This window comes from Heloderma suspectum, chromosome 6, assembly GCF_057233095.1.
Source record: "Heloderma suspectum isolate Gila_16-S chromosome 6, 16-S_ref, whole genome shotgun sequence".
Lineage (NCBI taxonomy): Eukaryota > Metazoa > Chordata > Lepidosauria > Squamata > Helodermatidae > Heloderma > Heloderma suspectum.
In genome coordinates, this window is record NC_139463.1 from 122623780 (window position 1) to 122750966 (window position 127187).

Sequence of the window (127187 nt, forward strand, 5' to 3'; positions counted from 1 at the left end):
ATTTTCTTTTGTAGCTGTGGGAATCAATGTTAACACTCCAACAGGCCATGGTGGTTAGTAGTAGGGATGTCAGAGAATTCCGCCACGGATCTCGGTGAGGCTGAATGCCAGTGCATTCGGCCCCCCAAAATCTGTGGTGGAACAGCCTGCCCCCCACCCCCCCATGGATCCCCCTGGGATGAGACTTACCTGGGGTGGATCTTCCGGGCGGCGGCAGCTCCGGCGTCAGCTCGGGCGGCGGCTCCGGTGGCGGCTCCGGTAAAGGCGGCGGTGGCGGCTGGTCTTCAAACCGGCCGCCGCCACTGCCATTTCCAGGCTTGTGGAAAAAAAAAAAGACGTGATAGGCTACGTAAATCTTTACATAGCTTATCATGGTTGGGGGTGGGTTCTAAAAAAAAACACGTAGCAATTGGCGGCAGCTACGGCCGCTGCCATTTGCATTCCTTCTTTTTGGCCGTCTTAATCTACGTAAATATTTTCGTAGACTATGACGGCAAAAATCAAGGGGAACGTAAATAGCGTAGCTGGCGCTATTTGCGTCCCTTTTTCATTCATCTTTTAGCTTACGTAAACCTTTACGGAGGCTAAAACGGGGAATCAAAAGGGGACGCAAATGGTGCCTGCTCCGCTATTTGCGTTCCCCTTGATTTTCGCTGTCATAGTCTACGAAAATATTTACATAGATTAAGACGGCCAAAAAGAAAGAATGCAAATGGCGGTGGCCGTAGCCGCCGCCATTTGCGTAAGCATTTTTTTTTTTTTTTACCCAGAGCCCTCCGCAGCCGGAAATCCAGCTGTGGACAGCTCTGGCCTGGCCACGCCGGGCCTGGCTGGCTGCTCCACAGAGCTGCCGTGGAGCACAGCCGGCCATTCAAGGATGGGTGGAGGAACGGCGCACCTCCCTCCCCAGCCAGGATTCCGGGGGGAGGGACAGAATGCCTCCCCCACGCCATCAACATAATCCGTGAAAGGTAAGTCACTTCCGTACATCCCTAGTTACTAGTTTTGAAGGCAGGGAACCACGGTACCTAGACTCTTATGACTCATCATGAGACATGGCTATTCTTCATCCCATTGTGCCTTTTCAAGCTCTTGCCAGGCACCTGCTGTCTGATGATTCTGATGTGTCGGGCTCCCCTTCTGAAAATACTTCAACTCTGTTCTGTTTCGTCCTGTTCTCATCATATAATTTTGTTCCATTTTATTTATTTCATCACAGTCTGTCCTATGTCATATTTTAGTCAAGGGGGTTCCTGTAGCAGAGAACACAAGGAGCTGAGAAAGGCAATTGCTGATGTGGGCTGGTGGGGAGCTTGTGCAGCATCAGCAACTCAATGGGGAACCATGTAGATATTAAATAGTTAGTCTTATGACCCCTTTGCCCATAAATTCCTTATCTTACTATCAAGATAGCAGTACAATATGAGAAAACCACACAAATTTTTTTAATGCTTTCGTGTCATTAGTTGCTCCCTGTTGTTCAACTCGGGTCTCAGCAGAAAGTTGTAGCATTTGGGGGGAAAGATGCAACCCAGTAATCCAGTACTAGAACATCAGATGAAGAAGATCTCCACAGCCACCATGTCTTTTCCTCTTGTGCTCAGGTAAGTGGGTGGGAATGAAGGAGACCCACACACTGCAAAACACCAACATGCTGAATGTAATGAACTTGGCTTCATTTAAACTGTCCGGTAACTTGCGGGCCAAGAATGCCACAATGAAGCTGGTGATGGCCAAGAGGCCCATATAGCTGAGGACACCATAAAACAAGGCCTCTGATCCTTAATTGCATTGGACAATGATTTCTCCATTTCCTGAGTGCATGTCTATATCAGGGAATGGAGGAGACTTTGTCAGCCGCACAGTGCAAATACTTACTTGAAAAAGTGAGCAACAAAGGACAATAGAGTTGGCCAGGTTTTTTCTTACCCACTTTCTCATGTTAGACCCTGGACTGGTAGCTGTGACAGCTACAACCACAGTGAAGGTTTTGGCCAACAAGATACAGCCACTGAAAAGATGATGCCAAAAGTTGGTTGTCAGAGAAGGCAGGTGTAGGGATGTACGAAAGTCACTTACCTTTCGCAGATTATGTTGATGTTGGGGGTGGGAGGTGTTCCATCCCTCCGCCCAGAATCGTCGACGGGGGGGCGCTCTGTTCCTCACCCCTGGAATCCTCCGCGGCTTGTTGTGCTCCTCAGCTACTCCGCGGCCCAGCAAGGTCCGAGCCGTCCGCAGCTGGTTTTCCATCTGCGGAGGGCTCTAGGGGGAAGAAAAACCTCGTACGCAAATGGCAGCTACGGCCGCCACCATTTGCGTTCCTTATTTTTGCCGTCTTAGTCTACGTAAATATTTACATAGACTAAGATGGAGAAAATAAGGGGAATGTAATTAGCCGTAGCCGCCGCAATTTGCATACGCTTTTTTTTTTTTTACCCAGTCGTTTTAGGCTATGTAAGTTTTTTTCGTCTATCATGTCTGGGTAAAAACAACAACAACTGCAAATGGCGTCAGCGGCAGCCAGCAGGAAGACCAGCCGCCGCAGGCGCCAGCGCCGAAGCCGCCGCCAGAGCCGCCGCCAGAGCCGCCGCCAGAGTCGCCGCCACCCGGAAGATCCGCCCCAGGTAAGTGTCATCCTGGGGGGGATCCACGGGGAGTCAGGGGGGTGGCAGGCCGCTCCACCACAGATTTCGGGGGGCCGAATGCACTGGCATTCAGCCTCACTGAGATCTGTGGCAGAATTTTCTGGCATCCCTAGGCAGGTAACATTCCCAGGTTGGCCAAGGAGATGAAAGAAAACAGGAGAAAGATGAGGGGAGTGTAGGTGAGGTCTTGGTTGTTGGCTTTGATGATGGGGGTATCTCTTTGCTTAGTAAAAATTCCAAGCACCAAGACTGTGATAAGAGAAAAAGAAAGAGTAACTGAGGTAAACTTCTGACATCTGGTTCAAAGCGTGAAAATGGCCATGTGAAAATATATTTTAATATTTCCTCCATTATTCTCATGCTTATTAATACATTAATGTTTGAGGCTAATTGTAGATCATGTTTCAGAATATTTATGGAAACCTATTTCCCTTTTTCTATGTAACTATTGTCAACATCTTGTGAGATTTGCTGAAGCCAATCAGGCATCATGTTGGAGCAGAGAGATGGTCACACATTGCACTGCACATACATGCACCCTGCATGTGACTCATTCAAATAGTTGTGACCATTTGTATATATGTTATCATACATGATTTCTCTTAGGTACAAGAATTCTTTATAATCCAGGGTACATATTGAGTGTGCAGCTTTATCTGGATAGATTGAATGAATGTACATCTGGGTGAATGAACTGATGAATACGTGTCCACTTTGTGTTGCCATGACCAGTGTAGCCCCTAAATAATTCCCTTTTAACTAGGTCACTGCACTGATCCCCAGATCCACTCTGGACACCAGTTTGGATCCTCTGAAGTGACCCTTATCCAACTAGGTTCAATTCAGGAGCCCTGCACTTTGACTCGGATCTGAATCTGAAGCAATATGCATATAGCCAAATGGCCCATTTCTCTAGGGATGGCAGAGAATTCCGCCATGGGTCTCGGTGAGGCTGAATGCCAGTGCATTCGGCCCCCCGAACTCCATGGTGGAATGGCCTGCCACCCCACTGGCCCCCAGCGGATCCCCCACAGGATGAGACTTACCTGGGGCGGATCTTCCTGGCTCCCGTTTTGGCGGTGGCAGCAGCTGCGGCGGCTGGTCTTCCAACCGGCTGCTGCCACCACCATTTCAATCTTGGGGGAGAAAAAAAAGACATGATAGGCTACGTAAAGATTTACGTAGGGATGTATGAAAGTCCCTTACCTGAACCCCAAGTTTGTTTTGTGGTGGAGGGGAGCCACTCCATCCCTCCCCCCCAAAATTCTGGCTGGGGGGAGGTGCCCCGTCCCTCCACCCCAAAATTCTGGCCGGGAGGGAGGCGCCCTGTCCCTCTGGCCACGAATCCTCCTGTCCTCCCGGGATGCAAATGGCAGTGGCCGTAGCTGCCGCCATTTGCGTCCCTGCAGTCAGCCATCATAGGCTATGTAAATGTTTACGTAGCCTATCACAGTTGAGTGAAAAACAAAACCAAACTGCGCGTACGCAAATGGCTGCGCCCATGGGCGCCGCCATTTGCATTCCTTCTTTTGGCACGTGAAGTCTATGTAAACATTTACGTAGACTACAGTGAAAATAAGGGGAATGCAAATAAGGGGAGCCGCCGCAGCCAGGGACATTCGCACAAGGTAAGTCCCGTCCCGGGGGGGGCGGGGGGCAGACCGTTTCTCCACCAATTTCGGGGGGCCGAATGCACTGGCATTCGGCCTCCCTGAGATTCGTGGACACATTCTCTGACATCCCTAGATTTATGTAGCCTATCATAGCTACGGGTATTTTTTTTTAAAAAAAAACAAAAAACGATGTGTAAGGCTACGTTAATCGTTGTGTAGCCAATCATGCCTGACTTTAAAAAAAATAGCGCATATGCAAATGGTGGCAGCTATGGCTGCTGCCATTTGCGTTCCTTATTGTGGCCCATCTTAGTCTACGTAAATACTTACGTAGACTAAGGTGGCGAAAATAAGGGGGAACGTAAATAGCGTCTGCTATGCTATTTGCGTTCCCCTTATTTTTGCCGTCTTAGTCTACGTAAATATTTACATAGATTAAGACAGGCCAAAATAAGGAACACAAATGGTGGTGGCCTTAGCCGCCGCCATTTGCGTACGCGCATTTTTTTAAAAAAAAAAGTCAGACGTGATAGGCTACGTAAAGATCTACGTAGCCTATCACTGCTGACAACAAGGACGCAAACGGCGGCGGCTACGGCTGCTGCCATTTGCGTCCCTGCTACCCAGTGGCCGGATGTCCAGCTGTTGGTGGAGCCAGCCGGCGGCTCTGCGGAATCCCCACACTACATACATACTTACATACATACATGTAAGTTTGTATGTAAATACATACATACATACATCCCAGCTGGCAAGGATTCTGGGATGGGGAGGTGCAGAGCGCCTCCCCCCCAACAAGGATTCTGGAGGGAGGGACGGAGCACCTCCCCCCCAGGGGAACCCGGTGGAGCCACGTAAGGCCAATTTCGTACTTCCCTACCTTTTTTGTGTTTTCCCTTTGACTTGCATGAGAAAACACAAATGGTTATAAGTTTTTTCAGTTTTTATGATACAGACATGGAATTTGGAGACCTCTTCACCCCTCCCCCCCAAATCTCAGAATGATTGACTTAGTGGTTTTTCTGCTAGGTGGAGTTAAATTTTGATGTTTTCTACAAAAACTTTCTAAGCAAAGAGCTATAACCTCTCCATGTTCCAAAAATGTGTGTGAAACCTTGTCCCCGCCCAGCCCCTCTTGAGGGTATTGTACTGCCCAAAGTCCAGACAGTTTGGCCAACTGAGTTTTTTGCTAGGTGCTGGTGCAATTTGATTTTTCCCAGAAAAACTCTCCAAGCAAAGAGCTGTAACTTCTCCCTGCTTCCACGTGCGTGTGTGAAACCTGGGCCCCTCCCAGCCCCCCTTGAGAGCATCCCCACCACTAAAGTCCGGGCAGTTTGGCCCACTGGCATGTGTGCTACGTGCAGGTCGGATTTGATTAGGGTTGGCGGAGAATTTCTCCACGAATCTTCGGGAGGCCGAGCACTGACGCATTCCCCCCCCGAAAGTGTTGGGGAAATTCTCCGCTGGCCCCCCGCCCCCCCCCCGGGATGGGACTTACCTTTGGCGAATGTTCCTCTTGGCGGCGGGTCCCGCCAGCGTTTCAGCGGCATTTCGTTGGGGGCAGGGATCGCGGCCGGTCTCCTGACCGGCTGCCGCCACCACCATTGCAAAAAAAAAAGTAAAGTAAAAAAAAAAAGCCCACACCCGTGATAGGCTACGTGGGGATGTACAGAAGTCACTTACCTTTTCGCAGGGGTGCTTCGCAGTGGAGGGGAGGCGCTTTGCTTCTCCCCCCAAAGTTCAGGTGAGGGGGGGAGGTGTCCCACCTCGCCCAGCTGAAATTCAGGCCGGGGAGAAGCGCCCCGTCTCCCCGGCCGCGAAACAAAAAGTAAACAAAAAACAAAAAACCCGTGATAGGCTACGTTAATCGTTACGTAGCCTATCACGGGTGACTTTGGGGGAAAAAAAGCGCGTACGCAAATGGCGGCACCCTATGTGCGCCGCCATTTGCGTTCCTTATTTGGTCCTGGTAGTCTACGTAAAGATTTACTTTTGTTTATTCCCAGGACACACTAAATGAGTATTTTGAAGGTATCTTGAATGAACACAGTCAGGGCCTAGCCCAGAAGGGCCACTAAGTTTTGGATGCTGGAAAGTTCCACCTGGTGGACCTATACTTACCCTACCCTATCTCCTCCATGGTTGCCTGCCATGGAGACAGACAGAGAGCTTGCAAGATTTCCGGCAGCACCACCAGCCTTGTGCTTGTCTGTGATGCCGGTTTGCTGGGATGTGGGAGCCTCTTCCCCGAGCAAGACCGATTGGTCCTGCCTCCTAAAGCGGAGGAGAAGGCTGCTGGTGCTGCAATGCCCTGGCTGTTTCTCCCTGCTCAGAGACTCCTTGCAGTGGCATCAAACAGCAGTGCTGACATCCACTCCCAACTCAAAGTTGCCCCACACAATGCTGTCCTGACGTTTCGGGGAGGAGGAGATGCAGATTGCCTGCCTTAAGTCTGGGGCCACACCACACGAGCTGGGAGAACAATGGAAGAGGGGTCAGGGGCTGGAGCCTCTGCCTGCTGCTCCTCCTCCAACACACCCTGGAGGATCTCCTCCTCTTCACCCTTCACCACTCTGAGGACATCAGACACATCATACCTGGGGATGTACGAAACTCACCTTTTCACTGAATTTTTTGTGGTGGGGGGGAGGTGCTCCGTCCCTCCCCACAGAATCCTCAGTGGAGGGGGGAGGCAAACCGGTCGTATCCCCCTGGAATCCTGCCTGGCCGGCTCTGCTCCATGGCAGCTCTGCGGAGCAGCCGGCCAGGGCCGTCCGCAACAGAGTTCCAGCCACGGATGGGCTGCTGTGGAAGAAGATGGTGGCCACCATAGCGGCCACCATTTGCATCCAGCCAGGCTGCCATGATAGGCTACGTAAGTATGTATGTAGCCTATCACGGCTGGGCAAAAACAACAACATCCGCATACACAAATGGCGGCAGCTACGGCGGCCGCCATTTGTGTTTCCTATTTTTTGCTGTTTTATCTTACGTAAATATTTACGTAGGCTATTAAGGTGAAAAATAGGGGAACACAAATAGCGTAGTGGGTGCTATTTGGGTTCCTTTTTTTTTCACCGTAATAGCTTACATAAATATTTATGTAGGCTAGAACAGCGGAAAAAAAGGAACGCAAATGGCACACACTATGCTATTTGCGTCCCCCCTTTTTTTTGCCATAATAGCCTACATAAATATTTACGTAGGTTAGAACGGCGAAAAATCGGGAACGCAAATGGTGGCCGCAGTAGCTGCCGCCATTTGCATATGTGGTGTTTTTGCTTGGCTTGGCTTACCATGATAGGCTATGTAAATACTTATGTAGCATAAGACGACAAAGACCAGGATGCAAATGGCGGCCCTGGCAGCTGGTCGAAAGACGATCTGCCGCCGCCGGAGCCACCGCTGGTGCCGCCGCCGGAGCTGCTGCTAGGGATGTCAGAGAATTCCACCATGGATCTCGGTGAGGCTGAATGCCAGTGCAGAATGGCCTTCCCCCCGCCCCCCCCGCAGATTCCCCCCGGGACAAAGCTTACTTGGGGCGGATGTTCCGGATGGCGGCAGCTCCAGCGGCGGCTTCGGTTGCGGCAGCGGCGGCTGGTCTTCCGACTGGCTGCCGCCGCCGCCATTTGCAATCTCGTCTTTTTTGTTTGTTTGTATACATCAATGATAGGCTATGTAGAGACTTATGTAGCCTATCACGGCTGGGTTAAAAAAAAAAAGCATATGCAAATGGTGGCGGCTATGGCCGCCACCATTTGCGTTCCTTATTTTTCACCCTCTTAGTCTACGTAAATATTTACATAGGCCAAGATGAAGACAAGAAAGGGGAACCCAAATAGTGCCCAGTATGCTATTTGCATTCCCCTTTCTTTTCTTCATCTTAGTCTACGTAAATATTTATGTAGAGCTAAGATGGCAAAAAATAAGGAATGCAAATGGTGGCAACCATAGCCGCCATTTGCGTATGCATTTTTTTTTTTTTTTACCCAAAGCCCTCTGCGGCCGGAAATCCAGCTGCGGACGGCCCTGGCTTGGGCCTGGCTGGCTGCTCCGCAGAGCTGCCGCGGAGCACAGCCAGCCATTGAGGATTCTGGGGGGGAGGACCAGATCGCCTCTCTCTCATCGAGGATTCTGGGGGGAGGGATGGAATGCCTCCCCCCCACCATGAACTGAATCCGCGAAAAGGTAAGTGACTTTCGTATATCCCTAGCCGCTGCCATCTGGAACATCAGCCCCAAGTAAGATTCGTCCCGGGGGGAATCTGTGGGGGGCAGGGGGCAGGCCTTTCTGCCATGGATTTCGGGGGGGGGGCGAATGCCAGTGCATTCGGCATCACTGAAATCCATGATGGAATTCTCCACCACCCCTGCTCTGACCTAATATCCATCAGTGGGCTCCCTTCTTCCAGTACAGAAGGAGATGCCGCTCCGCCTTGGGCAAGAGCACTACTACTGCACCTGCATACACCAGCCTCCATGAACAGCGAACTCCAGGCACTGCAACTGACCACTGCTGCCCTACTGTACTGGTATGCACTATCTGGACTAGGGGACAGACAGCTTTCCTAACAGTGCTGCTAGTGACAGCAGCACCTCACCAACCTCTGCCCTTTCCAACACCCTGAAGATGCCTCATATTGCACTGGATTGCTTTGCCACACAGTGGAGCATTATTGGAATAAGAAGATAATTGGATATTTAATTTAAGAAGATAACCCTATAAATTGTATGTGTCTAGTGCTTTTTCAACACTCTCTTGAAATTGGGTCTTGTAGCATTGGTAGGACAGCAACCTAGCATGCATGGGCACGCATGCACACACACACACACACACAAGCAAAAGGAAAGCAGAACTACCTAAGCAAATAATGTGTTTCTTCAATTTGTTGTTGAGTATTTCATGTTCCTTTATGGGAGGCAAGTTAAGCTCAAGAAATACAGGAGGGCAGCAGAGGCGATAAGATAAAAGCCAATCGCAAGCAAACAAATAAAAATAAAAACCCTTCTTTAATTTTAGTTTGGGGGAGTATCAACACAGAAAAGAAACAGGTGTGTTCACTTCAACAAGAGGGACGGGGGGATCCAAATACTAAATATGCAGGATGTTACAGCAGGCCTCTCTTTAAGAATGCAAGAATTTTAGAATGCAAGGAAAAAAATAATATGACTTTAATTTTTGAATATGACTTTAAAAGGGGTGGGGGTGGGAGGAGCAACATGTGCAGAAGTCGATGTTTGTTTTTAAAAATCAAAATAAGGCTGGGTTTGTAAAAATCTAAAAGAGACAATTGACTGACAAAAATGACAAGCAAATAGAACAGAGAAAGAAGAAGTAAGGGTCAATATTACATAACAACCGCAGCCTTTTCCGGAGTCCAAAATCGAGATAAACAAATGAACACAGGAATGGTGGAGGAGGGGGGAGCATAGCAGCAATGAGGGACGAAAAGCTGTGTTAGTTTGAAAAAAATATGGAAAGGAGAGATTAAAATCTATAATACAAATAACAAACAAGTCAGAGGTAGAAAGTAATAGGCGAAGGTGGTTGGAAGGGGTGCAAAGACACCGGCCCAAAGGGGACAGTTGAGCAAGGAGTCAGGGAATGATCCCACTACAACCTAGCAGTTTGTTTCCTTTTAAAAATCAAGAAAAGCCTAATGGTGATCGAGATTGAAGAAAAAGAAGGAGGAACTGCAAGGAATGCACACCCGTGCACACACACACGATTATCTAACTATACACCAGCCCTTTCCCAAAGACACAGCTAGAGCAGTGACTGAACACAGGCTTTCCCAGAAGTATATACCCCCTCCTCCACCACTCTCTCTGATTGGAGACTGCTGGTCGGTTCTGGCTGAGAGTTCCTATTCATCAAAGCACACTCCCTCCTCCTCCTGCAGTCACCTCCCCACCTCCCCAACCTCCCATGTCTGCTCGCTTCCCCCTTCCATCCTCACTCCTCCTTCTCCTTCTCTTCCTCCTGCCCCTCTGTGTGAGCTTTCAGAAGTTGAAACATTTTGGAGACAGCCTGTCTGGACCACTCAGGTATTAAGTAGAGCTCTGAATATGTGAGGCCGAGGAGATGCTTCATGCGAGAGGCACTTTGCCTCGGGGCCCCTCGCTTCTGCTCTGATCTGCTTCATATCATGAGGAGGCTGGCCCGAATCTGCCCGCTTCACCTTGTTTTTCCAGCTCCGTAATGAGGTGGTGCACAGCCCTACTTTTAACCCTGAGGGGCTGTGATGGAAGAGTTTTTTGGTGAGGGAGAAGAGAATATTTTGGAGAGGAAGGAGGATGGGGACATCACAGGGGAATGAGTGAATAAGAAGTGCCAACTGGAGAAGGCAGAGGAGGACAGAACAGTAGTCCAATACCTGACACAGCATTTATCCAGCAATAGATTTCTGGCCAAAGAGTAGCCAGCTGAAGATGACAGCTACAGTCCAGCCCAGGACTATGCCAAACAGACTCTGCTGAGACAGCTCTCCTGAGGCACCCTAAGGATGCACTAGTGCTGGATCACCAATGTCTTGAACTCTACCCCCCCCTCTTTTGTTGTTCTTTCCCTTTGTTTGGAGTTCTACTTTAAATTGTTCCTTCCCATTGTTCTGAATTGTTCAGAACAACTGAATTGTTCCTTCTCATTGTCCCTACTTCTTCCTTTCATCTCCCCCTTCCTTATTAAGTACTTGTCAGCAAATATTTTGACTTTCATTATCATTTCTATTCACTGTTCAAAATTTCATAGTAGTGTTTTTTGTTTGGTCGATACAATTTTAAATATCCACCACCAGGACTATTCATATTTAAAATTGATTATCTAAAACAAATAGCTATTCCACAGAGCAAAATCCTATGTAAGCCACACTAAGCGCACCATATGTACGTAGAGTAGCAGGGAGAGGTGTAGGTATCTTGAATAATCTGCTCTTTGGGGTTTTGCAGATTATTGGGCTTCATCTCCTCTGTTGTCTTATCATTGATAGATGCAAATCCCCCACCCCTCCCCCACCCTTCCATTTTTCAGAGTAAGGTAATTTCCGACATTTTATATGGGGTGCAGTTTCAGGTTGGGATGACTCTCTTAACAGTATAATTGGAGGCCCTGCAAAATAGGTGTTGTAGAATATTTTTAATTCTGCCCCCTATTCGAGCGTGTATCCACTGTGCCTTCAGTAATTACTGGAGATCATTAAAAGAATCTTCTATCTGGGTTTTGCCTAAATATGGTTATGAACAGATGTTAGATTCTAAATTCTGGAGCTCAAAGATTACAATTTCTTACAATCCTATTTCACCTCTGTTAATGCACTTTTTGCTCTGAATTGAAACGGGAGGCTGTGTGAATGTATCTTTGGTCACAAAGTTTTCCTAGGAGGACAAGCTATTAATCATCCATGTTTATTTTTCAAATGGTACAGGTTTCACAAATATGACCACCAAAGAGCCACCTATTTGACAAAGCTTATTTTCCCAAAGCTTAGGCAAGTTTTCAAGGCTCTTCATTTTCAAACTATGCCAAGATAAATGATTGATGGCAGATATTCTCACATTCCTCTGGCTAAACGTTTTTATATTTGTGATTCTCCAGAGATGGATGATCTAACACATGATTTGTTGTCCTGCCCTTTATATTCTGAACCGAGATCTAAATTTCTGGGTTTTATTTTGTCTTATCTGCACTGCAATACTGTTGCAGGAGTATGTTTTAAATGAATTTATACCGTGCATATAAATTAGTGTTAACCATTTTAGATTTTGACCTCACGTCGCATTTGCCCTAAAATATTTTAGCTGTTTAGTGGTGCTGTGATAAAGAATCTAGAAAGGAAGGAAGTTTAGTTGTGATAAACAATCTAGAACGAGGGAAGGAAGGAAGGAAGGAAGGAAGGAAGGAAGGAAGGAAATATTTGTGAAATATTTGTCACATATTTGTGAAACCTGTACCATTTGAAAAATAAACATGGATGATTAATAGCCTGTCCTCCTAGGAAAACATTGTGACCAAAGATACATTCACACAGCCTCCCGTTTCAATTCAGAGCAAAAAGTGCATCAACAGAGGTGAAATAGGATTGTAAGAAATTGTAATCTTTGAGCTCCAGAATTTAGAATCTAACATCTGTGATTTTTGTGAACCGCCCAGAGAGCTTCGGCTATTGGGCGGTATAGAAATGAAATAAATAAATAAAATAAATAAATAAAGAAGGGAAAAACTAATAAGAATGGTTGAACTGAGAAGGATGGGTGTGGTTTGGAAGCAAAAGAACAAGACAAAGGAAGGAGGAAACTCAATTACTTTTTAAATGTTTGTTGTTGTTGTTGTTTTAAAAAAGATTCTAGAAAAGAAAGAAAGGCAATACTTGAATTGAAAAGTGCTGGGTGGGAAAGAAGAGAACAAGAAAGCTGCAGTACAACACACACACCACACAGATCCAGCCAAATAACCAACTCTAACCAGTCCCCTCTCACACAATGAAACAGATGCAGGCTGACCTCCAATATATAGAGTATCCCCCCCTCCTCCACCACCACTGTCCATGATAGGGTTGGTGGAGAATTTCTCCCCGAAACTTCGGGGGGCCGAGTGCCAACGTGTTCAGCCCCCCAAACAAGTTTCGGGGAGAAATCCTCCGAACCCCCCCCCCCGCACCCCACACCCACCCCCCGGGATGGGACTTACCTTCGCCGAATGTCCCTCCCAGCGGTGGGTCCGGACGGCGGTTTGGCGGGTGTTCGAGCGGGGTGGGAGCGGCAGCCAGTCTTTCCACCGGCTGCCACCGCCGCCATTACAATAAAAGAAAAAAAAACGCCCCCTGATAGGCTACGTAACGATTAACGTAGCCTATCATGGCTAGATTTGCAAAGTCAGCCGTGATAGGCTACGTCAATCATCATGTAGCCTATCACGGGTGACTTTAAAAAAAAAAAAGTGTGTATGGATAATGGCGGCCCCCATAGGGAGCCGCCATTCCCGTTCCTTATTTGGTCGCCGTAGTCTACGTAAACATTTACGTAGACTATAGCGACTAAATAAGGAACGCGAATGGCGGCTCCCTATGGGGGCCGCCATTATCCGTACACACTTTTTTTTTTAAGTCACCTGTGATAGGCTACATGACGATTGACGTACCCTATCACGGCTGACTTTGCAGATCTAGCCGTGATAGGCTACGTTAATCGTCACGTAGCCTATCAGGGGGTGTTTTTTTTAAAAAAAAAAACTTTTGCGTTCACGGCCGGGCGAGGCGGGAAGCCTACTCCCCGGCCTGAATTTCGGCCAGGGCAAGGCGGGAAGCCTTCCCCCCTGCCTGAATTTCAGCTGGGGCAAGGCGGGAAGCCTTCCCCCCCGGCCTGAACTTCGCAGGGGGAGCAGCGAAGCGCCTCCCCCCCACTGCGAACGTCCTTCGAGGACAGGTAAGGCAGACTGTCTGGGCTTCAGAAGGCATCAGAATTAGGGATGGGGGAGAATTTCTCCCCGAAACTTCGGGGGGCCGAGCGCCAATGCATTCGGTCCTCCGAAGGTTGTTTGGGGAGAAATTCTCTGCCCCCCCCGCCCCCGCCCCCCCCGGGATGGGACTTACCTTTCATGAATGTCCCTCCCAGCGGCAGGTCCCGGCGGTGGTTCGGCAGGTCTTTGTCAGGGGCAGGGGCGGCAGCCAGTCTTTCAACCGGCTGCTGCCACCGCCATTACAAGAAAAGTAAAAAAAAAAAAACGCTCCTGTGATAGGCTACGTAACGATTAACGTAGCCTATCATGGCTAGATTTGCAAAGTCAGCCGTGATAGGCTACATTAATCGTCACGTAGCCTATCACGGGTGACTTAAAAAAAAAAAGTGTGTACGGATAATGGCGGCCCCCATAGGGAGCTGCCATTCGCGTTCCTTATTTAGTCGCTATAGTCTACGTAAATGTTTACGTAGACTACGGCGAAAATAAGGGCAATGCAAATAGCGTTGCCCTTATTTTCACTGTAGTCTACGTAAATCTTTACGTAGACTACAGGGACCAAATAAGGAACGCGAATGGCGGCTCCCTATGGGGGCCGCCATTTGCATATGCGCTTTTTATTTTATTTTTTTAAAGTCACCCGTGATAGGCTACGTGACGATTAATGTAGCCTATCACGGCTGACTTTGCAAATCTAGCCATGATAGGCTACGTTAATTGTTACGTAGACTATCACAGGGGCGTTTTTGTTTTTGTTTTACTTTTCTTTTGAAGTTCGCAGCCGGGGAGATGGGGCGCTTCTCCCTGGCTTGAATTTCGGCCGGGCGTGGCAGGAAGCCTCCCCCCCAGCCTGAATTTTGGCCGGGCGAGGCGGGAAGCCTCCCCCCCGGCCTGAACTTCGGGGGGAGCAGCGAAGCGCCTCCATCCCCCCCGCGAAGCAAGCTGTGAGACCAGGTAAGTGACTTAGGTACACTCCTAATCAGAATAGCTCCAAATCTCCGAGGCAGACCAAAATGCTTCGGTGCTTACCCACCTCTCTTTGGACTGCCTTGGTGCTGGTCTAATCTGCTTTAGTTTTCCCAGAGTCACCCCCAAATCAGCCCAAATCACTTCACTATTCTGATTCGGCATGAAAGCAATGCACAGCCCTACCTTTTATACAGTGGATGCAAACACATTTTAATCCATGGGACACGATAGCATAGTTTTGATTGTGTACCCAGGGATGCTCCTGAGTACACACCCGAGTAATTTGACATTTTAATTCCAGTACAAAGAGCTCACAATCTCATATCATCACGAGATGGACAAACTTTGAGGTGAAATTCAAAGGGCCTCAGTTTTTCTGATTTCTAAATACCTACTGCACATCCATTGAACTTAATGGATCAGCTGCCATTCTGAACAGTGAATTACTGGACCAGATGCTTCTCTAGAAGAGGGAGTCATGCTATTTTTGAAATTAAATGTGGACCCTGCATGTAATGTCTCTGTTTTGGAACTTATCACCATAGTATTTGAACTTTTGAAGGCATTCTAATACCACCATCCCAGGAATCAGACCTGTGATATTTCATGCAAACAGACATTTGTTTTAGAGGCAATTTTTAAAAATGCATGCATCCATTATATTTTAGATTACTGTAAAGGAAGACCTAGCTTGTCATTTGCTGCCTATACATTGTGTGTTTGTCATAGAACTAAATATCCTCCTCCCAAAGCATTAGTCCTGAAAATGTTTGGATTGGGCACATTGTCTCTGTTTTATGGGCAAGTAAAAAATGAACAACCATACGGACATATTTTTATTATTATTGTTTTTCATTTCTTGCTGTCATCTATTTTCATTACTTGATTCTGTTACAGAGGAGTTCAACCTTTCTCTCTTTTTAGTATTGCCTAGTGTCTTGTTTCTGAATCCCCCCTCCCCCCCGAAGGCTGAGGATCAGGAAGAATGAAGAACCTAGCCTTTTGTACTTGCGGAATTCTAATCCAATGTATCAGTATGAGGAACTCTCACCTTTTATTCTAGGTATGCATAAAAGTCTGAGACTTCTAGTGCATGCACTGGAGGTGTGATCACCTAGTCTCTAACTTAATCAAGTGGCTGAAGGTACCTCCTGAATTGGGCACCTAAGAGCCCTGAGGAGAAAATAATTCCTTGTATCAAACATTGCAACAACTGATGAAAACATTAACAGTGCTTACTCAATCGTAAGACCAACGTTAGTTATTGGGCTGATGAGGCATGTGCTAAATGAATGAATGAATGAATGAATGAATAAATGTGAAAGGTCTCTGCCCAACAAGCCCATTGAAACCCATTCAGAAGTTTTGCTGCTATGACACAGTCATAGCAGCAAAACTTCTCCCCTTCCTTCCTTTTCTTCTGGTTACCAGGGTGGCAGCTTGCATGACACAGAGGAAGTGGAACCACCTATGCATATAAATGAAAGGAATTACGACAGAAGAAATGTACATACGTGTGTGTGTGTTTCCATTTTTCAGTGTGCAACTATGATCAATATCGTTCATGTGTCATTTGTACAGGAAGCATACCATTATTTTCAAAACAAGAAAATAGATATTTGGTGCTTCCATGTTGTGCCTCGTTTTGTTGCACCACAAAAGATGGACCATGGAGCACCTGAGACACCTGACAACTGGTGGGGTGGAAAGTGGTCAACAAAATTGGTGTGTGGGGTGGGGGGTGGTGCAGGACTAAGAAGCCAAGGCAATGAAACAGCCAGGGTAGTATGGGCCAGGCACCCAAGAGGATGGCTCAAAAACTATGCTAACTCATGATAAATCATTATGGTGTCATCATAGACCTGGAAGGAAACTTAATACAGTGGAATGACCATGTGGAACTGGACCTATACTCCACATGTCACCTGCCCTATGTTTAATCATGTTTTAAAAATCCACAAAAGGTGGTGTATTGAGTATTCCTGCTTTAACCTGAGGCCCTCTGCTTCTCTCCCACAGTGGTCACCAACACTTGTATTCACTGCTTGCCAGTAAATAGGGATGGCGGAGGATTTCTCCCCGAAACTTCGGGGGGCCGAGCGCCAACGTGTTCGGCCCCCCGAAGAAGTTTCGGGGAGAAATCCTCCGAACCCCCCTGCACCCCGCACCCCCCCCCCCGGGACGGGACTTACCTTCACCGAATGTCCCTCCCGGTGGCTGGTCCGGCCGGCGGTTTGGCGGGTGTTTGAGTGAGGTAGGAGTGGCAGCCGGTCTTTCGACCGGCTGCCGCCGCCGCCATTGCAATGAAAGAAAAAAAAAACACCCCCTGATAGGCTACGTGACGATTCACGTAGCCTATCACGGCTAGATTTGCAAAGTCAGCCGTGATAGGCTACGTCAATCGTCACATAGCCTATCACGGGTGACTTAAAAAAAAAAAAAAAAAAGTGTGTACGGATAATGGCGGCCCCCATAGGGAGCCGCCATTCCCGTTCCTTATTTGGTCGCTGTATTCTACGTAAAGATTTACGTAGACTACGGCGAAAATAAGGGCAACGCTATTTGCGTTGCCCTTATTTTCGCTGTAGTCTACGTAAACATTTACGTAGACTACAGCGACTAAATAAGGAACGCGAATGGCGGCTCCCTATGGGGGCCGCCATTAGCATACGCGCTTTTTTTTTTTTTAAGTCACCCGTGATAGGCTACGTGACGATTGATGTAGCCTATCACGGCTGATTTTGCAGATCTAACTGTGATAGGCTACGTGAATCATCACGTAGCCTATCAGGGGGCTTTTTTTTTTTTTAACTTTCGCGTTCGCGGCCGGGCGAGGCGGGAAGCCTCCTCCCCGGCCTGAATTTCGGCCGGGGCGAGGCGGGAAGCCTCCCCCCCAGCCTGAATTTCGGCCGGGGTGAGGCGGGAAGCCTCCCCCCCCAGCCTGAACTTCGTGGGGGGACCAGCGAAGCACCTCCCTCCCACCGCGAACGTCCTTCGAGGACAGGTAAGTGACTTTCGTACACCCCTACCAGTAAAGCGGGGGGAGAGATGGGGAGACAGGGTGATTAGACTGGGTGGAAGGAAACAACCTGCTTCTTTTCCTTACCTTTCCAAAAACATTTTAAATAATGTGTTGGGTATTCGGGAGCTTCACTGCCCAGTGCACTCAGCACCGTGTGGACAGAGTTTCCATATAGAAAGGAAAAGGGTGCATTTGTCCCTCCTTGTTGTTGTTGTTCAGTCGTGTCCGACTCTTCGTGACCCCATGGACCATAGCACACCAGGCCTTCCTGTCCTGCGCTCTCTCCTGGAGCGTGCTCAAATTCATATTCATTGCATCGGTGATGCTATCTAGCCATCTCATCCTCTGCTGTCCCTTTCTCCTTTTGCCTTCAGTCTTTCCCAGCATCAGGGTCTTTTCCAGAGAGATTTCTCTATGCATTAGGTGGCCGAAATATTTGAGCTTCAGCTTCAGTATCTGTCCTTCCAATGAGCAATCAGGGATGATTTCCTTTAGGATTGACTGATTTGACCTCCTTGCAGTCCAGCGGACTCATAAGAGTCTTCTCCAGCACCACAGTTTGAAAGCATCCATTCTTCGGCGCTCAGCCTTCCTTATAGTCCAGCTCTCACAGCCATACATTACTACTGGGAAAACCATAGCTTTGCTTAGACGGACTTTTGTCGGCAAGGTGATGTCTCTACTTCTGACTATGCTGTCTAGGTTTGCCATAGATTTCATCCAAAGGAGCAAACGTCTTTTAATTTCATGGCTACAGTCACCGTCTGCCGTGATCTTGGAGCCCAAGAAAATAAAATCTGTCACTGCTTCAATTTCTTCCCCTTCTATATGCCAAGAAGTGATCAGGCCAGATGCCATGATCTTCATTTTTTTTAATGTTGAGTTTCAAACCAGCTTTTGCACTCTCCTCTTTCACCCTCAACAAGAGGCTTTTGAGATCCTCTTCACTTTCTTCCATTAGGGTGGTATCGTCTGCATATTGGAGGTTGTTGATAATTCTCCTGGCAATCTTAATTCTGACCTTTGATTCATCCAACCTGGCATTTCTCATGATGTACTCTGCATATAAGTTAAATAAGCAGGGTGACAATATGCAGCCTTGTCATACTCCTTTCCCAATTTTGAACCAATCGGTTGTTCCATCTCTGGTTCTTACTGTTGCTTCTTGACCCTCGTACAGGTTTCTCAGGAGACAGGTAAGGTGGTCTGGTACTCCCATCACTTTAAGAATTTGCCAGTTTGTTGTGATCCACACAATCAAAGGCTTTAGCATAGTCAATGAAGCAGAAATAGATGTTTTTCTGGAATTCTCTTGCTTTCTCCATGATGCAGCGAATTTGATCTCTAGTTGGCGATTTGATCTCTAGTTGGCGATTTGATCTAGTTGGCGATTTGATCTCTAGTTCCTCTGCCTCTTCGAAACCCCGCTTGTACTTCTGGTAGTTCTCAGTTCGCATACTGCTGAAGCCTAGCTTGTAGGATTTTGAGCATAACTTTGCTGGCATGTGAAATGAGCGCAATTGTACGGTAGTTTGAACACTCCTTGGCGTTGCCCTTCTTTGGAATTGGAATGTCGAATGACCTTTTCCAGTCTTGCGGCCACTGTGGAGAGTTCCAAATTTGTTGGCATATTGAGTGCAGCACTTTAACAGCAGCATCTTTTAGGATTTTAAATAGCTCAGCTGGAATACTGTCATCTTTGCTAGCTTTGTTGTTACTAATGCTTCCTAAGGCCCACTTGACTTCACTCTCTAGGATGTCCGGCTCAAGTTCAGTGACTGCACTATCATGGCTATCAGGGACATTCAGATCTTTCCTGTACAGTTCTGCTGTGTATTCTTTCCACCTCTTCTTCATCTCATCTGCTTCTGTTAGGTCCCTGCCTTCTTTGTCCTTTATCATGCCCGTCTTTGCACAAAACGTTCTTTTGAGATCTCTGATTTTCTTGAAGAGATCTCTAGTCTTTCCCATTCTGTTGTTTTCTTCGATTTCTTTGCATTGTTCATTTAAGAAGGCCTTCTTGTCTCTCCTTGCTATTCTCTGGAACTCTGCATTCAGTTGGGTATATCTTCCCCTTTCTCCCTTGCTTTTCGTTTCCCTTCTTTCGTCAGCTACTTGTAAAGCCTCCTCAGACAGCCACTTTGCTTTCTTGCATTTATTTTTCTTTGGGATGGATTGAGTTGCTGCCGCCTGAACAATGTTATGGACCTCCGTCCATCATTCCTCAGGCACTCTGTCTATCAGGTCTAATCCCTGAAATCTATTTCTCACCTCCACTGTATATTCATAAGGGATATGATTTAGGTCATACCTGAATGGTTTAGTGGTTTTCCCTACGTTCTTCAATTTCAGCTGAAATTTTGCAACAAGAAGCTCATGATCTGAGCCACAGTCAGCTCCAGGCCATGTTTTCACTGACTGTATAGAGCTTCTCCATCTTTGGCTGCAAAGGACATAATCACTCTGATTTCAGTATTGACCATCTGGTGATGTCCATGTGTAGAGTCGTCTCTTGTGCTGTTGGAAAAGAGTGTTTGCTATGATCAGCGTGTTCTCTTGGCAAAACCCTTCTAGCTTTTGTCCTGCTTCATTTTGTACACCAAGGCCATGCTTGCCTGTTATCCTGGTGATTTCTTGACTTCCTACTTTAGCATTCCAATCCCCTATGATGAAGAGGACATCTTTTTTTGGTGTTAGTTCTAGAAGGTGTTGTAGGTCTTCATAGAACTGGTCAACCTCAGCTTCTTCAGCCTCAGTGGTTGGGGCATAGACTTGAATTGCTGTGATGTTGAATGGTTTGCCTTGGATTCATACTGAGATCATTCTATCATTTTTAAGATTGTACCCCAGTACTGCTTTTCCCACCCTTTTGTTGACTATGAGTGCTACCCCATTTCTTCTAAGGGATTCTTGCCCACAGTAGTAGATATGATGGTCACCTGAATTAAATTCGCCCATGCCTGTCCATTTTAGTTCACTGATTCCCAACATGTCGATGTTCAGTCTTGCCATCTCATGTCTGACCACCTCCAGCTTACCTTGATTCATTGATCTGACATTCCAGGTTCCTAAACAATATTGTTCTTTACAGCATCGGATTTTCTTTTCACCACCAGACACATCCGCAGCTGAGTGTCCTTTCGGCTTTGGCCCAGCCACTTCACACTTTCTGGCTCTACTTGGAAATTCCCTCTGCTCTTCCCCAGTAGTATATTAGACACCTTCCGACTTGAGGGGCTCATCTTCCCGTGTCATCTCATTTAGCCTTGTGATACGTTCCATGGGGTTTTCTTGGCAAGAATACTGGAGTGGGTTGCCATTTCCTTCTCCAGTGGACCACATTTTGTCAGAACTCTCTGCCATGACCTGTCCGTCTTGGGTGGCCCTGCATGGCATAGCTTATGGCTTCACTGAGTTACGTAAGCCCCTTCGCCACAACAAGGCAGTGATCCATGAAGGGGAAGCAGTTGTATACAATTAAAATATCCTATTCCAGATATTTTAAAATTTTAATTGACCTTGCAGAGTAAGAATACACTCTCTTGTCATGACTTTTGCCAGAATGCATTTATGTTTATGTTGTTGTCACACGCAGGAGTGTCTTATCGTAACAGTGGGTGGCACATGTTGTTGCTTGGCCTTTCTACCATTTCCTATAAGTGTACTTTTTGTTGTTGTTTTCAGGTCCTCTCTAAGCTTTTTGTAGGGATGTACGAAAGTCACTTACCTGTTCGATGGGGTGATTTGCGGTGGGGCGGAAGTGCTCCACCCCTCCCAGAAATCCTAACCCGGCCAGCTCCGCTCCACGGAGATTCCACAGAGCCGCCTGTGGGGGCCGCCTGCAGCCGGACATCCGGCCGCTGGGCAGCCTGCAGGCATAAAAAGTCAACAAGCAGTGTATGCAAATGGCTGCTGCTACGGCAGTCGCCATTTGTGTTCCTTTTTTTCCCGCCGTTTTAGCCTACGTAAATATTTATGTAAGCTATTAGGTCGGGAAAAAAAAGGAACGCAAATAGCGCCCACTATGCTATTTGTGTTCCCCTTTTTTCGCCTTAATATCTTATGTAAATATTTATGGAGGCTAAATAGCAAAAAAAGGGAACGCAAATGGCGGCCGCTGTAGCCGCCACTATTTCCGGACACTGTTGTTGTTTTTTTTAGCTTGCCGTGATAGGCTACATAAATACTTGCATAGCCTATCACGGCCTCTGCAGGGACGCAAATGGTGTCCCTGCGTTAGCCATGATAGGCTATGTAATTATTCACATAGCCTATCACAGCTATGATGAGGAAGTGAATGGCCACAGCGCAGCCACCATTCGCAAGTCAGTACGGACGACAGAAGGTAAGTCCTCCGTTTCGTGCACCTTTCGTGGGGTGAGGGGGCGGTGGCTTCGTTCCACCATGGATTTTGGGGGGCCGAATGCACTGGCATTCAGCCTTACCAAGATCCATGATGGAATTCTCTGACATCCCTAGCTTTCTGTGAACCCACAATGCCTTCTGCTAGGAGGAGGCTTGCAGAAATTAAAAGCTGGTCTCTGGAAGAAATGATGTTGATGCCGAGAGAGAGATGGCCCTGCCTGCATTAACACTATGGGCTCCTTTTGTCCCTTTTCAAACTCGGGGGGGAGTTGACCTCGATCATCTCTCTGGTTGCCTGGGGCAGCAGCACCACCAAGAGCTGATTCTTCTGGGTTCGCCTGGCTGGCACAGCCTCCTCCACCATGTCCATGCTCCTCTCAATCAGTTGGAGAGCCGGTGTGGTATAGTGGCTAGAGCGTTGGACTAGCAGTCAGGAGACCTGGGTTCTAGAACTTCTAGTCCCCACTTGGCCATGTAAGCTCATTGGGTGACTTTGGGCCAGTCACAGACACTCAGCCCTACCGACCTCACAGGGTTGTGAGGATAAAATGGAGAGGAGGAGGAGGATGAAAGAAATAATGCCTCAGAACATATGCAGATTCATGTTCTCTCAAGAATTCACAAATGCAGCCTCCCCACCCACACACACACACTTCATAGTGATTAGGGATGGGCAGATCACTTACCCCATTCCAGGTGGTGGGGTCTGCGGCGGGAAGGCGATCTGTCCTTCCCCCCAGAATCCATTCAGGCCAGCTCCGCTCTGTGGTGATGCTGCAGAGCCAGACACCGGCTCCGCAGCGCTGGCGATACAGCCTGCAGCCATTGCTGTGCCATATCACTGTGCTAAGTCCGGACCCAAATGGCATAGTGGACACCATTTGCATCCCTGTTTTCACACGATAGGCTACGGAAATCTCTGCATAAATATAATTTGCATGGCCCATTGAATGAAAACAGGGACGCAAATGGCACAGTGGACGCTATTTGCATCCGGGCTTAGCACAGCGATACAGCACGGCAATGGTGGAGTATCACCACATGGAGGAGCCAGCCTGGAGGGATCCAGAGGGGCACGGAGGTGAGTGATCTTTTCCACAATGGACCCCAATGCCTTTCCCTCACTGTGGAAGCCAGAGTCCATGCAAAATGCAAACACACAACCCACAGAATGCAGGGGCCTGGGGGAATCGACCAGGGAGGGCAGAGGTGAATATCAGGGAGGGAACAATAACAGTGAGCAAACTACTGAATGGGGGGGGATTTTCGGGCCCTATACTTGCAGAGAAATAAATGTGTCCTGACAGCTGTGCAAGTATTTCTTTTCCGTAGAGAAAATGCGCATATATGAAATAGGGGTGGACGAAAGTCCCTTACCTGTTCTCGAAGGACGTTCGCGGTGGGGGGGAGGCACTTCGCTGCTCCCCCCGCGAAGTTCTGGCTGGGGGGGGAGGCTTCCTGCCTCACCCCGGCCGAAATTCAGGCCGGGGAGGAGGCTTCCCGCCTCGCCTGGCCGCGAACATGGAAGTTTTTCTTTTTTAAAAAAAACGCCCCCTGATAGGCTACGTGATGATTCACGTAGCCTATCACGGCTAGATCTGCAAAGTCAGCTGTGATAGGCTACGTCAATGGTCACGTATCCTATCACGGGTGACTTTAAAAAAAAAAAGCGCGTACGCTAATGGCGGCCCCCATAGGGAGCTGCCATTCGCGTTCCTTATTTAGTCGCTATAGTCTACGTAAATGTTTATGTAGACTACGGCGAAAATAAGGGCAACGCAAATAGCATTGCCCTTATTTTCGCCGTAGTCTACATAAGTCTTTACGTAGACTACAGCGACCAAATAAGGAACGGGAATGGCAGCTCCCTATGGGGGCCGCCATTATCCGTACACACTTTTTTTTTTTTTTAAGTCACCCGTGATAGGCTATGTGACGATTGACGTAGCCTATCACGGCTGACTTTCAAATCTAGCCGTGATAGGCTACGTTAATCGTCACGTAGCCTATCAGGGGGCGTGTTTTTTTTTTCTTTTATCGCAATGGTGGCGGCGGCAGCCGGTCGAAAGAAAGTGCAAAAAATAAAGTGATAGCCTCCAGCAGCAAAGCCAAGCACTGCCCAAAGGTAGACGCGCACATACTGATTTATGAATGAAGGAGCAACGTTTGTAAGATGCCATGGTACCCCAAAACCCATTCCAGCAGTAAACTTTTTGTTCTTAGTGAGGAGAATATTTTTCAGAACATATAGGAAGGACAGTTGGAGTAATTCTTGCTATGCTGAAAAGGCACATTTCTGTCTTCTCTTACCAATATTGTGATGTGTTGCTGGTTAAATTCCTCACACAACGGTACTCTGAGATGTACAGCTCCAGTTAATTCATAATAAGAAAATGAGGAAAAAAGGAGAGCTTTTTAAAAATGCACTGCACATTCAATGGGCCACAAGAAACCCCTGCCCTGAACGACAATTCTTCTTACTCATGACCATCTTCCAGCTGTTCCTTATGAGACATCATGACCCTTGCTTGTGTGTGTGTGTGTGGGGGGGTTCTGATGGCTTCCACACTGCGACCAACACACAGAAATCATGCAATAACCAGAAATACAGAAAATGAGGGTTGTGCGCATTTCACCCCACTGACAGAAATGCTGGAAGCATAATTGCAGAAAATGAGGTTTGTGCACATTTCCACTCTGCATGACTGGCAAGGAGGCGGTGCAAAGACTTACGTGGGTATGTCGGTCTGCTTCTGCTGCAAAGCCTAGCACCATGCCTGATGCAGCTGCAAAGGGAACTTCCCAATTCTCCACATATATATATATATATATATATATATATATATATATAGTGGATAGTTCCCGCTAGCGTGACAGTGGCATCACCGTCATGGGCACATTTCTAGGGCTGTCCTTTTGGTTCTCTCACAGCCCAGTGGTCACCCCGCCGAAGCCAAAACGCAAGCACACAAAATGCCACCGGAACCAAGAGAGCAAGACCACACTGCCCCTGGCCCATTTTTATTTATTTATTTATTCATTCATTCATCCATTCATTTATTTATCTTTTTATTTAGGTATTTCATTTCCATTCTGCCCTACAGACAAGGTGTCTATGCCTCCATTCACAAAAATTACAACCACAGAGCACACAGTTAAACCACTATTTATGTCCCTATTGCAAAGCACTGCCCAAATAAATCCGTGCACATCTTGATGTATGAAGGAAGGAACTATCTGTTTCTTTCTGTAATTTCTGCTTGTGAACATATTCTCTCAGTGTACACGCCAGGTATACTGTCTCCTGGGATGATGGATTAGAGACATGAATAAAGGGTTGCCTGCACTCATAAAGCCCAGTGACAGGTATCCCTTTCTTCTCATCCATGTGGGAACAAATGATACCACCAAGTGAAACTACGAAGAAATCACATCAGACTTTGAAGCTTTGGGAAGGAAACCCAATAACTTTGGGGCCAAGATCATTTTCTCATCCATTCTTCCAGTAGTTAGAAGAGGCATAGAAAGGGAAAGAAAAATACTCCAGGTGAATGACTGGCTACAAAGGTGGTGCTGATGAGAGAGATTGGGTTTCTGGGACCCAATCTCTCTGGGGCTATACTTCCTGGAAGATGGACTGTTGGCAAGGTATGGGATTGCACCTCACAAGGGCTGGGAAGAATGTGTTTGGCCACAGCATGAAGAACTTTATCAGGAGAGATTTAAACTGAATCCTATGGGGAAGGGAGATATTAAGTTGGGGTTAACAATGGTGTTATCACAACCATGCTGTTATCACAACATGCTGTTATCACAACAGTGATAGGGGGAGATATGCCCAATTAAATGCAGAATTCCAGAGGTTAGCCAGAAGAGATCAGGAATTATTTTTAAACAAGCAATGCGCGGAAGCGGAAGAAGATAATAGAATAGGAAGGACAAGAGAAAATTAGAAACATCCGAAGCAAATTCCAGGCAAAAATGGGTGTGATCAAAAACAAAGGTGGCAAGGATGTAACAGAAGCAGAAGAGATCAAGAAAAGGTGGCACGAATATACAGAAGATCTGTATAGGAAGCATAATAATGTCGGGGATAGATTTGACATCAGTGATAGATTTTGGTCAGTGAGCAGGAGCCAGATATCCTGAAGAGTGAGGTTGAATGGGCCTTAAGAAGCATTGCTAATAACAAGGCAGCAGGAGATGACGGTATCCCAGCTGAACTGTTTAAAATCTTGCAAGATGATGCTGTCAAGGTGATGCATGCCATATGCCAGCAAATTTGGAAAACACAAGAATGGCCAACAGATTGGAAAAAGTCAACTTATATCCCCATACCAAAAAAGGGAAGCACCAAAGAATGTTCAAACTATCCAACAGTGGCACTTATTTCACATGCCAGTGAGGTAATGCTCAAGATCTTGCAAGGTAGACTCCAGCAATTCATGGAATGAGAATTGCCAGATGTACAAGCTGGGTTTCAAAAAGGCAGAGGAACTCGAGACCAAATTGCCAATATCCGCTGGATAATGGAGAAAGCCAGGGAGTTTCAGAAAAACATACATTTCTGTTTTATTGACTATTCTAAAGCCTTGGACTGTGTGGATCATCACAAATTGAGGCAAGTCTTGGTGGGATGGGGATACCAAGTTGTCTTGTCTGCCTCCTGAGGAATCTGTATAACGACCAAGTAGCAACGGTAAGAACAGACCACGGATCAACGGATTGGTTTAAGACTGGGAAAGGGTTGTATACTCTCACCCTACTTATTTAACCAGTACGCAGAACACATCATGCGACGTGCTGGGCTTGATGACACCAAGGCTGGAGTTAAAATTGCTGGAAGAAACATTAACAATCTCAGATATGCAGATGATAACACTTTGATGGCTGAAAGTGAGGAGGAGCTGAGGAACCTCATGACGAAAGTGAAAGAAAAAAGTGCAAAAGCTGGGTTGCAGTTCAACCTCAAAAAACCCAAGATTATGGCAACCAGCTTGATTGAGAACTGGCAAATAGAGGGAGAAAACGTGAAGGCAGTGTCAGACTTTGTCTTTCTAGGTGCAAAGATGACTGCAGACGCTGACTGCAGCCAGGAAATCAGAAGACGTTTACTTCTAGGGAGGACAGCAATGACAGATCTTGATAAAATAGTTAAGAGCAGAGATATCGCACTGACAACAAAGGTCCACATAGTTCAAGCAATGGTATTCCCCGTAGTAACCTATGGCTGTGAGAGCTGGACCATAAGGAAGGCTGAGCGAAGGAAAATAGATGCTTTTGGACTGTGGTGCTGGAGGAAAATTCTGAGAGTACCTTGGACTGCAAGAAGATCCAACCAGTCCATCCTCCAGGAAAGAAAACCAGACTGCTCACTTGAGGGAATTATATGAAAGGCAAAACTGAAGTCCTTTGGCCACATCATGAGTAGACAGGATACCCTGGAGAAGATGCTGATGCTAGGGAAAGTGGAAGGCAAAAGGAAGAGGGGCCGACCGAGGGCAAGATGGATGGATGATATTCTGGAGGTGATGGACTCGACCTTGGGGGAGCTGGGGGTGTCGACGGCTGACAGGAAGCTCTGGCGTGGGCTGGTCCATGAAGTCACAAAGAGTCGGAAGCGACTGAACAAATAAACAACAACAACAACAGTGGACCAAGGCTCATGCACTGCAACAGAGAGCACAGCTCTAATAGTGCGCAAGAATACTCTTCATAAACTTGGAAGAATGCCAGACCATGAAGCACGCAGTCTTCAATTCAATATACTAATGCCCAGAGTATGGGAAACAAACAGAACTTAACTTGAACTCTTAATACATGAGGGAAATTGATAGGTATAACTGAGAATTGGTGGGATGACTCCCATGACTGGAAAACAACAATTGAATAGGGATGTCAGAGAATCCAGCGATGGATCTCGGTGAGGCTGAATGCCAATGCAATCGTCCCCCAGAAAAACATCATGGAATGAATCCCCCACCCCCACTCCACAAAAGGCACGTGGGATGAAGTCCTCACTGCCCCCACCCCACAAAAGGCGTGCAAAATGGAGCACTTACCTGGTCCCGTCCGTGCTGCTTTGCAAATGGCGGCTGTCCTGGCCACCATTCACTTCCTCCTCTTCCTAGCCATGATAGGCTACATAAATACTTATGTAGCCTATCATGGCTAATGCAGGGATGTCATTTCCATCCCTGCAGAGGCTGTGATAGGCTATGTAAGTATTTATGTAGCCTATCATGGCCGGGGGGGGGGGGAAACCCATTGTACGCAAATGGTGGCGGCTACTGCCATTTGCATACACTGGGGGTTTTCCCCCTGCCGTGATAGGCTACGTAAATATTTACATAGCCTATGACAGCTCAATACAGGGACTCAAATGGCGGCAGATACGACAGCCACCATTGCGTCCCTGCAGGGCTGCCCAGCGGCCAGAGCCGGCTAGCGGCTCTGCGGCTTGGCCGCAGAGCGGATCCAGCAGGGCAGGATTCTGGGGGGAGGGATGGAGCACCTCCCCCCCATCAAGGATTCCAGGGGGAGGGACGGAGTGCCTCCCCCCCAACCACGGATGCACCTGCGTGGAGCCAGGTAAGGGATTCGTACATCCCGACAATTGAAGGATATAACTTGTTCAAAAAGAATAGGAGGAACAGAAAGGGAGATGGGTTATGCACTATATATTAAAAATACTTATCTCTGCACAGAAATACAGGAGGATGAGCTTGGTAGCCCCATCAAGAGCATCTGGGTTAAAATAAATGGAGCAAAGAATAAAAGGAACATGGTAGTCGGAGTCTAATACTGGCCACCCAATCAAGGAGAAGACGAGGATGACACTTTTGAAAAGCAAATAGCCAATGTTTCAAGGAAGCATGATGTAGTAGAAATGGGAGACTTCAATTTCCCCAATTTTTGTTGGGAGACAAATTCTGCAAAACATGGCACCTCCAGGAAATTCCTGACTTGTGTGGCAGATAACTTCCTCCTACAGAAAGTAGAGGGAGGAACTAGAGGATTGGCTATCCTTGACTTGATCCTAACCAACAGAGATGACTTTGTGGGTCAAGTAGCAGTTACAGGAACTCTGGGGTAAGCGACCATGTTATACTTGAGTTCTTGGTTCTAAAGGAAGGAAAAGCTGAGTGTGGCCAAACCTGGACCCTGGATTTTAGGACAGCTGCTTTTAATAAACTCAGAACAATGATCAGTAAGGTCCCATGGCAAGCAACTCTAATCAGAAAAGGAGTCCAAGATGGGTGGGAGTTTTTAAAAAAGGAAATTCTCAAGGCACAATTACAAACAATTCCAACAAGAAGAAAAGGTGGAAGACAACATAAGAAGCCAGTGTGTCTTCACAAAAAGCTTAGGGATGACCTGAACGCAAAAAAGTACACATCTAGGAAGTGGAAAGAAGGCCAGACAACAAAGGAAGAGTACAGGCAGGAAGCACAGAATTGCAGGGATGGTGTCAGGAAGGCTAAAGCTCAGAACGAGCTGAGGTTAGCGAGGGATGCTAAAAGCAACAAAAAAGCTTTCTTCAGCCACGTGCATAGTAAAAGACAGAGGGAAGAAATGGTGCTTCAGCTATTAAATAAGGATGGCAAGATGATAACAGATGACAAAGAAAAGGCAGAAGTGCTCAATTCCTTCTTTGGCTCCGTCTTCTCCCAAAAGAGGGTCTATGATCCCCCTGCTAAGGGTAAAGTACAGGCAGAAGGGGAAGGATTGCAGCTTGAGATCGATAGGCAGATGGTCAAGGAACACCTAATTACTTTGAATGAATTCAAATCTCCAGGGCCAGATGAACTGCACCCTAGAGTAATAAAGGAACTGGCAGAAGAACTCTCAGAACCACTGTTTATTACCTTTGAGAAACCATGGAAGATGGGTGAAGTGCCAGATGACTGGAGGAGGGCTAATGTTGTCCCTATCTTCAAAAAGGGTAAAGAGGATGAACCTGAGAACTACAGACCAGTCAGTCTGACATCAATCCCTGGGAAAATTCTGGAGCAGATGATAAAGCAATCCATCTGTAAGCACCTTGAAAACAATGCAGTGATTACTCAAAGACAAGATGGATTTGCCAAGAACAAGTCCTGCCAGACAAATCTGACCTCATTTTTTGATCAAGTAATCTCCCTTGTGGACAGTGGGAATGCTGTGGACATAATATACATCAACTTCAGCAAAGCTTTCAACAAAGTGCCCCATGATATTCTGATGAGCAAACTAGCTCAAAGTGGGCTAGATGAAACAGTGATACGGTGGATCCACAGTTGGCTACAGAATGGGACTCCAAGAGTGCTTATCAATGGGATCTTCTCAAACTGGGGAGAGGCAATGAGCAGAGTATGGCAGGGCTCAGTCCTGGGCCCAGTGCTCTTCAACATTTTTATTAATGACTTGGAGGAGGAGGTGCAGGGAATGCTGACCAAATTTGCTGATGACACAAAATTGGGCGGGATAGCTAATACTTTGGAAGACAGAAACAAACTTCAACGCGATCTTCATAGACTGGAGCGCTGGGCAGAAAATAACAGAATGAAATTTAATGTGGATAAATGCCAAGTTTGGCACCTAGGGAAAAGAAACCAAATGACAGTTACAAGATGGGGGATACGTGGCTCAACAGGACTACAAGCGAGAAGGATCTTGGAATTGTTGTCGATCACAAGCTGAATATGAACCAACCATGTGATGTGACTACAAAAAAGGCAAATGCTCTTTTGGGCTGCATTAATAGAAGCAGAGCTTCCAAATCCCAAGAAGTACTAGTTCCCCTCTACACAGCACTGGTTAGGCCTCATCTGGAGTACCATGTCCAGTTCTGGGCACCACACTTTGAGAAGGATGCAGACAAGCTGGAGAGTGTTCAGAGGAGGGCAACAAAGATGATCAGGGGACTGGAAACAAAGCCCAATGAAGAGAGACTGAAAGAACTGGGCATGTTTAGCCTTGAGAAGAGAGAGACTGAGGGGAGATATGATAGTGCTCTTCTAGAACTTGAAAGGTTGTCACAGAGAGGCAGGCCAGGATCTCTTCTTGATCATCCCAGAGTGCAGGACACCGAATCATGGGCTCAAGTAACAGGAAGCCAGATTCCGGCTGAACGTCAGGAAATCTTCCTGAGTGTTAGAACAATACAACAATGGAACCAAATACCTACGGATGTTGTGGACTCTTCCACACTGGAGGCATTCAAGATGAAGCTGGACAGCCATTTGTCAAGGATGTTCTGACTTGGATTCCTACTCTGAGCAGGGGTTTGGACTTGATAGTCTCATACGCCCCTTCCAACCCTACTAATCTATGATTGGAATTGGGTTTTAATTATGGGGTTTTATTCTTATTATTGTTGTTTCAATATAAAAATCAAAATCTTTGATCTGGAGAGGTATATAAATATGATTGATGGATAGATAGATAGATAGATAGATAGATAGATAGATAGATAAATGTAGATGTTTAATAGCATAATAGAGCCCTGCAGAAAGCCATGGCATATCTAAGTGACCCACAATCTTCAAAAGCATCTCCACAAACAGCATTTGGAATAGTCTAGTCTGGATGTCACAAGCACAAGGATAATTCAGGCAAGGTCCATCCTCTCCAGCTAGGGCCGTAGCTGGTGTAACAGACTAAGCTGGTAAAAGGGACTCCTGGACACTTCAGCCACCTGGGCTTCCCCCATTAGCAGAGAGTTCAGGAGGACTTGCAGACTATACGCTTCATATTTTAGGTGGAGTGCAACCCCATCCAAGACCAGTGGTAAACCTACCTCAGCAGTAGTTGGTTTGCCAACCCACAGTACTGTAATTCCATGTTATCTGAATTAAGTTTCAGCCTGTTCACCCACATCCACCCCAATACAGCCTCCAGACACTGGTTCAAGTGTTTGACAGCAATGTGTAGATGGAAATGAGAGGTAGAGATGAGTAGGGATGTTAGAGAATTCTGTCACGGATCTTGGTGAGGCCGAATGCCAGTGCATTCAGCCCCCCGAAATCCTTTGCAGAATAACCCCCCACACACACAAAAGGCGCGCGAAACAGGACACCTACCTGCTGCCGTTGGCGTCTGCGGCTGCCATTTGCTTCTTCATTATAGCCATTTGCGTCCCTGTGGAGGCAGTGATAGGCTATGTAAGTATTTACGTAGCCTATCACGGCAAAAAAAAGGGGAATGCAAGAGACAATCACCGTAGCCGCCACCATTTGCATTCCTTTTTCTTTCTTTCTTTTGCTGTGATAGGCTACGTAAATATTTACATAACCTATCATGGCAAAATACAGGGACACAAATGGTGGGGGCTACGGTGGCCACCATTTTCATCCCTGTGCAGGCTGCCCAGTGGCCAGATGTCTGGCTGTGGGCAGCCCCGGCTGGCAGCTCTGGGAATCGCCTCGGCACAGAGCCGGCCAGGGAGAATTTCGGGGGGAGGGATGGACCACCTCCCCACCACCGCTAATGTCACCCTTCGAAAAGATAATTGACTTTTGTACATTCCTAGAGATGAGTATCATATTCATACTGATGACACTTCAACCCAAACTTCCCCATGACTTCCCCCAGTGTTGTCACGTAGATGTTAAAAAACATGGGGGACAGGATGGAACCTTGTAGTAAGTCAAGAGTGAATGATAGTGGGGTGGACAAAAGTCCTAACACCATACAGAAGTTGAATAGCATGGCAAATAAAATAGAGCTCTATGAAACCCATGGCATAAATCTGTGACCCACATGCTCTCTTGGCCCTTGCCCATCGCAGCTTGTTTGAGGAAGCCGTAGGGGATTGGCCATGGGCATGTTGGACAGATCATAAATAATAACTGTGTAAGCAAGTCCCAAACTCTTCTCACTCCACTACCTCATCTGGGTGTGTGACCCCATGTAATGATAAGGCCAGACCAAAACAGGAGAGAGCGATGGAGAGGGAGAGAGAGAGAGAGAGAGAGAGAGAGGAGGAGGAGGAGGCAGAGGAGGAGGAGGAGGAGTGTAGTAGCCAGGCACTAATGAGATTCCATAAAGGCTAAATCTAAATTTGTTTTCATAGCCAAAAAAAGTGGCAAGAAAGAGCAAAGGCAGTGATCAGGGAAACTTCAAATGAAGACCCCACATATTATTGGCAATCCATAGCAGAAGGATATTAATATACGAAGAAAATTAAAATGGAGGGGAGGGGCTATTGTGAAACCAAAAAAGGTGAGGAAATTACAAAATGAAGAAAAGAAGGTGTATGAGGCTGGAATCCTATACCTCCTTACCTGGGAGTAAACCCCATTGAACTCAGTGGACTTACTTTAGAGTAGACACATCTAGGGTTGCACAGTAGGGTTTCTATGTGAATAAGACTTAACCAAAAAGGCAAACATTGTAAAGAAATCAGATTTAATGCAGAAAAGAGAATAATGGCAAAATGCTGAAGAGAGGTCTGTTCATTTCACAGACATATGAAACACACATATTGAAACAGCACTGTGGCAGAGGTTATTGAGAATGTTCCCTTTACGTTTTATGAAACCCACAGTGAGCCAGGGTGCCAAATACATAATCGATTACGATATAGGGAATTTCACACAGATGTGAAAATATTGCTTATTTCAACATTTCAGGTGGAAGGGCAGTGGTGACCTTGACAACAACACAACAGAAAGGTCATTGCCCTGTTCCATTAAAAGGTCTCTTCACAAGTCAGCATTCTCTTTCACAGCTTCACAAACTTTCTAGACAATATTCACCTGTACAGTAAAACATTTTCTTTCGTAGCTGTGGGAATCAGTGTTCACTTCCAATAGGCCATGGTGTTTATTGTTTTTGAATGCAGGGAACCTAGACGTCCATGAACCATCATAAGACATGCCTAATATACAACCCATTGTGCCTTTTTAAGTTCTTACCAGGTGCCTGCTCTCTCATGATTCTGATGAGTAGGGCTCCCCTTCTGAACATACTTCAATTCTGTTCTATTTCATCCAGTTCTCATCATATAATTCTGTTTCAGTTCATTTCTTTCATCATAATCTCTGCTATGTCTAATTGTACTGAACGTAGCTCCTGTAGTAGAAAACACCTAGAGCTGAGAAAGGAAGTTGCTGAGCTGGGCTGATGGGGAGCTTGAGCAGCATCAGGAACTCAGTGGGGAATGATGTACATATTATACAGTTAATCTTATCATGAACCCTTTGCCCCTAAATTCATTATCCTACCATCAAGATAACATCGTGATACAAGAACAGTATACAGATCCTTTAATACTTTTGTCTCATTAATTGCTCCCTGTTGTTCAACTCAGGTCTCAGCAGAATGATGTAGCATTTGGGGGGAAAGATGCAACCCAGTAATCCAGCATTGGAACACAAGATAGAGAAGATCTCCACAGCCACCATGTCTTTTCCTCTTGTGCTCAGGTAAGTGGGAACAAAGGAGACCCACACACTGCAAAACACCAACATGCTGACTGTAATAAACTTGGCTTTATTGAAAGTGTCCGGTAACTTGCGGGCCAAGAATGCCACAATGAAGCTGGTGATGGCCAAGAGGCCCATGTAGCTGAGGACACCGTAAAACAGGGCCACTGACCCTTCATTACATTGGACAATGATTTCTCCATTTCCTGAGTGCATGTCTACATCAGGGAATGGAGGAGACTTTGCCAGCCACACAGTGCAAATACTTGCTTGAAGAAGTGAGCAACAAAGGACAATACTGTTGGCCAGTCTTTTTCCTACCCACTTCCTCATGTTAGACCCTGGTCTGGTAGCCATGAAAGCTACAACCACAGTGATGGTTTTGGCCAACACACAAGATACAGCCACTGAAAAGATGATGCCAAAAGTTGGTTGTCGGAGAAGGCAGGTGACTTTCCCAGGTTGGCCAAGGAATAGCAAAGAAGTGATGAAAGAAAGCAGGGGAGAGATGAGGAGAGTGTAGGTGAGGTCTCGGTTGTTGGCTTTGACAATGAGGGTATCTCTGTGTTTAATAAAAATCCCAAGCACCAAGGCCATGTTCAGAGAAAATGAAAGAGCAACTGAGGCTAAACTGACCCCTAGAGGTTCTTCATAAGATAGAAAACTGATAGCCTTAGGAATGCATTGATCTTGATCCTTGCTTGGATATTGATGGTCCAGACATTTGAAACAGTCATCCAGATCTAAAAAAAATGGAAAGAGGCCCCATTTCAGCACCACTTCAACTCACGGGCTACTCTCGCTCTGCCTCCCATGAAGAAGTTGTTGCTCATGCTGACTTCTGACATCTGGTTCCAAACATACGAATGGCCATATGAAAATGCATTTTAATATTCCCTCCATTGTGCTTATGCTTATCAATACTGCCCTGACATGAGTACACTCTACTGGGTCCCAAAGATCCAATGGGAGCTGACCCCAGTATGACGAATAAAATGTTTGAGGCTAATTGTAGATCATGTTTCAGAATATTTATGGAAACTTATTTCCCTTTTTCTATGTAACTATTGTCAACATCTTGTGAGACTTGCTAAGCCAATCTGGCATCATGTTGGAGCAGAGAGATGGTCACACATTGCACTGCACATACATGCACCCTGCATGTGACTCATTCACATAGTTGTGACCATCTGTATATATGTTATCACACATGATTTCTCTTAGGTACTAGAATTCTTTATAATCCAGGGTACATATTGAGTGTGAAGCTTTATCTGGATGGTTTGAATTAATGTACATCTTGCTGAGTGAACTGATGGATATGTGCAGATGCAGATACCCCCTCTTCCACACCTCCATTTTTCAGAGTAAGGTAATTGCCCACATTTTATCTGGGGCTGCAGTTTGGGGTTGGGATGAGTCTCTATTCATCAAATTGGAGGCCCTTCAAAATCAATTTCTTAGAAAACTTTTACATCTGCCCTCCATTAGAGCTCATATCCACTGTGTCTTGATTAATTACTGGAGAACTTTAAAAGAATCTTCTGCCCGGGTTCTACCTAAATTATGTTATCAACAGCTGTTAAATTGTACATTCTGGAGCTCAAGATATTACAATTTATTACAATCCTATTTCACCTCAGTGGATGAATTTTCTACTCTGAACTGGAAAGAGAGGCTTCGTCAATGTATCTTTGGTTACAGTGTTTCCCTGGACAGACAGGCTATTAAGAATTCAAAATTATCAAAATGGTACAGGTTTTACAAATATGAGCACTGAAGAGCTGCGAATTTGACAAAGATTACTTTCCCAAAACTTTGGCAAGTTTTTACAGCTCTTCATTTTCAAACTATGCCAAGAGCAATGATGAATGACAGATATTCTCAAATTGCTCTGGCTCAACCTTTATGTATGTGTGATTAGGGATGTACAAAATGACTTACCTTTCATGGATTATGTTGATGGTTGGGGGGGAGGCATTTCATCCCTCCCCCCGGAATCCTGGCTGGGGGGGGAGGCGCTCCGTTCCTCCCCCCAGAATCCTCGAACAGCCAGCTGTGCTCCGCGGCAGCTCTGCAAAGCAGTCGGCCAGGCCCGGCCTGGCCAGGGCAGAGCTGTCCGCAGCCGAATGTCCAGCTGCGGAGGACTTGGTTAAAAAAAAAAAAAACGCATACGCAAATGGCAGCGCCTACGGCCTAAGTAAATCTTTTACATAGGCTAAAATGGCAAATCAAAAGGGGACGCAAATAGCGCCCACTATGCTATTTGCATTCCCCTTTATTTTTGCCATCATAGTCTATGTAAATATTTACGTAGATTAAGACGGTAAAAAGAAGGAACGCAAATGGTGTCGGCCGTAGCCGCCCCCATTTGCGTACACGCTTTATATTTTTTAAACCCACCCAACCATGGTAGGCTATGTAAAGATTTACGTAGCCTATCACATCTTTTTTTTTTTTTTTTTACACAAGCCTGGAAATGGCCGGAGCCGCTGCCGCCCGGAAGATCCGCCCCAGGTGAGTCTCATCCCGGGTGGATCCGCGGGGGGGCGGGGGGGCAGGCCGTTCCGCCATGGAGTTCGGGGGGCCAAATGCACTGGCATTCGGCCTCACCGAGATCCATGGCGGAATTCTCTGACATCCCTATTTGTGATGCTTCAGAGATTGAAGACCTACCACATTATTTGCTGTCCTGCCCTTTATACTCTGAACCAAGGTCTGAATTTCTGGGTTTTTTTTTCTCTTCTCTGTGCTGTAATATTGTTCCAGATAAAAGATCCTATCTTTTGTCTGATATAGATCCCATCGTAACTCACAAGGTCCATCTCTTTGCTTTGACAGCATCGAGAATTCATTCAAAATTCATTTCTGACAATGCAGTTGACCGTTTTGGGGATGCCTTGTTTTAATGATTTTATAGCTGTTTTAATTTTCAGATAATAATTATCCATTTAAATGTGGAAGCAGTATATTTTAAATAAATTTAAATGAATTTTGAATAATATGCTGTGCATATATCTTAGTTCTAATAATTTTAGATTTGACCTCATGTTGTATCTGCCCTAATATCTTTTAGTTCTTTAGTTGATTTGTATATGTGCACAGCCTATGGCCCACTACATAATAAATGGAATGGAATGGAATGAAATGGAGAAGTTAAGTGTTTAGGCAGTAATTAGGAAGAGGTCACTATCCCTGATCTCTGCTGTAGGTTTCTTTGAAGTGCAAGTAACCCCTCTCCCCTAGTACTTAGGGATGGCAGAGAATTCCACCATGGATCTCGGTGAGGCCGAATGCCAGTGCATTCAGCCCCCAAACTCCGTGGCAGAATGGCCTGCCACCCCCCGCCCACCCACGGATCCCCCCCGGGATGAGACTTACCTGGGGCGGATCTTCCGGGCGGCAGTGGCTCCGGCGGCGGCTTCGGCGGCGGCGGCAGCGGAGGCTGGTCTTCTGACCGGCTGCCACTGCCACCATTTCCAATGTTGAAAAAAAAAAGACGTGATGGGCTACGTAATTCTTTACGTAGCCTATCACGTCTGACTTTAAAACAAAAACGCGTGTACGCAAATGGCGACGGCTACGGTTGCCGCCATTTGTGTTCCTTATTTTGGGCCGTCTTAGTCTACGTAAATATTTACATAGACTAAGACGGCGAAAATAAGGGGAATGCAAATAGCGTCTGCTATGCTATTTGCGTTCCCCTTATTTTCACTGTCTTAATCTACATAAATATTTACGTAGACTAAGATGGCCCAAAATAAGGAACGCAAATGGCAGCGGCCATAGACACCACCATTTGCGTACGAGCATTTTTTGTTTTTTTTTAAGTCAGACTCGATAGGCTACATAAAGATTTACGCAGCCTATCACAGCTGACTACAGGGAGGGAGGGAGGGAGGGAGGGAGGGAAGGAAGGAAGGAAGGAAGGAAGGAAGGAAGGAAGAAAAAGAAAGAAAGAAAGAAAGAAAGAAAACTACTAAGAAATAGTTGAATTGAGAAGGGGGGAAAGAACAAGGCAAGGCAGGAAACTAAAGTATTCTTTTTTTATATTTTTTTATGAAGAAAAAGAAAGAAAGAAAGAAAGAAAGAAAGGGAAAACTAGTAACGATGGTTGAACTGAGCAGGGGGTAGGGTTGTGAGCCAAAAAACAAGGCAAGGCAAGGACGAAACTAAATTACTTTTTATTTTATTTTAATTTTTTTTTAATAAAGATGGTAGAAAATAAAGAAAGGCTGTAGTTGACTTGAGAATTGCTGGTTGGGAAAGAAGAACAGCAAAGCTGCAGTACAATGCACACACACCACACAGATCTAGCCAAGTCAGCAACTGTAACCAGCAGCTGCCAATGTTGTGTTGCTTTGGGTGATTCCTGAAAACATTGATATTTTTTCCTCGAGGGACTCGCTGCGGTTTTATCAGGACTCAGCTTGTCAGATCTCAGTTTCCCTTAAAAAACAGTAATTATGTTAACATGGTCTTTATTCTTTTATTCTATCTGCTGTTCACCACTTCAAAATCTTTGCATGTGGTCAGGTATACAAATATTGTAAATAAATTAGTAAGTAAGTAAGTAAGTAAGTAAGTAAATAAATCTCCTCTGTGATCTCTTTTTATTCTGTGTTACCTCTTCCTGCATTCATCTCCTTCTCGTGTCTCAACAGTTGTAAGAATATGAGCTGCATGCCAAAGTTCTGCTTATCAAATTCATACTTCAGGGTTGTTTAACCAAGACCTCATAGTGATCAATATTTTTATATGTTGCAAAGAAATACACATTATTCTGATCTAAATCCTGATTTGTGTTCTATTACTAACGTCTGTCTGATAGAAGTCTATGATTTAATATCCCCACAGCACACCATGACCCTCAGTTTGAGATCTGAAAAACATGTTTCATTTTAGGAGAGATATGCAAGTATGTGATTACATGTGATTACAATGTGATGGCAATTCCTATAACTATGAATGAATGAGGCACATTTTCCCACTTAAAAAAAATAAAAAATGACTGCACAGTCTGGCTAGCAAACAACGGCAATTTATCACTTAGAAATGAACATCTGAGGGCAAAACTTAATGTTCATTCAAGCAGACACAGTAAACTATGTATGCCAGCTTTCTCTACATTCACGTAAGTGTTTGCAATCTCAGTTCAGATCAGGAGAATAACCAGGGGGATTTAAGATTCAAGGCATTCCAGCCCCCTCGCTCAGTGTTTTATGGTTGTTTGTTTGTTTGTTTGTTTGTAACTACAAGAAGGAGTGGAATTTTGTGGGTAAATAAGTGTGGAGGAGGGAAGCTTAAATCCTCCTCTCCTGGAGCATTGTGGTCGTGCTCCAAATCTGGGTTGCATATGCTTACAAGAGAGTAGAGAAAGCTAGCACACAGAGCTCCACCATGTGGAGGTTTAGTTTGGCCCTGAAACAACAGTTCCAATCAAGGCTGCATTACTGAGAAATCGAATACTACTTAGCCTACCCATTTTGTTTGAAATCTTCCCTTTGGGGCATGGGACACAGTCATAGCAGCAAAACTTCTCCCCTTCCTTCCTTTTCTTCTGGCTACCAGGGTGGCAGTGTGCATTACACAGAGAACGTGGAACCACCTATTCATATAAATGAAAGGAATTACGACAGAAGAAATGTACATACGTCTCTGTGTGTGTTGCCCTTTTTTTTCAGTATGCAGCTATGAAAAAGATTCAACATGTGTAATTTGTACAGGAAGTGTACCATTATTTTCAAAATAAGCAAATAGATATTTGGGGCATCAATGTTGCACCTAGTTTTGTAGCACCACTAAAGATGGACCATGGAGCACATGATACCCCTGATAACTGGTAGGGGTGGAAAGTGTTCAACAAAATTGGTGTGTGTGAAGCGGGGTGGCAGGACTAAGAAATCAAGGCAGTGGAACAGCCAGGGGAGTATAGGCCAGGCACCCAAGAGGATAACTCAAACAGTATGCCAACTCCTGATAAAGCATCGTAGTGTCATCATAGGCTGCAAAGGAAACTTCATACAGCTGAATGACATGATCCTTCAGGTAATCTGGCTCCAAGATGACTAGTGGAAAATCCACAAACAATGTGGTGACTAACCTGCTGTCAGCTGAGGCCCCTGAGCCTCTGTCACAGCTGTCACCACAGTTTGTATCCACAGCTTCCTGGTAAAGGATGGGGAAAAGATGGGGGTGATTAGACTGGGAGGAAGGAAACAACCTGCTTCTTTTCCTTTCCTGCTCCAAATCATTTTAAATAAGTTGTTGGGCATTCTGGAATGTCTCTAAAAGTTTCCAAATAAAAAAGGAAAGGGGCACATTTGTCCCTTCTTGCCACCTGATAAGCGGGGGGGGGGGGTGGCAGTGATCAACACAATCAGTGTGTGGGTGTGTGCATACGTGGGGGGGTAGGAGTAAGAATATAGGGCAGTGAAACAGCTGATTATGTTGGGGGAGGCAACCCAGAGTATAGCTCAGACAGCATGTTAGACCCTGCTAAGGTATCGTTGTCTCATCATAGATTCCAAAGGAAACGTCATGCAGCTGAAAGAACTACCTGGAGAAAGGAAGGTCCCCCAAGAACACTGCAAAATCCATACCTGGTTAAAACTTCTGTGCCACACAATAAGACCCTCATCAATGATGAGTTGTTTTCCTTCAGGAACATTTGCTTCCACCCTTCCAACTTTAACTCTCTGGAAGGAGTTGTTTGGAAATGTGACCAAGTTCATGATGTCAAATCCACCTGCTATTTCTCTTTGATAATTAAAGGACACTGTTTCTCCAGCTGAGTTGTTAAATGAAATGCCTTGAAGAAAGGAGTGGAGCTTGTTGCAAGAGAAAACGGCATAAAGAGAATTATGGGGTAAATACAATATATTAGATAGTTTGTTTACTGATGGAAAACTGGGAGGAGGGGATAAAACATATTAGTTCACCTTTCTTTGCTGGTCTTGTTCATGTAGTTTCATCTGAAAAAGCATCACTATGGACCTCAAGATTTAAATTATGATGATGATTAAATCATAGGAAGAAATTTAAACCCAGAAAACATCAATGAGTACGATGTACAACTTCATCCATCAGTCATTCTTGGAGTATAAAGCTAGATGAATTCTGACTGTGAATTATTCTGTTTACTAAAATGAATGCATCTTTTATGGAGAGCTTACCTGCCAAGGCTGCATATTTTGAAGGTCAAGCATTTTACCCCCCACCATTGCTCTGTAGTTGGATCTGGATGAGATCATGGCATGCAAAGCATGAGCCACAGCATAGACAGCATTATAGATGCTGTAGCTGTGGCCAGTCATGTCCATTTCAAAGTGAGGCCCAGGAAGACTCTCCAGCCTCTCCTCTCCAGTACACATCCCATCGACCTTTTCTGGCACTGCTGGGTCAGGGAAGGAACAGTCAAATGCTTGCTCCCAGAAATCCTTGAGGAAATCATCTCCTTGAGTCCAATCAGGCTTTATAAGTAGAAGGAATTCCCTGAATGCGAGAAGATCCTTTGAGTGAGTTGTAAAAGAAAGGGCACCTTGGAACATCTGAAGATCCCAACCCCACTGAAGGCCCGTTAATATGAAATCCATCTGGGTTGTCGTTATCCACACCTTTCTCCATGATGAGTTTCCCTGATTTCTAGGATCTCTTAGTAACATAAGAGTTCTCAGCCATGAAATTGCCAAAGATTCTCCATAGATGATAAATACACTGACTTTATTATTTGTGAAAGTTTCAGAAATTTTTGAGAGTGTATCAGAAAGCTCAGCCAATTTATCCAGACGGGCTAGTTGTGGGATTGCTTGTGTGAAGGCTGAACAGATTCCATTTTTGGAGAGCAGTGGCTCCAGGGTCTGCAAGAAATGTTCTCCACTGTTGTTATCAAGAATGAGGATGCCAACCCATGTCCATCCAAAGTTTTGAAGTAACCGTATAATCCCAATGTACTGGAGGGCATCATTTGGGACCATGCGGTAAATGGAAGTTGTCTCACTTGTGTCTCGCGCCTCTGGGGACCTTGAGCTACTCGTGAGCTAAATGGAGATGTTTTAGAGATGGGTAAGGATAAGTCTCAATGTATACATGATTGCTCATGCAGTTGGACTTTGGACTTATAAAACTATAGCCCCACCTCTCCCCCATTCCCCCACCCCCACATTGCCTTTATATGTTGATATTGGCCAGAAATGTTTCAATTTTTGCAGAGACACTGTATCTTTCTGTCCCTCTGAATCTTGACTCAGATTCAATTTGGGGTGCTTTAGAGGAGCCCCACTTTGATCTGGACATGTGCCAAACATTTCTGTATTACCCCCATGTGTTACTTATTAATATGCAAACTGAACAGATTACCCCCCCTTCCATAACACATACAGACATCCTACCTGTGGTATTTTGTAGAAACTGAAAACATCTGCCATACGAGAAGACGTATCAGAACCAAGTCCCCAAGTGATGGCTATGAGGTTTTTCTGGGTGTCACATTTGTAGTTGGGGACAAATCGATGTGACTTGAAGAGCAGGTCCAGAGTGGTCCGATAGGTCATCCTTTCATCATAGTAGCTGTCATAGATGTGGAGGCCGAGTGAGACATTGGTCAAGATGTGGGGATCCTCGTTGATCTGATTCACAGCAAATGCCAAGGCCAGGATGTGCTGGTAGAATTTTGTTACCATACTGCAAATAGTGTTAATTTACAACTTCAAAAGGAAAGTCTAGAATGTCTGAGTTAATTCTGTAACAATACCAGGAATACCTGTCCCTAACTGATTTAGAATGTAAGAAGTTTAAAAAAATGTTACGGATTTTGCTGAGCTAATGAACACTTCCCTCTGTAGCATTTATATAATTTATTGCTCATCAAAATGCCAGCTGCACTAACATAAACAACGCTAGCACAATGCCATTATCTGGCACGCTGATTTCCCTGGGAAATGGATGTAATTTATCACAGTGGTTACACTCTTTGAATACTGTCGTAAGAGCTCTAAGCTAATGGTATCATAATTTCTTAGTCTATAAGATAATGTTCAGAATCACATGAGTCGGGATGGGATGCAAGCCCACTACTTCTCAGGACAGCCTAAATCCACCCTACACCCATTTTTCTCCTACTCTCAGCAGTTCTTTGTGTGCCAGGGGAAACATTTTATCTGAGTGCAGAGTTTCTTGCTCTTCTGTTGTTTTCACTGGCAAATATTCAGATTAGATCCATTTCCATTATTAATCAACAAAGACCACAGATATAATGCCAATACACTTCATTTATCATATTAAGTACACTCTAACGGCAATGTCCAGCAGGATGCAACCACTAACATAAATTACGTTGCACTAACATAAATGACAGTAGCGCAAAGGCATTACCTGGCATAATGGGAAATGCCAGGTAATGGGAAATGCATGGGAAATGCATGTAATTTATGATTGTGGTTAGACTGTTTGGATACTGCTGTAAGTGCTCTAAGCTCATAGAATCATAGAACAGTATGGTTGGAAGGGGCCTATAAGACCATTGAGTCCAACCCCCTGGTCAATGCAGGAAACCAAGTGAAAGCATCCTTGACTCAGGGTATTTGTGTATTACAATTTCTTAGTCTTTAAGGTCACATTCAGAGTCAGGTGAGACAGGATGGGATCCAATCCCACTCTTTTCAGGAGAACCTAAACCCACCCTACTTCCATTTTTCTCCCACTTTCAGCAATTTGTTGTGTGCTGGAGGAAACATTTTATCAGAGCGTCAGTTTCTTGCTCTTCTGTTATTTCCTGGCAAATGCTCAGTTTGGAACCGTTTCCAGTATTAATCAATGAAGAACACAGATATGATGCTAATTCAATATCACAACAATAATAGCTTTGGAAATTGGGTGGTATAGATATGTAATAAATAAATAGAATAAATCACTATGGGCTTCTCCAGATGGGGCTTTTATCTGGTGATTGAGATTGGTTGCTCACAGAGGATTGTGGCTCCTTTAGCTGATGCTGTCAACCTCCAGCACCTCTCCCATGGCTTCCAATCATTTCCCTGGCTATATTTAGAATGGAAATACTGAGCTGATAAAAAGAAGCAGTTTGAATTGGTTTAAATTGGTCCATATAAAGTGGAAGTGGCACTATAGCAGTATTGCCATGTGGTGGTTGTATAACAAAACATATAGAACTCACAGATAAAGGGGGGAAGCAGGGGGATGGGAAGCACATGTAAAGGGCCGATCTTAATCTCACCAAGAATCTGGAAGCAGAAGTCCCAGGAAAATCATGGGATGAAAATCCTCTGTGTGGAGAAGACTTATGCTATATTCAGCTACCCATGTTTGTCTGAAATCCTTTGCTACTTCCCTTGTTTTTGTTATTCTTGTTGCTGAACCATCTGTTAAATTTTCTTCGAAAACTGATAGCACATGGATGTCTGTATACAGAGATGCTTGATGCAAAGTTCTTCTGGATTTTGCAGATTTCCCCCATTTTGTATGGTTTGTGAAGCATGACAGGGATCACAGTTGAAAGTTAAACTTCTACCATGTCCTTGGCAGTGGAGATACTCCATGCACCTGGCACACATCTGGGGGCATGCACATTTGGGGCCCTTTCCATGCAATTTTAAGAATGCATTCACTTTCCCCACCCTCATGTCACATTCCAGAATAGAGAGAAATCTCCTTGTGAGAGAACAAATTTCATATTAATTGTGCCATTAGTGGAATGCATAAGACTAAGAAAGCCTTGGGGTTCATTCTTTGAGCATCATCTCACAATTATGTGCCAATAAATTCCGTTCTTGTCTTCCTCACCCAGCTTTAAGTGAACTATTTTTCCTTATATAGTCTAAGTGACCCTAATGCAGGGGTCAAGAACCTTTTGCATTCCAATAATCCTTGGACTAAAGTATCATTGGTGATGATAGCTGGGGTTGATGGTAGTAGGAGTCAAGCATCCTCTGGTGTGTGACTTTTTGCCCACACCTGCTATAATGGATTCTAAAGGACCAAGCAAACAGTACTTTAAATTTCTATCTAGCAGCTAGTCAAAGAGAGGTGCAGGGTGTGTGTCTGTTGGTGGTGGGGGGGGTATCCAGATTTAGATACTATCATGAGAGTGGAGGCCTGAGGGAAATGAATTGCATAAAGTTACTGTAGTGATGGATCAGATTTTCAGTTCAGTTCAGTTTTGATTAGAATTTAATAAGATTTGCAATGTTCTCTGTATTCCGGACAAAAGTGACAGATGTTATTTTTTTAACAAATGAATATGTGAGAACCCAAAACTTAAATATTTACACATCCATTTTCACATTTACACATTTATATCCACAGTTATTTGTGATAGGCATGTGAGGGGTGGGATTCTTACTCTGGAAGGTCAAACAGATTTAGAGAAGGATGCTCCTTGAACATTATGCTTCATTGAAAGCATAAGTGATCTGAGAAACCATCCCACCAATAATGAGGCCACCTGGCTGGAACCAGTCCTGTGGAATGGGGAAGGGATCACTTCTGGGGCATTTTATACTCTCAGCTTTGCACAGGATGGCAAGCAGCTGAAAGTGGATCACCAATAGCCACAACATCCTGGTGAACTAACCTCTCTGTAGACAGTTTCTCCTGTTTTCATCCAGATGAACTCCCTGACTTAAATAGGCTACATTGGATGGGGGCGGGGAGACTGAGGGCATCAGAAACATCAGATAGTTCTCTGCCTGCATTGCAACCCTATTCCCAGCTTGGAGGGGGGCACTGGAGTTCATTTATGATCATTTTCAGGCTTCCTTGTTTATTTTTCTCAACTGCCTTCTGGGGATTCTTTGGAGCTTTGGCCAGGTGAACAAATTACTGTGATTTGAATAATGCCATGGAGAAATAATCAGTTCTTCAGTGTTTGAGTTCTCAGGGCTGTATCCATAGCAAACATATTAATTGCCCCCCCCCCCATAGCTGAATTCCAGTAATCTCTCCTCCTTGTGGTGTAATAAATGGGAGGTGGTAAATATTCCCATAGGGACCAAACACCAACAGGAATGTTGGGCTCAGCAATGATTGGGAGACAAAGCATTATGCAATTCTGACATTAGATCACTGCCCAAATCCTGTTTTATTAGAGGAATGTGAGTCAAATGTCTGTATAAAAGCAAATCAGTGACTTAGAATAGTTAGACGTCAAATTATCGAGAGGATCACCTTGCTTTTCTCTTAAACATAGTCCAGGGGTGAATTGGTGTGGGACAAGTTGTAAACAATGACCACAAGGCTATGAAATTCAGCATATATTTGAGTCAGGATCTGACTGGGAAACATTGACACAATCAATATACTGAATTTCAAAAGTAGGAATCTCCCCCAAAACACTGAATGGAAGGGAGCTTTGGAAATGCCTCAAACAAGGGAAACAATACTAGGGGTGGACGAAAGTCACTTACCTGTCGTCGAAGCTTGTTCGCGGTGGGGGGGAGGCGCTTCGCTGCTCCCCCCGCAAAGTTCAGGCCAGGGGGGGAGGCTTCCCGCCTCGCCCCGGCCGAAATTCAGGCCTGGGGGGAGGCTTCCCGCCTTGCCCAGCTGAAATTCAGGCTGGGGAGGAGGCTTCCCGCCTCGCCCGGCCGCGAACTCCAAAGTTTAAAAAAAAAAAAAAAAACAACACGCCCCCGTGATAGGCTACGTGACGATTAACATAGCCTATCACCACTAGATCTGCAAAGTCAGCCGTGATAGGCTACGTTAATTGTCATGTAGCCTATCACGGGTGACTTAAAAAAAAAAAAAGCGCGTACGCTAATGGTGGCCCCCATAGGGAGCCGCCATTCGCGTTCCTTATTTGGTCGCTGTAGTCTACGTAAATCTTTACGTAGACTACAGTGACGAAATAAGGAACGGGAATGGCGGCTCCCTATGGGGGCCGCCATTATCCGTACGTGCTTTTTTTTTTTTAAGTCACCCGTGATAGGCTACGTGACGATTAACGTAGCCTATCACGGCTGACTTTGCAAATCTAGCCATGATAGGCTACGTTAATCGTCATGTAGCCTATCACGGGGGCATTTTTTTTTCTTTTATTGGAATGGTGGCGGCGGCAGCCGGTCGAAAGACCGGCTGCCGCTCCCGCCCCGCACGAACACCCGCCGAACCGCCGGCCGGACCTGCCGCCGGGTGGGACATTCGGCAAAGGTAAGTCCCGTCCCGGGGGGGGTACGGGGGCGGGGGGTGCAGAGAATTTCTCCCTGAAACTTGTTCGGGGGGCCGAACTTGTTGGCGCTCAGCCCCCCGAAGTTTCGGGGAGAAATTCTCCGCCATCCCTAAACAATACCTCGAGTTGTGGATCAGCTAGGTCGAAGTCCTGGGCACTGCAGGCCATGCCCCTGCCCTCCAATGATTCCCAGGGAGTGGCAGGTGATGGTGGCAGTGGCAAACAACACTTTGGCTGGCATGAACCCATCCAGGCTCAGCAGGGCTGACGTGCTCTCTAATGCCCCCTTTCTTTCTTCATACATTTAAAAATGTTTTATAGTCTAGAAAAGACTGGACATATACACAGTTACAGATGCTCACTGCATTATTTTTTTACCTATTGCACATACTATCCCTTTCTGCAACTCAGTGGTGCCTATTCATAATTAAGTATGTTTAGCATCAGGGCAGAAGAAGGAAGAACCATGGTATCCCTCCTGCTATTATTGTGTCATCAGTTTAAGGAGACTATAAAGTGTGTGTAAAGCCTCAGGATATTTCATTTCTATGCTTCATCATTGAGGTAATTTGGGTTGTCATGGGGGCATGACTGGGCCTGGGAGGCTGGTCCTCCCCCCAGCCGTGCTCAGCCTCCCAAACCCTGCTTGTTGAGCCATGGGATGCAGATGGACCCATTTCAAACAAATAAACCAGGAGTAGGGATGTCACAAGAGTCCATGGGGGGTGGGGGCAGAGTCTGATGGACTCCACCTTCCCCCCTCCCGGACCCCACTTCTGAACTGCAGGGCACTTGCAGACCCACTCAGTGAGCACCTCATGGCTCAGGGAGTACCTCTCAGCTGCCCGTCCTCCTAGCGAGCCGCCATTGTGAGCAACAATGGCGGCTTGGGAGCTTCCAGGTAGGTAATGTTGTGTAGTTGGCAGCTTTGAAGGGTCCATCTATGCAACATTACAAGCTTGAATGGAGCATTCACATTTGTAATGTTGTGCAGATGGCCCCTGAATGGCAGCCAATTACGCAACACTACCTACCCGGAAGTGTCCGAGCCACCATTGTTGCGCACAACGGTGTCTTGCTAGGGAAGATGGCTGGCCCTGTGGCCTCAGTGGGCACTTGCTGTACCATGCTGAAGCTAGCACTGCACCATGAGTAGGGGTGGGCTGCAGCAGTTCGGCAGTCATCCGACGAGTCCAGGCATGGGTGAGTCCATCCATCCCTACCTGGGAATGGCTATAATTACCTCACTTAAGGGAGAGTGGAAGCCAAAATGACTTAACTTCCTAGTCTGCCAAAAATTAGAAAACAGTTCTGTGGACACAGACCACCCTTGTTTTACAGATTTAGTTCCACATTCAAAAATGGAGCAATTTCCGCATACCACCTTATAGAGAAAAGGGCTTCACTTAGTGCCCTACAAATACCCAGGGGAGGCTCCTGGATGGGCAAAAACAGGAAGACTGAATAGAGACTAAGCCATTCTTGGGGAACCTGGAGCCACCTCCATTCACTCACAAATTGATTTAGATGGTCAGCTTTGCCAATGGAGCTTCTGCTAGAGTATCCAAGAGAATGAAATGATGGAACGTTCTAATTAAAACTGTGTGGTAGCTGCTTCTCAAAAACTTGGATTCAACATTATATTTACTGAAAACCCAAGCTGCCATTTATTCTCACAATGGCATCTTGTTGAGGGATTAGGTGGCCAACAGGTACTTATGGGTCAATGGCAGACTGGTTGGTAGGTCATCCAGTTAGCTGAACACAGCCAGGCAGATGGGAGTTGTTTGGCAGCACCCACCGGTGTGGACGGTGGTGAGTCCATCCTTCCCTACTTACATGGGAGTCATAGAGTGCTTGCTTGGCCTTGCAAGTCAAACTGTGCTCATGTCCACATGGCACCCAGCTTTGGGACTCTACCAGTGTTGGTAAAGTGCTCTGTCTGGATGTGCAGTTTTTTGGGGGGGTGACATGTGTATTAGTTTATGTAATTAATATGTAATCCATCCATAGTATACTCTTTGCTCATAGAACCTGTTGGGCCTAGCTCCAGCCTCATTAGCCCCAGTGCCACCACGGGGCCTATGGGTTCAGAGCCAGACTCTGATTCAGGCTTTGGACAGGATAAGCAGAAACTCAGTCAAATCATGGGGAGCTGATGATCAGCAAGTGGCCTCTGCTTGGTCTCCCATCTGATCAATGGCCAAAGGAGAATGAGACTTCAAGTCTCCCTTTCAGTCACAGCTGCATGGTCAGCCTCCCAGTTGTCTTGTCTGATCGAGGCAGGAAGACACATTTTACAACCCTGCCAGGTGGGCACATTGCATTGAACTGAGAGCAATGACAGTGGACTTGTCTGACACAGGCAGCAAGACACAGCAACCCTGCCATGCAGGAACTGTGATAGTTCTAGAGCTAATACATGCCAACAAGTACTTCTATAGGAAGAGAGCCCAGGGGAGTGGCCGTGGACCTTGGGAATATTTACATTGAGGTATCTGATGAGGACATCAGACACCTCTGACCTAACATCCATCAGTGGACTCCCCTCTTCCACTACAGAAGGAGATGCTGCTCCTTCTTTGGAAAGAGTATGACTACTGCTGCTGCATCCACCAGCCTCCTTGAATGGTGACCTCCAAACACTGCAACTGGCCTCTGCACTCTGCTGCCCTACTACACCGGCACATGCTATCCAGGCTAGGGGAGAGTCCGCTTGCATAATGGTGCTGCTAGTGACAGCAGCACCTCACCCACCTCTGCCCCTGCCAAGACCCCAAAGATCCCTCTTATTGGGCTGGCTAGTTTTGTCACACAGTGCAGTATTATTCGAATAAGTTAATAAAAATAATATGTGTGTAGTCCTTTGCCCACTGTACTGAAATGTGAACAGATTGCTTTGCTTGACCACAACACATGCGTGCATGCACACACACACAAGCAAAAGAAAGGCAAATACACAACTAACTAAGCAAAGAACAGAGTTTTTTATATATTACATTTAATTTTCGTTTTAGGAAAACATCTAAAGTTCAAGAAATACAGGAGGGAGGTGGACGGGATAAAATAAGAGCCAAGAGCAAGCAAAGAACAGGGAAAAAAAGAAACAACCACCCTTTATTTAATTCATGTTTTGCAGGGATCAACCCAGTGAATAAAGAAACAGTTCAGCTCAGAACATGGGGGTGGGGGAGCCAGTAATAAGTCAAGGCATTGGTAGGCAGCTATAGTAATATTTCTTTATTTTAGAATTTAGAATGAAACTAAATGGTTGGATTATAATTAAAGGGGGGGCGGAAGAACAAGCCCAGAAGTAATCTTTGTTTTTAGAAATCTAGAAATATAGAGTTGAATGGAGGATGACTAGGAGGGAGGAACAGAACAAGCTGCAGTGAGTGCCAAACTTAGAAATAAACAGACCCCTCTCCTGAGTCCCAACTGACCACCACATTCCATTAAAAATTGAATGGTTGGTGGGGGGGGGACAGCGAGCAAAGGAATGAGACAAGAAGAAGCTAGCTAACTAGTAAATGGTGTTTTTTTAAAAAAAATATTGGCGAGGCACAGTTGAATAGAGAAGGAGGAAGAAGCTGCAATGACTGCATACCCACACCCCAGACCTAAATGAACAAACACAGCCATCTCCCAAACAACCACCTCGCACAATAAACACACAAAGCCTTTCATCAAACTTTGTGTACCCCCTCCTCCACCACTGCCTCTGATTGGAGACGAGTGGCATAGTTTCAGCCCTACAGTTCCCATTCACCAAAGCACACTCCCTCCTTCTCCATTTGCCTTCCCACCTTGCCCAACCTCCTGTGTCCACTCACCTTCACCCCTCCCTCCTCCTCCTCTTGCCTCTCCACACATTCTTTCTGAAGTCGATGAATTTTGGAGACAGCCTGTCTGGGCTGCTCAGAAGGCATAAGAAGAGCTATGAATCTCCAAGGAGGATGAGGCACCTCATGGAAGAGGCATTTAGGTTCAGGGTTGCCTCGGTACTGGTCTAATCCACTTCTTATCACGATGAGGCACCTTTGAAGTCAGCCTGGTTTGCTCGTTAGTTCGGCTTTGTACTGAAGTGGTGCACAGCCCTAGTCTCCTAATCCAGAGATTATGTAATATTTAAAGACATGATCTATACTCAGTGACTAACAGAACTTGCTCTCCAATGCCCCATGGGAATCTCTACAGTTATGGTATCTCACCTTCTTATTTGACAGAATTAGGGATGTACATAAGTCACTTATCATTTTGCGGATCTGCGTCGCGGTGGGGGGGAGGCACCCGATCCCTCCCCCCGGAGTCCTGCCTGGCTGGCTCACTCCATGGGGATTCCATGGAGCCGCCAGTGGGCTCCGCCCACACCCTGACATCTGGCCGCTGGGCAGCAGGGATGCAAATGGCAGCGGCCGTAGCTGTCCCTGTACTTAACCATGATAGGCTACGTAAATATTTATGGAGCCTATTACAGCAAAGGAAAAAAAATTCCCTTTTAACTAGGTCACTGCACGGACCCCCTGATCCACTCTGGATGCCAGTTTGGATCCTCTGAAGTGACCCCTATCCAACTCGGTTCAATTCAGGAGCCCTGCACTTTGATTCGGATCCAAATCCGAAGCAATATACATATAGCCGAATGGCCCATTTTTCGTGTTTTCCCTTTGACCTGCATGAGAAAACACAAATGGTTATAACTTTTTTCAGTTTTTATGATACAGACATGAAATTTGGAGACCTCTTCACCCCTCCCCCCCAAATCTCAGAACGATTGGCTTAGTGGTTTTTCTGCTAGGTGGAGTTAAAATTTGATGTTTTCTACAAAAACTTTTTAAGCAAAGAGCTATAACCTCTCCATGTTCCAAAGATGTGCATGAAACCTTGTCCCCTCCCAGCCCCTCTTGAGGGTATTGTACTGCCCAAAGTCCAGGCAGTTTGGCCAACTGGGTTTTGTGCTAGCTGCTGGTGCAATTTGATTTTTCCCAGAAAAACTCCTCAAGCAAAGAGCTGTAACTTCTCCCTGTTTCCATGTGCGTGTGTGAAACCTGGGCCCCTCCCAGCCCCCCTTGAGAGCATCCCCACCACTAAAGTCCAGGCAGTTTGGCCCATTGGCTTGTGTGCTACGTGCAGGTTGGATTTGATATTCCCAGAAACTCAGACCAAACTCCGAACAGAAAGTGTGTTTTGAAGCAGAAGTCGCTATCCGTGTTCTCTGCTGCAGGTTTCTTTAAATCACAAAACAACCTTTCTTCAGAAGAATCACCAGCTCAGCCTCTCTATGGCTGAATATACACATCACCTGGCAGGCAGGCTGGAAGAGGTCACTTTTTAAATTTGCTTTTGTTTATTCCCAGGACACACTAAATGAGTATTTTGAAGGTATCTTGAATGAACACAGTCAGGGCCTAGCCCAGAAGGGCCACTGAGTTTTGAATGCTGGAAATTTCCACCTGGTGGACCCATACTTACCCTACCCCATATCCTCCATGGTTGCCTGCCATGGAGAGAGACAGAGAGCTTGCAAGATTTCCGGCAGCACCACCAGCCTTATGCTTGTCTGTGATGCCAGCTTGCTGGGATGTGGGGGCCTCTTCCCCGAGCAAGACCGATTGGTCCTGCCTCCTTAAGTGGAGGAGGAGGCTGCTGGTGCTGCAATGCTCTGGCTGTTTCCCCCTGCTCAGAGATGCCTTGCAGTGGCATCAAACAGCAGTGCTGAGATCCACTCCCAACTCAGAGTGGTCCCACACAATGCTGCCCTGACGTTTTGGGGAGGAGGAGATGCAGTGCCTGCCTTGAGTCTGGGGCCACACCACACGAGCTGGGAGAACAATGGAAGAGGGGTCGGGGGCTGGAGAATCTGCCTGCTGCTCCTCCTCCAACACACCCTGGAGGATCTCCTCCTCTTCACCCTTCACCACTCTGAGGACATCATACAGATCAGACATGGGGATGTACGAAGCTCACTTACCTTTTCGCGGAATTTTTCATGGTTGGGGGGGAGGTGCTCCTTCCCTCCCCCCGGAATCATCAACGATCTGGGAGGTGATCCGAGGGAGGCGATCCGGTCCTCCCCCACCCCCCGGAATCCTACCCGGCCGTCTTCGCTCCGAGGCAGCTCCACGGAGCAGCTGGCCAGGGCCGTCCGCAGCCAGAGTTCCGGTCACAGATGGGCTGCTGCTGACGCAAATGGCGGCCGCCATAGACACGCCATTTGCATCCAACCAGGCTGCCATGATAGGCTACATAAGTATGTACGTAGCCTATCATGGCTGGGGGAAAAAAAACACCACGTACGCAAATGGCAGCAGCTACGGCGGCCAACATTTGCGTTCCCTATTTTTCACCGTTTTACCTTACGTAAATATTTACGTAGGGTATTAAAGCAAAAAATAGGGGAATACAAATAGCGTAGTGGGTGCTATTTGCGTTCCTTTTTTTTCGCCGTAATAGCTTACGTATTTACGTAGGCTAGAATGGTGGAAAAAAAGGAACGCAAATGGCGCCCACTATGCTGTTCACGCTCCCTTTTTTTCGCCATAATAACCTATGTAAATATTGACGTAGGTTAGAATGGCCAAAAATAGGGAACGCAAATGGCAGCCACTGTAGCAGCCGCCATTTGCATACGTGGTGTTTTTTGTTTTCCTTGGCTTGCCGTGATAGGCTACATAAATAATTACGTAGCCTATCATGGCAAAGACCAGGATGAAAATGGCGGCCATGGCAGCTGATCGAAAATCCAGCCGCCGCCACCGGAGCTGCCGCCGGAGACACCACCTGAGACGCCGCTGCCCGGAACATCCGCCCCAGGTAAGCTTCATCCCGGGGGGAATCCGCGGGGGGGTGGGGGATGGCAGGCCATTCTGCCACCGATTTCAGGGGGCCAAATGCCAGTGCAATCGGCATCACTGAAATCCGTGGCGGAACTCTGACCTAATATCCATCAGTGGGCTCTCTTGAACGAACTGATTCGCGGTGGCAGGGAGGCGCTCCATCCCTCCCCCTGAAATTCTGGCCAGGGGGGAGGTGCCCCGTCCCTCCCACCACGAATCCTGGCCGGCCGGTACTGCAAATGGCGGTGGCCATAGCCACCGCCATTTGCGTCCCTGCAGTCAGCCGTGATAGGCTACGTAAATGTTTACGTAGCCTATCATGGCTGAGTTAAAAAAAAACCCGCGCGTACGCAAATGGCGGCACCCATGGGCGCCGCCATTTGCGTTCCTTATTTTGGCACGTCTAGTCTACGTAAACATTTACGAAGACTACGGAAAAAATGAGGGGAACGTAAATAGCGTAAATGTTAACATAGACTAGACGTGCCAAAATAAGGAATGCAAATGGCGGCGCCCATGGGCACCACCATTTGCGTTCACGCAGTTTTATATTTTTTTTTAACTCAGCCGTGATAGGCTACGTAAAAATTTACTTAGCCTATCATGGTATTTTTAAAAATCTAGCCGTGATAGGCTATGTAAATCTTTACATAGCCGATCACGTTTTTCTTTCTTTTTTTTTAAACTTGGAAATGGCGGCAGTGGCAGCTGGTCAGAAGACCGGCCACCGCCACCACCGCACCGCCGCTGCACCGCCGCTGCCGTCACCAGGGAGATTCGCCCAAGGTAAGTCCCGTCTCGGGGGGGGTGGGGGGGCAGACCGTTTCACCACCAATTTTGGGGGGCCGAATCCGCTGGTGTTCGGCCTCCCTGAAATTCGTGGCAAAATTCTCTGACATCCCTAGCAAAAGCACAGCTACTGCACCTGCCTACACCAGCCTCCATGAACAGCGAACTCCAGGCACTGCAACTGACCACTGCTGCCCTACTGTACGGGTATGCACTATCTGGACTAGGGGACAGACAGATTTCCTAACAGTGTTGCTAATGACAGCAGCACCTCACCAACCTCTGCCCTTGCCAACACCCCGAAGATGCCTCATATTGCGCTGAATTGCTTTGCCACACAGTGGAGCATTATTGGAATAAGAAGATAATTAGCTATTTAATTTAAGAAGATAACCCTATAAATTGTATGTGTCTAATGCTTTTTCAACACTCTCTTGAAATTGGGACTTGTAGCATTGGTAGGACAACAACCTAGCATGCATGGGCACGCATGCACACACACACACAAGCAAAAGGAAAGCAGAGCTACCTAAGCAAATAATGTGTTGCTTCAATTTGTTGTTGAGTATTTCATGTTCTTTTATGGGAGGCAAGTTAAGTTCGAGAAATACAGGAGGGCAGCAGAGGCGATAAGAGCCAATCGCAAGCAAACAAACAAAAATAAAAACCCTTCTTTAATTTCACTTTGGGGGAGTATCAACACAGAAACTAAACAGGTGTGTTCACTTCAGCAAGGGCGACAGGGGGGATCCAAATACTAAATATGTAGGCTGTTACAACAGGCCTCTCTTTAAGATTTTAGAATGCAAGAAAAAATAATAGTATGGTTCTAATTTTTGAATATGACTTTAAAAGGGGTGGGGGTGGGAGGAGCAACATGTGCAAAAGTCGATGTTTGTTTTTAAAAATCAAAATAAGGCTGGGTTTGTAAAAATCTAAAAGAGACAATTGACTGACAAAAATGACAAGCAAATAGAACAGAGAAAGGAGAAATAAGGGTCAATATTACATAACAACTGCAGCCTTCTCCGGAGTCCAAAATTGAGATAAACGAACACAGGAATGGTGGAGGAGGGGGGAGCGTAGCAGCAATGAGGGAGGAAAAGCTGTGTTAGTTTGAAAAAATATGGAAAGGAGAGATTAATATCTATAATACAAATAACAAACAAGTCGGAGGTAGAAAGTAATAGGCGAAGGTGGTTGGAAGGGGTGCAAAGACACTGGCCCAAAGGGGACAGTTGAGCAAGGAGTGAGGGAATGATCCCACTACAACCTAGTGGTTTGTTTCCTTTTAAAAATCAAGGAAACCCTAATGGTGATCGAGAATGAAGAAAAAGGAGGAACTGCAAGGAATGCACACCCGTGCACACACACACGATCATCTAACTATACACCAGTCACTTACCTGGTCTCGCAGCTTTTCGTGGTGGGGGGGAGGCGCTTCGCTGCTCTCCCCGTGAAGTTCAGGCCGGGGGGGGAGGCTTCCCGCCTCACCCGGCTGAAATTCAGGCCGGGGAGGAGGCGCCTCGCCTCGCCCGGCCGCGAAATTAAAAGTAAAAAAAAAAAAACGCCCCCGTGATAGGCTACGTAAATCATCACGTAGCCTATCATGGGTGACTTTAAAAAAAAGCGCGTACGCAAATGGCGGCCCCCATAGGGAGCCGCCATTCGCGTTCCTTATTTGGTCGCTGTAGTCTACGTAAATCTTTATGTAGACTACGGCGAAAATAAGGGCAACGCAAATAGCGTTGCCCTTATTTTCGCCGTAGTCTACGTAATCTTTACATAGACAACAGCAACCAAATAAGGAATGGGAATGGCGGCTCCCTATGGAGCCGCCATTTGCGTACGCGCTGCCGCTCCCGCCCCGGACGAAGACCCGACGAACCGCCGGCCGGACCTGCCGCCGGGAGGGACATTCGCCAAAGGTAAGTCCCGTCCCGGAGGGGGTGCGGGGGGCGGGGGGGCGGAGAATTTCTCCCCGAAACTTGTTCGGGGGGCCGAACACGTTGGCGCGTGGCCCCCCGAAGTTTCGGGGAGAAATTCTCCGCCATCCCTAATCAAAGCACACTCCCTCCTTCTCCTGCACTCACCTTCCCACCTCCCCAACCTCCCATGTCTGCTCGCTTCCCCTGTCCATCCTCCCTCCTCCCTCCTCCCTCCTCCTTCTCCTTCTCCTCCTCCTGCCCCTCTGTCTGAGCTTTCAGAAGTTGGAACATTTTGGAGACAGCCTGTCTGGACCACTCAGGTATTAAGTAGAGCTCTGAGTATGTGAGGCCGAGGAGATGCTTCATGCGAGAGGCGCTTTGCCTCGGGGCCCCTCGCTTCTGCTCTGATCTGCTTCATATCATGAGGAGGCTGGTCCGAATCTGCCCACTTCACCTTGTTTTTCCAGCTCTGTAATGATGTGGTGCACAGCCCTACTTTTAACCCTGAGGGGCTGTGATGGAAGAGTTTTTTGGTGAGGGAGAAGAGAATATTTTGGAGAGGAAGGAGGATGGGGACACCACAGGGGAATGAGTGAATAAGAAGTGCCAACTGGAGAAGACAGAGGAGGAGAGAACAGTAGTCCAATACCTGACACAGCATTTATCCAGCAATAGATTTCTGTTCAGAGAGTGGCTAGCTGAAGACGACAGCTACAGTCCAGCCCAGGACTATTCCAAACAGACTCTGCTGAGACAGCTCTCCTGAGGCACCCTAAGCATGCACTAGTGCTGGATCACCAATGTCTTGGACTCTACCCCCCCTTTGTTGTTCTTTCCCTTCGTTTGCAGTTCTACTTTAACTTGTTCCTTCCCATTGTTCTGAATTGTTCAGAACAATCTGAATTGTTCCTTCTCATTGTCCCTACTTCTTCCTTTCATCTCCCCCTTCCTTATTAAGTACTTGTCAGCAAATATTTTGACTTTCATTATCATTTCTATTCACTGTTCAAAATTTCATAGTAGTGTTTTTTGTTTGGTCAATACAATTTTAAATATCCACCACCAGGACTATTTATATTTAAAATCGTTTATCTAAAACGAATAGCTATTCCACAGAGAAAAATCCTATGTAAGCCACACTAAGCGCACCATAACTACGTGGAGTAGCAGGGAGAGGTGTAGGGATCTTGAATAATCTGCTCTTTGGGGATTTGCATATTATTGTAGGGATGGCGGAGAATTTCTCCCGAAACTTCAGGGGGCCGAGCGCCAACGTGTTCGGCCCCCCGAACAAGTTTCGGGGAGAAATTCTCCGCACCCCCCCACCCCCCGCACCCCCCCCCCCCCGGGATGGGACTTACCTTTCCCAAATGTCCCTCCCGGCAGCGGGTCCCGGCGGCGGTTCGTCGGGTCTTCGTCAGGGGCTGGGGCGGCAGCCGATCTTTCGACCGGCTGCCACCGCCACCATTCCAATAAAACTAAAAAAAAAAACACGCCCCCGTGATAGGCTACGTGACGATTAACGTAGCCTATCATGGCTAGATTTGCAAAGTCAGCCATGATAGGCTATGTAAATCGTCATGTAGCCTATCATGGGTGACTTTAAAAAAAAAAAAAGCGCGTACGGCTAATGGCGGCCCCCATAGGGAGCCGCCATTCACGTTCCTTATTTGGTTGCTGTAGGCTACGTAAATCTTTACGTAGACTACAGCGACTAAATAAGGAACGCGAATGGCAGCTCCCTATGGGGGCCGCCATTTGCATACGTGCTTTTTTTTTTTTTAAGTCACCCGTGATAGGCTACGTGACGATTTACATAGCCTATCACGGCTGACTTTGCAGATCTAGCCGTTATAGGCTATGTTAATCGTCACGTAGCCTATCACTGGGGCGTTGTTGTTTTTAACTTTTTATTTCGCGGCCGGGCGAGGCGAGGCGCCTCCTCCCCGGCCTGAATTTCGGCCGGGCGAAGCGGGAAGCCTCCCCCCCGGCCTGAATTTCATCCGGGCGAGGTGGGAAGCCTCCCCCCCCGGCCTGAAATTCGCATGGAGAGCAGCGAAGCGCCTCCCCCCCACCGCGAAAAGCTGTGAGACCAGGTAAGTGACTTTCGTCCACCCCTAGATTATTGGGCTTCATCTGCTCTGTCATCTTATCATTGATAGATGCAAATCCCCCACCCCTCGCCCACCCCTCCATTTTTCAGAGTAAGGTAATTTCCCCCATTTTATATGGGGTGCAGTTTCAGGTTGGGATGACTCTCTTAACAGTATAATTGGAGGCCCTGCAAAATAGGTGTTGGGCCGCGGTGGCTTAGTGGTTAAGATGCTGAACTGCAGACTGGAAGGTCGGCAGGTCAGCAGTTTGAGACCCGAGTGCTGCATGACGGAGTGATCTCCCGTCTTCAGTCTCAGCTTCTGCCAACCTAGCTGTTCGAAAGCAAGAAATTGCAATTAGAAAAATAGGTACCGCCTCGGCGGGAAAGGTAACAGCGTTCCGTGCACCTCGGTGTTCAGTCATGCCAGCCACATGACCACGGAAGCTCTTAGGTGCCCAATTCAGGAGGTACCTTCAGCCACTTGATTAAGTTAGAGACTAGGTGATCACACCTCCAGTGCATGCACTAGAAATCTCAGACTGGGTGAGGGGATCAAGGCGGTGGTGAACGCCTCCCTTGAGGAGGGAGTGATGCCATCAGCCCTCAAGGAGGCAGTGATAAGACCGCTCTTAAAGAAGCTCTCCTTGGATCCTCAAGTTTTGAACAACTTTCGCCCAGTCTCAAATCTGCCATTTTTGGGCAAGGTGATTGAGCGGGTGGTGACAGTGCAGTTGAAGGCACACTTGGAAGAAACTGATTATCTAGACCCATTTCAATCAGGCTTCAGGCTTGGGCATGGGACAGAAACAGCCTTGGTCGCCTTGGTGGATGATATGAGGAGGGCTCTGGATAGGGGTGAATGCTCCTTCCTTGTTCTCCTCGACCTCTCAGCGGCTTTTCATACCATTGACCACGGTATCCTCCTGGACCGCCTGGAGGGGTTGGGCATTGGAGACACCGTATTGCGGTGGTTCCGGTCCTTCCTCTCCGGCAGGTACCAGAGGGTAGCACTGGGAGAGGAGGGTTCGGACCTGTGGCCACTTACTTGTGAGGTGCCACAGGGTTCCATCCTCTCCCCGATGCTATTTAACATCTATGTGAAGCCGCTGGGGGCTATCATCAGGAGGTTTGGGGTGCAGTGCCATCAATATGCAGATGACACACAGCTCTACCTCTCATTCAAATCTTCACCAAGGTTGGCCGTAGAATCCCTGTCCAAATGTCTGGAGACGGTGAGTGGCTGGATGGGGAGGAATAAGCTGAAGCTCAACCCTGACAAGACCGAGGTACTTTTGGTGGGAGACAAGAGGAGGCTGGGGGATGTTGACCTGGTGTTGAATGGGGTACGGCTACCCTTGAAAGACCAGGTCCGCAGCCTGGGGGTCATTTTGGACTCCCAGATGGCCATGGAGGCTCAGGTGTCAGCTGTGAGCCGGACAGTGCTGTATCAACTCCATCTGATACGGCGGCTGCGCCCCTTCCTTCCCGACCATCTGCTCCCATCGGTAGTACATGCCCTGGTCTCCTCTCGTTTAGACTACTGTAATGTGCTCTACGTGGGGTTACCCTTGAAGATGGTTCGGAAGCTGCAGCTGGTACAGAATGCGGCAGCTCGCCTGATTAAAGGCAGCCGCCGGCGAGATCACATCACTCCAGTGCTGAAAGAGTTGCACTGGTTACCAGTTGTTTTCCGGGCCAAATTCAAGGTGTTGGTTTTGACCTTTAAAATCCTATATGGTTCTGGCCCAGCCTATCTTAAGGAGCGCCTCCAGCAACACCAGACAGGCCGCTTAACAAGATCAGCCTCGGATGGCCTTCTCTCTATCCCATCAGCCAGGACAGCTAGACTGGTGGGGACGAGGGAGAGGGCCTTTTCTGTGGTGGCCCCCACTCTGTGGAACTCCCTCCCTAGGGAACTCCGTCATGCCCCCTCTTTAATGAGCTTCCGTCGTGCATTAAAAACGTGGTTGTTCAGGCAGGCATTTGGGGTGGGTTAGGGTGTTTTTTAAAAAAATTATGGTAGAATTTTATTGTTTTAAATTGTTTTATGGTATGTTGTACATCGCCCAGAGTGGCTGGGTGACCAGCCAGATGGGCGATTAATAAATTTAATAATAAAAAATAAAAAAATCATTAACAGTGGTTACTCAACCTTAAGACCAACATTAGTTATTGGGCTGATGAGGCATGTGCTGAATGAATGAATGAATGAATGAATGAATAAATGTGAAAGGTCCCCGCCCAACAAGCCAATTGAAACCCATTCAGAAATTGTCCACCCTTTTGCACTCTGTGCTTTATACTCAACACTCATGGAGGGAGTGGAATTTAGAGCCTATCTCGGGCAGGCCAACTCTGTCTGGTTATTCTGACCCACTTTCTTTATTCTAGGGATGTACAAAAGTCACTTACCTTTTTGTGGATTATGCTGATGGTGGGGGGGAGACTACGGATTCTGCCAGCAGTCGGACATCCAGCCGCTGGCTAACAGGGACACAAATGGTGGCGGCCGTAGCCGCCGCCGTTTGCATCCCTGCAGTCAGCCGTGATAGGCTGCGTAAATGTTTATGAAGCCTATCACGTTTTTTTTAAAAAAAAAACCTAGCCATGATAGGCTACGTAAAGATTTCAGAGAATTCCGCCACGGAATTCAGAGAATGTCAGAGATTTACGTAGCCTATCACGTCTTTTTTTTTTTTACTGGAAATGGCGGCAGCCGGTCGGAAGAATGGCCACTGCAGCCGCCGCCGCCGAACTGCTGCCGCCGCCGCCAGAGCCGCCGCCACCCGGAAGATCCGCCCCAGGTAAATCTCGTCCCGGGGGGGCGGGGGGCAGGCCGTTCCGCCACCGATTTCGGGGGGCCGAATGCACTGGCATTCAGCCTCCCCGAGATCCGTGGTGGAATTGTCTGACATCCCTACCGTATTCATGTTCATTATTTATGATCTTGGTGCAATTAGGGTTCCAAGGTTGCTCAAAGTGTGGCAGTACTTGCATTCTCCTCCTTTAGCCCTCACTCAAAAGACTCTTGATGCACCCGGATAAAGAGACTTCAATGGATCAATTGGCCCAAGTTCTCCATCACAGGCCACCCTTGCTGGGGACATAAAATAATTTTGTTTTTTCTTGTGAAACATGTGTGCATGCCCCATTTGAAGCTCCAAATATGACTGCATGTATGTTTCCACCGAAAATGTTGATAGATTGTTGAACACATGCACGCATTCATCTCATTCCCAATTCCCAGTTCGATTTGCACAAACCTTCCAATTTGCACACATTTCCTCCATGGACTGCATCAGGACTGCTTCAGATCATAGAGGAAACTTGCAGAAATTTGGAGAAACTTGCAGTGATCTCCCATTCGATTGCTGCTTGATTTGCGCCAGTTTCCCATTGGTGCAGAGTCAGCAGTGATCGCAAACACGAACAGGGATCAGGCATGAGATGAGTAGCAAGATGATGTTCTGTCAATTTCAAATATTGCTTGCTCACTCTTGTGATATGAGAGAATTGTTTCCTCGTCAGGTGAACTATCTACCAGAATTAAACCTTTGCCTCATTGTTCTGTGGATCATCACAAATTGTGGCAAGGTCTTGGTGGGATGGGGATACCAAGTCATCTTGTCTGCCTCCTGAGGAATCTGTATAATGACCAAGTAGCAACAGTAAGAACAGACCACGGATCAACGGACTGGTTTAAGATTGGGAAAGGAGTACGGCAGGGTTGTATACTGTCACCCTACCTATTCAACCTGTAAGCAGAACACATCATGCGACGTGCTGGGCTTGATGAAGCCAAGACTGGAGTTAAAATCACTGGAAGGAACATTAAAGATCTCCGATATGCAGATGATACCACTTTGATGGCTGGAAGCAAGGAGGAGCTGAGGAACCTCATGACGAAGGTGAAAGAAGAAAGTGCAAAAGCTGGGTTGCAGTTCAACCTCAAAAAACCCAAGATTATGGCAACCAGCTTGAATGATAACTGGCAAATATAGGGAGAAAACATGGAGGCAGTGACAGACTTTGTCTTTCTAGGCGCAAAGATTACTGCAGACGCTGACTGCAGCCAGGAAATCAGAAGACATTTACTTCTTGGGAGGACAGCAATGACAAATCTGGATAAAATAGTGAAGAGCAGAGACATCAGACTGACAACAAAGGTCTGCATAGTTCAAGCAATGGTATTCCCCATAGTAATCTATGGCTGTGAGAGCTGGAACATGAAGAAGGCTGAGCGAAGGAAGATAGATGCTTTTGAACTGTGGTGCTGGAGGAAATTTCTGAGAGTGCCTTGGACTGCAAGAAGATCAAACCAGTCCATACACGTTGGTGCTCGGCCCCCCGAAGTTTCGGGGAGAAATTCTCCGCCATCCCTAGTTTTAACGTCTGTGCCATACAATAAGACCCTCATCAATGATGAATTCTTCTCCTTCAGGAACATTCGCTTCCACCCTTCCAACTTTAACTCTCTGGAAGGAAGGAGTGGTTTGGAAATGTGACCAAGTTCATGATGTCAAATCCACCTACTATTTCCCTTTTATGATTAAAGGACACTGTTTCTCCAGCTGAGTTGTTCAATGAAATGCCCTGATGAAATGAGGGGAGCTTGTTGAAAGAGGAAAGGGCACAAGGAGAATTATGGGGAAAATACAGCATATTAGATAGTTCATCTTGCTTTATTGGTGTTGTTCATGTAGTTTCATCTGACAAAGCATCAGTATGTTCATTCAGATCTGAATTATTATCGGGATCCAATTACAGGAAGAAATGTAAACCCACAAAACATCAATGAGTATGATGTAGATCTTTATTCATCAGACATTCATGGAGTAGAAAGCTAGATGAATTCTGACGGTGCACTAATGAATTAATGAAATGAATGTTTATTTTTTGTGTAGCGCTTACCTGCCAAGGTTGCATATCTTTAGGGTCGAGCATTTTACCCCCCACCATTGCTCTGTGGTGGGATCTGGATGAGATCAGGGCATGCAAAGCATGAGCCACAACATAGACAGCATTATAGATGCTGTAGCTGTGGCCAGTCATGTCCATTTCAAAGAGAGGCCCAGGAAGACTCTCCAGCCTCTCCTCTCCAGTACAAATCCCATCAACCTTTTTTGGCACTGCTGAATCAGGAAATGAACAAATGTGTGCTCCCAGAAGGGATTAAGGAATCCATCTCCCTGAGTCCAATCAGGTTTTATAAGCAGAAGGAATTCTCTGAATGCAAGAAGCTCCTTTGAGTGAATTGTAAAAGAAATGGCACCTTGGAACATCTCAAAATCCCAGCCCTTCTGAAGGCCCATTAATGTGAAATCCATCTGGTTTGTCATAATCCACACCTTTCTCAATGATGAGATTCCCTGATTTCTAGGATGTCTTATTAACATAACAGTTCTCAGCCATGATATTGTCAAAGCTTTTCCATAGATAATAAATGTCCTGACTTTCTTATATGTGAAAGTTTCAGAAATTGTTGAGAGTGTATCAGAAAGCTCACCGAATTTATCCAGGCAGGGTAGTTGTGGGATTGCCTGTGTGAAGGCCGAACAGATTCCATTTTTGGAGAGCAATGGCTCCAGAGTTTTCAAGAAATGTTCTCCACTGTTATTATCAACAATGAGGATGCTAACCCATGTCCATCCAAAAGGCTGAAGTAAGAGAATTATCCCAATGTACTGGGAGGCATCGTTTGGGACCATGTGGTAAATGGAAGTCGTCTCACTTGTGTCTCTCGCCTCCGGGGAACTTGAGTTGCACATGGGCTAAACGGAGATGTTTTAGAGATGGGTAAGGATACATCTCAATGTGTACATGCTCATTTATGCAGTTGACTTATGTTAAACACCCAAGATGTGGTCTGAAGACATATGGTACAGCCTCCTTGATGAAGCTAAGTAGATATGGATCTTTCTAAGCTGACTGCATTTCTCAGGATATTTGTCCACCCGAACAAGGCTGTTTTATATTTACATGCCTTTCATCTACAGTTTCATTCAATCTAAATTTGACTCACCACTTGCCTCTTATGAGAGAATTAAGTCTTCCAAATGTTGAAGCAAATATGAGAAGGCCTTCAACCATCCCTTGGTTAAGTATGTCCTGATAGGTGTACGAGGAGTTGCAAAGTGAGTGAGAATCTTCCTTGGAATCTAACAGCTGAAGCAGTGAGGGCTGATGAGCAAGCAAGATGCTGATGAAAACCCATTAGTACGGAGTGCTAGCCCTGTGATTTTTTTATGTGACTGCTTCTGACACCAGAACATGTAAAGTCCCCACTTGGCCATGGAAGCTCACTGGGTGACTTTGGGTCAGCCACAGACTCTCTGCACAACAGACCTCACAGGGTTGTTGTTGTGAGGATAAAATGGAAAGGAGGAGGATTATTTGTACCACATTGGGTTCTTCAAGGAGGGGAAAAGGAAGCATCTAACTGTAATGAATAAGGAGGAGGAGGAGGAGGATTTAAAAGAGCCAAAGCCCCCTGGCAATACTGAGGCTTCTGTGGAAGCAGGTGAAGGGTGGATTTGACCACTTCTCTCAATCAGCACACTTTTTTTGGTTCTTTAGGTAGAATGTGGGAAGAAAGACCCACTCGCTCAAAAATCAGCAATGCTGTTCATCTGCTAAGCAAAATCACCTCTCCCTTGTTTTAAGAAAGCATTTCCAAGATAAAGGACAGGCCGGGCAGGTGACTCAATACCTCATTCAGTCTCTTTAGCTGACTTCCTGGGGACATAACTGAATGTCTACCGACATCAGTCAGAGATTCATTCACATGCTGGCTGTGGAAAGGGCAGGGAGGAGGGGGACTTATTTAGGCATGCTGCAGTGGTACACAACTGCAGTCCCTTTTGTTTTCCCCATTCCGCAATTACCATATGTGCAGGCTGTGTTATGGGCATGATATTTCTTGTTGTCTTAAGCAGTTGTATACAATTAAAATATTCCTATTCCATATATTTTAAATTTTTAATTGACCTTGCAGAGTAAAAATACACTCTGTTGTCATGACTTTTGCCAGAATGCATTTATGTTTATGTTGTTGTCACATGCAGGAGTGTCTTATCATAACAGTGGGTGGCTTCTGTTGTTGCTTGGCCTTCCTTCCATTTCCTATATGTGTACTTTTTTGTTGTTTTCAGGTCATCTCTAAGCTTTTTGTAGGGATGTATGAAAGTCACTTACCTTTTCGACGGGCTGATTTGTGGTGGGGGGAAGTGCTCCGCACCCTTCCCGAAATCCTAACCCGGCCAGCTCCGCTCCGCGGAGATTCCGCAGAGCCGCCTGCTGGGGCTGCCTGCAGCTGGACATCCGGCTGCTGGGCAGCCTGCAGGCAAAAAAAGTCAACGAACAGCGTACGCAAATGGCTGCGGCTACGGCAGCTGCCATTTGCGTTCCCTTTTTTTCGCTGTTTTAACCTACATACATATTTACGTAAGCTATTACGATGAAAAAAAGGGGAATGCATATAGCGTAGTGGGCGCCATTTGCGTTCCCTTTTTTTTGATGTTCTAACCTACGTAAATATTTACGTTAGCTATTACGGTGAAAAAAAGGGGAATGCAAATAGCGTACTGGGCGCTATTTGCATTCCTTTCCCCCCCCCGCCGTTTTAGCCTACGTAAATATTTATGTAAGCTATTACGGTGGGGAAAAAAAGGAACGCAAATAGCGCCCATTATGCTATTTGTGATCCCCTTTTTTTCGCTGTAATATCTTATGTAAATATTTATGGAGGCTAAAACAGCGCAAAAAAGGGAACGCAAATGGCAGCCGCTGTAGCCGCCACCATTTGCGTACACTGTTTTTTTTTTTTAAGCTTGCCGTGATAGGCTACGTAAATACTTAGGTAGCCTATCACTGCCTCTGCAGGGACGCAAATGGTGTCCCTGCGTTAGCCGTGATAGGCTATGTAATTATTCACGTAGCCTATCACAGCTATGATGAGGAAGCAAATGGCGGCCACAAGTCAGCATGGATGACAGCAGGTAAGTCCTCCATTTCGTGCACCTTTCATGGGGTGAGGGGGGGTGGCTTCGTTCCAGCATGGATTTCGGGGTGCCGAATGGACTGGCATTCGGCTTCACCAAGATCCGTGGCGGAATTCTCTGACATCCCCAGCTTTCTGTGAAGCCACAATGCCTTCTGCTAGGAGGAGGCTTGCAGAAATTAAAAGCTGGTCTCTGGAAGAAATGATGTTGATGCAGAGAGAAAGATGGCCCTGCCTGCATTAACACTATGGGCTCCTTTTGTCCCTTTTCAAACTTGGGGGGGAGTTGACCTCGATCATCTCTCTGGTCGCCTGGGGCAGCAGCACCACCAAGAGCTGATTCTTCTGGGTTCGCCTGGCTGGCACAGCCTCCTCCACCATGTCCATGCTCCTCTCAATCAGTTGGAGAGCCGGTGTGGTATAGTGGCTAGAGCGTTGGACTAGCAGTCAGGAGACCCGGGTTCTAGAACTTCTAGTCCCCACTTGGCCATGTAAGCTCATTGGGTGACTTTGGGCCAGTCACAGACTCTCAGCCCTACCGACCTCACAGGGTTGTGAGGATAAAATGGAGAGGAGGAGGAGGAGGATGAAAGAAATAATGCCTCTGAACATATGCAGATTCATGTTCTCTCAAGAATTCACAAATGCAGCCTCCCCCCCCCCACACACACACACACTACATAGTGATTAGGGATGGGCAGATCACTTACCCCATTCCAGGTGCTGGGGTCCGCGGCGGGGAGGCGATCTGTCCTTCCCCCCAGAATCCATCCAGGCCAGCTCCACTCCATGGTGATGCTGCAGAGCCGGACACCAGCTCCGCAGCGCTGGCGATATGGCTTGCATCCGGACTTAGCACAGCGATACGGCACGGCAATGGCGGCCGGCCAGATGGCCAGCGGCTGGCTCCTCAGTATCACCACATGGAGGAGCCAGCCTGGACGGATCCAGAGGGGCATGGAGGTGAGTGGTATGTTCCACCATGGACCCCAATGGGGCTGGATTGTTGGAATCCACCATCATTGGGGTCCGTGGCAGAATTCTCTGACATCCCCAACAGTGATGGAATGTATACCACAGAGACTGAAATCACATCATCTATTTTTTTAAAGACTGAGCACTGGCCACACTGCTGCAAATAAGACAGCATATATCCTGTGGCCCTCCAGAAAACCTCCCTCCTCATTTCCCCATCCTTCAGCAACTCTGTATAAAAGCAGACGATGTATTCCATTCCTGTTCATTGCAAGTCTCTTCTACCACCCCTGTGATCAAGCTCTGGTTGTCTTCTCCAGCCCAGAACACTCAGTTTGTGCCAATACCTCCTCCCCAGGAATCAGCAGAGCTGTCTGTTTTTTGCCATATACTAAGTGCCTTTCCCTCACTATGGAAGCCAGAGTCCATGCAAAACGCAAACACACAACCCACAGAATGCAGGGGCCTGGGGGAATCGACCAGGGAGGGCAGAGGTGAATATTGGGGAGGGAACAATAACAGCGAGCAAACTACTGAATGCGGGGGGGGGGGCGTTTTTCGGGCCCTATACTTGCAGAGAAATAAATGTGTCCTGACAGCTGCGCAAGTATTTCTTTTCCATAGAGAAAATGTGTATATATGAAATGTAATAAATGTGCAACACAGAAAGGCTGTGTGATCAATGCAACCCCTCTCCCCCCAAAGATCTATATGCTCAATTTGGGGGCAAATGTCCAAAAAATAAAGTGATAGCCTCCAGCAGCAAAGCCAAGCACTGCCCAAAGATATACGCGCACATATTGATTTATGAATGAAGGAGCAACGTTTGCAAGATGCCATGGTACCCCAAAACCCATTGCGAGCGGAGATGGGTCAAAGAAGATGCAGACAACAAGCTTGGGTTGAAAATTGGGCCACATTTATGGAAATACTTGCAAAGGGGTAACTAGGATGGGCACCTAACTGTGTCAGTGGCTAGCTGGCACTTCTTGGGCGAAAACACACCCAGCCTGAGGGGTGGCGTTGATCTCGCCATCCCTCCGGACTGCCCCTTCTGGGGGAGGTAGACCTTCCGGTTTCACCCCCAACCTGGTGCCGCACAACACCTGGGTGAGTGAGGAGGGTTGGTCTCCCAGGCAACGCTTATCCCCCTGCCGAGCCGCACAACCCGTTCGGGGGGCCTCAGGCATCACCTGTCACCATAAGGTGCCTCTGCATGCACACCATCCCTACTCCCTTTCCTGTTTTGCCCATCCTAGCTTCCAAGTGGAATGTGACCGATGATATAGACCGTATTCCCCTACAGGACACACCCAACCCGCATAACAGTGTGATGTAGGCAAAAAAGACCCACAGTCCTAGGCCAATCGAACTGTGAACCAAAAAATTCCTACATGGCTCCCAAAGGGGCAACCGGCAAGAACCCACACTGCTTAGGGGAGGGTGGGAGGGAATTGCATCGAGCCAGAGAGCTGAGATAGGGAGGGGGTCGAGTTTAAGACAACTCGGCCTGCCCCTCCCGGACTGGTGGTGCGACTGGGGTGCACCAATCAGAGGCCCTTACGTCTTGTTACCCCACCCACCTACAATCCCCCCCCTTTCAGCCAGACAAGCTGGCACCGGGTTAGGGCATTTCCAGAAGTAATTTGTTCTTAGTGAGGAGAATATTTTTCAGAGCTAGTGTGGTATAGTGGCTAGAGTGTTGGGCTAGCAGTGAGGAGACCTGGGTTCTAGAACTTCTAGTCCCCACTTGGCCATGGAAGCTCACTGGGTGACTTTGGGCCAGTCACAGACTCTCAGCCCAACCCACCTCACAGGGTTGTTGTGAGGATAAAATGGAGAGGAGGAGGATAATGTAAGCCTCCTTGGGTTCCTTGCAAGAGGAAAAAAGGCGGGATATAAATGAACTAAATAAATAAATTCAGAACATATACGAAGGACAGTAGGAGTAATACTTGCTATGCTGAAAAGGCACATTTCTGTCTTCTCTTACCAATATTGTGATGTGTTGCTGCTTAAGTTCCTTGCACAACGGTACTCCGAGATGTACAGCTCCAGTTAAATCATAAAAAGAAAATGAGGAAAAAAGGAGAGCTTTTTAAAAATGCACTGCACATTCAATGGGCCACAAGAACCCCCTGCCCTGCACGACAATTCTTCTTGCTCATGACGGTCTTCCAGCTGTTCCCTATGAGACATCGTGACCCTTGCTTGTGTGTGTGTGTGTGTGGGGGGGGGTTCTGATGGCTTCCACACTGCAATAGACACACAGAAATCATGCAAGAACCAGAAATACAGAAAATGAGGGTTGTGCGCATTTCACCCCACTGACAGAAATGCCGGAAGCATAATTGCAGAAAATGAGGTTTGTGCGCATTTCCACTCTGCATGACTGGCAAGGAGGCGGTGCAAAGACTTACGTGGGTATGTCGCTCTGCTCCTGCTGCAAAGCCTAGCACCATGCCTGATGCAGCTGCAAAGGGAACTTCCCATTTCTCCACATATATATAGTGGATAATTCCCGCTAGCGTGACAGTGGCATCACCGTCATGGGCACATTTCTAGGGCTGTCCTTTTGGTTCTCTCACAGCCCAGTGGTCACCCCGCCGAAGCTGAAACGCAAGCACACAAAATGCCACCGGAACAAAGAGAGCAAGACCACACTGCCCCTGACCCTTTTTTATTTATTTATTAATTCATTTATTTATCTTTTTATTTAGGTATTTCATTTCCATTCTGCCCTACAGACAAGGTGTCTAGGCCTCCGTTCACAAAACTTACAACCACAGAGCACACAGTTAAACCACTATTTATGTCCCTATTGCAAAGCACTGCCCAAATAAATGCATGCACATCTTGATGTATGAAGGAAGGAACTATCTGTTTCTTTCCGTAATTTCTGCTTGTGAACATATTCTCTGAAACGTTGGAGTGAGAGTTGCAACAGAATAGCACATCTTTTGGCTCGGTGGCTATCTCACCTTACAGTGTTAAGGAATAATACTTCTAATTGTTATGCAGGAATTGAGGGCGATGGCCCATTTCAATCTGAATGAAACGGCTTTCATTCAGGTAGCAAGGGGCTAGGTTGCTCCCATTTTTTTCTATTCCCCTCCTCGCCATCTTCCCACCCCACACAACACCTGCGAGGTGTGTGCAATGTTTGTTTCCTTGCCTGAGAACAACTTGGCCTACACGTGCAACAAGTGCAAGCTGACCACACTGATGGAAGAAAAAGTCAGAGGACTGGAGGGTGAGTGTCAACCCTCCAGGGAATAAGAGAACACGAAGAGTTCTTGGACAGAACAGTGGAGCTTACAGCAGCAAAGTGAAGAACAGAAGCTAGAAGAGCAACAGCAAGCTGAGGCAGAAGTGGAAACTGCTGAGGTGAGGAAAATGCAGTAGAGGATTCTCCTTGGAAAAGGGTGACAGTTAGGAGCAGAAGAGCTAGAAGCCACTCTGCACCAGTGGAGGCAGTGGGACTAGGGAACCGTTTCCAGGAACTTGAGGATGAGACTGAAGGACAGCCTGCAGAGGAAGAATTACAGGGTGACCTGCATGAGAGCCAGCAAGAGGCTGAAGGTCAACCAAGCAGAGGCGATGAAACCAAGGCCTACAACAACAAGAAGAGAAGAGAAGTAGTAGTGGGAGACTCCTTACTGCGTGGGATTGAAACACAAGTCTCTCACGAAGACCCATGGACTCTCCAGGTACACTGTCTCCTGGTATGATGGATTAGAGACATGAATAAAGGGTTGCCTGCACTCATAAAGCCCAGTGACAGGTATCCCTTTCTTCTCATCCATGTGGGAACAAATGATACCACCAAGTGAAGCTACGAAGAAATCACTTCAGACTTTGAAGCTTTGGGAAGGAAACTTAAGGACTTTGGGGCCAAGATTGTTTTCTCATCCATCATTCCAGTAGTTAGAAGAGGCATAGAAAGGGAAAGAAAAATACTCCGGGTGAATGATTGGCTACAAAGGTGGTGCTGACGAAAGAGATTGGGTTTCTGGGACCAGGGGCTATACTTCCTGGAAGATGGACTGTTGGCAAGGTATGAGTTGCACCTCACAAGGGCTGGGAAGAATGTGTTTGGCCACAGCATGAAGAACATTATCAGGAGGAGAGATTTAAACTGAATCCTATGGGGAAGGGAGATATGAAGTTGGGGGTAACAATGGTGTTATCACAACAGTGCTGTTATCACAACATGCTGTTAACACAACAGTGATAGGGGGAGATATGCCCAATTAAATGCAAAATTCCAGGTGTTAGCCAGAAGAGATAAGGAATTATTTTTAAACAAGCAATGCACGGAAGCGGAAGAAGATGATAGAATAGGAAGGACAAGAGACCTCTTCCAGAAAATTAGAAACATTGGAGGTAAATTCCAGGCAAAAATGGGTGTGATCAAAAACAAAAATGGCAAGGACCTAACAGAATCAGAAGAGATCAAGAAAAGGTGGCAAGAATATACGGAAGATCTGTATAGGAAGGATAATTATATCGGGGATAGATTTGACGGTGTGGTCAGTGAGCTAGAGCTAGACATCCTGAAGAGTGAGGTGGAATGGGCCTTAAGAAGCATTGCTAATAACAAGGCAGTAGGAGATGATGGTATCCCAGCTGAACTGTTTAAAATCTTGCAAGATGATGCTGTCAAGGTGATGCATGCCATATGCCAGCAAATTTGGAAAACACAAGAATGGCCAACAGATTGGAAAATATCAACTTATATCCCCATACCAAAAAAGGGAAGCACCAATGACTCCCATGACTGGAAAACAACAATTGAATAGGGATGTCAGAGAATTCCGCGACGGATCTCAGAGAGGCCGAGTGTCAGTGCATTCAGCCCCCCAAAATCCTGCACAGAAAGAAGCCCCCGACCCTCCGCCCCATGAAAGGCATGCGAAATGGAGCACTTACCTGCTCCCATCCGCGCTGCTTTGCAAATGGCGGCCATCCTGGCCGCCACTCGCTTCCTCCTCTTCTTTGCCGTGATAGGCTACATAAATACTTACGTAGCCTATCACGGCTAATGCAGGGACACCATTTGCGTCCCTGCAGAGGCTGTGATAGACTACGTAAGCATTTACGTAGCCAATCATGGCGGGAAGGGGGGAACCCCAGCATACGCAAATGGCGGTGGCTACCGCCATTTGCGTACACTGGTTCCCCCCCCCCACCATGATAGGCTACGTAAGCATTTACGTAGCCTATCATGGCAGGGGGGGGAAAAAAAACAGCGTACGCAAATGGCGGCGGCTACCACCATTTGCGTATGCTGGGGTTTTTCCCCCTGCTGTGATAGGCTACGTAAATATTTACGTAGCCTATCATGGCTCAATACAGGGACTCAAATGGCGGCGGCTATGACAGCCACAATTTGCGTCCCTGCAGGGCTGCTCAGCGGCTGGATGTCCAGCTGCGGGCGGCTGGAGGTGGCCGGCGGCTCCACGGCTTGGCCGCAGAGTGGAGGCGGCCAGGCAGAATTCCAGTGGGAGGGATGGAGCGCCTCCCCCCTGTCGAGCATTCCTGGCATGGAGCCAGGTAAGGGATTCGTACATCCCTACAATTGAAGGATGTAACTTGTTCAAAAAGAAGAGAAGGAACAGAAAGGGAGATGGGTTATGCACTATATTTTAAAAATACTTATCTCTGCACAGAAATGCAGGAGGATGAGCTTGGTAGCCCCATCAAGAGCATCTGGGTTAAAATAAATGGAGCAAAGAATAAAAAGAATGTGGTAGTCGGAGTCTAATACTGGCCACCCAATCAAGGAGAAGACGAGGATGACACTTTTGAAAAACAAATAGCCAATGTTTAAAGGAAGCATGAAGTAGTAGAAATGGGAGACTTCAATTTCCCCGATATTTGTTGGGAGACACATTCTGCAAAACATGGCCCCTCCAGGAAATTCCTGACTTGCGTGGTGGATAACTTCCTCCTACAGAAAGTAGAGGGAGGAACTAGAGGATTGGCTATCCTTGACTTGATCCTAACCAACAGAGATGACTTTGTGGGTCAAGTAGCAGTTACAGGAACTCTGGGGTAAGCGACCATGTTATACTTGAGTTCTTGGTTCTAAAGGAAGGAAAAGCTGAGTGTAGCCAAACCTGGACCCTGGATTTTAGGAAAGCTGATTTTAATAAAAGCAGAACAATGATCAGTAAGGTCCTATGGCAAGCAACTCTAATCAGAAAAGGAGTCCAAAATGGGTGGGAGTTTTTACACAAGGAAATTCTCACATCACAATTATAAACAATTCCAACAAGAAGAAAAGGTGGAAGACAACATAAGAAGCCAATGTGTCTTCACAAAAAGCTTAGGGATGACCTGAACACAAAAAAAGTACACATACAGGCTTTCTTCAGCCACGTGCATAGTAAAAGACAGAGGGAAGAAATGGTGCTTCAGCTATTAAATAAGGCTGGCAAGATGATAACAGATGACAAAGAAAAGGCAGAAGTGCTCAATTCCTTCTCTGGCTCCGTCTTCTCACAAAACAGGGTCTATGTTCCCCTGCTAAGGGTGAAGTACAGGCAGAAGGGGCAGGATTGCAGCTTGAGATTGATAGGCAGATGGTCAAGGAACACCTAATTACTTTGAATGAATTCAAATCTCCAGGGCCAGATGAACTGCACCCTAGAGTAATAAAGGAACTGGCAGAAGAACTCTCAGAACCGCTGTTTATTATCTTTGAGAAACCATGGAAGACGGGTGAAGTGCCAGATGACTGGAGGAGGGCTAATGTTGTTGTCCCTATCTCCAAAAGGGTAAAAAGGAGGAACCTGGGAACTACAGACCAGTCAGTCTGACATCAATCCCTGGGAAAATTCTGGAGCAGATGATAAAACAATCCAACTGGAAGCACCTTAAAAACAATGCAGTGATTACTTGAAGCCAAGATGGATTTGCCAAGAACAAATCCTGCCAGATGAATCTGATCTCATGTTTTGATCAAGTAACCTCCCTTGTGGACAGTGGGAATGCTGTAGACATAATATACGCCAACTTCAGCAAAGCTTTCAACAAAGTGCCCCATGATAGTCTTATGAGCAAGCTAGCTCAAAGTGGCGTCGATGAAACAATGATCCGCTGGATCCACAGTTGGCTACAGAATCGGACTCCAAGAGTGCTTATCAATGGGATCTTCTCAATCTGGGGAGAGGCAATGAGCCAAGTATGCAGGGCTCAGTCCTGGGCCCAGTGCTCTTCAACATTTTTATTAATGACTTGGAGGAGGAGGTGCAAGGAATGCTGACCAAATTTGCTGATGACACAAAATTGGGCGGGATAGGTAATACCTCGGAAGACAGAAACAAACTTCAAAGTGATCTTCATAGACTGGAGCGCTAGGCAGAAAGTACAGAATGACATTGAATACGGATAAATGCCAAGTTTGGCACATAGGGAAATGAAACCAAATGCACAGTTACAAGATGGGGGATACGTGGCTCAATAGGACTACAAGCAAGAAGGATCTTGGAATTGTTGTCGATCACAAGCTGAATATGAACCAACCATGTGATGTGGCTACAAAAAAGGCAAATGCTCTTTCGGGCTGCATTAATAGAAGCAGAGCTTCCAAATCCCGAGAAGTGCTAGTTCCCCTCTAGACAGCACTGGTTAGCACTGAGAGGTATAGATGAGTAGGGATGTCAAAGAATTCCGCCACGGATCTCAGTGAGGCCAAATGCCAGTGCATTCGGCCACCTGAAATCTTTTGCGGAACAAAGCCCCCTGCCCCCCGCCCCATGAAAGGCGCCTGAAACGGGACACCTACCTGCTGCCGTTCGCGTCTATGGTCACCTTTTGCTACTTCATTATAGCCGTGATAGGCTACGTAAATACTGAAGTAACCTATCACGGCTAACACAGGGACACCATTTGCGTCCCTGTGGAGGCAGTGATAGGCTACATTAGTATTTACATAGCCTATCAAGGCAAAAAAAAGGGGAATGCAAATTGCGGCCACTACGCCATTTGCGCCCCTGTCTTTTGCCGTAATAGGCTATGTAAATATTTACATAGCCTATCAGAGCAAAATAAAGGGAATGCAAATGGCAATCACCATAGCTGCCACCATTTGCATTCCCCCCCCTTTTTTTTGCCGTGATAGGCTACGTAAATATTTACATAGCCTATCAAGGCAAAATACAGGGACGCAAATGGCGGGGGCTACGGCGGCAGCCATTTGCGTCCCTGTGCAGGCTGCCCAGTGGCCAGATGTCCAGCTGCAGGCAGCCCCGGCTGGCAGCTCCACGGAGTCGCTTCGGCACAGAGCCAGCCAGGGAGATTTCAGGGGGAGAGACAGACCACCTCCCCCCTACCGCAGATGTCACCCTTTGAAAAGATAAGTGACTTTCGTACAACCCTAGAGATGAGTATCATATTCATATAGGGATGTATGAAAGGTACTTACCTTTCGCGGATTATGTTTATGGTTGGGTGGGAGGCGTTCTGTTCCTCCCCCCGGAATCCTGGCCGGGGGGGTAGGTGCTCCATTCCTCCTCACCCCCCGGAATCCTGGCCGGCTGGCTGTGCTCTGCAGTGATTCTGCAGAGCCGCTGGCTGGCTCCGCCAGCAGCCGGACATCCGGCTGCTGGCTAGCAGGGACGCAAATGATGGTGGCCGTAGCCACCGCTGTTCGCATCCCTGCAGTTAGCCGTGATAGGCTATGTAAATGTTTACGTAGCCTATCACGGCTGACTTAAAAAAAAAAAAAAGCGCATATGCAAATGGCGGCGGCCACGGCCACTGCCATTTGTGTTCCTTATTTTGGCACATCTTAGTCTATGTAAACATTTACGTAGACTAAGATGGCGAAAATAAGGGGAACGCAAATAGCATAGTGTCTACGCTATTTGCATTCCCCTTATTTTCGCCGTCTTAGTCTACATAAATGTTTGCGTAGATTAAGACGTGTCAAAATAAGGAACGCAAACGGTGGGGGCCATGGCCGCCACCATTTGCATAGGCGCGTTTTTTTGTTTTTGTTTTTTAAGTCAGCCATGATAGGCTACGTAAACATTTACCTAGCCTATCACTTTTTTTAAAAAAAACCTAGCCATGATAGGGTACACAAATCTTTACGTAGCCTATCACTTTTTTTGTTTTTTTGTTTTTTAAACTGGAAATGGCGGCAGAGGCAGCCGGTCGGAAGACCGGCCGCTGCCGCCGCACAGCCGCCGAACCACCGCCGGAGCCGCCACCGGAGCCGCTGCCGCCAGGAAGATCCGCCCAAGGTAAGTCTCGTCCCGGGGGGGCAGGGGGGAGGGCCATTCTGCCACCGAATTCGGGGGGCCGAATGCACTGGCATTCAGCCTCCCCATGATCTGTGATGGAATTTTCGTACATCCCTATATTTATACTGATGACACTTCAGTCCAAACTTCCCCATGACTTCCCCCAGTGTTTTCATGTAGATGTTAAAAAACATGGGGGACAGGATGGAATCTTGTAGCAAGTCAGGAGTGAATGATCGTGGGGTGGACAAAAGTCCTAGCACCATACAGAAGTTGAATAGCATGGCAAATACAATAGAGCTCTATTGAAACCCATGGCATAATTGTGTGACCCACATGCTCTCTTGGCCCTTGCCCATCGCAGCTTGTTTGAGGAAGCCATGGGGGATTGGCCATGGGCGTGTTGGACAGATCATAAATAAGACCTGTGTAAGCAAGAGCCAAACTCTTCTCACTCCACTGCGTCATCTTGGTGCATGACCCCATGTAATGATAGGGCCAGAGCAAAACAGGGGAGAGTGATGGAGAGGGAGAGGGGGAGAGAGAGAGAGAGGATTAGGACGAGGCATGCAATAGCCAGGCACTAATGAGATTCCATAAAGGCTAAAGCAAAATTTGTTTCCATAACAAAAAAATCTAGCAAGAAAGAGAAAAGGCAGTGATCAGGGAAACTTCAGATGAAGACCCCACATATTATTGGCAATCCGTAGCAGAAGGAAATTAATATATAAAGAAAATTAAAATGGAGGGGAGGGGCTATTGTGAAACCATAAAATGTGAGGAAATTACAAAACGAAGAAAAGAAGGTGTATGAGGCTGGAATCCTATACCCGCTTACCTGGGAGTAAACCCCATTGAACACAATGGACTTAATTTAGAGTAGACACTTTAAGGTTGCACAGTAAGGTTTCTATGTAAATAAGCCTTAACCAAAAGGGCAAACATTGTAAAGAAATCTGATTTAATGCAGAAAAGAGAATAATGACAAAATGCTGAACAGAGGTCTGTCCATTTCACAGACATATGAAACACACATATTGAAACAGCACTGTGGCAGAGGTTATTGAGAATGTTGCCTTTACATTTTATGAAACCCACAGTGCGCCAGGGTGCCAAAAACATAATCGATTACGATATAGGGAATTTCACACAGATGTGAAAATATTGCTTAGTCCATCATTTCAGGTGGAAGGGCAGTGGTGACCTTGACAACAACACAACAGAAATGTCATTGCCCTGTTCCATAAAAAGGTCTCTTCACAAGTCAGCATTCTCTTTCACAACTTCACAAACTTTCTAGAGAATATGCACCTGTATAGTAAAACATTTTCTTTCGTAGCTGTGGGAATCAGTGTTAGCTTCCAACAGGCCATGGTGTTTATTGTTTTTGAAAGCAGGGAAACTAGACATCCATGAGTCGTCATAAGACATGCCTAATATACAACCCATTGTGCCTTTTTACCAGGTGAAAAATGCACCTTTTTCTTACCAGGTGCCTGCTCTCTCATGATTCTGATGTGTAGGACTCCCCTTCTGACCACACTTCAATTCTGTTCTATTTCATCCTGCTCTCATCATATAATTCTGTTTCAGGTCATTTCTTTCATCATAATCACTCCTGTGTCATATTGTACTGAACATGGCTCCTGAAGTACAAAACACCTAGAGCTGAGAAAGGAAGTTGCTGAGCTGGGCTGATGGGGAGCTTGAGCAGCATCAGGAACTCAGTGGGGAATGATGTACATATTGTATAGTTAATCTTATCATGAACCCTTTGCCCCTAAATTCATTATCCTACCATCAAGATAAGATTGTGATACAAGAACAGTATACAGATCCTTTAATACTTTTGTCTCATTAATTGCTCCCTGTTGTTCAACTCAGGTCTCAGCAGAATGATGTAGCATTTGGGGGGAAAGATGCAACCCAGTAATCCAGCATTGGAACACAAGATAGAGAAGATCTCCACAGCCACCATGTCTTTTCCTCTTGTGCTCAGGTAACTGGGAACGAAGGAGACCCACACACTGCAAAACACCAACATGCTGAATGTAATAAACTTGGCTTCATTGAAAGTGTCCGGTAACTTGCGGGCCAAGAATGCCACAATGAAGCTGGTGATGGCCAAGAGGCCCATGTAGCTGAGGACACCATAAAACAGGGCCACAGACCCTTCATTACATTGGACAATGATTTCTCCATTTCCTGAGTGCATGTCTACATCAGGGAATGGAGGAGACTTTGCCAGCCACACAGTGCAAATACTTGTTTGAAGAAGTGAGCAACACAGGACAGTACAGTTGGCCAGTCTTTTCCCTACCCACTTCCTCATGTTAGACCCTGGTCTGGTAGCCATGAAAGCTACAACCACAGTGATGGTTTTGGCCAACACACAAGATACAGCCACTGAAAAGATGATGCCAAAAGTTGGTTGTCGGAGAAGGCAGGTGACTTTCCCAGGTTGGCCAAGGAATAGCAAAGAAGTGATGAAAGAAAGCAGGAGAGAGATGAGGAGGGTGTAGGTGAGGTCTCGGTTGTTGGCTTTGACGATGGGGGTATCTCTGTGTTTAATAAAAATCCCAAGCACCAAGGCCGTGGTCAGAGAAAATGAAAGAGCAACTGAGGCTAAACTGACCCCTAGAGGTTCTTTGTAAGATAGAAAACTGACAGCCTTAGGAATGCATTGATCTTGATCCTTGCTTGGATATTGATGGTCCGGACATTTGAAACAGTCACCAAGATCTAAAAAATGGAAAGAGGCCCCATTTCAGCACCACTTCAGCTCACGGGCTACTCTCACTCTGCCTCCCAGGAAGATGTTATTGCTCATGCTGACTTCTGACATCTGGTTTCAAGCATACGAATGGCCATGTGAAAATGCATTTTAATATTCCCTCCATTGTGCTTATGCTTATCAATACTGCCCTGACATGAGTACACTCTACTGGGTCCCAAAGAACCAATGGGAGCTGACCCCAATATAACGAATACAATGTTTGAGGCTAATTGTAGATCATGTTTCAGAATATTTATGGAAACCTATTTCCCTTTTTCTATGTAACTATTGTCAACATCTTGTGAGATTTGCTGAAGCCAATCAGGCATCATGGTGGAGCAGAGAAATGGTCACACATTGCACTGCACATACATGCACCCTGCATGTGACTCATTCAAATAGTTGTGGCTAGGGATGGCGAATTTCTCCCCGAATCTCCAGGAGGCCGAATGCCAATGCATTCAGCCCCCAAAATTGGCGGTGAAATTCTCCGCCCCCCGCCCCCCCGGGATGGGACTTACCTATGGCGAATGTCCCTCCCGGCAGCGGGTCCCGGCGGCGTTTCGGAGGGTTCGTCGGGGGTGGGGGGTGGCGGCTGGTCTTCCAACTGGCTGCCGCCACCGCCATTACAAAATAAAGTAAAAAAACAAACAAACCCCGTGATAGGCTACGTAACGATTAACATAGCCTATCATGGCTAGATTTCCAAAGTCAGCTGTGATTGGCTACATTAATCGTTACGTAGCCTATCACAGGTGACTTTGAAAAAAAAAAGCGCGTACGCAAATGGCGGCGCCCCATGGGCGCCGCCATTTTGTGTTCCTTATTTGGTCCCGGTAGTCTACGTAAAGATTTACGTAGACTACGGCGAAAATAAGGGCAACGCAAATAGCATTGCCCTTATTTTCGCCATAGTCTACATAAAGATTTACGTAGACTACGGGAACAAAAAAGGAACGCAAATGGGTGGCCTCTGGGCGCCGTCATTTGCGTACGCGCTTTTTTTTCCCAAGTCACCCATGATAGGCTACGTTAATCATTACGTAGCCTATCATGGGTTTTTTTCCCCACTTTTTCTTTCGCAGCCGGGGGGATGGGGCGCGTCTCCCTGGCCTGAATTTCGGCCGGGTGAGGCGGGGCACCTCCCCCCCGGCCTGAACTTTGGGGGGAGAAGCGAAGCGCCTCCCCCCCACCGCAAAGCAAGCTGCGGGACCAGGTAAGTCCCTTTCGTACATCCCTAGTTGTGACCATTTGTATATATGTTATCATACATGATTTCTCTTAGGTACAAGAATTCTTTATAATCCAGGGTACATATTGAGTGTGAAGCTTTATCTGGATGGATTGAATGAATGTACATCTTGCTGAGAGAACTGATGGATATGTGTAGATGCAGGTACCCCCTCCTCCACACCTCCATTTTTCAGAGTAAGGTAATTGCCCACATTTTATCTGGGGCTGCAGTTTTGGGGTTGGGATGAGTCTCTAATCATCAAATTGGAGGCCCTTCAAAATCGATTTCTAGAAAACTTTTACATCTGCCCTCCATTAGAGCTCATATCCACTGTGTCTTGATTAACTACTGGTGACCTTTAAAAGAATCTTGTGCCTGGGTTTTCCCTAAATTATGTTATCAACAGCTGTTAAATTGTACATTCTGGAGCTAGAGAATATATTTCAATTGATTACAATCCTATTTCACCTCAGTTGATGAATTTTCTACTCTGAACTGGAAAGAGAGGCTTTGTCCAATGTATCATCGGTTACAGTGTTTCCCTGGACAGACAGGCTATTAAGAATTCAAAATTATCAAAATGGTACAAGTTTTACAGATATGACCACCAAGGAGCTGCCAATTTGACAAAGCTTACTTTCGCAAAACTTGGGCAAATTTTTTACGGCTCTTTGTTTTCAAACTATGTCAAGAGCAATGAATAATGACAAATACTCTCAAATTCCTCTGGCTCAACCTTTATGTATTCGTGATGCTCCAGAGATTGAAGACCTATCACATTATTTGCTGTCCTGCCCTTTATACTCTGAACCAAGGTCTAAATTTTTGGGTTTTATTTTGTCTTCTCTGTACTGTAATATTGTTCCAGATAAAAAGTATACTTTTGTCTGATATAGATCCCACCGTAACTTACAGAGTCTCTCTCTTTGCTTTGACAGCATTGAAAATTCATGCAAAATTCATTTCTGACAATGCAATTGACTGTTTTGGGGATGCCTTGTTTTAATGCTGTTTTAGCTGTTATAGTTTTCAATTAATAATTATCCATTTAAATGCAGAAGCAGTATATTTTAAATAAATTTAAATGAATTCTAAATAATATACTGTGCATATACCTTAGTTCTACTTATTTTCAGATTTGACCTCATGTTGTATCTACCCTAATATCTTTTCATTTGTTTGGTTGTTTTGTATATGTGAATGGCCTATGGCCCACTACATAATAAATGGAATGGAATGGAGAAGTTAAGTGTTTACACGGTGATTAGGAAGAGGTCACTATCCCTAATCTCTGCTGTAGGTTTCTTTGAAGTACAAGTAACCCCTCTCCCCTAGTACTAATTTCCTATTCAGCTTCACAGTGAATGAGTTCAGGCTCTCTTTGGCTGAATGAAATACACATTACCCTGGAAAACAGGCTGGCAGGCAGACTGGCAGAGTAATTTTGTGCTATGTGCATTTTTCAACAAAACTTTGAAAGGAAAGAGCTATAACTTTCCACTGGTTGCACAAGGACATGAAATCCAGGTAATTCACAGCCCCTGTGCCAAAACCCCAAAGATGCCTCATATTCTGCTTGCTTTGCCACACATTGTAGTATTACATTTTAATAACATTTAAAATAAAGGAACGCAAATATAGGAATGGCGGAGAATTCCGCCACGGATTTCAGTGAGTCTGAAAGCATTGGCATTTGGCCCCCAAAATCCGTGGCGGAACGGCCTGCCACCCCCTGCCCCCCACGGATCCCCCCCAGGACGAGACTTACCTGGGGCGGATGTTCCGGGTGGCGGTGCCTCCAGCAGGGGCTTTGGTGGCAACGATGGCGGCTGGTCTTCCGACCGGCTGCCGCCACCACCATTTGCAGTCTGGTCTTTTTTTCTTTTTTTTTTAACCAGACTTGATAGGCTACGTAAAGACTTATGTAGGTTATCGCGTCTGGGTAAAAAAACAACAATACGCATACGTAAATGGTGGCGGCTACGGCGGCCGCCATTTGCATTCCTTATTTTTGGCCGTCTTAGTCTACGTAAATATTTATGCAGACTATTACGGCGAAAATAAAGGGAACGCAAAAAGCGTAGTGGGTGCTATTTGCGTTCCTTTTTGATTCGCTGTTTTAGCTTATGTAAATATTTACGTAGACTAAGACAGCCAAAAATAAGGAACGCAAATGGCGGCCGCCGTAGCCACTACCATTTGTGTACGCGTTTTTTTAAAGAATCCAGACGTGATAGGCTACATACATCTTTACGTAGCCTATCATGTTTGAAAACAGGGACGCAAACGGCGGTGCCTACGGCAGCCGCCATTTGCATCCCTGCTACCCAGTGGCTGGATGTCTGGCTGCTGGCGGACCTGGCCGGCGGCTTCGCGGAATCCACATGGAGCAGAGCCGGCTGGGCAGGACTCCGGGGGGAGGGACGGAGTGCCTTTCCCTCATCGAGGATTCCAGGGGGAGGGACGGAGTGCCTTCCCCCCCACCGTGAAGCAGATCCAAGAGATGGTAAGTGACTTTCGTACCACCCTATGCAAATAGGGCTCACTACACTATTTGCATTCCCTATTTTTCGCCGTTCTAGCCTACGCAAATATTTACATAGGCTATTACAGTGGGAAAAAAGGAGAACGCAAATAGTGTAGTGGGTGCTATTTGTATTCCCTATTTTTCGCTGTTCTAGGCTATGTAAATATTTACATAGGCTAGAACAGCAAAAAATAGAGAACGCAAATGGCGCCATTTGCATACGCCATTTTGTTTGTTTTTTTTATTGGCTTGATGTGATAGGCTACTTAAATACTTTTTAAATAAGTATTTAAATAAGTATTTAAATAAGTATTTAAGTATTTACGTAGCCTATCATAGCAAATACCAGGACGACAATGGTGGCCATGGCAGCCGGTTGAAAAACCAGCCGCTGCCGCCACCGCCGCCAGAGCCGCCACCATCCGGAACATCTGCCCCAGGTTAGCCTCAATCCGGGGGGAATCTGCCGGGAGGCCGGGCGGGCGGGCGGACCATTTCGCCAAGGATTTCGGGGGGCCGAATGCCAGTGCATTCAGCCTCACTGCAATCCGTGGCAGAATTCTCCACCATCCCTATATCCAACTCTAACCAGACCTGCCACACACAATGAAACAAACACAGACTGACCTGCGATATATATAGCATGCCCCCTCCCCCTCCACCACTGTCACTGATTGGAGACTGCTGGGTTAGGTTCAGCCCCAATTTGACAACTAGTGTTGCCATTCACCAAAGTTCACTCACTCCTCCTCCTCTCCCCTTCCCCCCTCCAACCTCCTCCTCGCCCCCTCCCTGATCTTTCACAAATCGTCACATTTAGAGCCAGACTGTCTGAGCTTCAGGAAGCAACAGAATAGCTCCAGATCTCTGAGGAGGACCAAGGCACTTTGGCGCAAACCCACTTTGCTTTGGACCACCTTGGTGCTGGTCTAATCTGCTTCAGGTCTCACCGAGTCACCCCCGAAGCAGCTTGATTAGCTTTGGTATTTGGATTCAGCACTGAAGCAATGCACAGCCCTACTTTTTATAAAGTGCATGCAAACACATTGCATCCATGGGACAAGATTGCATAGTGTGGATTGTGCACGATGTACCCGAGTACAAACCCAAGCAATCTGTGATTTTCATGCCAGAAGAAAAAGCTCACAATCTGAAATGATCATGACTTGGACAGACTTCATGGTGAAATTCAACGAGCCTGAGTTGGGCTGATTTCTACATACTGACCACACATGATTGAATGCCATGGTTCAGCTTCCATTCTGAACAGTGAGCCAGCGTCTTGAGGAGAGAGTCATGCTCCTTTTGACATTAAACTTCGACTCTGCATGTAATGTCTCTGCTTTGGAACCTATTGCCATAGCACTTGAAGGCATTCTACTCCTGCCATCCCAGGCATCCCAGCTGTGATGTTTCAGGCAAACAGACACTTGTTTCAGAGTCATTTTTTGAATGCATAATCCAATATATCTTATATTACTTTAAAGGAAGACCCAGTTTGTCTTTTGCTGTCTATTCTGTCATTCTGTGTTTCTCATAGAAATTGCTATCCTCCTCCAAAGGCATCAGCCCTGAAAATTTTCAGGCACACTGGGCACAGTGTCTGGGTTTTATGGGCAAGGAAAACATGAATGACATATATTCTTTTTCATTTGTATTTTATTTTTTGCTGTCATCTGTTCTCATGACTTGATTCTGTTACTGAGGAGTTCAGACTTGTTGTCTTTTTAGTATTGCCTAGTGGCTTGTCCCTTAACCTCCCCCCGCCCCAGGAAGGCTGAGGATCAGGCAGGATAAGGAAGCTGCCATTTCTCCTTGATGAACTCTAATCCAATGTATCAGTATTCCAAGTATGCATAAAAGTGTGGGACCTCCAGTACATGCCCTGGAGGCCAGATCTCCTAGTCACTGACTAGGCTGAATCTACCTCCTGAATTGGGCACCTGGCAGCCTGAGGAGAAAATAATTCTATATATCAAACACTGCAACAACTGAGGAACACATTAAAAACAGTTACTGAGCCTGAAAGGGAATATTAGCTTTTGGGCTGATGAGAAATGTGCTGAATGAATGAATGAATGAATGTAAAATGGATCATTGGCCCAAGTTCTCCATCATTCTCCATTGTTGGGGAAGTAAAATAGTTTTGGTTTCATTTGTGAAATATGTGTGCATGCCCTGTTCGAAGCTCTAAACACGAATCCATGTGTGTTCCCACCAAAATGATCATACATTGTTGAACACATGCACGCTTTCCTCTCATTCCCAATTCCCAGTTCGATTTGCACAAATTTACTAATTTGCACAAATTTACTAATTTGCACAAATTTACTAATTTGCACAAATTTCCTCCTTGGCTGTATCAGGTCTGCTCTCATTCATAGAGGAAATTTGCACAGATTTGAGGAAACTTGCCCTGATCTCCCATTCGATGCTTGCTTTGCACAACTTTCCAATTCGTGCAGACTCAGCAGTGATCATGAACAGTGATCATGAATGCAAACAGGCATCAAGCATGATGTGAGTAGCAATATGATGTTCAGAGAATTCTGGCAGGCTCAGACATTGCTTGTTCACCCTTGTGGTATGAGATAATTGTTTCCTGGTCAGGAGAACTATTTACCAGAATTAAACCTTTTGCCTCATTTTTCTAGGAGAAGTAGCGTCTGTGATCTGATTTCTTCCTTTTCTGTGTCTCTCTTCTCTCTCCCTTTCTCCACTATCAGATAATTCCCTGATCCCCACATCACCTCTGCCTCTAATTTGCCTCACTTTACTGAAATGTCTCTTTGTTTCCATAATGCCCTTCTACATTGTTGTCTGGCTTTGAATCTCTCCTCTAGTTTGATTCTTTGTAGCCCTGCTGGTTTGCAGGCTGTTAACACCCTCCCCAGCAAATGGGGCCCTAACCCCATTGAGGACCTGCTGTGACTTTTTTGCATCACACTTTGAGGACAAAAGCACTTGTCTCTGCAACAAACGTGATGCTGTTGTTAGCACAGTTCCAGCTGAGGTGTCTGATGCCACCATCTGCCTGATTTTGTGAGATCCGTTCCTCTTGCTGCGACTTGATGATGTGGACAAGGTCTTGCAGCAATGTGACAACCCACGTGCCCTCTTGATCCCTGCCCCTCCTGGCTAATAAAAGCTAGCTGAGGGGGTATGAGAGGGTGGTCCAGGGAGTGATAAATGCTTCTTTCTGGGAAGGGGTGGTCCCCACTGTCCTTAAGGAGGCAGTAGTGCAACCACTCCTGAAGAAGCCCACTCTGGACCCAGTGATACTAGATAACTACTGCCCAGTCAAAAATATCTTTTTTTAGGGAAGTTACTTGAGAGGGTTGTGGCGGAGCAATTTCAGGCACTCTTGAAGGATACTGATTATCTCATCCCATGGCAGTCTGGGTTTGGATCTGGTTGCAGGGCCCAATCAGCCTTGGTCACCCTGATGGATGACCTTTCTCGAAAGGGACAGGGAAAGTACGACCCTGTTAATTCTGCTCATCCTCTAACTGGCTTTTGATACCATCGACCATGGTATCCTCCTGGCCCAGTTGGAGTCCAGTGGGATGAGCATTGGCGGCACTGTATTACAGTGGTTCCGGTCCTACCTATAAGGTGAATTATGCACAGTAATATTGGGTGATTATTCCTCAAACCCTTGGCAATTGAGCTATGGGTTCCATCTTCTCCCCAATGTTGTTTAACCTCCATATTAAGCCACTGGGAGTGGTCATTAGGGGATCTGGAGCCAAATGCCATCAGTATGCTTATGACATGCAGCTCTATCTCCCTGTGACATCTGAATCAGGATAGGCTGTTCAAGTCCAGGATTAGTGGCTGGACTCATTAATGTGCTGAATGAGGGCCAGTAAACTGAAACTGAATCCTGGCAAGACAGAAACATTGCGGGTGAGTGGTCCCCAGGTCCAGGAGATAGGCTCATTGCCTGCACTGGATGGGGTTGTACTCCCTCTGAAAGTTCAGGATTGTCGTTTGTGGGTATTTCTGGATCGGTCACTGTTGCTGGAGGCCCAAGTGGCCGCAGCAGTCAGTGTGCCTTTCCAGCTTTGGGACGTTTGCCAGCTATGGTTTCTCCTGGATGGGTGTTACAGGCATCAGTAACCTCAAGACTGGTTTACTGCACTATGCTGTATGTGGGGCAGCCCTTAAGGCTGCTCCAGAAGGAGGAGCTAGTGCAGAATGCAGCAGCTTGGCTGTTGTTGGCAGCTGCCCCAGTTCAGCATGCAACTCTTTCCTGAGGAATCTGCATTGGCTGCCTATTTACTACTGGGCCAGGACGTCTTGCTTACCAACCTGCCAGTCACTGAGGTCATCAGAGGGCATGTTCCTGGTGGCTCCATATGGAGCTATGGCCCAACTGGAGTCCAGCAGGAAAAGAGTCTCATGGGATGGCCCCCTTCCTACAGGATTCCCTACCTTTCTGGGTCAGGCAGGTGCCAATGTTCTGTTGCTTTGTGTGCATCCTGAAAAGTTGGATATTTTTTTCCTCGAGGGACTCACTGTGGTTTTATCAGGACTCAGCCTGTCAGATCTCTGTTTCCCTTTAAAAACAGTAATTATGTTAACATGGTTTTTATTCTTCTATTCTATCTGCTCCCCTTCATGGATCACTGCCTTGTTGTGGCAAAGGGGCTTGAGTAACTCAGTGAAGCCATCAGCTATGCCGGGCAGGGCCACCCAAGATGGACAGGTCCTGGCAGAGAGTTCTGACAAAATGTGGGCCACTGGAGAAGGAAATGGCAACCCACTCCAGTATTCTTGCCAAGAAAACCCCATGGAATGTATCACAAGGCTAAACGAGATGACACCGGAAGATGAGCCCCTCAAGTCGGAAGGTGTCCAATATACTACTGGGGAAGAGCAGAGGGAATTTCCAAGTAGTGCCAGAAAGAGTGAAGCGGCTGGGCCAAAGCTGAAAGGACACTCAGCTGTGAATGTGTCTGGTGGTGAAAAGAAAGTCTGATGCTGTAAAGAACAATATTGTTTAGGAACCTGGAATGTATGATCAATGAAGCAAGGTAAGCTGGAGGTGGTCAAACAATGGATGGCAAGATTGAACATTGACATCTTGGGAATCAGTGAACTAAAATGGACAAGCATGGGCAAATTCAATTCAGGTGACCATCATATCTACTACTGTGGGCAAGAACCCCTTAGAAGAAATGGAGTAGCACTCATAGTCAACAAAAGGGTGGGAAAAGCAGTACTGGGGTACAAATCAAAGGCAAACCATTCAACATCACAGTAATTCAAGTCTATGCCCCAACCACTGAGGCCGAAGAAGCTGAGGTTAATCGGTTCTATGAAGACCTAAAACATCTTCTAGAAATAACACCAAAAAAAGATGTCCTCTTCATCATAGGGGATTGGAATGCTAAAGTAGGAAGTCAAGAAATCACCGGGATAACAGGCAGGCATGGCCATTGTGTACAAAATGAAGCAGGACAAAGGCTCATAGAGTTTTGCCAAGAGAACACGCTGATCATAGAAAACACTGTTTTCCAACAGCACAAGAGGTGACTCTACACATGGACATCACCAGATGGTCAATATTGAAATCAGATTGATTATGTCCTTTGTGGCCAAAGATGGAGAAGCTCTATACAGTCAGTAAAAACAAGACCTGGAGCTGACTGTGGCTCAGATCATGAGCTGCTTCTTGCAAAATTTAGGCTTAAATTGAAGAACGACGGGAAAACCAGTAAACCACTCAGGTATGACCGAAATCATATCCCTGATGAATATACAGTGGAGGTGAGGAATAGATTTTAGGGATTAGACCTGATAGACAGAGTGCCTGAGGAACTATGGACAGAGGTCCGTAACATTGTTCAGGAGGCAGCAATGAAATCCATCCCAAAGAAAAAGAAATGCAAGAAAGCAAGGTGGCTGTCTGAGGAGGCTTTACAAGTAGCTGAGGAAAGAAGGGAAATGAAAAGCAAGGGAGAAAGGGGAAGATATACCCAACTGAATGCAGAGTTCCAGAGAATAGCAAGGAGAGACAAGAAGGCCTTTTTAAATGAACAATGCAAAGAAATCGAAGAAAACAACAGAATGGGAAAGACTAGAGATCTCTTCAAGAAAATTGGAGATCTCAAGGGAACGTTTTGTGCAAAGATGGGCATGAAAAAGGACAAAGAAGGCAGGGACCTAACAGAAGCAGATGAGATTAAGAAGAGGTGGAAAGAATACACAGAAGAACTATACAGGAAAGATCTGAATATCCCTGATAACCATGATAGCGCACTCACTGAACTTGAGCCGGACATCCTCGAGAGTGAAGTCAAGTGGGCCTTAGGAAGCATTAGTAACAACAAAGCTAGCGGAGATGACAATATTCCAGCTGAGCTATTTAAGATCCTAAAAGATGATGCTGTTGAAGTGCTGCACTCAATATGCCAACAAATTTGGAACACTCAACAGTGGCCGCAAGACTGGAAAAGGTCAGTTGACATTCCAATTCCAAAGAAGGGCAACGCCAAAGATTGTTCAAACTACCACACAATTGCGCTCATTTCACATGCCAGCAAGGTGATGCTCAAAATCCTACAAGCTAGGCTTCAGCAGTATGCAAACCGAGAACTACTGGAAGTACAAGCTGGGTTTCGAAGAGGCAGAGGAACTAGAGATCAAATCGCCAACTTTCGCTAGATTATGGAGAAAGCAAGAGAATTCCAGAAAAATGTTGATTTCTGCTTCATTGACTACACTAAAGCCTTTGATTATGTGGAACACAACAAACTGTGGCAAATTATGAAAGAGATGGGGGTACCAGACCACCTTACCTTGTCTCCTGAGAAACCTGTATGAGGATCAAGAAGCAACAGTAAGAAGAACCAGACATGGAACAACCGAGTGGTTCAAAATTGGGAAAGGAGTACGACAAGAGTGCATACTGTCGCCCTGCTTGTTTGACTTATATGCAGAGTACATCATGAGAAATGCCAGGTTGGATGAATCACAGGTCAGAATTAAGATTGCCGGGAGAATTATCAACAACCTCAGATACGCAGACAATACCACCCTAATGGTAGAAAGCGAAGAGGATCTCAAGAGCCTCTTGTTGAGGTTGAATGTTTGAAATTCAACATTAAAAAAATGAAGATCATGGCATCTGGCACCATCACTTCCTGGCATATGGAAGGGGAAGAATTGGAAGCAGTGACAGATTTTACTTTCTTGGGCTCCAAGATCACTGCAGATGGTGACTGTACCCATGAAATTAAAAGACGCTTGCTCCTTGGGAGGAAAGCTATGGCAAACCTAGACAGCATAGTAAGAAGCAGAGACATCACTTTGCCTTCAAAGGTCCACATAATCAAAGCTATGGTTTTCCCAGTAGTAATGTATGGCTGTGAGAGCTGGACTATAAGGAAGGCTGAGCGCCAAAGAATTGATGCTTTCGAACTGTGGTGCTGGAGAAGACTCTTACGAGTCCCCTGGACTGCAAGGAGGTCAGATCAGTCCATCCTAAAGGAAATCAACCCTGACTGCTCATTGGAAGGACAGATACTGAAGCTGAAGCTCAAACATTTTGGCTACCTAATGCGAAGAGAAAACACTCTGGAAAAGACCCTGACGCTGGGAAAGACTGAAGGCAAAAGGAGAAGGGCACGGCAGAGGATGAGATGGCTAGATAGCATCACTGATGCAATGAATATGGACTTGAGCATGCTCCGGGAGAGAGCAGAGGACAGGAAGGCCTGGCGTGCTATGGTCCATGGGGTCATGAAGAGTTGGACACGACTGAACAACAACAACAACAACAACAACTTCTATCTGCTGTTCACCACTCCAAAGTTTTTGCTTGTGGTCAGGTATACAAATATTGTAAATACATACATACATACCCCTCCTCTGTGATCTCTTTTTATTCTGTGTTACCTCTTCCTGAATTCACCTACTCCTCGTATCTCAACAGTTGTAAGAATATGAGCTGCATGCCAAAGTTCTGCTTATCAAACTCATACTTCAGGGTTGTTTAACCAAGACCTCATAGTGATCAATATTTTTATACGTTGCAATAAAATGAACATTATTTTGATCTAAATTCTGATTTGTGTTCTATTACTAATTTCTATCTGATAGAGGTCTATGATTTAATCTCCCCATAGCACACCATGATCCTCAGTTCAAGATCTGAGAAATATGTTTCAATTGAGTAGAGTTATGCATGAATGTGATTACACGATGATTGCAATTCCTATAACAATGAATGAATGCTGCACATTTTCACACTTAAAAAAAATAAGAAATGACTGCACAATCTGGCTAGCACACAAAGGCAATTTATCACTTAGAAATGAACATCTGAGGGAAAAACTTAACGTTCATTTAGTTTTGCCTAACTTAATGAACGCCAGCTTTCTCTACATTCATGTAAGTGTTTCAGTTCAGATCAGGAGAATAACCAGGAGGATTTAAGATTCTACCCAACAACTCAAGGCATCCCCCCCTGCCTTGGTGTGTTTGTTTATTTGTTTGTTTAAGTCTCCATTTAGGTCAACTGATGCTCCCCCATCCTTGTTTAAAAAAACAAAACAAAACTACAAGTCGGAGTGGAATTTTGTGGGTAACTAAGTGTGGAGGAGGGAATACTTCTCTCCAGGAGCATCATGGTCCTGCTCCAAATCTGGGTTGCATGTGCTTACAAGAGAGTAGAGAAAGCTAGCACACAGAGCTCCACCATGTGGAGGTTTAGTTTGGCCCTGAAACAACAGTTCCAATCAAAGCTACTACTTAACCTACCTGTTTTGTTTGAAATCTTCCCTTTGGGGCATGGGACACAGTCATAGCAGCAAAACTTCTCCCCTTCCTTCCTTTTCTTCTGGTTACCAGGGTGGCAGTGTGCATTACAAAGAGAAAGTGGAACCACCTATGCATATAAATGAAAGGAATTATGACAGAAGAAATGTACATACGTCTGTGTGTGTGTCTGTGTGTTGCCGTTTTTTTTCCAATTTGCAGCTATGAAAAAGATTAAACATGTGTCATTTGTACAGGAAGTGTACCATTATTTTCAAAGTAGGGAAATAGATATTTGGGGCTTCTCTGTTGTACCTAGTTTTGCAGCACCACTAAAGATGGACCATGGAGCACAAGATACCCCTGATAACTGGTGGGGGTGAAGAGTGTTCAACAAAATTGGTGTGTGTGAAGGGGGGCAGGCAGGACTAAGAAGTCAAGGCAGTAAAACAGCCAGGGGAGTATGGGCCAGGCACCCAAGAGGATGGCTCAGACAGTATGCCAACTCCTGATAAGTCATTGTAGTGTCATCATAGGCCACAAAGGAAACTTCATACAGCTGAATGAACATGTGAAACTGGACCTATGCCCCACATCTCACCTGCCCTATGTTTCATGATGCTTTAAAAATCCACAGAAGGTGTTCTTGTGATTACCCTGCTGTCAGCTGAGGCGCCCTGAGTAAAAAGTAAAAAGCCAGCAGCAGTATAAATATCTAAAAATGCAACTATATATTTAAAAGCAACAAAAATTGAGGACTAAAGTGATTGGAAATACAAAAAGGTCTTCGCTTCTTGCTGAAAAGAACACCATGTAGGCACCAGATGATCCTCTCTGGGAAGGGCATTCCACAGCCACCTAAAAGGTCCTCTCCTTAGTAGGCACCCATCTCACTTCATTTGTCAGGGACACCTGGAGGAGGGCCTCTGAGGCTGACCTTAGGGCCAGGGCAGTTCCAAATGGGAGGGCGTGATCTTTCAGGTAACCTGGCTCCAAGAAGACTAGTGGAAAATCCACAAAAGGTGTTGTAGTGACTAACCTGCTGTCAGCTGAGGCCCCTGAGCCTCTGCCACAGCTGTAACCACAATCTGTATCCACAGCTTCCTGGTAAAGAAAGGGGGAGAGATAGGGCTTATTAGATTGGAAGGAAGGAAATAACTTGCTTATTTTCCTTTTCTGCTCCAAATCATTTCAAATAAGTTGTTGGGCATGGTGGAGCTTCACTTTTCAGTGTACCCAGCAATGTCTGTAAAGAGTTTCCTAGGGATGTCAGAGGATTCTGCCACGGATCTTGGTGAGGCCGAATGCCAGTGCATTTGGCCCCCCGAAATCCAAGGCAGAACGAAGCCCCCTGCCCCCCACCCCGCGAAATGGTCCCAGAACAGAGCACCTACCTGCTGCCATCCGCGCTGCATTGCGAATGGCGGCCGCATCTGCGACCGCCATTCACTTCTTCCCTATAGCCGTGATAGGCTATGTAAATACTTACGTAACCTATCACGGCTAACACAGGGACTCCATTTGCATCCCTGCAGAGGCCGTGATAGGCTGCATAAGTATTTACGTAGCCTATCATGGCAAAAATAAGGGAACGCAAATGGCAGTGCCTACGGCGGCCACCATTTGCATTCCCTCTTTTTGTGGCTGTTTTAGCCTACATAAATATTTACGTAGGCTATTACAGCAAAAAAAAAAAAAAAAAAAGGAACGCAAATGGTGCAGTGGCTGCCATTTGTGTTCCCTTTTTTTTTTTTTTTGGCCATAATAGGCTACATAAATATTTACGTAACCTATCACGGCAAAAAAAAAAAAGGGAACCCAAATGGCGGCCGCCATAGCTGCCGCCATTTGCGTTTGCTGTTGTTGTTGTTGTTTTCCGTATAGCAAAATACAGGGATGCAAATGGCAGTGGCTACGGCAGCCGCCATTTGCATCCCTGCAGGCTGTTAGCAGCTGGATGTCCAGCTGGGGGCAACCCCGGCCGGCAGCTCCGTGGAATCTCCGTGGAGCAGAACCGGCCAGATAGAATTTCGGGGGGAGGGACGGAGCGCCTCCCCCCCACCGTGAATGTCACCCTTCGAAAAGGTAAGTGACTTTCGTACATCCTTAGAGTTTCCAAACAAAGAAGGAAAGGGGCACATTTGTCCCTTCTTGCCATCTGATATGTGGGGGGATGGGGAGTGATCAACACAATTGGTGTGTGGGTTTGTGTGCACGTGTGTGTGTGTGTGTGTGTGTGTGTGTGTGGCGGGGTAGGATTAAGAAAACAGGGCAGTGAAGAAGCTAGTTATGTTGGGGGAGGCAACCCAGAGTGTAGCTCAGACAGCATGTTAGATGCTGCTAAGTCATTGTTGTCTCATCCCTGATTCCAAAGGAAAAGTCATGCAGCTGAATGAACTACATGGAGAAGGGAAGGTCCCCAAGAACACTGCAGAAGCCATACCTGGTTAAAACTTCTGTGCCACACAATAAGACCCTCATCAATGATGAGTTGTTTTCCTTCAGGAACATTTGCTTCCACCCTTCCAACTTTAACTCTCTGGAAGGAGTTGTTTGGAAATGTGACCAAGTTCATGATGTCAAATCCACCTACTATTTCTCTTTGATAATTAAAGGACACTGTTTCTCCAGCTGAGTTGTTAAATGAAATGCCTTGAAGAAAAGAGTGGAGCTTGTTGAAAGAGAAAAGGGCATAAAGAGAATTATGGGGGATATACAACTTATTAGATAGGTCATCTTTCTTTACTGGTGGAGAACTGTGAGGGACATAAAACATATTAGATAGTTCATCTTTCTTCACTGGTGTTATTCATATAGTTTCATCTGACAAAGCAACAGTATGGACATTAAGATCTAAATTATTATCAGGATCCAATTATAGGAAGAAATGTAAACCCAGAAAACATCAATGCGCATGATGTACAACTTAATTCATCAGTCATTCATGCAGTAGAAAGCTAAATGAATTCTGTCTGTGCATTAATGAATGAATGAAATGAATGTTTATTTTGTGTAGCACTTACCTGCCAAGGCTGAATATTTTGAAGGTCAACCATTTTGTCCCTCACCATTGCTCTGGAGTTGGATCTGGATGAGATCAGGGCATGCAAAGCATGAGCCACAGCATAGACAGCATTATAGATGCTGTAGCTGTGGCCAGTCATGTCCATTTCAAAGTGGGGCCCAGGAAGACTCTCCAGCCTCTCCTCTCCAGTACACATCCCATCAACCTTTTCCAGCACTGGTGAATCAAGAAATGAACAGTCAAATGCTTGCTCCCAGAAAACCTTGAGGAAATCATCTCCTTGAGTCCAATCAGGTTTTATAAGCAGAAGGAATTCCCTGAATGCGAGAAGATCCTTTGAATGAGTTGTAAAAGAAATGGCACCTTGGAACATCTCAAGATCCCAACCCCTCTGAAGGCCCGTTAATATGAAATCCATCTGGGTTGTCGTTATCCACACCTTTCTCCATGATGAGTTTCCCTGATTCCTAGGATCTCTTAGTAACATAAGTGTTCTCAGCAATGAAATTGTCGAAGATGGTCCATAGATGATAAATACACTGACTTTATTATATGTGAAAGTTTCAGAAATTGTTGAGAGTGTATCAGAAAGCTCAGCCAATTTATCCAGACTGGCTAGTTGTGGGATTGCTTGTGTGAAGGCTGAACAGATTCCATTTTTGGAGAGCAATGGCTCCAGAGTTTGCAAGAAATGTTCTCCACTGCTGTTATCAACAATGAGTATCCCAACCCATGTCCATCCAAAGTTTTGAAGTAACTGTATAATCCCAATGTACTGGGTGGCATCATTTGGGACCATGCGGTAAATGGAAGTTGTCTCACTTGTGTCTCTCGTCTCTGGGGAACTTGAGCTGCATGTGAGCTAAATGGAGATGTTTTAGAGATGGGTAAGGATAAGTCTCAATGTGTACATGCTCATTTATGCAGTTGACATTTGTTAAATTCCCAAGACATGATCTGAAGACATATGGTACAGCCTCCTTGCTGAAGGTAAGTAGATATGGATCTTGCTAAGCTGACTCTATTTCTGAGGATATTTGTCCACCCAATCAAAGCTGTTTTATTGTCACATGCATTTGATCTAGAGTTTAATTTAATCTAACTTTGCCAAAGTACTTGCCTCTTATGAGAGAATTAAGTCTTACAAATGTTGAAGCAAATATGAGAAGGTAGTCAACCTTACTTTAGTTAAGAATGTGCAGATGGCTATAGGAGGGGTTGAACAGTGAGTGAGAATCTCTTCTCTGGAATGTAATGACTGAAACACTGAGTGCTGATAAGCAAGCAAGATGCAGATAAAATCCCGGTAATGCTGAGTACTAGCCATATGATTATTATGATTATTTTTATTTTAATGTGACTGCTTCTGACACCAGAACATATAAAGAGTGTGTTTTTATTTAACAGAGGAGGACTCATCTCTCAGACAGGGAATCCCTGTCTGGATGAACTCCTTTAGCAGTCACTGAATAAAGACTTCTCTACTTACTACAAAACTCAGAGTGAAGGTATGCTTCATTCCACACAAATTTCAGATGAATTTATAGTGTTTGTACTGACCAACAAGGACCAGGTTCCCAAAGAAAACATAGTGAAATTGTAAGATCTGTTCTGTTATTGTTGGTTGATTTTTTTGATTTTTTTGATTCATACTATTGCAGAAAAAAATACTCAATTATTAGTTGAGTGTATTCTGGTTGGTTCCTTGCACTTATAGTATTTGGATTGAATTAAATAGTATTTGTGCCTTTAAGAAGGGTGGGTACTGCCTATGCTCTTATTTTTTATTATTATTTCTTGACAGATTTGAATGAAAATTCCTGGTATAGTTTCACCATCTGATTGGATTAAGCCTGGTTAGTTTCAGATGAATACATGTGGGCTATTTGTGCAAGAGCAGACTCTATAGTCCATGGTTCTCTAAAAAGAAGATGGCCTTGGCTTGCCCTACTATCTTCTTTGTTGGACAGTTATTCTGAAAAGGACATGCATCCATAAAATACACCTGCAGGACTTCAGAAAGACAGGTTTGGAGGCTTTTGCAGAAGGGGGTGGTGTTCATTGTTTTGGTGGAGATGGAAGTGATCATTTCCCCTCCCCATGGTGTTTTGGGCAATTTCTATGAGAATTGTATAGCATATGAAGGTATCTCTTCTAGGCAAGAAATATCGGAAGTGTCATAAAAAATAGGGGCAAGGACTAATGCGTTATGATGAATAAAAAGGGCTTTAGTTGTTTTCTGCTCAGTTGACACCAAAGTAATAAAAAGTGCAATAGGACAGGGGTAGAAAATGGATGTGAAGCATGCAATTGTAGAGGCAGAAGAAACTGAATATCCAACATTTCCCCAACAAGCAGACAAAATTACATAGACTCGACCAAAACTCTTATAACGTTCTTGCTCCTGGGAGAGAAAACCAACAAAGGGAAGGGAAGGCTGGAGCACTCCTAAAGCAATTGAAAAGTGCAGGTGAAAGCATTCTGTGTAATTACAGGGGTTAGAGCTGTCAGTCATAAAACTATAGCCCCACCTCCCACCCCCATTTCCTTTATATGTGGAAATTGGGCAGAAATGTTTCAATTTTTGCAGGCACACTATATTTTCCTGTCCTTCTGAATCTTGACTCAGATTCAATTTGGGGTGCTTTAGAGGAGCCCCACTTTGATCTGGACATGTGCCAAACATTTCTGTATTACCCCAATGTGTTACTTATTAACATGCAAACTGAACAGATCCCTCCCCCATCTCTAACACATACAGACATCCTACCTGTGGTATTTTGTAGAAACTCAAAACATCTGCCATACGAGAAGACGTATCAGAACCAAGTCCCCCAGTGATGGCTATGAGGTTTTTCTGGGTGTCACATTTGTAGTTGGGGACAAATCGATGTGACTTGAAGAGTAGGTCCAGAGTGGTCCGATAGGTCATCCTTTCATCATAGTAGCTGTCATAGATGTGGAACCCTAGTGAGACATTGGGCAAGATCCGGGGACCCTCGTTGATCTCATTCACAGCAAATGCCAAGGCCAGGACGTGCTGGTAGAATTTTGTTACCATACTGCAAATAGTGTTAATTTACAGCTTCAAAAGGAAATTCTAGAATGTCTGAGTTAATTCTGTAACAATACCAGTAATACCTGTCCCTAACTGATTTAGAGTGTAAGGGGTTTAAAAAAACGTTACGGATTTTTCTGAGCTAATGAACACTTCCCTCTGTAGCATTTATATGATTTATTGCGCATCGGAATAACATAAAGAACGCCAGCACAATGCCATTATCTGGCATGCTGATTTCCCTGGGAAATGCATGTAATTTATCACAGTGGTTACACTCTTTGGATACTGCCGTAAGTGCTCTAAGCTAATGGTATCATAATTTCTTAGTCTATAAGATAATGTTCAGAATCACGTGAGAAGGGATGGGATGCAAGCCCACTTCTTCTCAGGACAACCTAAATCCACCCTGCTCCCATTTTTCTCCTACTCTCAGCTATTCTTTGTGTGCCAGGGGAAACCTTTTATTGGATTGCAGAGTTTCTTGCTCTTCTGTTTGTTCACTGGCAAATATTCAGATTAGATCCATTTCCATTATTAATCAACAAAGACCACAGATATAATGCCAATGCGCTTCATTTATCATACTAAGTACACTCTAATGGCAATGTCCAACAGGGTGCAACCACTACCATAAATTATGTTGCACTAACATAAACTACACTAGCACAATGGCATTATCTGGCATGCCAATTTCCCTGGGAAATGTATGAAATTTATGATTGTGGTTACACCGTTTGGATACTGCTGTAAGTGCTCTAAGCTCATAGAATCATAGAACAGTACAGTTGGAAGGGTCCTATAAGACCATCTAGTCCAACCCCCTGCTAAATACAGGAATCTAAGTGAAAGCGTCCCTGACAAGTGGCTCCTGGTATTACAATTCCTTAGTCTTTAAGGTCACATTCAGAGTCAGGTGAGACAGGATGGAATGCAATCCCACTCTTTTCAGGAGAACCTAAACCCACCCTACTTCCATTTCTCTCCCGTGCCAGAGGAAACATTTTATCTTAGCATCAGTTTCTTGCTCTTCTCTTATTTCTCAGGCAAATGTTCAGTTTGGAACCGTTTCCATTATCAATCAATGAAGACCACAGATATGTTGCTAATTCCATATCACAACAATATTAGCTTAGGATATTGGGCGGTATAGATATGTAATAAATAAATAAAAGAAATCACTACAGGCTTCTCCTTGGGGCCGCGGTGGCTTAGTGGTTAAGACGCTGAACTGCAGACTGGAAGGTCGGCAGGTCAGCAGTTCAAGACCTGAGTGCTGTGTGATGGAGTGAGCTCCCGTCTTCAGTCCCAGCTTCTGCCAACCTAGCAGTTCGAAAGCAAGAAATTGCAAGTAGATAAATAGGTACCGCCTCAGCGGGAAAGGTAACAGCGTTCCATGCACCTGAAACCGGCGTTTCATGCCGGCCACATGTCCACGGAAGCGTCTTCGGACAGCGCTGGCTCTTCAGCTTAGAAACGGGGATGAGCACCGCACCCTAGAGTCGGACACAACTGGTTGGGGACACCTTTACCTTTTACCTTTTTATGGGCTTCTCCACATGGGGCTTTTATCTGATGATTGACATTGGTTGCTCACAGAGGTTTGTGGTTCCTTTACATGATGCTGTCAAACTCCAGCACCTCTCCCATGGTTTCCAACCATTTCCCTAGCTATATTTGAAATGGAAATACTGAGCTGATAAAAAGAAGCAGTTTGAATTGGTTTAAATTGGTCCATGTAAAGAGGAAGTGGCACTATAGCAATAGTGCCATCTCGTGGTTGTATAACAAAACAGATAGAACTCACAGATGAAGGGGGTATGCAGTGGGGAGGGATGCACATGTAACGGGCCGATCTTAATCTCGCCAAGAATCTGGAAGCAGAAGCCCCAGGAAAATCATGGGATAAACACCCACTGTGTGGAGTAGCCTCTGTGTGGAGGCTCTGTGTGGAGAAGCCTTATGCTATATTCAGCTACCCATGTTTGTCTGAAATCCCTTGCTACTACCTTGTTCTTGTTATTCTTGTTGTTGAACCATCTTTTAAATTTTCTTCAAACATGGATGTCTGTATACAGGGATGTGTGATGCAAAGTTCTTCTGGATTTTGCAGATTTCCCCTATTTTGTATGGTTTGTGAAGCATGATAGGGATCAATGTTGACAGTTTAACTTCCACCATGTCCTTGGCAGTGGAGATACTCCATGCACCTGGCACACATCTGGGGGCATGCACATTTGGGGCCCTTCCGGTGCAATTTTAAGAATGCATTCACTTTCCCCACCCTCATGTCATGTTCCAGACTAGAAAGAACTCTCATTGTGAGAGAACAAATTCCATATTGGTTGTGCAGTTAGTGGAATGCATGAGACTGAGAAAGCCCTTGGGGTTCTTTCTTTGAGCATCATCTCACAATTATGTGCCAATAAATGTATTCCATTATTTTCTTCCTCACCCTGCTTTAAGTGATCTATCTTTCCTTATATAGTCTAAGTGACCCTAATGCAGGGGTCAAGAACCTTTCGCATTCCAATTATCCTTGGACTACAGTATCATTGGTGATGATAGCTGGGGCTGATGGTAGTAGGAGTCAAGCATCCTCCAGTGCGTGACTTCTTGCCCAGACCCGCTATAATGTATTCTAAAGGCCCAAACACACAGTACTTTAAATTTCTATCTAGCAGCTACTCAGAGGTAGGTGCAGGGTGTGTGTGTTGGGGGAGGGGTATCCAGATTTAGATACTATCATAAGAGAGGAGGCCAGGGGAAAATGAAATGCATAACATTACAATAGTGATGGATCAGATTTTCAGTTCAGTTCACTTTTGATTACTAATATTTGCCATGTTTTCTATGTTCTGGACAAAAGTGACTTAGTTGTTTTTTTTTAACAAATGAATATGTGAGAACCCAAAACTTAAATATTTACACATCCATTTTCACATTTACACATTTATATCCACAATTATTTGTGATAGGCATCCGGGGGGGGATAATTACTATGGAAGGCCAAAGAGATTTAGAGAAGGATGCTTCTTGAACAATACTTCATTGACAGCATAAGTGATCTGAGAAACCATCCCACCAATAAGGACACCACCTGGCTGGAATCAGTTCTCTGGAATGGGGAAAGGAACACTTTTGGTTTTTGGGTGTTTTTTTTGCTTTGCACAGGACGGCAGGCAGCTGAAAGTGGTTCACCAGTAGCCACAACATCCTGATGAACAAACCTCTCTGTAGACAGTTTCTCCTGTTTTCATCCATATGAACTCCTTGACTTAAATAGGCTACATTGGATGGGGGGAAGACTGAGGGGGTCAGAAATATCAGACAGGTCTAGGGGTGGACGGAAGTCAATTACCTGGTCTCGCAGCTTGCTTCGTGGTGGGGGGAAGGCGCTTTACTGCTCCCCCCGAAGTTCAGGCCGGGGGGGGGAGGCTTCCCTCCTCACCCAGCCGAAATTCAGGCCAGGGGGGAGGCTTCCCACCTCGCCCGGCCGAAATTCAGGCCGGGGAGGAGGCGCCTCGCCTCGCCCGGCCACGAAATAAAAAGTAAAAAAAAAACCAACGCCCCCATGATAGGCTACGTGACGATTTACGTAGCCTATCACAGCTAGATCTGCAAAGTTAGCCGTGATAGGCTACGTTAATCATCACGTAGCCTATCACGGGTGACTTTAATAAAAAAAAAGCACTTACGCAAATGGCGGCCCCCATAAGGAGCCGCCATTCGCGTTCCTTATTTGGTCGCTGTAGTCTACGTAAATCTTTATGTAGACTACGGCGAAAATAAGGGCAACACTATTTGCGTTGTCCTTATTTTCGCCGTAGTCTACATAAAGATTTACGTAGACTACAGCGACCAAATAAGGAACGCGAATGGCGGCTCCCTATGGGGGCCACCATTAGCCATACGAGCTTTTTTTTTTTTTAAGTCACCCGTGATAAGCTACGTGACGATTTATGTAGCCTATCACGGCTGACTTTGCAAATCTAGCCGTGATAGGCTACGTGAATCATCACGTAGCCTATCACGGGGGAGTTTTTTTTTTTTTACTTTTCTTGGAATGGCGGCGGCGGCAGCCGGTCAAAAGACCGGCTGCAGCCCCTGCCCCTGTCGAAGCCCTGCCGAACCGCTGCTGTGACCTGCCACCGGGAGCGACATTCGGGAAAGGTAAGTCCCATCCTGGGGGGGGGGGCAGAGAATTTCTCCCCAAAACTACTTCGGGGGGCCAAATACATTGGCACTCGGCCCCCCGACGTTTCGGGGAGAAATTCTCCCCCATCCCTAGACAGGTCTCTGCCTGCATTGAAATTGTATTTCCGGGGTTTTTTTGGCACTGGAGTTTATTTATAACAATTTTCAGGCTTCTGTGTTTATTCCTTTCGACTTCATCCTGGGAAGCCTTTGGAGCTTTGGCCAGGTGAACAACTGTGGATGGGCCCAGCTGGCGGCTCCGCGGACTTGCCGTTGAGTAAAGCCAGCCGAGGAAGATTCCGGGGGAGGGACGGGTCACCTCCCCCCCTAACGGATGCCCCGACCAGATGGGTGACTGTGTTTCGTACACCCCTAAATACTAATAATAAAACCCAAACATACACACACACACACACACACTGAAAACATCTTGTTAACAAGGGATGCATAAGTGTCTGCAGGGTGTATCTGCAAGTGATTCTACTTGCTCATCATTTTATACAGGCAAACAATTAAAAACAAAACATAATTACTACTTGCAGTCAGTTACTACTTGCACAGTGCATTCTAACAGAACCTGTATAATGCTTTGATATGCCTAACTGTATCTCTCAGAAGTGACCCATGAAATCTGACACAGTGTTCAGGTTGTGTAGGATGGCGTGTGTTGCTGTATAGTAAGTCTTCTGTTCAAGAGAATCTAAAATCAGTCCACTTCCTTCCCCCGCCCCCTTTTGGAGCACTGCTTTAAGGTGCCAGAAGATTCTCTTAGTTTTCCTACATTGGGAAGAAAGCAATAAAACCAGTGGAAAAAAGTTTTGTCTCAGTCTCATTTACTTCTTCAATTATTAACTTGAACGAAGAAAAAAACTCTTCTAAAGAGTACTATACCTGGCGGTATTTAGAGCTAATATTGCATTTCGAAATATGCTTGGTTATTTATTTAACAATTTAGGATGTAATCCTATGCATGTTTAGACAGAAGAGAGTCCTACAATTCCCAGCATTCCCTAGCTAGCAAAGCAGCTTGGAGTATAAAAATCCTGAAGCAATTTACAACAAATTATAAAACAATGTATCACTATAGAAGCAAAACAGCACAGCATTTAGACAAGTTAATTGTCTGGAAAAGCAAAGAACTAAATTGTTGAAAACACATGATCATTGATGCATATTGGATCACAGAGGGAAGGTTTGCAGTCACTTGCTAGTGTGTGTGTGTGTGTGTGTGTGCGTCTGTTTGAATATATGTACACAAACTGAAGGTTGTTTGAAACCAAATTGGCCAGTCATGAATCTTCAGAGAGATCTCTCGGTCTTGGTCTGTCTGTCTCTTCTTATAAAATTTTGCTATTTTTGCATATTCCCCAAATTCCTACATCTTTTGTGACGCGTAATAATGCTGACTCCTGAAAGTTTTCTTTTAAAGATCATTAATTACAACCTCACACTCATACCCCAAATGGATGTACTGCACAGAAGTACCACACACCTGGCTTCAGGCAAATTTGTTCTACTTACATGCTATGCAACAAAAGTGAGTCAAGGCTGATATTCATTTCTATTTCCTGGTTGTTGAGTTTGTTGGTTGGTTGGCTGGTTTTTAAGTTAAGTTTTTTTTAAAAAATATATACTCTGCTCATTAATGGCTGGAAATTTATGGGTTTGTTTTTTTCTTCCAGATTTACCACATTGCTGAATTGTTTGTGAAGTGTGATAGTACAGCAAGGTTGGCTTAAAAGTTTTCTTTTGAATTACCTTCATTTCTTCCATATCATATCATCAGTGGAGGCACTCATGTTGGGACATATGAAGTGGCATGCAAATTTGGTGCGAGTTTGAAAATGCAACATTCTGAATTCAATTGAGCTCCCATTAGGGATGGCGGAGAATTTCTCCCCGAAACTTCGGGGGGCCGAGCGCCAACGTGTTCGGCCCCCCAAACAAGTTTCGGGGAGAAATCCTCTGCCCCCCCCGCCCCCCGCCCCCCCCCCGGGACGGGACTTACCTTCCCTGAATGTCCCTCCCGGCGGCGGGTCCGGCTGGCGGTTCGTCCAGTGTTCGAGCGGGGCGGGAGCGGCAGCCGGTCTTTTGACCGGCTGCCGCCCCCGCCATTGCAATGAAAGAAAAAAAAAAACACGTCCCCTGATAGGCTACGTGACGATTCACGTAGCCTATCACGGCAAGATTTGCAAAGTCAGCCGTGATAGGCTACGTGAATCGTCACGTAGCCTATCACGGGTGACTTTAAAAAAAAAAAGGTGTACGGATAATGGCGGCCCCCATAGGGAGCCGCCATTCACGTTCCTTATTTGGTCGCTGTAGTCTACGTCAATGTTTACATAGACTACGGCGAAAATAAGGGCAACGCTATTTGCGTTGCCCTTATTTTCGCCGTAGTCTACGTAAACATTGACGTAGACTACAGCAACTAAATAAGGAACGCGAATGGCGGCTCCCTATGGGGGCCACCATTCGCGTACGCGCTTTTTTTTTTTAAAGTCACCCGTGATAGGCTACGTGACGATTCACGTAGCCTATCACGGCTGACTTTCCAGATCTAGCCGTGATAGGCTACGTGAATCGTCACGTAGCCTATCAGGGGACTTTTTTTTTTTTTACTTTCGTCTTCGTGGCCGGGCGAGGCGGGAAGCCTCCTCCCCGGCCTGAATTTCGGCCGGGCGAGGCGGGAAGCCTCCCCCCCCGGCCTGAATTTCGGCCAGGCGAGGCGGGAAGCCTCCCCCCCCGGCCTGAACTTCGCAGGGGGAGCAGCGAAGCGCTCCCCCCCACCGGGAAAAAGCTGCGAGAAAAGGTAAGTGACTTTCGTTCACCCCTAGCTCCCATTAGGGAAGAGGAGAAGCAAGGCTATCATATTGTAGTGTTAGTCGCATGCATGAAAAAATTATTTGAGCATCCTGCCTTTCATATAAACTGGATGTTTGTGTGTGTGTGTGTGTGTGTGTGAGAGAGAGAGAGAGAGAGAGAGAGATGGGGAATACATTTGTACCTTGTGGCATCAAAGAGCTTCTGAGAAGGATGGTCCTTGAAGTGTAGTTCATCCAACGCATACAAGAACTGAGAAGCCATCCCACCAATGAGGAGGCCACCTGGCTGGTACCACTCATGTGGAACAGGGAAGGGAGCATCCAGGGGGCATTTCCTAGTATCTTCTTTTCAGATGATCGCAGGCAGCAGCAGGGACATCAGTAGCCACAACATCCTGGTGGCAAGCTTCTCTCTAGACATGTCTGTGTTCCTCCACAGGAACTACCTGACTTAAACAGACTACACTGTATAGTGCCAATATACCTCTTAAGAGAACGTTGTCAGCCATACTTTCAGAATCAACAGGAATACAAATGCATGCCGTCAGTTCTATCTGAGATTGCCAAAACTCCAATTTCAAGTCAGAGGGTTAAGATAAAAAGGGGGAAATATCAGAAATGAGACCAACACAGTGCTGCTTCTGCTTGCCTTTATTCCCAGTATTCCCTGACATGTGGATTTATTTATAACCAATTTCAGGCTTGCTTGTTTATTGCGTTCTACTGTCTTGTGTAAAGCTGTTGGAACTATGCCTGGGTAGGCAAATTATAGTGATAAGAATAATTCCAAAGGGAGAAAATTGGTCCTTCAGCATTTGTGTCCTGAGTGGCAAAAATATCAGGTTAGATCCAAATTTACCATACTTAGTTTATAACTATTGAAATCAGTGGTATTTCACCTTGTGATGACAAGCCTAAGTCCCACTGTTTTCAGTGGGCTTACTCTAACTGTAACTAAACCTGGATCCCACACATTGGTTCTTTGTTCCAGAATTGACTACAAATCTCTATTGCTGGGAATGACTGGGAATTTTTTTTAAAAAAGGTCTTCACCTGGTGCTGAAAAGAGGACCATGTAGACACCAGATGATCCTCTCCAGTGAGAATGCTGGATCCAAGAGCTCCCAAAAACTATGAACCTGCTCCTTGAAGGGGAGTGCAACCTCCTACAGCACAGGCTGAGCACCAGTCAGTCAGGAAGACAAACCACCCACTAACAATACCTTCATCATGTCTGAGTTGAGTCTCCATTTATTGGCCCTCATACAGACCATTACCACATCATGCCACCAATTCAGAACACCCACTGTCTCACCTGGATTTGATGGAAAGGAGAGAAAGAACTGGGCGTCAACTACATATTGGTGACATCACAGTCGATATCTCTGGCACCCCCACCACCAGTTTCATGGATATTTATTTATTTAAAATATTTTTTGGATGACTTTCAGGCAAGGGGTCCTCTCAAGATGGTGTACAACATTAAAAATCAGAGAATGAAAACTGATGCAGTAATAAAAACAGTAATCATTGTTTACAAAAAAACAAAAACACAAACAAACAAAAACACAAATGGTTATAATTTTTTCAGTTTTTATGATACAGACATGAAATTTGGAGACCTCTTCATCCCCCCTAGGGATGTCAGATAATTCCACAATGGATCTCGGTGAGGCTGAATGCCAGTGCATTGCCCCCCCCGAAATCTGTGGCAGAACCAAGCCCCCACCCCACGAAAGGCATGCGAAACGGAGCACTTACCTGCTGCCATCCGTGCTGACTTGCAAATGGCGGCCGCGTCTGCGGCCGCCATTCACTTCTTCATCATAGCCATGATAGGCTACGTAAATGATTCCTATAAATAAATTGTTTATAATTACTATAAATAAATTATTTATAATTACTATAAATAAATATTTACTTAGGCTAAAATGGCAAAAAAAAGGGAACGCAAATGGCGGTCGCCGTAGCTGCCACCATTTGCGTATGCTCTTTTTTTTTTTTTTTTTGCCTTGCCGTGATAGGCTACGCAAATATTAATGTAGCCTATCACGGGTTACCATAGGGATGCAAATGGCATCCCCTACTCAGGACGCCATTTGTGTCCGCACCAGCCCGGCAGCGGATACAGGCCCTGCTGCGGATTGGCTCAGCCAGCGGCTCTGCGGACTGGCTGAGGAGCGAAGCTGGCCGTGCAGGATTCCGGGGGGGAGGACGGGATCGCCTCCCCCCCGTCGAGCATTCCGGGGGGAGGAATGGATCACCTCCCCCCCAGCAGATGCCCTGACTGGAACCAGGTAAGGGATTCATACATCCCTAATCCCCCCGCCCACCAAATCGCAGACCGATTGGATTAGTGGTTTTTCTGCTAGGTGGAGTTAAATTTGAAAAAAAAAATCTTTCAAAGCAAAGCAAACTTCTTCCTGTTCCAAAGATGTGCGTGAAACCTTGTCCCCTCCCAGCCCCTCTTGAGGATATTATACTGCCCAAAGTCCAGGCAGTTTGGCCAAATTGTGCTAGGCGCTGGTGCAATTTGATTTTTCCCAGAAAACTCCCCAAGCAAAGAGCTGTAACTTTTCCCTGTTTCCACGTGCGTGTGTGAAACCTGGGCCCCTCCCAGCCCCCCTTGAGATAATTCTAACCACCAAAGTCCAGGCAGTTTGGCCCACTGGCTTTTGTGCTAGGTCCAGGTTGAATTTGATATTCCCAGAAACTCAGAAAAATCACCAGCTCAGCCTCTCTATGGCAGAATATACAAATTACCTGGCAGGCAAGCTGGGAGAGGTTATTTTTTAATCTGCTTTTGTTCATCTCTAGGACACACTAAATGAGTATTTTGAATGTATCTTGAATGAACACGGTCAGGGCCTAGCCCAGAAGGGCCACTGAGTTTTGAATGCTGGAAACTTCCACCTGGTGGACCCATACTTACCCTACCCCATCTCCTCCATGGTGGCCTGCCTAACCTTCTTGTGGGTGAGAGACAGAGAGCTTGCAGGATTTCCAGCAACACTACCAGCCTTACACTTGCCTGTGATGCCAGCCTGCTGGGACGTGGGGGCCTCTTCCCCGAGCAAGCCTCCTTAAGTGCAGGAGCAGGCTGCTGGTGCTGTAATGCCCTGGCTGTCAGGGTGGAAACCGAGCCAACAGAGCCCCAGAGCAGTTCTGATTCTGAGGAGGAACAGCAATCCGTGGGAGATGAGCTCGCTCATCTCTCACAAGCACAGCAGCTGGCAGAGATTCCTCCTGCCAGCTTTCCTGGGATAGATAGTGACCCTGGCAGTGAGAGAGCACTGGAGGGGGGCTTGCTGGATGCTTGGCGCAGATGCAGGGAGCAACGACAGATGGAGGGCGTGGAAAGGAGACATAGTGCTTGTTTGGCGCGCAAGCAATGGTCGCATCCCGAGGACCCAAGGCAAAAAGGGAGGATCTCTCCCTAGCCCATACGTTCAGGGTCTTCCTGTAATTCTCCTTCAAACGGGGAACAACTGCCTTACCCGGAGCTTAGGCTACTCAGTTATCTTTCCCCAGTGCTGTTCCTTGCTTTGGCGCTAGCAACTAGTATTCTGAAAGAGTCATAAAGGAATAAAGTCTCAGAAAGAATTCCTTGTCGTCTGTTTCCTGAGTTGGCTATTGGTGGGGACCGCAAGAGGCAGCCAGGGTGCTCCTGATACTGGCTGTTTCCCCCTGCTCAGAGACGCCTTGCAGTGGCATCAAGCGGCAGTGCTGAGATGCACTCCCAACTCAAAGTGGTCCCACACAATGCTGCCCTGACGTTTTGGGGAGGAGGAAATGCAGAGCCCCTGCCTTGAGTCTGGGGGCACACCACACGAACTGGGAGAACAGTGGAAGAGGAGTCGGGTGCTGGAGCCTCTGCCTACTGCTCCTCCTCCAACACACCCTGAAGGATCTCCTCCTCTTCACCCTTCCCCATGCTGAGGGCAGTGACCTCTGGGCACTGCAACTGACCTCTGCACTCTGCTGCCCTACTGTACTGGTATGCACCATCTGGAGTAGGGGACAGACAGCTTGCCTAACAGTGCTGCTAGTGACAGCAGCACCTCACCAACCTCTGCCCCTGCCAACACCCCGAAGATGCCTCACATTGCACTGGATTGCTTTGTAGGGATGGCAGAGAATTCCACCATGGATCTTGGGGAGGCCAAATGCCAGAGCATTCAGCCCCCAGAAATCTGTGGCGGAACGGCCTGCCCCCCCACCCCCCTGCGGATCCCCCCGGGACGAGACTTACCTGGGGTGGATCTTCCGGGCAGCGGTGGCTCCAGCGGCGGCTCCAGTGGTGGCTCCGGCGGCGGCAGCTGCGGCGGCTGGTCTTCCGACGGCTCCGGAGGTGGCGGCTGCATCGGCTGGTCTTTTTTTTTTTTTTAAGCCAGACGTGATAGGCTACGTAAGTCTTTACGTAGCCCATCCTGGCTGACTACAGGAATGGAAATGGCGGTGGCTATGGCTGCCGCCATTTGCGTCCCTGCTAGCCAGCGGCTGGAAGTCTGGTTGCTGGTGGAGCCGGCCGGCAGCTCTGCGGGATCCCCGTGGAGTGGAGCCGGCTGGCCAGGATTCCGGGGGGGGAGGCATGGAGCGCCTCCCCCCGCATCGAGGATTCCAGGGGGAGGGACGGGGTGCCTCCCCCCGCAGCGGAACCCGGCGGAGCCAGGTAAGGGGACTTTCGTACATCCCTATTGCTTTGCCACACAGTGGAGTGTTATTGGAATAAGAAGATAATTAATATAAATAGTATCTAGTGCTTTTTCAACCTCTCTTGAACTTGGGACATGTAGTGTTGGTCAAACAACAACCTAGCGTGCTCTAGGGATGTACGAAACTCCTCTTACATGGCTCCGCCGGGTTATGCTGGGGGGGGGGAGGCGCTCCGTCCCTCCCCCTGGAATCCTCGCTGGGGGGGTAGGCACAAAGCACCTCCCCCCCGGAATCCTGGCTGGCCGGCTCCGATCCGCGGGGATTCCGCGGAGCCACCGGCCGGCTCCACCAGCAGCAGGACATCCAGCCGCTGGCTAGCAGGGACACAAATGGCAGTGGCCATAGCCACCACCGTTTCCGTCCCTGTAGTCAGCCATGATAGGCTGTGTAAAGACTTACGTAGCCTATAATGTCTGGCATAAAAAACAAACAAACGCGCGTAGGCAAATGGCGGCAGCTACGGCCGCTGCCATTTACGTTCCTTATTTATTCATTTATTATTAAATTTATTAATCGCCCATCTGGCTGGTCACCCAGTCACTCTGGGTGATGTACAACATACAATAAAACAGTTTAAAACAATAAAATTCTACACTAAAAACATTTTCTAAAATACCCTAACCCACCCCAAATGCCTGCCTGAACAACCACGTTTTTAATGCACGATGGAAGCTCATTCAAGAGGGGGCATTGCAGAGTTCCCTAGGGAGGGAGTTCCACAGAGTGGGGGCCACCACAGAAAGGTCCCTCTCCCTCGTCCCCACCAGTCTAGCTGTCCTGGCTGATGGGACAGAGAGAAGGCCATCCGAGGCTGATCTTGTGAAGCGGCCTGTCTGGTGCTGCTGGAGGCGCTCCTTAAGATAGGCTGGGCCGGAACCATATAGGGTTTTAAAGGTCAAAACCAACACCTTGAATTTGGCCCAGAAAACAACTGGTAACCAGTGCAACTCCTTCAGCACTGGAGTGATGTGATCTCGCCGGCGGCTGCCTTTAATCAGGCGAGCTGCCGCGTTCTGTACCAGCTGCAGCTTCCAAACCATCTTCAAGGGTAACCCCACGTAGAGCGCATTACAGTAGTCTAAACGAGAGGAGACCAGGGCATGTACTACTGATGGGAGAAGATGGTCGGGAAGGAAGGGGCGCAGCCGCCGTATCAGATGGAGTTGATACAGCGCTGTCCAGCTCACAGCTGACACCTGAGCCTCCATGGCCAGCTGGGAGTCCAAAATGACCCCCAGGCTGCGGACCTGGTCTTTCAAGGATAGCCGTACCCCATTCAACACCAGGTCAACATCCCCCAGCCTCCTCTTGTCTCCCACCAAAAGTACCTCGGTCTTGTCAGGGTTGAGCTTCAGCTTATTCCTCCCCATCCAGCCACCCACCGTCTCCAGACATTTGGACAGGGATTCTATGGCCAACCTTGGTGAAGATTTGAACGAGAGGTAGAGCTGCGTGTCATCCGCATATTGATGACACCGCACCCCAAACCTCCTGATGATAGCCCCCAGTGGCTTCACATAGATATTAAATAGCATCGGGGAGAGGATGGAACCCTGTGGCACCCCACAAGTGAGTGGCCACGGTCCGAAACATCCTCTCCCAGTGCTACCCTCTGATACCTGCTGGAGAGGAAGGACCGGAACCACCGCAATACGGTGTCTCCAATGCCTAACCCCTCCAGGCGGTCCAGGAGGATACCGTGGTCAACGGTATCAAAAGCCGCTGAGAGGTCGAGGAGAACAAGGAAGGAGCATTCACCCCTATCCAGATCCCTCCTCATATCATCTACCAAGGCGACCAAGGCCGTTTCTGTCCCATGCCCAAGCCTGAAGCCCGACTGAAATGGGTCGAGATAATCAGTTTCTTCCAAGTGTGCTTTCAACTGCATCGCCACCACCCGCTCAATCACCTTGCCCAAAAATGGCAGATTTGAGACTGGGCGAAAGTTGTTCAAAACTTGAGGATCCAAGGAGGGCTTCTTTAAGAGCGGTCTTATCACTGCCTCCTTGGTGTTCCCTTATTTTCTCTGTAGTCTACGTAAATCTTTACGTAGACTATACGTGCCAAAATAAGGAACACAAATGGCGGTGCCCATGGGCCGCCGCCATTTGCATATGCACTTTTTTTTTTTCAAAGTCACCCGTGATAGGCTACATGATGATTTACGTAGCCTATCACGGCTGACTTTGGAAATCTAGCCTTGATAGGCTACGTTAATCGTTATGTAGCCTATCACAGGGGTGTTGTTTTTTTTTTACTTTACTTTTTTTTTTTGCAATGGTGGTGGTGGCAGCCGGTCGGGAGACCGGCCACCGCCCCCGCCCCCCACGAACCGCTGCCGAACCGGTGTTTTTTTAAAAACTAGCTGTGATAAGCTACGTAAACCTTTACGTAGCCTATCACTTTTTTTTTTCCCCCTGGAAATGGCAGCAGCAGCCTGCCGCCGGAGCCGCTGACGGAGCTGCCGCCGCCAGGAAGATCCACCCAAGGTAAGTCCCGTCCTGGGGGGGGCAAGGGGGCGGGCCATTCTGCCACCGATTTTAGGGGGCCAAATGTGCTGGCATTCAGCCTTCCCGAGATCCGTGGCGGAACTTTCGTACATCCCTATTGGAATTAAGATTGCCGGGAGAATTATCAACAACCTCAGAGACACAGACGATACCACCCTAATGGCAGAAAGCGAAGAGGATCTAAAGAGCCTCTTCTTGAGGGTGAAAGAGGAGAGTGCAAAAGCTGGTTTGAAACTCAACATTAAAAAAACTGAGATCATGGCATCTGGCCCCATCACTTCCTGGCATATAGAAAGGGAAGAAATGGAAGCTGTGACAGATTTTATTTTCTTGGGCTCCAAGATCACCGCAGATGGTGACTGTAGCCATGAAATTAAAAGACGCTTGCTCCTTGGGAGGAAAGCTATGGCAAACCAAGACAGCATAGTAAGAAGCTGAGACTAAGGATGGACGAAAGTCCCTTACCTGGTCCCACAGCTTGCTTTGCGGTGGGGGGGAGGTGCTTCGGTTCTCCCCCCGAAGTTCTTGGCGGGGGGGAGGCGCCCCGCCCCTCCCGGCCGAAATTCAGGCCACGGGGGAGGCGCCCCATCTCTCACCGCTGAAATTCAGGCCGGGGGGGAGTGCCCCGTCTCCCCGGCCACAAAATAAAAAAAATCAATTAAAAAAAAACACACGTGATAGGCTACGTAATGATTTACTTAGCCTATCATGGCTAGATTTTCAAAGTCAGCTGTGATAGGCTACGTAAATCTTTATGTAGCCTATCACGGGTGACTTTGAAAAAAAAAAGCACCTATACAAATGGTGGCACCCATGGGCGCCGCCATTTGCGTTCCTTGTTTGGGCAGGGGTAGTCTACATAAAGATTTACGTAGACTACGGCGAAAATAAGGGCAACGCAAATAGCATTGCCCTTATTTTCGCTGTAGTCTACGTAAATCTTTACGTAGACTACCCCTGCCCAAATAAGGAACGCAAATGGCGGCACCCATGGGCGCCACCATTTGTGTATGTGCTTTTTTTTTTTTTCAAAGTCACCTGTGATAGTCTACGTAAAGATTTACGTAGCCTATCATGGCTGACTTTGAAAATCTAGCCATGATAGGCTACGTAAATCGTTACGTAGCCTATCACTTTTTCTTTTTTTTTACTTTGCTTTGTAATGGCGGCGGCGGCAGCCGGTCAGAAGACCGGCCGCCACCCCCGCCCCCGGCGAAACTCTGCCGAAACTCCGCTGGGACCCGCCGCTGAGAGGGACATTCGAAGGAGGTAAGTCCCTTCCGGGGGGGGGAGGAGAATTTCACCACCAATTTTGGGGTGCCAAATGCGTTAGCATTTGGCCTCCTGGAGATTCGTGGAGAAATTCTCCGCCATCCCTAGCTGAGACATCAGCTTGCTGACAAAGGTCCGTCTAATCAACCTAGACAGCATAGTAAGAAGCAGAGACATCACCTTGCCGACAAAGTTCTGTCTAATCAAAGCTATGGTTTTCCCAGTAGTAATGTATGGCTGTGAGAGCTGGACTATAAGGAAGACTGAGCGCCAAAGAATTGATGCTTTCGAACTGTGGTGCTGGAGAAGACTCTTCCGAGTCCCCTGGGCTGCAAGGAGGTCAAATCAGTCCATCCTAAAGGAAATCAACCCTGGGTGCTCATTGGAAGGGCAGATACTGAAGCTGAAGCTCAAATATTTTGGCCGCCTAATGCGAAGGGAAAACTCCCTGGAAAAGACCCTGATGCTGAGAAAGATCGAAGGCAAAAGGAGAAGGGGACGGCAGAGGATGAGATGGCTAGATAGCATCACCGATGCAATGAATATGGACTTGAGCACGCTCCAGGAGAGAGCACAGTACAGGAATGCCTGGCATGCTATGGTCCATGGGGTCACGAAGAGTCGGACACAACTGAACAACAACAACAACAATACTCTAATGGCAATATCCAACAGGATGCAACCGCTAATGTAAATTGCCTAGGGATGTCAGAGAATTCTGCCACAGACTCCAGTGAGGCCGGATTCTTGAAAATCCGGCCCCCAGAATCCATGGCGGAATGGCTTCCTGCCCCCCACCCCCCTGTGGAATCCCCCCAGGACGGAGCTTATCTGGGGTGGATGTGGCGGTGGTGTATGCTCTGGCAGTGGTGGCTCTGGCTGGTCTCCTGGCCGGCTGCTCCTGGGCTGCTGTGGCCGCAAATGGCGGTCGTCGTAGCGGCCGCCATTTGCATGCTTGCAGGCAGCCATGATAGGCTACGTAGGTATTTTCGTAGCCTTTCATGGCCAAGAGCAGGGATGCAAATGGCGTAGCGGCCACCATTTACGTCCCTGCTTTAGCCATGATAGGCTAGGTAAATATTTACATAGCCTATCACGGGCTACCATAGGGATGCAAACGGCATCCCCTATGCAGGACGCCATTTGTGTCCGCACCAGCCCAGCAGCAGCTGGAGGCCCTGCCGTGGATCAGCCCGGCTGGCAGCTCCATGGACTGGCCGCAGAGCAGAGCCAGCCGGGCAGGATTCTGGGGAGAGGAACAGATCGCCTCCTCCCCCAGCGGATGTCCTGACTGGAACCAGGTAAGGGATTCGTACATCCCTAAAATTACCTTGCACTACCATACACAATACTAGTACAATAGCATTATCTGTGATGCCTATTTCCCAGGGGAAATGTATGGAATTTATGTCAGTTTTTACACTCTTTGGATACTGCTGTAAGAGCTCTAGGCTAATGGTATCTAATGTCTTCATCTTTAAGCTAAAGTTCAGAGTCATGTGAGAAGGGATGGGATGGAAGCCCACTTCTTCTCAGGACAACCTAAATCCACCCTACTCCCATTTTTCTCCTACTCTCAGCAGTTCCTTCTGTGCCAGGGGAAACATTTTATCTGAATGCAGAGTTTCTTGCTCTTCTGTTTTTTTGCTAGCAAATATTCAGGTTGGAACTCTTTCCATTATTAATCAACAAAGACTACAGATATAATGCCAATACTGTATCACAACATTATTAGCTTTGGCTATTGGATGGAAAGGACATGAAACACAATTAAAAAAAAAAAAATCACTGTGGGCTTCTCCACATGGGGCTTTTATCCAGTGATAGAGATTGGTTACTCACAGAAGTGTGTGGGTCTTTCACATGACATTGTCAACCTCCAGCACTTCTCCTGTGGTTTCCAACCATTTCTGCAGCTTAATTTGAACCAAAATTAATGAGCTGATGACAAGAAGTGGTTTGAATCGGTTTGAATTTGCACATGTAAAGAGTCAGTGGTGCTATAACAACAGTGCCATATAATGGCTGTATAATGGAATGTATAGAACTCACAGATAAAGAGGAGAAAATGTGGAGAAGGGAAGTGCATGTATAGGACCGCTCTTAATTTCACCAAGAATCTGGAAACATAAACCCCGGTAAAATCATGGGATAAAAAGCCTCTGTGTGGAGAAGCCTGATGCCATATTCAGCCACCCATGTTTGTCTAAAATTCCTTGCTATTACCTGGTTGTTGTTATTGTTGCTGTTGACAAATCTTTAAAATTTTCTTTGAAAACTGATAACCCATGGATGTCTCTGCAGAGGGATTTTTGATGCAAGGTTCTTGTGGATTTTGCAGATTTTCTCCATGTGTGTATGATTTGTGAAGCATGATAGGGCTCACTTTTGAAAGTTTAACTTCCACTATGTCCCCTTCAGTGAAGATATCCTATGGACTTTGCACACATCTGGTGGCATGCACTTTTGGGGCCATTTTGGTGCAATTTAAAGAATGCAGTGCCTTTCCCCACCCTCATGTCACATTCCAGACTAGAAAGAACTCTCACTGTGAGAGAACAAATTCCATCTTGATTGTGCAGTTAGTAGAATGCATAAGATTGAGAAAGACCTTGGGGTTCTTTCTTTGAGCATCATCTCACAATTATGAGCCAATAAATGCATTTCCTTCTTTTCTTCCTCACCCTACTTTAAGTGAACTGTCGTTCCTTATATACTCTAATGGACTCTAATGCAGGGGTCAAGAACTGCCCAGAGAGCTTCAGCTATTGGGCGGCAGTATAGAAATGAAATAAATACATAAATACATAAAATAAAAGAACATTTTGCATTCCAGTTATCCTTGGACTACAGTATCATTGGTGATGTTAGCTGGGGCTGATGGGAGTAGAAGTCAAGTATCCTCTGGTGTGTGACTTCTTTCCAACACCTGCTATAATGGATTCTAAAGGCCAAAATGCACAGTACTTTAAATTCCTATCTAGCAGCTACTCAAAGGTAGGTGCAGGGTGTGTGTGTGTGTGTATGTGTGTGTGTGTGTAGGGGGGTTATGATCCAGACTGAGATAGTATCATGAGAGTGGAGATCAAAGATAAATGAAATGCAGAAAGTTACAGTAAGGATGGGTCAGAATTTCAGTTCAGTTCATTTTTGATTCGAATTTACTAAGGTTTTCAATGTTCTCTATATTCTAGACAAACATGGCTTGAGATTGAAAAAAAAAAAAAAAGAATATGTGAGAACCCCAAACTTTAAATATTTACATGTCCATTTTCACATTTACACATTTATATCCACAATTATTTGTGGTCAGTGTCGGGAAGGAGTGGGGGGGGGGGATAGTTACTCTGTAAGCTCAAACAGATTTAGAAAAGGATGCTCCTTGAAGAATAATTCATTAAAAGGATAAACCATCTGAGAAGCCATCCCACCAATAAGGAAGCCACCTGGCTGGAACCACTCCTCTGGAAAAGGGAAGGGATCACCGGTGGGGCATTTCATACTATCTACTTTGCACAGGATGGCAGGCACCTGAAACAGGATCACCAGTAGCCACAACATCCCAGTGACCAATTATTTCTGTAGACAGATACTCCTGTTTTCATCCAGATGAATTCCCTGATTTAATAGGCTACACTGGATGGGGAAAAAAAGACTGAGGGGGTCAGAAATATCAGACAGATCTCTGCTTGCATTGAAACCCTATTCCCAGCTCTTTTTGTCACTGGGTTTTATTTATAAGCATTTTCATGCTTCCTAGTTTATTTCTCTCCACTGCCTTGTGTGAAGCCTTTGGAGCTTTGGCCAGGTGAGCAAACTACTGTGATTTGAATGATGCCAAGGAGAAATAATCAGTTCTTCAGTGTTTGAGTTCTCAGGGCTATATCCATAGCAAACATATTAGTTTGTTTTCCCCATATCTGAACTCCAGTCATCTCTGCTCCTTGTGGTGTAATAAATGGGAGGCAGTTAAAATATTGTCATAGGGAGCAAACACCAACAGGAATGTTGGGCTCAGCAGTAATTAGGAGACAAAGCATTACGAAATCCTGACATTAAGCCACTGCCCAAGTCCTGTTTTATTAGAGGAATGGGAGTCAAATATCTCTGTAAAAGCAAATTTGTGACTTAGAGAGTTAGATGTGAAATTATTGAGAGAATCATCTTGCTTTTCTCTTAAACACGGTCCAAGGGTGAATTGGTGTGGCACAAGTTGTAAACAATGACCACAAGGATATGAAATTCAGCAGATATTTGAGTCAGAATCTGAATGGGAAACATCGATGCAATCAATATATTGAATTTCAAAAGTAGGGATCTCCCCCCAAAACATTGAATGGAAGGGAGCTTTGGAAATGCTTCAGACGAGCAAAACCATACCTCCATTTATGGATCAGCTAGGCCGAAGTCCTGGACACTGCATGCCACGTCCCTGCCCCCCAATGAATCCCAGAGAGTGGCAGGTGATGGTGATAGTGACAAATGACACATTGGCCGACATAAACCCATCTGGGCTCACCAGGGCAGAAAATACTCTCTATAGCCCTATTTCTTCCTTCTTATTTTTGAAATTGTTTTATACCATGGGAACGGCTGGACATATGCATAGTTACAGATACTACATCTACTACAAAAGATACTACAAATATTACAGTGTTATTTTTACCTTATCACATGGAATCCTTTTCTGCAACCAACTGGTGCCTATTCATCATTAAGTATGTTTAGCATCCGGGCAGAAGAAGGAAAAAAACTACGGTATTCCTCCAGCCATTGTTGTGTCATCAGTTTAAGGTGACTATAAATGGACTATAAAGCCTCAGGATATTTCACTTCTGTGCTTTCTAAATGAGGTAATTCGGGTTGTCGCAGGTGCCTGACTGGGTCTGGGAGCCTGGTGCCCCCCCCCCCCCCCGCACTCAGCCTCCTGCACTCCGCTTACCGATCCATGGGATGGTGGTAAGCCACACATATCTGGCCACACATGGGATCAGCTTGCCCCTCACTGCTGGTGCTGCTGTTCCCTTCTCCCCCTCCCAGCTTGACTACTGCAGCAGCAGCGCAATGGGGATTCTCTGTTGTTATTCTCTCACCCTGCCGATGCCAGAGCAGTAGCTGGGATGGGGGGACGAGGAGAGGCGAGTGGTGTTTTCTTCTCCTCTTCACCCCAACCTGGCTGCCATGGCAGAAGCGGTGCTAGCAGGGCAGAAGGACTTACCGGCCCATCCCTTGCTCCCCCACCCTCCTTCCTCCCCCACCCTCCTTAGTTGCCACCACTTTAACACAAGATAAAAATCACACTCTTGATTTTTGTAAGTCTGTTTTTGTGGAAATGGCTCGTTAGGGCCACTGCTGTGCACAACAATAGTCTTACGAAAAACGAGAGTCCCCACCTTGTGTTAAAATGGCAGCTGCTAAGGAGGACAGGCAAAGGAATGACATGCACAAGCCAAGCCTGGAAGTGAGTGAACGGGTCACTGAGCCCTCCAAGGGCTCACACGGCCTGGCTCACCTGGGTGAGCTGCAGTGGTGGCGGAGGCTGGAGCACCAGCCGAGCAGTAGTGTCCATCCATCCCTAGAAGTAATACACATGGCCTTTAAGGCCCTTAAGAGTGCAAGTAGTTCAGGAGGAGGATGGAGATGAAAACACCTCCCGTTCCTCTTTAGCATTACAGTTTCAGCTAGACAAGACTCTTGACACATCTAGATGACCTAAGGTGTTTGGGTGGGACAGACAATGGGTAAACTGTAGGATCCCAACCCCTTTTCCCTACACCCGAGCTCTCATGGTGATGCTATGTCTTCAGCAGCTGCAATGGAGTACAGTGGGGGAGTGATTTGATCTCAGATTCCCCCTCCTAAGCCTGTAGCAGTGTCTATGGCTTCTGGAGGGAGTGTCTCTCATATCCTATGGTGCCTGGGATGCTGTTCCAGGAGCCATAGGATTCCTCTGCTGAACTCCAATCCTTTGCAAAGTTACTGTGTGATTTACTTCCCAGTAGGCATGCATAAGATTTCTTTGTTGCTCTGAGGTATAAATGTAACTCACTGCCCCACTGTATTAATTAAAACTGAGTTTTGTGACGTTCAGAAAAAGAAAAAAAAATCTGGAGAAATTTGTATAGAAATTGACCTAGCCCTAAGAACAATGTTTGATGATAGGAATACAAAGAGCAATGTAAAGCCTGGATGTTTTCAACCATTGCATTGTGGAGAGAAGCTTTTGGAGAATTCTATATATATTCAGAATACTGACATTACAAAAAAAACACGACTAATGTTCACTGATTCCATTTTAGAAATCACAGAAAGCTGTCATTACCCCTTGCTCATTTTAGGAACATTCATTATAGGGCCAGTACAGTCGTAGCTGCAATCAAAAGTTATTATAGCCGCTGCCGCTATCATTTCTTTGTATGCTGGTTTTCCATCTTAAGCCACTCTCGAAGAGGCTCACAACATCAGAACAGTGCATATAATAAAATAAAACCCTTTCAAATTGACCAACTAAAAATTCCATGGTGTATTAACAAGAATTAAATAAATGATCATGCTAAGATTAATAATCCAGGCAAAACACATATTAATAAATAATACACTGGGGTTGAACAATCTTGTTTAACACGTGTTAATGTGCCACAATCACTCGGGCATTAGATCGGGTTGCTCTGAAATGCCCTCTCCCCCTGAACAACGCTCAGACTGCACCATGGTTCAATCCACAGTTACAAGCTCTGAAACAGGAGATGAGATGACTAGAGCACTGGTGGTGGAAGTCTTGCTCCGAAGATGATCAGACACGGGCTAGAGCTGTACCTTCAGCCTATCATGTGGCGGTGAAGGCAGCAAAAAAGGAATATTATGCTGCCTCTATCGCATCTGCAGAGCGCTGTCCCAGGTGGCTGTTCCAGGTGGTCCAGACCCTGGTCAGTCCAGTTGCTCTGGAACTGCTGGAGCATTCTAAGGCCTCCTGTGAGGCCTTGGCAAGGCACTTTGTGGATAAAATTGATTGGCTTGGGAGTGTTATTCTGAGTGCCATGGATACAGTTAGTGAGCAAGAAGTGGTCTGTGGCAAACCAGTTTTGTGGGATCGGTTCCAGCTTCTTCCTTCCGATGAAGTGGACAAGGTGCTTTCGTCTGTAAGGCCAACCACCTGCTTACTTGATCCTTGCCCATCTTGGCTCACTATGAGCTGCAGAGAGAGATTGGGTGAGGGGATCAGGGTGGTGGTGAATGCCTACCTTGAGGAGAGAGTGATGCCATCAGCTTTCAAGGAGGCAATGATAAGACCACTTTTAAAAAATCCCTCCATGGATCCCCAAGTTCTGAACAACTTTTGCCCAGGTTCGAACCTGCCATTTTGGGGGAAGGTGATTGAGCAGGTGGTGGTGATGCAGTTGAAGGCATGCTTGGAAGAAGCCAATTATCTAGATCCATTTCAACCAGGCTTCAGGCCTGGGCATGGGTCAGAAACAGCCTTGGTCGCCTTGGTGGAGGTTATGAAGAGGGCTTTGGATAGGGGTGAATACTCCTTCCTTGTTCTCCTCGACCTCTCAGTGGCTTTTGATACCATTGACCACAGTATCCTCCTGGACCACCTGGAGGGGTTGGGCGTTGAAGACACCATATTAAGGTGGTTCCGGTCCTTCCTCTCTGGCAGGTACCAGAGGGTAGCAGCAGGAGAGGAGGTTTTGGACCCGTGGCCGCTCACTTGTGTGGTGCCACAGGATTCCATCCTCTCCCTGATGCTATTTAACATCTACGTGAAGCCACTGGGGGCTATCATCAGGAGGTTTGGGGTGTGGTGTCAACAATATGCAGATGACATGCAGCTCTACCTCTTGTTCAAATCTTCACCAAGGTTGGCTGTAGAATCCATGTCCAAATGTCAGGAGATGGTGAGTGGCTGGATGGGGAGGAATAAGCTGAAGCTGAGCCCTGACAAGACCGAGGTACTTTTGGTGGGAGACAAGAGTAGGGATGTACGAAACTCCCCTTACCTGGCTCTGCCAGGTTCCGCTGGGGGGGGGAGGCACTCCGTCCCTCCCCCCAGAATCCTCGCCAGGGGAGGAGGCGCTCTGAGCCTCCCCCCCCCCCCCGGAATCCTGGACGGCTGGCTCCTCTCAGTGGGGATTCCGCGGATCCGCTGGCTAGCAGGGACGCAAATGGCGGTGGCCATAGCCACCACCGTTTGCGTCCCTGTAGTCAGCCGTGATAGGCTACGTAAAGACTTATGTAGCCTATCACGTCTGGCTTAAAAAACAACAACAACAACAACAACACGCGTACGCAAATGGCGGCGGCTATGGCCGCCACCATTTGCGTTCCTTATTTTTGGCCGTCTTAGTCTATGTAAATATTTATGTAAACTAAGAGGGCAAAAATAAGGGGGAATGCAAATAGGGTCCGCTACACTATTTGCGTTCCCCTTATTTTCGCCGTCTTAGTCTACATAAATATTTACGTAGCCTAAGACGGGCAAAAATAAGAAACGCAAATGGTGGAGGCCGTAGCCACCGCCATACGCATACGCACATTTTTTTTTTTAAGCCAGACGTGATAGGCTACATAAGTCTTTACGTAGCCTATCACATCTTGTAAAAAAAAAAAAAAAAACCCTGACAAGACTGCAAATGGCAGTGGCAGCTGCCGGTCAGAAGACCAGCCGCCACTGGCGCTGAAGCAGCCGCCGCCACGAAGATCCACCCCAGGTAAGTCTCATCCTGGGGGGGATCCGTGGGGGTGGCGGGGGGGTGGCAGGCCATTCTGCCTCAGATTTCGGGGGGCCGAATGCACTGGCATTTGGCCTCTCTGAGATCTGTGGCAGAATTCTCTGCCATCCCTAGAGAAGACGAGGTTGGGGGATGTTGACCTGGTGTTGAATGGGGTACTGCTACCCTTGAAAGACCAGGTCCACAGCCTGGGGGTCATCTTAGACTCCTAGCTGTCCATGGAGACTCAGGTGTCAGCTGTGAACCTGACAGTACTGTACCAACTCCATCTGATACGGTGACTGCTCCCCTACCTTCCAGACCAACTGGTCCCATTGGTAGTACATGCCCTGCTCTCCTCCTGTCTAGACTACTGTAATGTGCTCTACTTGGGGTTACCCTTGAAGATGGTTTGGAAGCTGCAGCTGGTACAGAACGTGGTGGCTCACCTGATTAAAGGCAGCCGCCAGTGAGATCACAGCACAGTGCAACTCCTTCAGCACTGGTTACCAGTTGTTTTCTGGGCCAAATTCAAGGTGTTGATTTTGACCTTTAAAACCTTATATGATTCTGGCCCAGCCTATCTCAAGGAGTACCTCCAGCAACACCAGACAGGCCACTCAACAGGATGAGTCTCGGATGGCCTTCTCTCTGTCCCATCAGCGAAGTCAGCTAGGCTGGGGAGGACAAGGGAGAAGGCCTTCTCTGTGGTGGTCCCCACTACATGAAACTCCCTCTCTAGGGAACTCCGCCATGCCCCCTCTTTAATGAGCTTTTGCCATGCATTGAAAACTTGGTTGTTCAGGCAGGCATTTGGGGTGTGCTAGGGAGATTTTAGAAAATTATGTTTTAATGTGTAATTTTATTGTTTTTAAACTGTTTGTATTATCGTACCCCCTTCAAGGATCACTGCCTTGTTGTGGCAAAGTGGCTTGCGTAACTCAGTGAAGCCATAAGCTATGCTGTGCAGGGCCACCCAAGACGGATAGGTCATGGCAGAGAGTTCTGACAAAATGTGGACCACTGGAGAAGGAAATGGCAACCCACTCCAGTATTCTTGCCAAAAAAACCCCATGGAACGTATCACAAGGCTGAAAGAGATGACTCCGGAAGATGACCCCCTCAGGTCAGAAGGTGTCCAATATACTACTGAGGTACAGCAGAGGGTATTTCCAAGTAGCGCCAGAAAGAGTGAAGCGGCTGGGCCAAAGCCAAAAGGACACTCAGCTGTGGATGTGTCTGGTGGTGAAAAGAAAATCCGATGCTGTAAAGAACAATATTGTTTAGGAACCTGGAATGTCAGATCAATGAATCAAGGTAAGCTGGAGGTGGTCAAACATGAGACGGCAAGATTGAATATCAACATCATGGGAATCAGCGAACTAAAATGGACAAGCATGGGCAAATTTAATTCAGGTGACCATCATATCTACAACTGTGGGCATGAATCCCTTAGAAGAAATGGAGTAGCACTCATAGTCAATAAAAGGTTGGGAAAAGCAGTACTGAGGTACATTCTCAAAAACGATAGAAAGATCTCTGTACAAATCCAAGGCAAACCATTCAACATCACAGTAATTCAAGTCTGTGCCCCAACCACTGAGGCCGAAGAAGCTGAGGTTGATCTATCTATCTATGAAGACCTACAACACCTTCTAGAACTAACACCAAAAAAAGATGCCCTCTTCATCATAGGGGATTGGAAAGTAGGAAGTCAAGAAATCACCGGGATAAGTATGGCCTTGGTGTAGGGGTGAACGAAAGTCACTTACCTTTTCTCGCAGCTTTTTCGTGGTGGGGGGGAGCGCTTCGCTGCTCCCCCCACGAAGTTCAGGCCAGGGGGGGGAGGCTTCCCGCCTCGCCCGGCCGAAATTCAGGCCGGGGGGGGAGGCTTCCCGCCTCGCCCGGCCGAAATTCAGGCCGGGGAGGAGGCTTCCCGCCTCGCCCGGCCGCGAACACGAAAGTAAAAAAAAAAGTCCCCTGATAGGCTACGTGACGATTCACATAGCCTATCACGGCTAGATCTGGAAAGTCAGCCGTGATAGGCTACGTGAATCGTCACGTAGCCTATCACGGGTGACTTTAAAAAAAAAAAAAAAGCGCGTACGCGAATGGCGGCCCCCATAGGGAGCCGCCATTCGCGTTCCTTATTTAGTTGCTGTAGTCTACGTCAATCTTTACGTAGACTACGGCGAAAATAAGGGCAACGCAAATAGCGTTGCCCTTATTTTCGCCGTAGTCTACGTAAAGATTGACGTAGACTACAGCGACCAAATAAGGAATGGGAATGGGGGCTCCCTATGGGGGCCGCCATTCGCGTACGTGCTTTTTTTTTTTTTTTTTTTAAAGTCACCCGTGATAGGCTACGTGACGATTCAGGTAGCCTATCACGGCTGACTTTGCAAATCTAGCCGTGATAGGCTACGTGAATCGTCACGTAGCCTATCAGGGGACGGTTTTTTTTTTTTTCTTTGATTGCAATGGCGGGGGCGGCAGCCGGTCGAAAGACTGGCTGCCGCTCCCGCCCCGCTCGAACACCGGACGAACCGCCAGCCGGACCCGCCTCCGGGAGGGACATTCAGGGAAGGTAAGTCCCGTCCCGGGGGGGGCGGGAGGCGGGGGGGTGCGGAGGATTTCTCCCCGAAACTTGTTCGGGGGGCCGAACACGTTGGCGCTCGGCCCCCTGAAGTTTCGGGGAGAAATTCTCCGCCATCCCTACCTTGGTGTACAAAATGAAGCAGGAAAAAAGCTAATAGACTTTTGCCAAGAGAACACGCTGATCATAGCAAACACTCTTTTCCACCATGTGACTCTACACATGGACATCACCAGATGGTCAATATCAAAATCAGATTGATTATGTCCTTTGCAGCCAAAGATGGAGAAGCTGTATACAGTCAGTAAAAACAAGACCTGGAGCTGACTGTGGCTCAGATCATGAGCTTCTTGTTGCAAATTTTTGGATTTCTCATGGAGAAAGCAAGAGAATCCCAGAAAAAACATCTATTTCTGCTTCATTGACTACGCTAAAGCCTTTGATTGTGTGGATCACAACAAACTGTGGCAAATTCTTAAAGAGATTGGAGTACCAGACCACCTTACCTTGTCTCCTGAGAAACCTATACGAGGGTCAAGAAGCAACAGTAAGAACCAGACATGGAACAACCGATTGGTTCAAAATTGGAAAGGAGTACGACAAGGCTGCATATTGTCGCCCTGCTTATTTAACTTATATGCAGAGTACATCATGAGAAACGCCTGGTTGGATGAATCACAGGTTGGAATTAAGATTGCCAGGAGAATTATCAACAACCTCAGATATGCAGATGATACCACCCTAATGGCAGAAAGCGAAGAGGATCTCAAGAGCCTCTTGTTGAGGGTGAAAGAGGAGAGTGCAGAAGCTGGTTTGAAACTCAACATTAAAAAAATGAAGATCATGGCATCTGGCTCTATCACTTCCTGGCATATCGAAGGGGAAGAAATGGAAGCAGTGACAGATTTTATTTTCTTGGGCTCCAAGATCACTGCAGACGATGACTGTCACCATGAAATTAAAAGACGCTTGCTCCTTGGGAGGAAAGCTATGGCAAACCTAGACAGCATAGTAAGAAGCAGAGACATCACCTTGCCAACAAAGGTCCATTTAATCAAAGCTATGGTTTTCCCAGTAGTAATGTATGGCTGTGAGAGCTGGACTATAAGGAAGGCTGAGCGCCGAAGAATTGATGCTTTCGAACTGTGGTGCTTGAGAAGACTCTTACAAGTCCCCTGGACTGCAAGGAGGTCAAATCAGTCCATCCTAATAGAAATCAACCCTGAGTGCTCACTGGAAGGACAGATACTGAAGCTGAAGCTCAAATATTTTGGCCACCTAATGCGAAGAGAAAACTTCCTGGAAAAGACCCAGATGCTGGGAAAGACTTAAGGCAAAAGGAGAAGAGGATGGCAGAGGATGAGATGGCTAGATAGCATCACCAATGCAATGAATATGGACTTGAGCATGCTCCAGGAGAGAGCACAGGACAGGAAGG

The 127187-nt window shown here is 46.4% G+C and overlaps 2 protein-coding genes across 2 annotated transcripts; both read right to left on the minus strand.

Annotated features, from left to right (window-relative positions):
- Window positions 1-34318: 34318 nt before the first annotated feature.
- LOC146342969 (vomeronasal type-2 receptor 26-like) lies at window positions 34319-76108 on the minus strand. The gene is made up of 7 exons (XM_084808106.1): window positions 76075-76108; window positions 70276-70894; window positions 42868-43159; window positions 41653-42516; window positions 41080-41307; window positions 39959-40085; window positions 34319-35220 (listed from the first exon to the last, which is right to left on the minus strand). Exons 3-7 carry the CDS (start codon window positions 43156-43158, stop codon window positions 34319-34321), a joined length of 2412 nt encoding a protein of 803 aa, XP_084664232.1. The 5' UTR covers window position 43159; window positions 70276-70894; window positions 76075-76108.
- Window positions 76109-78482: 2374 nt separating this feature from the next.
- On the minus strand, window positions 78483-98925 carry LOC146342970 (vomeronasal type-2 receptor 26-like). Its single transcript, XM_084808674.1, has 5 exons — window positions 98624-98925; window positions 95863-96694; window positions 95283-95510; window positions 92843-92969; window positions 78483-80278 (listed from the first exon to the last, which is right to left on the minus strand). The coding sequence occupies exons 1-5, from the start codon at window positions 98923-98925 to the stop codon at window positions 79377-79379; spliced, it is 2391 nt and encodes a 796-aa protein (XP_084664800.1). The 3' UTR covers window positions 78483-79376.
- Between the last annotated feature and the right edge of the window lie 28262 nt (window positions 98926-127187).

Excerpts from the sequence above, each read along its gene's own strand:
- LOC146342969 (XM_084808106.1), bottom strand. The coding sequence starts at position 43,158 with ATGGTAACAAAATTCTACCAGCACATCCTGGCCTTGGCATTTGCTGTG. Across the intron at positions 42,517-42,867 it reads GTTTCTACAAAATACCACAG|CTCACGAGTAGCTCAAGGTC; the intron begins GTAGGATGTCTG and ends ATCTCCATTTAG. Across the intron at positions 35,221-39,958 it reads GAAGATTTCAAACAAAATGG|ATCTGGATGACTGTTTCAAA; the intron begins GTAGGCTAAGTA and ends CATTTTTTTTAG.
- LOC146342970 (XM_084808674.1), bottom strand. The coding sequence starts at position 98,925 with ATGGTAACAAAATTCTACCAGCACGTCCTGGCCTTGGCATTTGCTGTG. Across the intron at positions 95,511-95,862 it reads AAAATATTCAGCCTTGGCAG|CTCCACTCTTTTCTTCAAGG; the intron begins GTAAGTGCTACA and ends TCTTTCAACAAG. Across the intron at positions 80,279-92,842 it reads GAAGATTTCAAACAAAACAG|ATCTTGGTGACTGTTTCAAA; the intron begins GTAGGTTAAGTA and ends TCCATTTTTTAG.